The sequence below is a fragment of the Columba livia genome, chromosome 16 (assembly GCF_036013475.1).
Source record: "Columba livia isolate bColLiv1 breed racing homer chromosome 16, bColLiv1.pat.W.v2, whole genome shotgun sequence".
NCBI classification, from domain to species: Eukaryota; Metazoa; Chordata; class Aves; order Columbiformes; family Columbidae; genus Columba; species Columba livia.
The window spans coordinates 4,036,445-4,180,623 of NC_088617.1; the positions used below are offsets into that span (position 1 = coordinate 4,036,445).

The window sequence follows — 144,179 nt, forward strand, 5'->3', positions numbered from 1 at the left end:
ACTTGCCCACCTCTTTGGCTGACCAAGGCTTGACTTGTCCATGGAGGCAGCAGCCATAGTCAGCTGGATATGAGAAAGGGAATAATTCCTCCCACACATCCGAAGACCACCCTCTGACCTGGTGAGCATGGAGATTACCTTATCCAGAGGCAGAATCAGAGCCATGCTGTGGGTGGGAGCTGGAAGGCAAATCAGAGGAGACAACGAGAACACAGCAGGAAGAATAAGAGGGGGCAAAAAGTTCATAAAATCATTAAAAAGAAGCCTTCTTATTCCCTCTCTGTTGCCTATTGGCACTGCAGACTGGACACAGGCGTTTGGCAAGGGTCTGCCTCTGGGATGCACGCACTTCAGTCCTCCCACCCACAAAACCTCTCCGGGGCCCTCTCTGTGTTTATTTCAGCTTGGAAACCCACCACACCTCTGATATCATCCCCCAGTGAGGCCCAAATTCATTTCAAGCTGACTGCTCTAACCCAAAAACCTTTTTGTGTATATACAAGGTATATCTACGGTTCACAAAACAGCACACAGGACTGAAGTGGCTAGAGACTAAGTGATAAATTGATACCAAATATTTATACAATTGGTTCAGAAAAGGGATTTTTACTGATTGAATGCATCATTTTTTCCCATTATACTTTTGGGGCTATTTAAATCAACTCTGCTCCATAGACTGAGGCTCCACATGTTGAATAGAACTCAAGCATGGACACTGGGAGGAAAACTCAGAGCCAAGCTAATTAATACATACAGTTTCATGTTTATTAGATGCTTTTTGAAACTACTGCTTGGTACTTAAAAAAACAAACAAACAAAAACCAACAACATCAAAAACCTCAAGGCTCATTCATACCAACACTCTGGGAAACTGCTCACACTCGGAACAGTGAATTATTAGTTTTACTTCCATGAAAACTCTGTAGATGCATTTGCCTCATGACAATTTCAGTATGTCTATTTTATCATCAAAAAGAAAGAATCCAAGAACATTTTAATGCCCACAAGAGCCGTTGTCGATAAGAAGTGAATGTTTTGTCCCAGCAGTGATGAAGACCTCCTGTATCGTTCTTGTCTAGAGCTGGGCTTTAAACTTTATAAGTAACTGGTGCCGATAAACAGGAAACAATAGATGACAGTTTGTAGCTTGCATTAAATTGTTCTCTTGACTTTTTTTGTTGATGTTTTTACATTTTAGGCATTTTATATAATGTTGCATCAAAGCTGAGGTCACAATTTGTTTATTTATTGGGGGTATTTTGCACTATGCATTGCAAGCTGCTAAAAGAAACATGGTTTGGCACAAAAAGAGGAGGAGGAATGAACGCTATAATGGGAGAAATGTTACCAAATAATTAAAATTCAGTGGTACTGTAAATCCTAATGGAAACAACAATGTGTCTTTGTGTACAATTAACTCTGGGCTCCAGCTCATGATAAAAATTCTAGCTTGTAAAAAGCCCTGACCTCAATACTGACAGCTCAACAGAGGTTCACAGATCTGGCTTAAAAAAAAAAAACAACTTTCACAGAGGGGAAACAAATAATAGCTGGACTTGGTTGCCTAAATATGCTCCAATTATTCAGGATAGTTGAAGATAAGAAGATACAAGAGACATAGCAAGGGGAAAATAGTCCCACAGCTCAAAGAAAAGTACAAAATATTGTTTGATGTCTAGAGAGAAAATTCACCCTCCCCCTCTTGTTATCCCAATCATAAATTCCACGGGGCACCCTGTGTGTTAACAGCAAAGTCCTAGAAAATCTTTATTATTATTAGTTTAATACTTTTTATATTGTTAACAAAGCAGACAAAACGAGTTGTTCATTACAGTGAGTGACTGACAGGGAAACAGGGAGGACTATTCATTAAGTAATTACTACTTTTAGGCAGAAAAAGTTACCGTGCCTAAAAGAAGGAAAAAACAGTACAAAATAAAATTGTCTATTCTTTTTTTGGTGGGTGTGTGTGGAAGGAGTAATGTCTTATGGAAAAGACAATTCTACAGATGTCAATCAGTTTGACAAGCAATTATCAACTTTAAGATAAGGACGAAGACTGTGGGTAGAGTACCTCCGTGTGATGGTGGATAGAGTGGGACTTGTCCAGAAGCATCTACAGCTTATCTGCAAACCTGTAGAAATAGGATCAAACCTTGTGATATTTTCTGCAATCATCATAATATTTTCTAACCGACTATAGTCCAATTTGCAGGGGACTTTTTCTTCCCCATCACTTCTAATGCAGGAGGTACAACACAATGCTTTATGGAAGGACAACAAATTCAAAAAGGTATTTTCAAAATATTTTCTCTCAAAGTTCAGACTGGATTCATACTTGGGCTTGGGGTGTTTCTTTGCAGCTGTGATTTCAGCAGTTATAGCAGATGCTTCCTCCAAAGAAGGTGAGAAGGGGGATTATCAAAAACATGTAAGCATCTGAAGCCCTCAAATCCCAGCTGTAATGTTGGCTCCTGACTCCCCCTGGTTCTCCCCAAACATACATCTGCATTTTTTGCCATCATTAAAATGGCCCTAGAATCCACATTTGACAATCTAAGGGCTAAAATATCAGAAATGTCCACTTCAGTTCCTTACACTGTAAAACAGGAAAAAGGCTCCCCACTTACCTGGCACCACGCATCTGTAACAAAGTACTCAAAAAAGAGCTGTGATTTGGTTCTGAGAGTAACTTATATCCCCTTGGTTTCAATAAAAGCTGTGGGTGCCCAGATGCTTCAACTGCAAGGCTGTTTATTAGGTGCTTAAAATACAGATTAAACAGAGAGAGATGTGATCTCTACGCTTGTGGAAAGCTACAAAAAGAAACAATTCTGCATTTCAACCACCATCTCTTGATCCTTAACCATAGATAGATTTAGGAAGGAACTTGCTCATGCACACTGCAGTGTGTTAGCTCTTGGCATCTGCATGGCTTGCAGGAGGGACAGAGCAGCCTCCACCAGAAGCAGCTGTTCGTGACAAAAAGGAAAGAAAGCTTAAAATTAGTGGAAGTGTGGAAAAATAGCACTTTCGTGCAAACAGTCTTTGCAGTGAAGATTTCCATCTGCTCTGGTCCTGTGCATCTGAACCTAATTTACGCTGCATTGGGGAACATATCCACACAAAGTCCCTGGAAATTTGCATTAAAAACATGAAGTCCCAGGTTTTTATATGTCTGCACATATCCTTAGATATGTTCCATATGTATCCTTAGAATGTTCCATTCTCACCCAAGCTATGAAAAAACATTGAAGTTGGTGTGATCCCTCAGGAGAACCATTTCCAAGGAGAAATGTCATTGGCATTTGGACCAGTCTAGGTAAAACTTGAACACGCGCACACACGTCCCAAGCGGCTGCACATGCTGAAGAGCCAGTGACAACAGTGACAACCAACAGCACAACTCTTGCTGATCCCAGTGGGGCAACAGCAAGTCTTAAATCCCCGTGTTGTTTCCAAGCTTCCTGTTTTGAAATTGCCATAATTAAATTCTAAAGGCTGAGAAAGCACTGAACAAGTTGCCAAGTTTATGTCAAGCTTTATCAGCTGATCTCATCATAATCCAGTAAATAGCATATCATGAACATCAAATCTAATTAAATCCTCTAAAGATAGGGGTTAAAAAACAGACACAAACAAGAATCCGACATTTAAAACCTGCCATTGTACAATCAGAATTAATCTGCAGGGAGAAGTGAATTTCCTTGAAATCTGGACAAATAAGTGTTCTATATTCTCCCTTCTCCAGTGGCCCACGCTCTCTCTGGTGCAGAGAGTCAGAAAGAAAATGCAGTTACTGTGTTTTCACTTTCAACATAGATTGCATGAAATGCACCTATAAAGTCTGTCTTCTTGACTAGAATACAGAATGAAGCAGAGTGAAGGAGATGTGTTTTATTTACGTATTTATCTCCAATATTCTCAGCAGTACTTTAGGTGCTGTTCATAAGCAAAAGAATGATCTCTAGCTACGGGAAGCACAACTTTTAATGTGAACTCGAAAAGGGAGCAGTGAGTTTGTTGTTCTTAAGTCAGTCTCTTGATCATCACATTATCTGCCAGGCACCTTTCGAAACACATCTTAAGTGCGCCATGAGTGTCTGTGTGTGTGCATAAGCCCTTAGGGCTACACCTATGCTGCTAGTAAATTAAACAGTGGCAGATAATATTCCCAGGCGTTGGAATTTGATAGTCTATATTGTTAAATTCCTAAAACCTGCTGTGGCACATTTTTGGCCTGGATCAATTAGCGTTCTCCCACACACGTCCCAGGAATTCAGGAGTTAGCCCAGCCAGAGACTATTCCCAAGACATGCCGTGTGTTCAGTTGTCCTGTGTGGTGACTAGAAGAGCTTAATAATATGGACATGGCTCATTACAGGTCAGTTGGCCTCATTGCCAGAGAACAGCCCTAATAACACCTAATTTTCTAATAAGAGTTGTTGCCTACCTGCCCATGTCATAGCCTATACCTGCTAAACACTTAATCTGAGTGCTTTGTAAGAGTGCCCTACCTGAAGCCAGATCACATCAAGACTTTCTGAAAGGTCAGTTCAGGACTTTGTTGGATGACTTTTTTGCATCTCCACTAACACAAGAAGCACAGGCCAGCAAGAGTCAACATTTTGGCATTTCAAATTATTGTCTTTTGCCTGCAAAACTGAAATGCTTCTTCATCTGTCTGCTTTTGACAATGACTTTCAAGTCTTTTACAAACCTCACCAACTTTTTTCGGTATTTTCACAGGAAAATGAAAAGAAAATTAACCAGCTCCATCCCAGTCACCAATTGTAATACCAAAAATGACTGTCAGAGTTTCAAACCAAACCTGGTTCAAAATGAACTTTCTGTTCTTCTCACACTCACTCAATACAAAAAATCTTAAGTTTCATGGCATCAAGGTGACTTTGACTTAGAAAGTGAACCAGCCCCCTTGCACAGCAACAGTTCATCGTATTTGGTTTATTCCCACAACTGTGATTTCACCTAGAGGAATGCTGACTGGTCCTACTGCTTACCAACTCCACAGTTACCACCATAGTGAATGCTGGACCAAAAAGTTCCTCTCCATCACTTAAATTTACAGCCCCACCAAACATTAGCAGTAAGGAGCCTGCTGCTTCCAGCTGTACAGGGGAATGGACCTCAGACACTCGTATTGCAGCGCTACCATCCCCTTAAATACTGTGTAGTGACACGAAGAAAGGTTTCCTGAGTGCTGGTGTTTGCAGATCTCTAAAGGTGAGGAAGAAGCAAAAGAAAAAAAAAAAAAAAAAGCAATCAAGAAAACTGTATTTTGTACCTGTGGCATTTGAAAAGTGCTTAAAACAGGACTTTTCTTCCCCGCTTACTGGCTCCATTCCTTAAAAGAAATTGATTTTGGCTGCAGAATCTGAATTTACCTGCCTTTTCCTCCTTGGAAATTCTTTACTACCAGATGTTGTCCAAAAGTTGCAATTTGTGATACTTTGCGATTTTGTAATAGCATGACCTTCCTGGTCCCCACCTGTTCTTCCTCCTCTCTCTACGTGTCACTCACTGGTCACCCGTACAGCACAGCACATGTTTCTGCAGCCTGTGTCCACCCACCATCCTCAGTGCAACCATTAATAGAGTGCACCCTTCATTCACCCTGTTTTCTATGAGGTCTGAAGTTCAGTATGCAAAGGCATCTTCAAAATGAGATGTTGCCAGGCTTATTCAGAGGGCACTAATGACAGAGAAACAATTACAAGTAAAAATAAATAAATAAATAGATTCAGCTGCTCATTTGGTGAAGAAGGAATACACACTTCTCTTCTTTCCAACATTTTGCTTTAGGTCCAGAGGGAAAGGCCTGCTGTGTTCAATGGAAATACTGCTGTTTATGTGTTTATGAGAATCAGAAGTGCCACAAAAGCCAGTGACCTGTGATGTCTTTTAAGCAAGGTGATATATGATATTTTTAAAAGGAAGGAAACTTGAATCTTCAAAGATCAGAGGTTATCAAAACAAAATATATTATCTGTCAGTGTTATTGTTAATAGCAATAAATAATGGTAACGCTTTGACAAATTCAGTTGTCAGCTGATGATCAGCAATAACCGATCACTTTTCTGCTAACTTGGTCTTGCTGCCTCTGGGATGAGCCTACAGGTTAGTTCGCACAAAGTCATTTATTGGTTGTGCATCCGTACCTTCACCACCTTCAGTCACAATCATTTTAATACCAAGATAAGGACACAGGATGCAAACTATTAATATACCTTGGCACTTCTTTCTTTATTGCAGCTTTGATGCTAGGACACTTGTTATACCCTCAAGGTTCTTCTTTTTCTCAAAGACACTCTTCTTCCTCCTGACAGTGATGCCCTAGCATGTGAATGTATGTTTGGTACCTAAGGGGCATGTCCAGAGTATATCAACATCAATTTGATTCTTTTTTTGTACAGACAGATGTTGGTGATGAAATCTTTCTGTTCAGTGTACATAATGTTTTATTCCTTTGCAGGTGATTAAATTTCTACCTAACATGCTGGCTGGTATCCATATTTTGAAAACACAGGTCAACACTGAAGTTAAATGTAAACTTTCAGTTTTCTCTTTGGGCTCTGGAGTTGATGCCCCTTCTCAGATACACTTGTTGAAACTCATTCTTATACCTAATTTAGAAGTCGATTTAGATGCCCTGCACAAGACCTTCCAATTACTCCATTAAAGATCTACTGACTGCAGTTATGTTGTTTCGTGAACGCAAACTCAAAGTGGCACCAGAGGCAAAGTTCACTTCCCCCTCACTTCACTTACCCATGGAAGCATCCTTGGGGCTAGTTGTGGATGATCCAGGTGACACTGGGAGAGGAGAGATCCTGGGCGTATTCTTTGCTGCTTAGCCCTGGGATCCAGTGCTGTACCTTGCATCCCTTCATATGACCAGTGTAGGGCAGATGAGATGGCCTTGGGCCATACATGCGAGGGACCAGGTACTGCTCCCAGCAAAGGCAGATGGGATTTGCCAACTCACAGAGTTTGGGCTGAGTTCTGCCTGCCTTTAAAGAAAGTATCAACATGAGGAGCTTCACTTCAGGCTATCCTTGGAGTAGTCTGTCTCAGCTAGGTGTAGACATAGCCTTTGGCTCAAGGTGGAGCAGCAGTTGCCTCCCTTGGATATTCTGGAGAGCTTCACAGGAGACTATGAGGAACATGTTAGAGAACATGGCTGCTCACCTCCCATGTCCACCTAAAGGTGAGGCACTTGTTGTGTACTAGTATAAAAAAACCTCCCTCATGAACATTAAGCTTGGAAAAAAATACCACTCTTTTCCAGTAACTCCAGCATGCTTCAGTTTAGCTTCATTTATCCTGTAGACAAAATAGAGCTTTTATGGCAAATAATCTCTCCTCTGCATTGCAAAGTTCCTACCTGGTTTAACCTTGGTATTAATTCCAGCAAGGAGTGGAAGAACAAGATAGGAGACCTCTTTCAAAGAATCTGTACTCAATTGAATAAAACAGTGCTGTTAAAGTATATCACTTTGCACAGAGATTGCACAGACTATGCAAGTCCTGGTACTTCAACCCTCTGCAAACACTTCTGAGCTCTTCATGTCTATCTCATTCTCTATTCATATATTCCAGTAACAGCCAAGACCCCTTTTCAGTGCTACATACTTCAGATCTAGTTTGTATTTCCTTTGGTTAGCACTTCCTCCCTCAACTCTCCTCTCTGTCCCTTCTCTCCTTTCTGCTTCTTTATCCTCCGGGTTTCTCTTTCCGGCCACCTCGTTCCCCAGCTGATGACAGCAGCCACCGAAAGGCATCTGTGCTCTGAGTCCTCTTCCCCATTCCCAAGAAATGATACTTGGGTTTGGATAAACATGCTCAGCAGCACTGGAGCATTACAGAGTGCAGCTTTTCAGACCGGTCAGTTGTCCAACAATTCAAGGCTGCAAAGCAGTGGCATTTCTCCAGAATTGCTTTCATTAACACCACTGTTCCTTCTGTTACTATCTGATACCAATATCCCTTCAGGCTAGGGGCACTAATCACATTTAATAAGTCATTATCCCAGGCCTTAAAAACCCCTATGATAGCACCACAAGAGACCAAGAGATAAAAAAAGAACAATACTGTTCTTACTTTTGGGGAGCAGACAGGTTAAAAAGCCCAGATTCTGGAACACTGTATTATCCAGCCCCACTGATTCTTTGCAGTTCTGGCTGCAAGTGCCTAACTCAAGCCCACCTAGCAGAGCAAGGCATGGTAAGGGAGTTTCCAAATAGCCCTGGGCAGCAAGAGAACTGTCCTGCCTAATCCAGCTCTTAGCTGCACTTCTGACACTGCCCACTTTAGGAGCAGTTGCAATGAGCTGGGCTAATATGAAGAAATGAGGACCAGTGGTTCTTCCAGGAAGCATTTAGGTCACAACACTGATTGAAGAATATTCTAACTAACTGTCTAGTACTAGAAGTCATGTCTCTACCTACTAGGTGACTAAGGGAAGACATAATATATAGATCTACATAATACAGTCCCAACAAGACATTACTGCAGCTTTACAGGATGAAGTTCTAAAGGCTCAATATATTTATTTTTTTTTTAAACAGAATTGTAGGAGACTGCTACTCAGAAAAAAATACATTTGAGTGACTGGTTTGGCATATATGAAGGTTGATTACCAGAAGCTATTATACCTCGTTAAGTAACATGTCATGGCTGCTTCTTTGCTCTTACCATAGCCATTGAGGCCTTCATGCAGGTTGCAAGGACCTAGCAACAGCTCTGTTTCAAGAACAGATGCCCCATTTGAGCTAAAGAAGACTCAGGCATGACTCTAATGCATGACCTGTGGGTAAATCTGGGTGACTATGGCAGTAGAGGGCACTAACGATGCTAGTGCTGCTAGTGCTAGTGCTAGTCACCCCTAATGCTTACAGAACCAAGGTGGTCCTGCTTGACAATGACCATTTCCTGGTGGCCAAAGGATCGTCAACAGCAGTTTGTTCATCCCCTAGAGACCCAGAAAACGCTCTGCTATTTGATGCATGTTTTTTTTCCCCCTCAAAGTCACCAACATTTTCCAAAGCAGAAGGCAAGACCCCATTCTCCACTTTTTAGCACTCCTGGTGAAGAAGTTTTTCAGTGTACATCAGCAATCACAGAAATGGATAAAACCTCTGCAACTGGATGCTCCCACCATGCTCACATGATGCAGAGCACTTGTGGATGCAGGGACTCAATATGTTGCCTGCTTGGAGAGCTGAGCTTTTCCAACAGAAATGAAAAGGCAATGGCCAGGAAACTACCAAGGGCTACCTATCCATGTAAATGCAATGACAGCTCTAGGCTAAAGAACAAAGGACAGGAAAATGAAAGACAAAGCTGATGAGCCATCCTCAGTATTAGCCCTTGTCATTCACTTTCCCCTCCCAAGAAGATTTAAGGCCTCAGTGACAGCTGTCCATCTCACCTCCCCTGCAAGAGGGGGTTGGTTCAAGTCAGCCTTTCCCTTAAGTGGTGTATCAGGGGAGGATGGCAAGAGGGATTTTCTTTTGCTTTAGTGGTGTTTTTTTTTTGAGTAATAAAATAAGATCCTGTGTCTTTAACCTTCAGGATAACCTTGTTTCAGCCTGGTTCTCATTGCTGGACTGCTCCTTGATGAGCTTTTTATGCCTGATTAATTAGTACACTGAAGGGGAGGGGGGCTGCTCGGTTCAGCAGCTTGTGCCTCCTTCTGACTGATCCCCTACCCAGCATTACAGCTCCAAAGGTTCTGCAGTTCCCTCTCTCATGCTTCTTTTGTGGGGTATCGTTACTTCTTCCCACTTTTTGATTGTATTGCTTCCTATTGATTTAACCACATTTATTGAGGGCTAGCTGGACACTAGAATGATTTGAATTCATAGGCTTTATTTCTCCATCACCACAAAACTTTTCAAAGAAAAAGAAAATGTAGATGAAGGAGTGAGTGAATGGTTCAGGTTTATGGAGCATTATCTTCCAAAGAGCCACTTTTACAGTGTTGTTGATGACAGGAAATCATATTTTTTTAGGAATGTAACTTTGCATGTGCCTTTATTGCCAGTGTGTGTGCAATCAAAAGAACAGGAAAAGCATTTTTTGTGGTCCTGTATTTTTTTAGAAATATGAATCTATAATAATAGAACTTATGCTAAGTTATTTGTGTCTCAGTTTTCCCAGGGAGGTGATGAGGAAATACTGACCCTCTTGGTAGATCACTTTCAGCTCCGCCAATACAGACTACTGGATAAAAGCTAAGCACTATTACTGAGAATAAAAATAAAACCAGCTTTTTGCTCAAATAAAGTTTTTTTTGCTAAAACTGGAGAAAGTCCAACTACAAATCAGAGACAAGCACACAGAAGTCTTTGACTACTAGCGCCAGGGTAGATGGTGGCTTTGTCGCTCTCTAGAAGTTATGGGACAGTCAAGTGCAGATTCACTGGGATAAGAATGGTTTACGAGTCCCCTCGAGACAGCTTGTGCAATATGCACACCCCTGGTCTTACAACCTGGGACCAGCCATTGTCCTCTTGCCTCTCCCCAGGTCAGGTGAGGGCTTTGCACTCGATCAAACAGGAGTTAATGACTTGATGTAGACATACCTGGGTGAGGTTCTCGAGCCTCTGCGAGGAGGCAGGCAAGGTGAGCATAATACTCCCTCCCAATCCAAGGAGCCTATGAGTCAATGAGCTTAATATTAGCCTGAGGGTTAATGCTGATATATATGTTTCAGTTGCTGACAGGAGGGGAACAAATCTTACCGTGTTTGTGAAGAAAAAATTCTTTCTGGAACTGCAACCCCATATTTATAGCATAGTTATTAGCCAATGTGGGTTTTGTCCAGCCTTTTGGAGGCTGCTTCTGAGCTTTGGTGATGCTGCTGTGTCCTCAGTAGACCTTCCCCGGAGCTGCAAGGTGGTATTTCTGTATTCCAGAGAAGAGCCTGCTTCCAGGTACCATCTTCAGTGCTCAAGTGCTTCACTAACTACACGATGGCATGTGTTAAATTTAGAACTCACAGAGTAACTAAACACTCAAAGAGCCAAATTCCCTTTCCTGCTGTAACTCCAATCTTATAGCTGTGGAAAATAGTCTGGAAGGGATATAGAGAGGTCATGTAGTTTACCTCAGTTCCCTAAGGCAGGATCAGGTCTACTTATGGTGCTCCTTGTTTGTCTAACCTGTTCTCAAAAGCATCTGGGGATACAAATCCACACCCTCCCTGGGTGATCTCTTCTGATGCTCGCCTGAGCTTTGACTCACAGCATGGTGAATTCCCCCAACCTGATGCAAGGAGAGGTTAAGTTTTGAAGTGAGAATACACGTTATACGGAAAGCATGATAAAAAAAAAAAAAAAAAAAAATTGAGATAATGTGTGTGTATCTCACCTGTCTGGTATTCAGACACTCAGTGACCCTGTATAACCTAGATGAGGCAGTTTAGCTGTAAATAACTTGACAAAGTAAGGAGAAATTAGCCCCTCTGTTTTGAAAACACCATATGATTCCTTAGCAAGCCTGCTTTGGTAGGCTGCATTTCAAAATAATGTCCTATTGATTTAGTGACACATGTAGCCTTATTTCACCAGAGAGAAGTTCAATGTCCAGATAACCCCAGCTGGGGAAGCTTTAGTTCAGTTTAACTTTGTTTTCTAGTCCAGTGCCTGGAAAAGAAGAGTTTAGACTGAAAGTGTCTTTGAATGAAAATTTGCAACAAGGGGAAAACTGAAAAACTTACTGTGGGTATCTTCTGCCTCCAAAGCACAAGACTAAAGCTGCATTTTTCCTGGGAAAATCCTTTTGGCTTCTGGAAAAGCTGAACTGGGAAGATCCCTGGAAACTGTTTCCCTGGAGGGCGGGAGGGTTTAACAGTGCCAAACTTTCACAGGCACTACTGGCATCTGTGGCACAGTTGCAGAAGCAGAGTAGCACCATGAAGTGAGATGCATGTGATTTACCACTCTCTTACCCTGGGTTACTCTAAGACATGGCCCAAGTAAGAGTGAAAGGAACTGGAGTGCAAGAGGCACTTCCTCTTCCAGGAATTCCTCTCCAGCAAATAACTACTGTCTTTTCAAAAGGTCGGTCCTGAACCACACTGCCTGTTGCTCGGGAAGGATAAATGCCATTGCACAAAGCGTGGGCGAGATCCGTGCAACACATCCCACATCTCTGCTGAGAGGAGTGGCACAGCCAGAGCTTGGGAAGACCCAGGAGCCTCCTCCGCATGGACATACCGAGAGGGCCTGGCTCCCTTAGCCTAGCAAAACATGGGCTGCAAGGAGGCACAGAATCCTTTAAGGGGAAAGGGTGGCATGTGTAAGTTGAAAAACAACCACTGCACAACACTGCAGAGGAATAAGCTGGTCATGGAGGCTGTTAGGCTAAAAAATTCAGCAGCATCTCCTTAAACAGCAGCAGCAAAATACTAGAGCTTTAGCACTGAGCAGAAGAATATGTACAGTTAGACAGATCCTTCCTCACCTTTCAAAACAGGGTCAAATACCAAGTTCGGTTCATGATGATAAACCAGGTTACTGCCAGTAATTGCCTCACAGTTTCCATCTTCAGAGGAAATGAAACACTTTGGTGGTCTCTGAGACTCCTGATTGCTCTTTGCACAGAACTTGAAGAACTTTCCTGTCCCCTTCACGCAGGTGCTGACTACGAGCGCATCCTCAGGTCCAGCCAGGACCTGCAGCAGCAGGTGGGTGAACAGCAATCGAAGCAACCTTTTTGTCCCCATCCTAGTACATTTGTTCGGCATCTTGGCAGAATGCAGAGAGCATTTTTTTCTCAGCTGAGGTCCCTGCCATGGTTATGAGTACCTGATTCCTTCAATCTCAGGACGGAGTACAGAAATATAAAAACATATAAGCAATGTATGCATAGGGCTCATATCAGCAAAATTACCCATTGTGCAGCATGGTTAAATGCAGTGAAAATTATGTGCATGTGTGCAAGGAAGGAAGGAGATTTGGGTTGAATTAAACTGAACTTCCTCTTGACTTCCAGCAGCCAACCTGAAAAATAAATTATTCATTAAGGTTTATTATCTAAGACAGCCCTGCAGGACTGCAGGCCCAGGACACTGCCCAGGATGAGCACCATCTAGGCTTGACTTGATGGCAAAAGCAAACACTTTGTTATCAAGAGGAAACAAATCGATTTTCCTCCTCTGAAATTGGGAGACACTTGCATTAGGCCATGTGTAAAATAAAAATAAGGGGATTCTAAAAGAAATTACAGAGAGCAATTAATATCCCAAGCCATTGCCTGCCAAGAGCTGGAAGAAATAGACACTGCAATGAGAAGAAAATACGGGGTTTTTTTCCCTTGAAACAGAACATCTTATTAAAACCATCCCTTGACATGAGTGAGACCAGAGGAGCAATTCACCTCCCACTTGGTAGCAAAGCACGAGGTAATGCTTTGTTTCTGATGAAAGCAAAATCATTACAGGAAAAATATCACTTACCAGGAAGTCTGCTGCAGGTTTTTGACAGTCCAGAAGTGATTCCTCCAGGGACAACCTGCTCCGTCATCCTTTGCTGGCAGTGGTGGCAGATGCAGACAGCTGCCCTGCCCTCTCTCCTGCCCTCTTTCCTGCCTGCCTTGCAGCTCAGTTTAGAGTCATAAAGAGGAAAAAAAATAGCGTGAGAAATGTGTGCAGGACTTGTCCTGCCTCTTCTTTTCCCTGTCAGAGCTACCAGACCCACATTTTTGTCATCATCAGTTAAAAGGACAAGATCCTGATCCCACCAAAGCCCTGGTGCCAGTGCTACTTTCACCACACAGATGTGGGCAGCCACGTCGCACCAGTGTCACACTCCTTCAGGGGCACAAGAGATCACTGGGATTCAGCAGGAATGCTTTGCTCAGGGTGCAGCATCGCTGCAAGTCCTGCCACAGCTTAGCAGACATATTTTGTGACAGTTTTAATTTGGGAAGATGTCTGCGAACATGGGAAAAGAATGAAGGAGGCAGGTCTCATTTTACTACATATCCCTTTCCAAGAGAACATTTTTTATCAGCTTTCCAATGTTAGTGCCTTATTAATGGTGAGGCGAGATGTGACATTTGCACTCTTAAAGCACTCAATTTCAAACATAAGTCAATGAAATGAAATTAAATAAACAGAGGAATAGTAAGGGCCAAATTTTCTGGAGTTTGGGTTATTGCTAATAAAGTAACCAGAGAAAAAAAGCAAAATTATCAGGAAAAGTTAAAGGACAGGCAGATCTTTACAGAGTTAGGAAACTGCCGAGTACCAAACGAAAAGAACAAAGTGAAAACCAGACAGTGAATCATCGTCACTGGAGTGTGCAAAACCCGACTGGGAATTCAGGCAGGTCCTCTTGTTTTGCTTTGCCCATCCCTTTTGTGCTTTTTGCAAGTTATTAATACTTTTGCTAAGCAGCTGCATGAGGTGTCCCAGAAATGAGCTTCCTTTTACTCAAGCCTACCTACACCACTTTTCTTTGCCTGTAACATTCTCCATCTCCCACTCAAACCACCTCTTGCCATGCACGGGATGATGTTCTGGCTGAGCAGGGCAGTTTTTACCCACCTGATTGCCTCTGATTAACATCCTTGCTCTAGCTTGACATTAGGAGAAAGTTTTAAAGATGAAATTCAATATTTAAGAGTACATTAAGAAAATCATAGGAAGGGAGAAAACGGGGAGGAAGAGAAAAACAAATAATCTCTCTCCTAACAGACCTTTTGTGCCTCTGGATCTTACAAAACAGAGGGGGAGCACTGGTTAAAGGTATTGGCTGACTGGCAGGTGGAAAGGAGAGAAGAGAAAAATCCTTGGGAGTAACCTATCTAAGAAGAGAAGCACAATCTTTTCACTCTTTTCATTTGGCAGGCTAGACTACAAATTGCAAGGGGCATTTCTGGTTTATTGATTGCATTTGCAGTGGGTTTGCCAAGCAACAGCAGACTAGCTGGGAGTTAAATCCTAGTAAATCAGAAGCCGCCAAGGCAAGAGAGATAAGAACCCACCACACTTCAGGACTGGTCAGAATCAGATTCTTGGTGCTGGCGAGTGCATGGAAAGGATCAGTACTGCACTGCAGCTACAGGATCAGCCCCAGCAAACCATCCCGGCGCATAATCACCAGCCTCGGCTCAGCGCCTGAACCTGCCCAACAGGCTCGGGGTGACCCACGGCTGCAGAGCAGAGCATCCACTGTCAGACCCCACGGGTGAGGTAAGGAGAAGTCGCAGCAGCAGAACCTGGAGGGGTAGAAAACACCAATTATCTCGCAGTCTGCCTCTCAGCACAGCCAGGTTAAACACCTGTAATTTTCTGAAGACTCAGACAGGTTACTGGACTCTTCAAGGGGACTGCTTCTGGCAAAAACAAAACAAAACAAAAAACCCCAACATTAAAGTTAACCCTCTCTGGCAGGCATAGTATTTTTAGAAACACTTAGTCCCACAGTAATACTTCCTGGACATGCTCAAACACCTTCCGATGTTGTATTGAGGCAAATTAGTGAAGACAGAGGCTCATAAATCCTCAGGAATTAAAGAAGTAATTAAATGCCTATGCGATGTATTCGGGTGCAGAACAATAGTGTGCAGGCCTGTGTTTTTCAGATACCCCAGTCGAGCTGTGCTCACTGCAGGGGGCTGAGGAGTGGCTCTGGCTTCCTGAGTCCCACAGTGAGGAGGGGTCTGCGGAGCCCATGACACAGGCAGCCTCAGGTGGCAACAGGGCATGGTGCCATTGGCTTGTTTCCTCCTCACTACAGCTGTGTTTGCTGGGATCACCAGCGTGCCAGGGCCTCTGTCACATCCCAGCCTCCTTTTGTCTCAGCAAATCCTCTGTCTGCCCACGAGTTCTGGGATGCAGATGGCCCAGAGCTCACTCACTATGCTCTTCCCAGTGCCAGAAATGGCACCGCAACTGGGAATGTGTCCCCGGAGAGTGGATGTGGAGGGAAAGTTGCCTTTTTCCTCAATTGATTCTTGCTTCAGCCACAGAAGATGGGGATCTTGCAGCACCAGCACTTTGTTCCTAAACAGACTCTAAGTCCTGGACACATCATGACCCCAGGCTGCTTGGAAGAAGAAAGATGGAAATGAAATACCAGAAAAACTGTGGCTCTTGACTCATCACCTCCTGACTGGTACCAAGAATCAGCATCGATCAGCAAGAAGTGCTGCTTCCACGAGCAATTCAATCACACTCCCAGAGAATTCAGAAGTGCTCAGCGGGCACACACGATCTCACGGGTATTTGTTACATGGCTTCTGATTATTTGTGTCATTTTATCCTTACTGTAGTAAATAAAACACTGCAAGTAACTGCACAGGTGAACCTCCACACGCTGGCCAGCTCGGTGAGGTCAGCGGAAGTGCTTGCAATTGGAGTCAGCCAGGGATGGCTTTGCTGGACACACTGGGCTCTAACAAGCCTGTTGAGAATTCAGATTATTCTAAATAGTTTGCACAGCTCTTCTCAGGAATGACTCAAACAATTAAAGTAAAAACCCTGAACTATTTTTTCCTAATGAAGAAGTAACTGTTTTAGGTTTCCAAGCCCCTGGCTAGGAACCTTTCTTTTTCCTCTTCAGGGCTGGGTACAGCAGAGCCTCCACTGACCGCACTGGCAGGTGTCTGCACATAAGCTTCAATTTAGGCTCCGTTTTTTACAGTCTTAGGCTTAATCTCAGTTTCTCCCTGTAAAAACAACTTTTTGCTCTCTGGGAGAACACAATAAGGCTGAAAAAATAAGTAGAAACAAAAAAATTACTTTTTCCCTTAAAACTTCATTTTCAAATATGGTTTTGGAGTGGAGAAGTTGGAGGAATGGAAGTCCCACCCTGAAACCACTGAAGTCCTGTAGGATTTGAGGGAGTGGGGTTATCTGAGCTGCTTCTGTGGGTGTATGTTTTCCCCATGCTCCCCCAATTGCTGACTGAGTCCCAGCATGTGCTGGCTCTGGGTGGGGAAGGCAGGGGGAGATTTGACTGACTGCTCCTCCACAATGTGCCTCATTGTCTTTTCTTCTCTGACAGCTGTTTTTGTGAGTGTGGGTTTTGAGGGACTCTGTGTGTGGTTTTTGTGTGTGAGGAGATTTAAAGGGCTGCGTTTGGGGGAAATCTAAACTCAGCCTCCACGTTTGCATGCTTTGAATTACACACCTAGATGCTTGCCCACTCACTTTGTGTTGGCTACAGTTTTGCTCAGGCAAAAACTCACATGGGAGCGTTTAGACTGTCTGCATGTGCAAATTGGAGGATTAGCTACCTAACAATTGGTCCAAAAACACAGAACTGCCGATTTACAGGCTCAGCCAAAATAACAGGTCACATTCTCTGATGGAGGAACTTGGCATCGCATTACTGAAGTCAGAGGAGCTTTGCAGATTTACACCAGCTAAGGATTTGGGCATAGGTGTTTCCTGAGTGACAAAATCCAAAGGGAAAGAACTACTTCATTCGGTTTATTTTTACAGAGCAGAGCCTACAGAAAGCGATCACTTTGCCAAACAAGCAGGGATCATCTCACAGGTGTTTGTGCAGGAGCAATAACATCTTAAGGGAATTCTCGAATTTGTGTTGTGACAAAATTCTATTATTCCTGCCAAGAAACAGCAACCACTGCAGTTTGGTGTCCTTTTTCTTTTCCTAAACAGTGGTATAAATAACATTTTCGCACTTGGAAACTTCAGGCTCATACTTTCACCATACTAATTGCAACTGCATTCACAGTTGCAGTAGATGGCCACGTCCCTCGTAATTGCACATGAAGCTACACATAGTCTGCATGTGCTTTGCTGAACACTGGGGTGTCGCTTGACTACCACAAGAAATGTGCTTCCTACACACTTTGCTTGCTTTATTTTCTTTCTTTCTTAATTCGTCACACAATGTTGCAACTGTAAAGCAGCCTCTGGGGCTGTGTCATTAATTCAGTTCTACCACCACGGTGTCTCCCCTTCCCTCACACTTCCCACCTTGCTTGGAGAACTTGTAGGTACAGGGTGGGTTGCTGGGATGGAAATGGTTTAGCAGGACCCATGATCACTGGAATCTGAGACCTACATTTTAAATGTGTCTATAATGCTGCTGTTACTCATTGCTTTGTTTCACTGGGTGTGTCATATGCCATTTTCCCTTAACGAGGAGCTGATACAAGGCAAGTTTATTCACCCTTCCTGGGTGTTGGAAGATCAAACCACATGGGGTGACAAGATTACAAACACTTTGCTGGAGGGCTGAAAATACTCTGGAATAGGATGAGAGATTGAACATGTTCACGGAGCCGCAACTTGCCAGCGAGTGGAAGGTGGTATCGTTCCAGAGAGCACAGGAAACAACAACTGGGCAATGATGAGATGTGTAAGTTACAGGAAATATGAAAATTAAACAAAATCTGCTCTGACACCCAAGCCTCAAATAACGCTTCTAGGGATGGATTAATTATTCAGGTAGAAATCTGCACCCACCCAAGCTTACTACCTGTGAGTCTGCCAAACCCAACCCAGCATTGCGCCTTCGGATTTGAAGCCACCCTTTAAACATTTGTATTCTAATCGTATGGTTCTTTGGAGACACCACTACGGGGAATTGCAATGTGATGTTGCAATGGGAACACCACTGCAAGTAAATCACTGGTTTGGCAGAAGATAATGAGGAGCTGTGTGTTACAAGCTCCTGAGAACATGGACAGAAGAACCAGCTGCATGAGAAGATGAGCAGCTCTGAAGATCCCAGAGCAGAGGGAGCAGAAAACAAGTGAGCTTCATGAAAAAGCAAACAGGCTCTTCTTGCAGAAAGGCTGCAAGGAGAAATGGGTCTTTGCATTCAGATGCTGAGGACGTTACAACCCCAGCTTCCCTTGAGAGCCCATTTCTGCAAATTCAAGAGAGGACTTCCTATCCAATAAAGAATATTCTAAAGAATTCCTCAGTTTTGCTCTATTTTTGTGTCTTTCTTCAGATGCACAAATGGTTTTATGTATATAAGGTTAAGGTGTTTCCTTTTTTTAGAGCCGAGACAAGATTTTCTCCAAGGTCAGACAGGAAGGTACTGTATATAGTTCTTTGCCTTCTTCTGCAGGATGGGTAGCTGTCAGCTTCCAAGGAGTGCCTGTTTTGGTAATTTAACCTAAAAATTGACAGATATTCGAGAGACCTAGAGCACCAATGAGAGTTGTCGCTGTCTCCTGGTCTTTTTCTGTGCCATATTAATGGCTTTCACTGAATATCTTGTTACAGGTTGTCGAGAAATTCTTGAGTATCACTAAAACTGTGTGCACTAGAGATAAAAGTGGTCAAATAAAAATGCACATCTTGCACATCTCCCTGATGCTTCCTCATCTTGCCATAATATGCAGAATTGGATCCAGGCTCCCCAGAGTTTGTGGCACAGGTTTTTTACTTCTGGCCCTGATCTGATCTCAGATAAGGAGGCTAAGTTGCCCTAAATGGTCTCACTGTGATTTGAGGTAGGAACACAATCAGTTGTTTTCTTACAGCAACACAAGAACCATGACAACCTGGAAAGGGGAACTCTCGGAGTCTGCTCACAGCAGAGATTTCGACATCAGACATAACCAAACTCTGGTGAGAAATGAAATCCAGGGGGTTGGAGGTCACAGACTTGTTGCAGAAGAGGTGAGAGAGACTACAGAAGGTAGAAGTGGGTTTCTGAGTAATGGAAGGTTTAAACAGCCTGAGATGTCAGGGAGCAAAGATGACATGGAGGGCATGGGAGACTTCAGGGTGATTTTACCTCAAACCACAGGATAAAAACATGAGAGGGAACAAAATAAGAGGAAACATTACCCAAGCTCGAGGGAAAAATCAACCAGAGATCCCTATAGCAGGTTTAACCCCTGTGTCTCTAACACTTACCCACACCTCCGCACTTTGGGGAGGTTCAGCCATGAACGAGATTGCACCTTTGCCTTCTGTCTCATTTCTTCCAGAGGACAAAAAGTGTGGAAAAGAATGAACTGGTAGGAAGAATGTGCTATAAATCATCCCAGCAGAAGTAGAGGGTTGACATAATTTTTCACTTGTATCTTGTTGATAAGAAGGCAATTTCCAAATCAACAAACCCTAAACAGAGATACTCCAAAGGCCTTCAGGAAAAAATTCCATGCACAGAGGCAAAGTTACGGACCTGTGCCTCAAGTGGAACTAAAAAGAGATCAAGTAATAGCATATAAGGACAAGAAAGCATTTAAGCGGCAGTGACAGTATTTTAGGGACATGTGTTGGCAAAACTTAAATGGTACCACAAAAAAAGGAAACATATGAACAGTCAGTCACCTTAGAACAATTATTTAATGAATGGGACCGGATATTAGGAAGAGATGGATGGCATAAAATCAGGGCAGGGGAGAATGGAGTGAAGAGGTGATGCCTGTTACCCAGAGATAAACAGGACACCGAAAAGAAGAAATCATTAATGTATCTAAACAGCTGCAGAAAATCGTCCTGCCAAGCAGTGTTTGCGGTGAGAGCAGGGAAAGTGTCTGTGTGTGTAGGAGTGCACGAATGAGATGAATCATTTTCAGAAATAGAGTCCCGTGAGCAGCAGAACCAACGTAGCCCTTGGATGTATAGCTCAAGACTGACTTGGTTTTCTGATGTCTCATAGGGGATGAGCTCATACAGCAGGTTTAGTGGAAGCACTGACAAAATCACTCTCCTGAACCCAGGCACCTATTTTCCTAAGACTTATGAACACTTAATGTCTTTTAATGCACTGACAAATAGGTTGAAATTGGGTAACAGATCCAATAGCTGCCAGGGAGAAATGGTAGCCACGCAATGATAGCCACAAGCAGACGTACAAGCAGTGCTAATGCTACGAAACCAGGCTAGGAAAGAGTCCTTGCGAGCCTGTCACCTCCTGTGTGCTGCAATGGGATATTTTCATTCAATTATTAATAATCTGGTCAACAAAGGTGCATTAAAATGTTGGCAAACTGTAACCCAGGCTGACATTCTATTATCATTTTCCTAAGTGTAGTTTTCTTAACTGCATTTATCTAGTAAATTGCTATGAGCAATTTGAAGCTGATGGGACTTGATCCCAGTTCTACCACCCAGTGCCTTCTGGTCTTACAGAGCTGGCTTATCCTATTAGTAACTGCATTTGCTTGCCATGGGAAGTCTCAGCCTGCTGTAACTAGGGGTGGTACAATCAGCTCCATCTGTAATAAAATGACAATTAAAAGGCTCTGGGAGGTTTTATTACCTAGTATAGTTGAAGCCCTTGCAGATGCGTTGATGAAAGTACTGATCAAAGTTTTACTAATATTAATTATGTTTTCAGGCACTTGGCTACTTCCTACTTTTCAGCAAGGGCCAGAAGAAGAAGCATCAAAGAGCTGCCAGGGTGGTGATTGTCCCCAGAGCATCGCCACCAGCAGCACTCAGGAAGTCCTGCTAAAAACTTCACTTTCCTTTGGGAGAAAAACTTGTGTTTCTAGGCTTGAGCACATTAAGTAAAGTTTGGATGTTTAAAGGGAACTGCTAAATGTTTTAAGACAAGTCCAGTGGCTCAAGTTTTTCCAAAGGCTTTTACATTCAGCTTCCACAAACCAAAGAATCAAGGCCAACGCATTCTTATGTCCTGAGGAATGACCAAGAAAAATGTTTCTAGAAACTTCTAGTAAAAATATTTAGCACTGTAGCTGAACCCTGGAGAAATTAACCTCAGAAAAGACTGGAAATTAGAGCTCTGTATAGATTTGCCTGCTAATTATTCTATGAAATTGAATGGGGAATCTTAAATAGCCTTTAGACTTAAATATACATTAAATATACATTATGATTACTTCTCATCTGCATGAAAGTAATACCCTAAATACAGAGTGCCAAACAGTTGTAAAGGAAGCTAAAGTCCCTGTCCAGAGACATTCAGAATCAGTGCAAATATAAGAGGGAGGAAAGGGGTAAAACAAGCAAGGAAATGAGCATTACTATAGCAGGCAAATGCTGAGCTGGGTAGAAAGGGATTTCTCTTCCTGCAAAATATTTGAGAATTTTAAAATATTCCCAACCCACATTCAGATGATGCTGAATCTTTTCAATATTTCTTTTCTGAAACTATTAAAAAAAAAAACAAAAAAAAAACAAAAAAAAAACAAAAAACAAAAAACAAATATTTAAACAGTTTAGTTTTCAGCAACATCAAAACATAATACCCAAACTGAAAGAATAATTTGAAAACACTGGAAATAGCCAGAAGCTGGATGTTTTCTGCTTTGGGGTTTGTTTGTTTTTAAGCAAGTAACTGTGAAGTTTCTTCCAAATGAATGGAAAAAGCGAAAATTATTTCTTTTTTCTTTCCAAAATATTTTGTGGGGAAATACTTGTGAATTTCTGTGCCCCATACTTCTAAATCAGATTGTCAGAGCAGTGATCCTAGAGCCTGAGAGCTCCAAGCTGCAAGCATGCCATGACTCAGGAGATGTCACCAGTTCTTCCCCATTGTGTAGGGGGGCAGTGAGTCGTGACATCTGAGACTTGGGAAGATGAACCACTCTTGACTCATCTGTCCTGGAGGGGGAAAGGTGGGTCCCTTGCAATATTCCCACTTTCCCATGGTAGAGATCCCTGCAAGACATCCTCAGCAGTTGCTAACACAGCCCACAGAGGAAGGCAGTTTGCTTAGCTGGAGCTTAGCACTTCTCCAGAGAGCATTGGGACACAGTTTCAAATCCTCTGTTCATCAACATGGGATGCAGCAGTTGTTCTGCACTTACGGAGACCCATCCTCTGCAGAATAGCTGCAGAAGAACCTTTCAGTAGAAGGCAACAACTAAAAAACCTCCTGGGAGCAGGATGTGGGTGCTGCTGATGGTGTGCACCATCTCCTAGAAAATAATTTTCAGCTTTCTGTTGCCTTGGCAGATCTTTTCTGGCCGTAACCAGGCCTCCACTGTCCATTAGCAACTTTGGCAACTCCAGGACAGCGCAGTGCAGTGTCCTGGACTTAGTGAAACTAACTTTGAAGCTCCATGCCAAGTTTGAAGCAAAGCAGTAGAATACATTTTTTTTCCATCTAAGTGTGGTCAGCCACGTGCCTTGACTAGATCAGGAAAAGCCTCTTTTTTCCTGCAGGTGCACTGAGGAACGGCCACGTGCCTTTTCACCCTCACCTGTGTGGAGGGGCTGGCCCGGTGCCTCTGCTGAGCACTGTGTCTTTTCAACAGACATGAGGGCAGGCAAGGACAGGCACGTAACAAGCAGGGCCACAGACAAGTAGACACCCAAAGAAGCAGAGCTGATGCATTTATCATTAGCTTGGGGTTAATAACTGAGCACAAAATCCAAAGAACCACCCAGCTGTCAGACAATTCTTTTTATTTTTTTTAATCTTGTCAGGCACTGCAGAGGTATTTCTCTTCAGTAATGAGCAAAATAAAACTACAATAAGAGCCACTGGTTTCCGTAGCCTTACCTTTCCAAGTAACCCTTTTAAACTGGTTTATTTGGTGCGTCATTTGCGGAAAGAGTCAGGGCTTGGTCTTTAGAGAACTGAAGGAGTGAGATCACTGAGCTTCGGAACAGAGCCTTCATGAATACAGGAGCATTCCTCTACCCTTTGGTTTCAGACGATGTGGTTCCAGGGCTTAGCTCCAGGAAAGCCCAGGCTGTCTCAGCATCTTCTGCTAAGCTGGTAGGATACTCAGCATCTTACCTCAGGATCAGAGCAGTCCTACCTCATCCTGGCAGCCCATCGCAGGCTGGTGACGTGACTAATGTCTGTCAACACTGACAACAGCAGTTTGGTTTTTATTATTTTTTATGATACCTCTCAGCACAATGGCACATATTTATAGGCAATGCTGCCCTTCATTGAGGTAACCAAATGATTTATTTGTTAAGACCCCATCTGTAGTAAATTATAACTTTGCCAAACCTAGAATATTAAGGCTGAATTTGTCCATACCAGTCATCTGCCAGCACAGAAAATTCAATGAATTAGCTGTTTTCTCTGAGCATTTGAGCAAAGACTCTCATGTACTTTGGTGATGAGCACAGGAACAGAACAGAATACTTGTATCTGCAAAGGTTTGCAGGACAGGGGAACTTGTTAGCTGGTTTGGGACCAGCTGCTGGTTTGACTTGTTTAACAACTTCTCTTCTACAGCAGGTAATGGATGCTCTCACACCACAAAAAGCTGCCCACAGCGTAACTCCAACTGGCAAGGAATTTTTCTTCCACTTCTGCATTGTTTTCACTCAAAGAAGCTGCTACTAAGCTATGCCTAAAATCTATGAATATGGCCAGAGGCACTTCATTGACAGTTATAGCAATTCTATAGGATTATTGAACCATCCTCGTGAATTTTAAAGAGAAATGTAGCCATCAGGAGAGATGAATACATATTATTTTGTACTTTGAGCTGCTCTATACAACTCCAGTGCTGAAATCTTCCCCCAGCCCATGATAGACACTTGTAATGGGCACAGGGAATCCACTTGCTTTCAATATTTGGTGAAAAAGAAATAATCTATTCATTTTTAGAAAATATTATGACATTTGTACAAGGCAATATTGGTTTTGCAGCTGTAGAAGTTGCACAGACTGACTCCTGTGTTTAACTTTCTATATTCTAAACAGGTTCAATTGACTTTCATGAGCCTGCTTGTAAGTAAAGATAACTTAGAGGATCAAAGCCCTATAAACTGTGTCATTAAATTTTAAGAAGTCAGAAGCTGCACATTCTCTTCCCAGGCTGTACCAGCATCTCCCATGAGTGCTAATGAGACAAGTTCTCATGTCACTGTTCTTGGGACATCAGAATACACAGATTTGATTTTAGTCTTGATTGCACGGATGAAAATAAGCAATAACTCATGAAAATCACTGTAGGTATACATGGTAGTCAAACTCTATCTGATAAAGTTCATGTTCATTTTGGGTACCTGCCTGAAGTTCAGTTCTCTACTTAATACACATGATGCATCGGGTCAGTACAGTAGGTTAGTGGAGCTCATTAGAATCGATTCTCCATGTATTCATCAATAATTCCAGGAGCAAAAAAAAAAAAAGGACTACACTGAGACTAACAGACTGATTCAGCTCAGGAATATGTGGGAAAGACAACTCAGATTTTCACCAAAGTGACTGACTCCTTCATCCATACCTTGTAGGAGAGTTTTCTTGAAAATCAGGCCAGGGTGGTACTGATAACAAGGCATCCTGAAGTAGAAAGTGAGAAAGCAGAAGTAGGGAGGACTTTGTCTCTCAAGAAGATTTTAAAGCCAGTGTAGAGATACGGGAGAGGAAGAGTACAAAATCATCATCTCTATCTTATATTTATGCTTTTTTAATTTTTTTTTTTTTTTACAGCTGTCTTCAAAACAAACAAAACTAAGAAGTTTCTGAAGACGCCCCAGGACAAAGACTGTTCTAGCTGTTCCAGGAGTTGCTCTTTTGCAGATATACCTAAAGGTGTAGAATAGAGGAGAATTTCCAGTGTGTCCAGGACTGAATGAGACACTTTCCCCCCCAGTTTCCACAGCAGGGACTGGGAGGGAGCCCCAGTACACTCCCATCACCTTACCCAGTGGTGGAGGCTGGGGGGGTCAGAACTGCAGGGGACACTCAGGAACATCTCTGCCCTGCAGCCACCGTGTGACAGTTCAGAGCACATGAAAAACACCCCATGTGGGACTTCTTGCTTCATTCCCAGGGGTTTTTTTTCAAATATATCATCCAAGAGGACCAGCTACAGTGAGTCACCTCTGCAGCATTTGGCTGTCACCTCCTTGAAAAGACAGGGCTTTCCCTGAAGTCTTTGAGCATTTCTGTAAAAGGGAGTTTTATCTGTATAAAGAAGCCAGAATTTGGAGGAAGATGAATGGGAAAGCAGTCACTAGAGCAAACTCCTGCCACCATGCAGCAAATGCTGCTTTTCAGTACGAGACAGAGAGCAGCATCTAGTGCAGGTTCCAGTTAGCACTAAAACCGCAGTGCATAACTTGTGTTGGGGCAAACATCACTGAAAAGGTGGATGGTAAAACAAGCATATCCTGGGCAGGGAAGACCAATAAATCATTCATGAAAAGAATAGGAAGCATCATAGCCAGGGCAAAGAGAATGCTAATTTTCTTTGCAACCTGATCAAATGGAATGACTGGCCCTGAGGGATGCAGCCATTTTGGGGGCTGATTGCTAGAGTTAATACAGAGCATTAACTTTGCAGCTTTGCTCCAGGCAGAACTTGTCCCAAGTGATCTAAAACTTTCAATGCACTTATTCTATCAGAAGATTTGTGTGTATATGTGTGACTGCCTAATTAATGAGCCTCTTTTCAATATTAATATGCAGAAAAGTTTACTGCCTTCAAGGTGTGTCAATATACACATTTTTCTGGTTAAAGAAGCTTGCCTTTGGCTATTCTAAAATATAAAAGCTATTAATTAAAGTATACAGTGTTTTAGAAAGAAAAAAAGATTGAATTGCTGAAGTCTTTGGGGAGAATTGCTACAGAATTTATGCCAAATGTCTCAATAAATTGATATACTAAAATGAATAACCTGAAGTATTTCAGCAAAGATTTTTCACAAGGCTTCACCTACTCCCTCCCACCCATCAAAGAATACTGTCAAGTGATTTCAGCCAAAATTGAATCACGAAAACCCAAACGCAGAAACTCCTTCCAAACCTATTGAGTTGCTCCTTACTCAGTGTAAGGACCTACAGGAACTCATGAAGTGTGGAACATCACACCAACACCAGTCAGCCCGGCTGGTTGTGTGTCCACCGGGCCTCTTCTCCAAGCAGGTTTGCTCACCAGCTGCATGGCAAACCCCATCTCAGTCCTGTGTCTGGAAGATGCCAAGTGCCACCAGACTAGTCCTTCCCAGACACCCTCCAGTTGATCCCTCCCAAGGCTGACATGGTCCCACCATGCAGGATCAAAGGCCAGCGGTGTGGACAGACCTCATCTGAAGCTCATTCTTCACTGCAGAGTGCAGCCTGTCCTCAGAGCCACCCCTTCCTTGCATCTGGGAGAAACCAGCAGACATGAAGAAGTAGTAACATTATTGCTATCAATTTCATATACAGGAAACTGGGGTATGAATGCAAAACAGATCTCCAAAGCAATTTCATCATTATTTTTCTTGCTTTAAGAGCTTCAGAAACAATTTTCTCCAAGTGATTTTTGTCAGAGGTTATACAGAAAGCCTCTGGAAAAGCCAAAGGCCAAGTGCTATGTACAAAGCCAGTATTTTAACTATGTGACTATGCTTTCTCCCCAGTGGGTGCCTGTAGAAAATGTTTGCCAAATTGAGCCTGAAATTATCCTTCCCCTTCTTAAATTTCCCAGTGCATATCATATTATCCTTTCCTACCTGGCAAATCCTGCCATAAATCTCTACCAGCAACTGCTTAACATGCTGAGCGTAGCCTTGCAGTGGAGTCAAAACCCTTCATAGAGTCCTCCCAGCATGTCTGGACCCTAAATTATTGCCTACAGATACTGCAACAAACATTGAAGGCAAGTCAGTCTCTTATCTTAATCAACCTGATGAGCTGGTGGGTAAAACAGCTGATACCCATGAAGCAAGGCTGGAGTAAAGGGCCAGCAGCTGTAAGGTTATAAACAGCCCATGTGTCTCTTCTTGGAGTGGGATGTTTGGGAAAATTGAATGAGCTTGAGTGAAGATTGGCAAAGTCTTATTTTGAAAACATAGTGCCAGAACATTTTTCTCAGTGTAGGTGATCATTATATATCATGAGAGGTGTTTTAATAAGCAAGAGTTAGTTAGTTGCTACAAGGTGACAGAAGTAGTAGCAGGTTATGGAGACTCTTCAGGATCCTTTTGTTTGCTGCTTGTAGGAGCTGAGAGAAGGATGGGAGAGAAAGTCAGGAAAAGGAAGAATTGTCAAATGTGCCTGTTCTTTTTTCCTCAGCTCCCTGTAGTTGTGAGGCGGATCTCCATAATATAGAAGATAAGCAACAGCTCAATGTAGGATCGGTAGAGTTAAAAAAAAAAAAAATCATATGCTTTATAGATGTTATTTGATCTCTAATAAATACACTGAATATGGGATTTTTGCATGATGCTTTGATCTCAGTGAAGTATATTCTAGCTGGGTTGCTGCCACCCCTCTAATGAGTGGTGTTGGAGGCCCTACATAATCAGCGGCTAGTAAAAGTGGGGAGGAAGAATGCAAACTCCAACATCCCTCTCCCAAAGTAGGTCAAGCTCCTCCGAAGGCTTGGCTGCACTGTTCCTCCTGTAGTAGCAGGCACCTGTGCAGGATGAAGAGTTAGAGCCTTGGCTGTTCACTGCTGAGGGTGGGTTTAGCTCTTACTCTGGGTGATATGTGAGGCAATTTAATGGCTTCGTTTGTGTATATTGCAGAGCAGCTCCATATGGCTTAAGTGACGATCACAGCTCAGGAGCGAGGGCTCTGGCAGACCAGACTGAGAGCTGCAAAGGACTGAGAAGTTGCTGTAGCAGATGCCTTATGTCTGGTACAAACCTATCCTGGACTCACTTGCAAAATCCAAAACTGCCTGCAGAAAAGTCAAATGAGGACATTCCTTCTAGGATCTGTGCCTCACAGAGGAAAAGACTTGAAGCTTGCAAGGTTTTGGAGGCTGTGCTCTAGCTGTCTTGCATTCAGCTCCAACTGCATTCAGGTGCCTCCTAGTCCCTGTTTGACAGTGTGGCTGTTCACACAGGCACCTCCCTACCTGGAGAGGAACAGCCGTGGGGCTCCCCGATGAGCTCTGACTGGGTGCCAGGTGTTTGGAGGACTAAGCTGCTTTATCTGCACAGTGCAGAAGAGGCCCTCCACACATGGGCTTTTTGGAACCAGGAACGTTTCTGGGTCTCCTGGAGTCCTAATTCACAGCTGACATCTAAGGTGCTGCAGTCATATTACTAATAAACCAACTGAAGCAGGAAAGGAGGCCTTTTCCTGCTGCCAGCTCCTGTAATAACGTGTCCCGAGTGCGCTTTCTTCTTGCTCTTTCAAGTCATGCACGCACAAGTTACTTTACAAAGTGGTCTCTTGTCTGAGCCTCACAAACTTGTTTTACTTATAACGTGTCTTCGATTCCAGCAAGGACTGCCAGAGGGGAAGCAGTGTTACACTGGATTGCACCACAGAAACCACCCAACTTAAGTGGATTACTCTTTTTGCCATGGGCTGACTTGCTTATGCAGGTTTGCTTTGTTATCAAATGTCTGTTACAACACAGGAAAACATACTGAGCTGAGCAAGGCCTGTTCTGTGATCTGGATTATTCACTCTCTGCTTCCCCATACAGCTTTAAGGAAAGAGTCTTCTGTATTGACCAAAAAAGTCCTTGTCCTGAAAAGTTGAACTGCAGAAGAAGAGACTGGCAGTATCTGTCTCTAAAGAATGCTTCTCGGTGGGCTGGAGCAGCTTGAAAGATGCTTTTAGTCCTTTGGGTGGTAAAATCTCAGATATGATAAATCTGAATGCTGATCTGCAGGCTGTTAGGATCCTTCCAATTCCTTTCTTACCTTATCAGCTGAGTAAGGGACAGTATTTTGCTTCTATTTGGTTTCACTTTAGAATTTGAATTTTAGAATAGAGTTAGCACACCTGAAACTTTCACAGTCTGTCTGCAAGAGATGGGCTGGGATTCAAGAAAGCTCCTTTTAATCCTGTCTTCTGGGTGTGGGTTTTCCCCAAATCTCATTTCCTATTGTAAGTTTGAATGGCCTCTGACTCCAATTAGCCTAACACAAGAAAAACAAAGGGCTGGGTTTCAGAGGATGTTTCAGTGGCAGATGTATCATGGCTCAATGTTGGGTGAAGGATTCCTTCTCTCCTGCCTCCACACTTCCCTGCACCTCCAAGGAATTAGGATTTTAGCTCCTAAAACATGAGCTTTTTGGAAAGCAGTTTAAGGGGTCTCCTCTTCTGCTCTCGGAGTTCACTGTTTTCAGGTTTTTGCCACGTCCATGCAGGCTGGAAACCTTCTCTTAATTAATGCTGAAACTCTGGTATATACATATGAATCCAAGGTCTAGGGTTTTAAGAAAAATACCAAGTATCATGAGACTCCTCATAAAATCATGACAGTTGGCTAACTGAATACACAAAGAGCAGTCTTGTCTTCTTTTTTTTCTCTAAAGTTACTTCTATTTTAGAGCAAGGAATCCTAGAAAGAAAAAGAGCAAAGTGCCCACAAAAGATCCTTGTGTCATGCAGCAAACTTCCTGGAAGAAAACTACCAGCTCTGTTCCCCTGAAAAGAGGTAGCTTTTAAAGATGTGGTCTATCAGACAATACACCAGTTTGTGAAGGTATTGGAAACACTTGTTGGATAAGCCGGCAGTTACCAGTTGAAAACTGAAGGTTTAAAATGTGGGGGATCAAAATACCTCAACTTTAAACTGTTTTCTATACCACTCTAGACAAATACAAGAGCCCTTAAAAAGAGAGGGTAAAATCAAACGAGGTTGTGCTCCAGCAATTTTGAAACCTGGCTACATTTTGAAAAAGAGACCCTAAAACTTCTCCCGAACAGAACTGGTGTTTATAACTTGAAATGGTGATGAGAGTTTCACTTTTCATTACAAGCAGATTATTCTCTTTTTTTCAGCACTGGTGTGCCAAGGAATTTGAACCACTATTAAAAAAATGTGCAATTTTGTAAGCTCTGAAATGGCTGTGGTAGCCAGGTCTGCACCTACTACAAGGAGCACGGACTTTCCCCACATAGAGACCTGCAACTGTTCATCCCCACCGGTGAAATATTGCAGGTGACTGCACAGATGAAAACTGGGGATATTGCCCTATTTGTCCTCATTTCTAAGACTATCCTCCCCCATTAACTGGGGAAGCTTGGGGAGATGTTAAATTGGCTTTTGTTTTTGTTTTGTTTTCATTGGCAATAACAACTTTTTTAGCTTCACAGACTCCTGCAGTCAATTTAATGCTGGTCATCCTGCTCCTCTGATTGCTGGGACTGATCTAGAGAGGAGGTACCATGGGGCAAAACTTCTTTGCTCGATGCTTTTCTAAGGAAAAGAGCTGTTAACCCAGATTACTTGGCAGCTCTAAGCAATTCTAGCAGGTAATTTTTGCAGTGCAGTCAGTCACTCTCAGCCCCCGTGGCTGCACTCGTTGCTCTGAATAACTACAGTAGCTCTGATCATGAATTACTGTGATTTGTCAGCTGTAATATAAGCCCAGCTAGGGTTTTGATGCTTTTGCCAGCAACATGTGAAAGAAAATATTTGACTGAAGCTGTCTAAGCCAGGTTTGGTAAAGAAAGGAGGGGTAAAAAGCCAACCTGACCTGCCCGGAGTTATTTCATGCAGTGGTGAAACCAGCCCACTGCCTGAATTTAAGACTGGTGGATATATTTAATCTTCTTGAATAACTCCTGATGGGTGTTGGGCTTCTTTCCCCTGGAAATTATAATCCAATCCTTCGTACCAGCTACATAATGCAATAATCTACTATAGTATCTCATTCCTTGGAACAATTATACATAACACTGGGAAATTAAAAAAAAAAATAGTATGTCTCTGAAAAGAAAAACATCCTTCTGACAAGAATTGCTACAGTTTGGACAGTGAGAATTTTTTTCACTGCTGGGAACAGAGCAATGCTGTATAGACCAGGGGGCAGGGAATCCACACTGGTTCCCAATTTTCCAACCCAGCTCTCTTTGCTGAACTGCACAGGAACCGAATGCCAAACAGCTATCAGTAACCCTTCCTAGATTACCGCTGGAAAAACAGAACAACATTTTCTGGGTCCAAGTGGGAGTTCTTAAAGTTCATTGAGCTTATCTAGTGAAAAATGTCAGGTAGCTGCAAAAGGAGTGGTAGTGATATTCATTACGACTGTATGTGTAACTATATATACAGCTATATACATATATGGTTAAATATATAATTATATATAGAGTTATATATATATAGTTCTATATATAGCTACTTTTTTTTTCAATAACCCAGAGGTTAGGAAAATTCCTGTTGAAAGTTCTCGTCTTGCAGTGAGACCTTGGAGAAGGACGACCACATTTACCTCCCTGCTTCACAAGAGCCTATTGCAGAACTAGGACCAGTTTTTTAAAGGACTCTTTTATAAACCCACATCTTCTAGTAAGAATTTGAAAGGACAGTACTTCAATGTGCATTCAGTTGAGCTTTTCTTCCTCCCACATCTGCATATGCTATGTGACAAGCAAGTGTGCTGAAGGTTAATTGTTACTCTAGGATATTATGTTCCTTCTCTCTCTTGTTAATGTGGGGGGCAGAGTGGGGAAAGGAAATCCCTGATACTTGGACCTTGCTGGAAATGCCTCAATGATTGCTTAAAACAAATGTTTATTTTAAAAGGAAAAAAGAAAAAAAAAAAAGTTCATATGTATTTCTGCTTTAAATAAAACTTGCATAAAAAAGCAAAACATTTTACCTGCTTCCTTTGGTGTTCCTGTAGCCAAGACAACAGGTCTGAATCAGGAACATCTATTACTTTTTGTTTGGTTGTTAAGCAGAAGCTTTATTCCTTTACTCCCCATCAATGTCAGGGTTTCTCTGTGGTTTAAACCCCTGTTTAACAAGATCAGGATCAGCCCAAATACCTTAATGGCTCAGCGAGGCAAGTGCAGCCGAATTCCCCATGCCAGACACGGGACTGTGCAGGGTTCCTGGAAGAGGCAGAGCCATCAGGTTCACATCAAGTGACTGATGAACTGTCCACCAGCGCCTGGCGGATTCATTTCAAGATCCATCCTTTTAATTCGAGCTTCTCTTTTGTCCATGCGAACCACGGGGGAGTGAATACGTGAGGGTTTCTACCCAATTACACCTCTCTTTAATGGTGTAGGAAAACGGGGAGCTGCTCGATGCCTCGCTGAGGTAGAGGGAATATTTAGCATCTGAAAAGAATTATGTCCATGACCTTCTGGATGTAAGGTGGTAGAGCAGCCCATGCTGTGCAACATCTAATATGCATATTCATGGCTCATTTATTCATGAAAGAAATTACTGGATTAGTGATGGTTTGAAGGACAGTGATCATGGAGTTGAAATACACTCAAGTTACTCACAAATTAGAACTCCATCATTTTTTGTAATAAATGGGCAACTATTGTAAATCCTTGCATATCGCTGTTGTTATTAGAAATACTATGTTGTATTTTATTGGACTGGAGACATTTCACAGCTATCAACCTGTCAATTATTTCAGCACAACACAACCTTTCTCAGGATGATAGTGTTTCTAAATAATTTTTATAAAATATTTCTACTTACCATGGTGTCAGGAAGCCTGCCTGCCTTGTGAAATATTGTGATTTTTGAAGCGCTCACCTGATAAAACTCCTTAATTGCGTAACATTAATCTGTGTGTCAATCAAATACTTCCAGGCTCATATATGGATTTTTTTTTCCTGAGGTTTTCATAGAGGGGGGGAAATTAAGATCATAGAAAACTGTTGGCAGCATATGAAGGAAAAAGCAATGCCAGACTTGTAACCAATCATGAAAATGCATGTTATTAAGAATAAAGAAAAGATGAACCCTCTTAGCTAATGAAGTCTACTTTTATTCAAAATGAAGATGTCTTCCAGCAACATGTTTTTAATTTCTCTCTTTCTCCCCACTTCTAACACACTGAGTGAAAAGAAAAAAGCCCAGCTTTACATGTCTTGAGCAGATTCAAACATCTGTGAATAAATAAGGTGCTAGACATCAGATACCCACTATTGAAGTTTCAAACTCCTTTTCAGAGATTAGTAAGAGATATTGCTTCACCTCACAGAAATGAAAATTAATTCACACAGTGGCTGTTTTAACCAAGATCATGCAATGAGTTAGAAGCAGAAGTGGGTCTGGTGTCCTATGGAGTATACAAATCTATACACTGATGTCCTGAAATGTCTGGGAGGTCAAGTACATGAAAAGTTACTGCCTCTGACCTGAAAGTGTTGACCACCTTTTCATTCAGCCAGAAGAGCTGAGGAGGAAGGGGAGACTTCCCAGTATCACAGCACAGAGCAAGTGACCTGCTTCGGTGGCACCGCTCCTTTGTCCCTGTGCAGGAAGAGTCACACCAGAGGCTGGGACTGCCCCAGTGCTGGGGTTGTTATATCAGCCTTACTCACCCTGATATTCCTCTGAGCCTATGCCAGCATGTAATCCTCCATCAGCAGGGATCCTCCTTTTCTCAAGTGCATGCTCAACCGCAGCTCCCTCCTGCTGCTGCTCCTCCTCTTGGCTTTATTGCATCAAGTGTTTTGGGGCCACTGTTCCATTTACCTGCTTTCTGAGCTTGAGGTGGAATAAGAGAGGCCAAAAAATTGCAAAGGTGCACTCAGCACAGTCCCAGAAAACCAAGCGGTTTAAAGCATGATGTGCTGGATCTGCGAGCGTACCTGTGTCAGGAGGTTTCCAGCTTCCACCACAGTGTGACCCAGGAGGCCAACTCTGCCACCAACCCCAAGACGTCTGCATCTGACAGCACGGACCAGGCTGAATCCCTGCGGCAGGGCTGGACTCTAGGTGGTCTGGTACTTATCCCTATTTATACACCATAGAGCCTTTGCCAGCCATTAAACTGATTTTATATGTGCAAGCCTGTTTCAGCAATTAGAGCAAAAAAATCTTTATAGCTCTTTTGGTTTGAATTGGGCTGGTTTCAAACCTAGGTACTAAAATGGATAAAATTGTCGTGAAAAGTAAAGGCATTACACTGTACTCTGAGCTCCTCTGCATCATGTTATGAAAGACACAAAGATAATATTTGTATAAATTAAAGCTATTGGAGACGTATGGTATTTCAGTTTCTGCTTCATTAAGTTGTCCTCCAGCCCTGAACATCCCTAGATCTATTCTGCAGCACTTTTCTATTTTAAATTTAATCTACCCCGCTGCAGAATGAAAGCTTAAAAGGATATTGCCTCTTTAAATTAAATGTGGAAAAAAATAACAATGGTAGAATTCTTGCTGAAGTGAATGCAATCTATTATATAAGTTCTAGAATTCATAATATTTTCATATGTCCGTTAGCCTCCCTGCTAGTTCAGCAGTCTATTTCTTCACTGTTTCACTGTCACCACAATTACATTTTTTTCATTGATTGTAAAACCAGAAGAAACCACTGTGACCATCTAATCTGATTTCACATGTATAAGAGGCCATAGGACACATCTAGATTCATTCCTAATTTGATTAAAATGACTCTTGGAAAAATATCCAATCTTTTCCCTACGATTTCCAAGCAATGGAATATACCTTTGCAACTTCTTATGACTGTTCCAGTCCCTGATCATTTTAGCTTTATCATTACAAAAGAGTGCCATCTTTTTTGAGTCTGGAATTTCATCTTCTTCTGAGTTGTAGATATTGAATCCTTTCTCTGTGGTTTTTTTTTCTTCTTAGTGTAGACTTGATGGCTACCAAATCACCAACAAAACTTCTAATTGGTGGTGAAAATACCAGGACACTGACATTTCCACTACAACCCTCGTAACTTTTCTAAGATCCCTATCACCAGCTGAACAACCATGCTAGCTGCTAAGAAATAAAACAAATTATTTAAATCGTGCTCTCGTGGGGATTATCCATCCCATTCAGTCCTATACTGGCATCTGCCTCCCTGTCTCATATAGAATTTTTTCCCAAGGGTGAGCATCCAAATCTTTCCTTTCAAACAGAGGCCGCAGCTCTGGCCACCTGCCTGGGAGCAAGAAACAGGAGTCGGGTTTGCTATTGCACCCAAAGGTGCAAGCACCCATTCCCAGAGGTGCCTGGCACCGTTGCTTTCCTGCTCTGCTCTATCAAAGCTGTTCTGCTCTGTACAGAATAACATGGGCCAGAGGGAAGAGATTGCAAACATGCATGTGTAAGCAAATGGGTAGGACATTACACATGCACTCAGTACATAAATCCTCCTGCAACATCAGGTAGATCTGATGGGAATGTCCTGACAACACTTTAGCAAATTGAGACTTAATCCAAGAGAGGTAGAATAATATCTTATCTTCATGTGTGTGAATGAAACCGAAGCTTGAGATAGACAGCAAGCTGCTTCTGGCCATCCCAGGAGCAGAACTTCTGAGGCCTCGACAACTTTACTGTTATTAATAATACTGCAGGTGCCTCCAGCCTGTAAGCTTGAGGAACAGTCTGGTGGGTATTTTGAGGATCTAAACAGAAGACAATGATCCTAGTTCCCATAATAGGTGTTCAACTTCCTGCATGTTTCTGGGTCATCAGGGCCTTGAAGAACAGGGGGTGGGGTGTATTGCAAAACATCTTGAAGTTATTGTCCTATGAGTAGAACAGTGTTGCTTTGGAGATGGGTAAGTGCCTAAAAATAGAATTAGCAGAATGTGGGTGGAACAGATACCCAGAGAGGTGGTGGGATATCCACCCCTGGAGGTTTTCAAGATTTGTTGAGGCAAAGCCATGGCTGACCTGATCCAGTGTTGGCAACAATCCCGCTTTGAGTGGGAGGCTGGATGAGAGACCTCCAGAACTCCTTTCCAGACATTTCTATCATGTGGGAGCATGGAGGGACATAGTCAGGGAGGTTTTTCTGTAGTCATCTTGGAGTCATCAGCAGGTTCTCTAATGGAAAGCAGCTCCTCCCGCACTCCAGCCACAAGAGAAGGCTCTGGTGGGCGTTCTCAGTGAGGATGCCCTGGGAATAGCCCAGTGCAGTCCAGGGAGTGGGAGCTAAACTGTGTCACTGAGAACAGCAATTAAAGAAGCCAACTGAGATTTCAAGGAAAAAGCATGAATCTATAGGGTACGTAAGTTAATTAAAACAGAAGCATCATCTTCAGGCCTTTTTCGTTCACTGAAAGCTTCTGCTTTCTGCTAAAGGCATGTTGAACTGGTGACAGTAGCTCAAGACAACTGTGGTTGCTTTTAGAATGAAGTTGTTAGTTCAGAAGAGGAACAAACACACCCCTTCCCTGGAGTCCCAAGTTCTTGGCTGGAGGAGCTTCCAGCCCTGCTGTACTGCATGTTCAGGGTGGAGCAAAGTGATTCAAGCAAAGGCAGATACTGATTACAGCTTAATTACTGCTGCCATGTCTCTCTTTCCCGTGTTCAGCTATCTCCTGGCAGAAGGCACCTCACTCCCCTTGGAGGCTGGGATGAGCCTCCAGCCCCAACAAAGTCCAATGGCCAAATTCCCACAACTCTGTTCTCCCAGGAATGTGGCCATGCTTTATGCACAACAGGGGCTCCTCTCCATTTCGGCTGCGTGCCCTTTGGATCACAGTTGTGGGTTCACTCACCACATCCATTTGCTGGATCAGGTCAGGCCCATCTGTGACCTGGCCTGTTATGTCACGGCTAACGTCTGTGAAAAGGAGTACATGATAGAGGGACTCCAGTAGCTGCTGCTAGAGCTGTTGGATAGCAAAGCAAAAGTCCAGAATAAGTTTTACATTAAAAGGTTTAGGATTTTTTTTTTTTTAATTGGGAGAGGGTTTTTTCAACCCCTTTAATGAAACAGGCCTTTTCCTTGGCGTAACCAAGAAAGAAGGCTGCAGCATTTGGCAAACAAACTTCTATTAAGTGCATTTGCTGGAAATGTTTATACTTTGCTCTTGACAACTATCTTGAATATACTGAGCATTGCACTGTGCTCTAGCTTGCATAATTCTGACATGGGAGCAAAGTCCTTATGGGGGAGTTTATAGTGTCATTCCTTGGGATTTTTTTTCTATTATATATCTGACACTCGTCGTAATCAGAGGCACTAACAAGTTCGGGAAAATATTTTCCTCTTCTCCAGGGATTTTCTCTCTCCCCTGGATGATTTTAGCAGCAGCAGGAGGAGAACATCTTTGCAGGGAGTGAAGAGGAAGGGGGAACTTCATAGGAGCAGGGAAATCACCACTACCTTCCATGCCGGCTGGCAGATGTTTAACAGGGGTTCTCTGCCTTCCTCCAAAACTCCCCTTCTGCAGCATGTTGCCTGGAAACCCTCTGCTTCTTCCCCTTTCACATTTAATTACTGCAAATTGCTGAAAACTTTATCTGAACTCCTATCAGACAGACAAATCACTGTTTGATTAGGGCAGATAAATGGACCTAAGTGATTCCAAAAGTTGATCTCTGCTTGCTTTGGGTTTTTGGACTGTTTTTTTTCCCTTACTGTTGGGATTCAACCCAACATTTCCCAAGATGAGTAACAGGAATCTGATCTAATTCAGGAAGGCCCTTGCTCTCAGATTTTGTATATGACTAGAAGATAAGAAAGGAGGTAGACAGAGATTAGCATAAGAGACTGGTTAAATGAATATGAATGGGTCCTCTCAAGTCTGGGCAAATGGATGGCAGCTAAACAGATGGTGGATTTTCACTAGCCCCTGTGAAATGAAGCTAGCCGTGGGGTTATCCTTGCAGATGGGTGTCCCCATTACAGCTTGACTTCCTTTCCGGAAGCCTCCATAGACAGGCAATGAAATGCAACCCATATGGGGAAGGATTTACTCTTTGCCCCCAGCCTCTGCCTTTGCAGGCTGGAGGTGGGGATGACGCACCATGTGGGCAGAGAGCCGGAGGGCAATAACCCGTCAGCTTGGTGCCATGCTAATTCTGTGGTTAAATAAGAAGGTGTCGCACGGCGGTGGTGTCGGCGCTGGCACAGCTCCCTGACACCGTGGTTGCATTCGTGCAGGTGTGGCTTCACGGCACTCCGGTTCCCAGAGCAGAGCCTGCAGCCCTGCGCCCATTTACACGGAGCAGGAGACACACGGGTGCCTCCCGGTACAAAGATCCTCCCCACTGAGATGGGAACACCTATGACAGGAAGAGCAAAATAAGAGGTGTATCTCAAAACCTCCCTTCCCACCTACTCACACAAGGAAGGCAAATGAGAAGATGAAAGCAGACAGGGGGCTGATCCCCAGAGTTTGATTCTGGTTCTCTTTTATGAAAGAGTTTCATTGAAGGCCATGAGATGTAAGCTCTGGGCATCATTTGCACGCTGCCCCCCAGGGGATCTCCAGGACCATCTCAGGTTGGAGACCAGGCTGCAGCATGAAGCAGTAGGGAATAATTCATTCTGCTTGGAGTCTCCAGTATACAAAGCCAGGACTAAGCAGAAAGACTAAATCACCCAGGTGTCTTCTAGCAAGAATAGACCCCCCCCAGGTCAAGAATGCAGGCAAACCCAACCCAAGGGCTACTTGCCCTCAGGGCTTTGTCTTTTTTTATCCCTCTGTCAGCTGATTCTGCCACTACCCAGTTTTCATGGGCTCTGCAAAGAGCAATGAGTTACAGAGACACCAAGGAAGGAGTTAATCCATGCTGGAGCCAAGGCGGGAGCAGCACACTAGAGTCAGGCTTTTCTCCCCTGCCTGTGAGAATCCCTGTTCCCATCTAGTTTTGCACACTTGCAGCTATCACAATTAACAAGTTGTTTGTCTTTCAGTGGATCGGAGGGAGTCTGTGTAAACCTCCATGCGGTGGACTTTAATTACCTGCCAAACCTGCACCAAGGCATAAGCCTGCATCTCATATGTGACATTACCAGTAGAGCAAGTACTGGAATGCAGGGGCTAGAATAATTTGACAGCTAACATAAAGCACTGTGATTTATATTTTGGTTATATTGAGATTTTTGCCCCCTCTTTGAGCACTCATATAAATATTTACTCGGATCCTAGGACCTTGCTTAACCCTCACAGTGCCACATTTTATCTTCTTCTTTTTTTATTTTTTTACTGGCATTTCTGTTTTTCAGCTCCAGAAATGCCTTTCGTTTTAAAAACAGAAGATTTAAACCAAAAATCATTTCACCTTTAAACTGTTTCATCTGTAAACAACGTGATCCAGTAATCTTGATATATTTACTCCAGTGTTCAATTGAAAACAGATATGGAGAAGGCATTTTCTGAAAAATAAAAACCTTATTTAATAGAAACATTGGTTTTAGATTCTGAAGCAGAGACCAGCTGATACTTCTGCTATGTTTTAAATTTTATCCAAGATATTTTGTTAATTATTGAGGCCAGTAAAATGACTATAAAATCTGTTTATTTCCAATTTAAACTTACCTGCTGTTTAATGTTAGCAGCAAAGGGTCCTTTATTTTGTGTCACTTCATGGTTTAAATCTGCATGCACTAGGACAGAAATCACTACGTGAGAGAGATTCGACAATGCTGTAAATCAGAAAGACACAGACTTTTTTTTATTACTATTTTTATAATCATGATTCTCATCTGTCTGTCTGACTTACACACAAGTCACTTGTTACATAGTCCCAGATGCTCACAGATATTTGCTTAATACCCTGCTCTTTTGGGTGCCTGACCTGAGATAAATGAGGAGCTGGAAATACCTTTTCAAAACCATTTTCTCTTACCCTACCATCCTTGCTATCCCTTTTATCTACCTGTGGAGTGGGCTGACCTGTCGCTCTACAAAACCAATGCTGGACCTAATGAATTTGTGCTCTTCCAATCCTGGAGATCAGCACGTGCTGTCACAGACCAGCGTAGCGTTGCCACTGCAATACCCAGAGTGAAATGCTTGATCCACGGGTCAAGGCTGACATAAAAATAAGGATGGGCTGTGTCAAAAGGAGTTTAGCAGTCTTCTCCCTCTGGCGTCCTGAATACACTCAGTGTTTATCAGCCTCAGCAACAGCATAGGATGGCTGATGGTAGCATGGCAATAGCACTAACGCGATATGTGGAGCTAGATGTTGTTGAACAATAAGCAAAATGAGGGCCAGACTGAGGATAAACGTAAAAGCTTTCCTTTAGGATCACATAAGCAGAGATTTCAGACGCAAACCCTTTTGCCTGTAATTGTTGGCCACCTTAAAGCGGGAGGAAAAGCAGAGCCAGAAAGCTGTAAGGGCCAGTGCTAGCTCAGAGACCTGTTTGTAATTATATGTTCCCTTTCTCATGTTTGTAAAGGCTTTAGGTAATAACTGCACCACAACATAAGAGCAAGGAAGAAGCAGTTAGCAGAAGTCCAAGGTGCAAGTTTATTACCCTCTGTAATTTCTTCTCTGGATGGGCCCCCTGAACCAGCAGGAAAGTTTCGGCTCCATTCAATAGTAAATAAGGTAGGACCCATAAAAGCACAGGATTAAAGGGGCTTGTTCTGCCTCCCCCCCTCACCACCCCCTTGCTATCAGCGATCTCAGCCTGTGTTTCCAGCTGTGGTGGCAGGAGGAGAAGGCGGCACAGCCCAGGGGGATGTGACAGATGGAGCCCTGCACCAGCCTGCAGCTCACCTTGGCCGAGTCACACCATCGCTCAGTGCCTCAGTTTCCCCAGCTGTAAAACATCACCAGCCTCCTTTAATAAACTACCTGAAGTTCTGCTGAAGGATTAAGCATTGTCTATTTTTATGAATGCAGATTTCCAATGCTTGGCACTGATTCCTTGCCATGCTTATTTCACAAAAAATCATAATGAACAGAATGCCCTGGTCACTGGGTGCTTAATGTTTTTTTACAGAGCCAGGAGGACCTTTCTGGAAACAAATGAAGCCTCATTACTGGGAAGTTCAGGCTAGTGCAGAATCAGATCTCTACGTTTTATCAGTGGGAGGTTGCAGGTTTCGATAGGCAAATATAGGCACAAACAAAGCACATATATTTGCAATACATATGCATTATTGCAATACAGAATGTAAACATCAGAGTTTAGAAATAATCCCACCTCTATATTTGTGTGGAGATGTCCTTGTGTCTCCTAGTACTGCAGAGAAAGCAAGAGTCTGCAGAGAGGGTACAGTCAACAAAATGGTGTATTAGAGCTGCACAGTGACATTGTCAGTGGAGGAGTTTTCTCCAGTATAAACCTTAACCCACTGCCTCCAAAAAGCGAAGAAGAAAGGAGAAATAAGTTTGAGATGTTTCTTTAAAGAAAGCACTAAACTTGCTAAAAGGACATAGCTTTCCTACCTTGCTCTCTGCCCCTCATGCCTCAGGATATCATAAATTTTTGATATCAATAAAACAGAATTTTTGATGAGCTGCTATTTTGCATTAAAACAACTTTACATGCAAAGATTGCATAATAGGAAGTAAAATTGAATTTTGCCTCAGAACAAGTTCTTATTATTAATTTAAGTGTTTTTTATATATTTTAGCAGCAGCTTATCATTCTATATATTTAATTTCTTTCAAGTGAGAACACTTAGCATTGGTTTCCTTATCTAAACAAATCTTTTAAGAGAACACATGTATGAAGTGGAAATTCGGTGTTTTGAATCTGTGCCTTAAGACAAACAGTGAAACTCTAAAAGGGGAAACAAAACATGGCAGAAGACAACTATCTCTAAAACCTAAGAGCAGCCTCTGTGTGACAGGAAAACATGTCACTTTCTTTATGTGGAATGGGTTTTTTTCCCTCTTTACTGCATTGCTTATTCTAAACGTATTGTGACAAACCTGTAAGTACTACAAGCCCCCATTAGAGCAATTCTGTTTAAGGCAAAGGATTTGCAGTACCTTAAGTCTCAAGTACATCACAATCCAATTTCTAACACTTCCACACACCATGATGCACAGAACCAGCTCACAAATACAAATTGTCTCTTCTCTGTCCTGGATGCAGTAGCAAGAAACCGTCTTGCAGCACCTCATGCTGTGTTCAGAATTCACTACTTAAAGTCACCATTTAAAAATCAAGAAAAGGCAGCACTTGAAAGTTTTTTTCCTCCCCCTTTCTTCTTGTTCTCCTTCTTGCATAAAACAAAGTCCAGTGTGGGATCCTAGCAGATCGCTGCATGCTACATTACTGAACACACTCCACAGGATTATGCAATAAGCTATTTAGAGTGTGTGTGTGTGTGTGTATTTGTGTGCACACATAACTTCAGATTTACTGTAACCTTAATGGAGTGAAACATAATGATTAAAATAAATAAATAAATAAATAAATAAATAAATAAAAAGAAACCATAACTGAAACTTGTCCAAATAAGAAGCAAAATAGCTTTTCCCCCTCGATGGTGGGGAAGTATGGGGAAGTACTCTTTCAATCCTGTAAGGAGGAGATCAAAACTTAAGATTTAGAAGAGAAAAAAGCGAAGAAGGACACGCCGGGAGGGACCGGGGCAGGCGGGAGGCGAGGGGCCGGACCAGCCCCAGGCCCCCGGCAGGGCCGCCCCGCAGCTCCGCGGCCGGCGGAACCCAACCCGCTGCCCGAGCCCTGCCCGCGGAGCCTGCGCACGGAGCTGCGCGGCCGCGGAGCCAGGAGCGGCTCTCCCGTGCGCTGTTTGTATCTGTCCTCCTCGAAACCTGACACCCACGGCCCCAAAGAGCTTCCCTGACCTTGGTGTGTCAATCACCGACACCAAGCAGCCTGCTAGAGCCGGGTGGGCACGGCGCCAGCCCGAAAAGAAAAAAACAAAAAATATATATGGAAAAAGAAAAAAAAAAAAAAGAGAGAGAAATTAAACCCTAAACCAGCTGGGAACAGTTATCTCGCAAGCCCTGGCTCATCCTCGTAGCACATCTCGCCTGCCCGCCCCAATGTGGAGCAACTTATCTGCCGGCCGGCAACTTCACGCAGCATCTCTGGAAAGTCTTAGAGCGATGTTTCTATCTTTAGTTCGAAAAGTCTTTTTACTCCGAGATTTCTCTGGTTTGGAATTAAAGACAATCAGTTTTATACACTTTCCTGGAGGGAAGGAGAGAAGGGAATATTCAAAAGAGTATCAAATGGCTGTCAAAGATAGTCTATAAGTTTTGTGTCAGTAAATCGAGGGGGGCAGGGAGCGTTGTGTTTACTGTCTGTGAGTATCTCGTTTAATTCTGGGAGCAACCGCAGCCGGTAGTCACCTCTGCCCCGGCACGGGGGTGCAGGTCTCGCCCCGGCTGTTAGCAATAGCTTTTGCAAAACTGCGAGATCAAACAAAATAATATGATTGTCACCGAAGGGAATCGTCCTCCTGCACTACAGGAGATCACATAGTGAACCGTCGTCCGGCAGCCCAATGTAGCGATGCAAACCTTGGGCTCCTTTCCGCCGCATCGCCATCCCCGGGATGTGCAAGGCAGGCAGCCTGCCCCCGCCGTGCTGCTATCGGGGGCTCCGACCGGCGCATTTCTGGGTACAGAGGCACCCATGCTGCTGCTCCCAGTACACCCCAGAGCCCTTGACCCCCTGCTTCGGCCGGGTCCGGTCCTGACTCGTTGGCATCCCTACCTCCCGGGGCTGCAAGGAGCAGATCGAGGTGGGGACGGCTCCCTGGCTACACCGAGCTTTTCTTGGAGACAGTTTGCAGCATCTTCGTCCCGGAGAGCCTCAAGGGCGACTGACTGACCGCCTGGCAGGATTCTGGAGCGGGAAGTCGTCTGTGCTTGGGCCCTCCGAACCGTGTAATTCGTGGGCACTGCCGGAGCCCCTGTGCGCGGCAGCAGTTGCAGCCTCCCGGCCTCCTCCGAGCCCCGGGGGAGCAGGGGCTGCCGGGGGCTGCTGGACCTCTGGGGCACAGAGTGGGCCCCCAGCCCCCAGCTGTGACGTGCGTGGGGAGAAGTGGCTCAAAGAACTAGCAGAGGACGCGCACGCAAAGCAGCACGTCGAGAAACGGGGAAGAAGAGGGGTTTGGGGAGGGAAGATGCCTTATCCCCTGCACTTGACACGCAGCTTCTCCGCAACTCTCCGTGTGGAAACCAGCTAGTCCCAGGAGGGCAGCCCCGACCTGCTCCCAAGGGAGCACCCTTTGGGCGGGCCCGTCCAGGGGAGGAAGAGAGGGGGTTCGTGTTTTATCTTTCGCTTCAAGAAACTGCTCTCCATCGCGCCCCCGAGTCCTGTGTCAACACCCCTTTTACGAATCAATGATGAACGGCTGGAGATCGAAGTCGATAGGCAGGAATGGCAATACGCAAGAGAAGCCGGGAGGGGGGTCACTCTTGGCTGATGGGGCTCCCCAGGGGAGGGGCGGGCAGCGAGGGGGGGCAGGAAGGCCCTGCCCGCCCCGACATCTGCGGGGATCCCGTCCCCGGGGCCGCGGCTGCCGGGGCAGAGACCTTCTCAGCCGCAGGCCAGGCCGAGCACAAGTGCGGGTGGTTTATCGCCCCCCTCGGCATGTCGGAGCCCCCCCCTCAGAGCCACCTGCGCGGTCCAAGGAAGCCGGCCCGACCCTCAGGCGGGAGGACAAGTCACATCCCGGGGGCCACGCTCCGCAGCGTTCTGCTGGGCCGGGCTCAGCCAGACTCGTCCTTCCCAGTCCCACCAGCCCGCGCTGTGCCTATGGTGGTGCTTACTTGCATTTGTCCTTTATTTTAAATGGGATAAATTAAACCGCAGGAATGGGACCGGGTGCTGCAAAGGCACCGGCGGCTGCGGCTGCCCTCGCCGTGCGGTGGGACAGACCCGCCGCTGACACAGTTCTGCGGTGGGAATCTGGAGGGCTTTTCTAAGGCCTGTTTTTCCTATTTTTTGTTGTTGTTGTTGTTCAATTAGCCCTAGTGATTTATTCAATGCATGCATGAGGGGACATTAATATGCAGTGGCAGTTCCCACAAACAATATTCCTCTCAGGCTTTCTGCAGCCATAGCATTTACTGGCAAGGGGGGAGGCTATACAGGGAAAGCCAGGTTCTCTCATCCTTTTCCTCTGCAAACTCCTGTCCCTCCTTCTTAGGGCAGCAGGGTACGAGCTTGTTCTCCGGGCCTTGACTCATGTAGCCGGGGGGCTGGGATGGGCCCTGGCCCCTTCCAAGATCCCCCAGCCCAGCTGGCTCTGACAAGGCAGGGATGCGTCTAGGATTTAAGAGGGGATTTTGTTTTTAAGTTACTGTATTTGCTTTAAATATTTTTTTTCCCACACCCTGTCCTTAACCGGTTTGTTCTCCAAACGTGCCTTATGCCGTCCTTGCAAAGACAGCTTTCTGCTGTTGGGAAGAGGAGCAGGGCGGAGAGAGACTATCATTTTTTTTTGTTTCTGTGGTGCCTTGGATTTTGTTTTTAAGAAGGATTGAAAGTTCAACACGGTTTTCACACTTTGAGAGCAGCAGCTCGCAGACACGCTGCGACCCGGCTCTGGGGCTCCCTTTCCTGCACCCGGGCGAGGAGCGGGAGCGATTTCTAACCTGCAACTTAGGGAGTTGAGCGATTATCTGCCTTGAAAGCAGCTGATGGATGGTGGAGACGCGGGGTACTGAGCCCTGGAGGATGGGGGTGCGGGGGGTGGGGAGATCTGTCCCCTTCTCCACACGCATCTAGAGAGTCTTCTAAACTGCCCGTCCCCCACGCTTAAATAATAATAATAATAATAGTAATAATAATAGTAATAATAATAATAATAATAATAATAATAATAATAATAGAATAATAATAGAATAATTAAAAAAAGAATAAATAGAATGTGCAGATGGAAAAGAGGAAAGTGAACGGTCAACTCGGATCCCAAAGGAGACGGGGGAAAGGACAGACTTGTCCAAGTCCTCTCCTTTTCTAATGAAAAAAAAATGAAAAGAGCCCACACTTAGCGTTTCCCGTCCCTCACCGCTCCCACTCCCACTCCCCGCCGGGCTGCAGCAGCGGCCGGGGCCGCCCCCCCCCCGCAGCCGGGCCCGGCGTGGGGCTCCCGCCGCTCCGCTCCTCCCGGCCGGGGGGACACGGGCCACTCTCAGCCCCGGCCACGGGCGAGATTTAGACAAAGCACAGGAGGGTGCAAGGCTGAGCGGTCCTGCCCTGCGTGCAGCAGCGGTCCCGAGTGGGCCAAGCAGCTTCACAAGCCGCCGGGGCCGCGCAGCGGGGTGGGGGTAGAGAAGTGTCCGAAAGTTTTCGGTTTCTTTTGTCTTTTTTTTTTTCTTTCGGAACACGAGAGGTCAGAGAAGCAGGTCCCTCCAAGAAATGCCATTTCAATGATTTTAATAAGCAAAATAGGAAACAATTTTAATAACCAAAAACAGAAACCAGTCTGAATAAAACTACAATAGACCAGGTTTTTTAATATTTTTTCATATCATAAGCAGGATTTGAAATTGATCCCTTCAGAACTTTACATGAAATAAAAACAATTTTTTTTTCCGCTGCTGTAATGTTTTGATTTCAACACAGTTGAATCAGTAAAAACCAAAGGTCGTTTTCTGATGCATGACTAATATCCACAATATTTAAAACTGCAAGCACCATGCTGTTCATTACAATCTTGTTATTACTGTTAATTTATAAACTAATACAAACTTAAAATGCATCCGGCCAGCAGTGCCAGCTATCCTAAAAGGAAACTAAAAAATAAGTTTTCATTTTGGTATTTTTGTCAGTGCAACATAAATCCTTTTACTGACCTGCAGGAGGAAAAAATTAAAACAAACCAAAAAAAAAGTAATAAAAACACCCATAAGACTCCAAACTACTACTACTATACAACTGCAAAGAAATTTTGGCTAAAACTTTCACTCGCTGCATAGGGAAGCAGAGAAGCAGATTACAAATCATTGCAAAAGAATACACTTAAAAGTTGCAGTATGCCTTCCTAAAATAAGTTTTAGTTTTATATGCTTTCCCAGCCTATTCATCGGCTGCTACCGCTGAGAAACCCCAGTGGTGACACGGAGCCCTCGCTGCTATTGCAACTTGGCTCGTAAAGAGGAGATTGGGTTTTCTTTCCTTTATTTACCGAAAATCAAGGGGCAGTTGTTTCTTAAAAGGAACTGGTATCTCGTCCGTCCTTCGCTTCCTGAGTGTACAATTAGAAGGGAAACTATATGGCCAAGCCTAAGCACTTCAGGCTGGGAATTGTCCTGAAGGAAAGGGCTTCACTGCCACTTAAAAGCCTGGAGTAGGCTCTAGTGACCGATGAGAGTTTTTCCCTGCTAAGTTTAGGTTTGTCAAAGCCATTCAGGCGGTTTTGCTCTTCTGCCCCAACAAACAACAACCAAAATGAAAACTAAAAAAAAAAATTTAAAAAAATACAACTTAAAAGTGCACCAGATATACAAAGTTGGTTTTTTCTAATGCAAAATGCCCATAACTCTTTCTTTTTTTCCTTAAGTATCTCTTTAATACCAGACAAACCATACAACCAGCCTGCTGAAATGTTATTTTCTTTTTGTGTGTGGGTTTTTTTTCTCCTGTGCGGTTTAAAGTAGCAGATATTTACAAGCTAACAACCATAAAAGAAAATAAGAGAGCAAAACCAACAAACAAAACTGCACAAGCAGTAAAAAGTTTGGTAACTTGTGATGCTTTTCTTATCGATGAAACAAAACAACAACAGAAATCTATGATCAATGATCAACATGCTATAGTTAAACAAGAAAATGGTACAAAATAGAAATTATTACCATACATGTCCAGCATGCAGGATTAATATTTTTAATGCAGATTTTCATATTTTTCTATATAATCAAGCAGGCAATAAAACTGATGAGTTTTTTTTCTTCCTTTCATTCTTTCTTTCCTTTCTTAGATTGAATGTCCCATCTGAGTCCTGTAACTTATTTCTCAAAGCAGGCAATATATGAAGAGTTTGCATATATTGTCCTTTTTATTTATTCTCTTTTTCCAAGCAGGTAAATTGTGCATGAGATGGTGTTGCATATATCCTCTCTCTTTCCAAGCAGGCAGTATGTTATAGATGGCTTGTTCATTGTCCTTTTTTATTATTATTCTCAAAGTCCATCTCGTTCTGCAAGCAAGCGATCTATAAAACGCTTCACTTGTTCTTTTCTCCTTTTTCTCTGCCTCTGTCCCTCTCCGTAACTCACAAACGAAAGTCCAAAAGTTGCACTTTACCTCTCCCGTCCCCACCCCCAGCCTACTTTTCCCACAGCTACTCTAGAAGACTGGATGCTGCAAAAAAATCAAGTCTCTATTTTTCTCTCCTTCTTTCTCTCTAGTCAAGCAGACAGATGGATGGAGATGTCAGAGGAGGATGGGGGGGGAGGGAAGGTGACAGGGGTCAGGTTTTGGGGGTGGGGGGTTTTGTTTGTTTTTCAATTATTTTTGTTAAGCACTCACATGAAGAACTCAGGGGAAGATGGGTTGTCACTGGTGGAGCCAGCCTCTCTGAAGCCATTGCTGGCAAGTTTCTCACACTTGAGCTTGTAGGCGTCTCTCTCTCTGGCCAGCCGGGTCACTTCTTGCTTGAGCTGTTCCACCTGCTGAATGAGCTGGGTCTTTTCATTCTCCAGGTGGTGTTTCTGCTGGACACGTTTATACCTGCAGGACTGGGCATAGCCCCTGTTCTTCAAGGTCCTCCTCTTCTGCTTGAGGCGGATCACCTCATCTTTGGTGAAGCCTCGGAGGTGCCTGTTGAGCTCCCTCACAGACATGGAGACCAGCTGGTCATCTGAGAACCGGTCCTCCACGCTGCTGGAGGGGGGATGCTGCTGGTGCGAGTTCTGGAGCTGCTGGGAGGAGCTGGAAGAGGTGGAGGGAGTGGGAGAGGCCTGGTGGTGATGATGGTGATGGTGGTGAGGGTGCCCGCTGCCGGCCAGGTCTTCATGAGTGACCGCGGGGTACTGGTGGTGGTGTTGATGATGGTGGTGATGGTGGTGGTGGTGGGCCCGGAAGCTCTCAAAGCCTTGCAGCTGCTGGGACACCTGGTGGGACCCAATGAGGGCTTCGACAGCATCCTCTGGGGTGAGGTTCAGCGCCTCGGGATTCATCTGCTGGTAGCTGTTGGCCATCCAGTACAGGTCCTCCAAGTGGGTCTTCTGCTCGGTGGGGCTGAAGCTGGGCGAGGAGGGCACAGAGCTGCAGGGCGTGCTGATGGGGGTGGAGGACACGGAGCCGGCAGGCTGCAGGCGGGTGCAGTGCCTGCCCGAGCGGTCGTTCCTGCCCAGGGGCTCCTTCTTCACGTCGAACTTCATCAGGTCGAAGTCGTTGACATACTCCATGGCCAGGGGGCTAGTGGGCAGCTCGGTTCCGATGCTGAGCTCTCCGGCCATCGCTGTCTTGCGGGCACCTCTCCCGGCGGAGGGGGCTGGAGACCTCACTCCAGCGCGCAGCCTGGCAGAGGACTGGCCACGCTCCCGTATTCCAAACCAACTTTGGCTTTGCTTTCTCACCTCCTTTCCTCTGCTCCCCCTCCACCGCCGCCTCCTCCTTCTCCCGGCTTCTGGGGCTTCTTCAGTTGGGAGCAACAAAGCCAAGGACGAGCCGCTTGGATGTCTCCTGTCTTTTTGTATCAGCGTTTGCAACGCACCGCAGGCTGCAGCAGCTCCCGGCACTTAGACACCCGGTTGCAAGGAGAAAAGAGCAGCAGCAGGAAGGGCAAAAGCAAAACAAAACAAAGATGCTGCCTTCGAGTCTGTGCAGGAAGAAGAACGGTGCAAAACGTCTAGCCCGTTCCCCCGTCTGGGTTTTGTAAGTCCGGAGCCTTCTCCCCGCGGTAGCAGAGCACGGGAGTCTACCGCAACTTTCCAGTCCGAGGAGGCGGCCGGGGGAGCGCACTGGCTATTTGGCGGCGGTGCCTGGGCTTTGCACGGGAGTTTTCGCTGGCTCTGGCAGGGAAGGGGAGGGAAGACAGGGAGGAAGGAGGGGAAGGAGGAGGGAAAAAAAAAAAAAAGGAGAGGGGGAACGAGAAAAAACCAGGTCTCCGCTGTAGCTGCCGCCTCCAGCTCTCGTTGTGCAGCTGTGATTCGCAGCGCAGCCCCCCTTGGCTTCTTATACGGCCGTGCCCGCCGAGAGCACGGCGGGGGCCGGGGCCGGCGGCGGCCGCGCCAATGGCAGCGCGGCGGCGGGGCCGGGCCGGGCGGGCGGCGGGGGCGGCGGGGCCGGGCGGGCGGCGGGGCCGGGCGGCGGCGGCGGGGGCGGGCCGCGCCGTGACAGCTCCGCAGCGCCAGCTGAGCGGCCGCCGCTCCCAGCCCCGCTCCTCCGGGGCGCTCCCCGCTTGCTCCCCCCTCCCGCACCATCGCCTCCTCGTTTATTTATTTATTTATTTATTTATTTCCTCCACATCCCCCCTTTTCGGCTACTGCGATCCACAAAGGAGGCGAGCTCGGGGACATCCTGCCCGTCCCTTTGTTCTAAATATAACAAAGTCCCTTTTTGCCCGCTGCCGTCCCGTAGCAAATTTCAAGGCAGTCAGCTTCCCCCCATCCCACGCACACGCATCGCCCCTTCCAACTTATGTAAGCGGTCCCGATGCGAAGGCACCGCGGGAAAAGCGGCCACGAACGCGCACTGGGTCCGGCCGGGAAGCGAGCGCTGGGGCTGCAGGATGGTGCAGGGCGATGCGCTTGGACCCGAGAGTGAGGGAAGCACCGCTCGGTGAGGCTGTCAGCTCTCCTTATACAATCGGGGAAATCCTCCCGCTTATAGGAAGCAAATCTCTCCATAAAGTAAAGCAAAGACATTGACATAGACAATTGCAAATATTAGGGAGAGAAGGGAGAAAATATAATTACATTTCTGTTCTGAGGGGAACGCGTTTACTTTCGTCTGCTGTTGCCTGAGTGAGTGACTGCATGCAAAAGAGTACTCGGCTTGTAAGCTTTTTTAGGTTGGTTGTTTCGTTTTCTCTTTTTTTTTGGTCCGGGAACAGGAATTTTTTTCTTGAACATTTTGTAACGATTAAGGGAGATTAGGGCTTTTTGCGCTGTTTTTACGCTCAAACAGACAGAAAGTGCGACCCCAAGTGTCCGTTTGGAGAATAACAGCTACTTTTCACGGGTGTAAAAAAAAAACACACATAAAAAAAAAAAGGGGGGGAGGGTGGACAAGCGGACGGGAGCGCAGCCGAGCTGAGCGGCAGCGGGAGAGGCTGCGGGGCTGCCGCGGTCCCGGCTCGGCCGCACCTCTCCGAAGCGGCGCCTCTGCTCCCTGCACCTCAACATCTACCATATCCCCCTCCTCACCCCGCATTATTTAGCCAAAAGAAAAAAAAAAAAAAAAAAAGTTCAGGATGTGTCTGCTTTTTAAAAATTAATTAGGAGAGAACCGACTTTCTGGAGCTGGGACAACACTACGAAAGTGACCAAACGGAGACCCCTTCGGCGTCGATCCCTCCCCGCCAGACCCCAGCGGTACCCGGGGCGATACCCGCAGCGCGGCCCCACTTGTCCCGCTGCTCCCCATCTCCGTGGAGCCAGCCACAGTCGCGCAGGGAACCTGGGAGACAAAAGTCGAACAAAGTCCCCTTCAAAAAACCCATATATTCCCTGGGGTTCCTCCGGCAGCGGGCCGGAGGAAGAAGGTGGAAATCGGGGAGTGGGAGTTGGATGAAATCCCCCTTAGGAGTACAGACTCTCCGGGGCTTAATTTTGTGTAGCAATGCAAGACATGCCGGGCCCCCTCGTTCGAGTTTTCCTGCACGACATTCGCAGGGGACATAACTGCCCGTCAGCATCGCCCGCGATCGCTCGGCTCCGGTGCTCCCCGTGCGTTGTCCCAGTTCCTCCGCACCCCGGTCCCGGCTGAAGCAAGGGGCGCAGACCTCCCTCCGCACGTTGCCGTGCTCCAAACGCGTGTGGGAGGACACGCGTGGAAACTCCCTCCTCCCGGGCGCTCCCTGTGTCCCTCGCAGGCAGCGCAGCCCCGGCGATGCTGGGAGCTACGGGGTCCGCACGGACACCGCGCTGCTGATTTCCCATCAGTGCCAGAATTGGGAAATCGCCGTCTTTTTGCTGTTAGCGAGCAACCCCGGGGTACAAAGAAGCGGAGAGGTCCGCGGTGAGCTGTGCCACTCCGCGGAGAGATCGGGGGACCCGGCCACCCTGGCAGAGCAGAGCTCGGGGCTTGGGGAGAGCCGAGGGCAGCCCGTGCGGGTCCGCTCTAGATATTATTTATGAGGTCCTGGAAGCTGCTAGGGGAGAGCTTTATTTTTACCTGCACATTAAAAATTATCGTTACCCGTGAGGGAAAGGGGTCTCTGGCGAGCGCTTGGGAAGCTCAGATGCAGCCCTGCAAAATGTGCGATTAGATGGATAATACTTTTTCCTCTCATAATTACTGAGGTATATTCACAAGGTGGAGCTACTGAAAGGCGGAGGAAGCATTGATCTGATTATCTTCCTCTCCATACGCACCCTGTCGCTTTACTTAATCTTTTAAACTGTGAACTACGGATCAGTTTTGCGCGTCCTTCCTCATCGTCGTAAAATTTCGGGTCATTTTCTGGGTCAGTTTCTTTGCTCTTCCATCCCTCGCTCTCTTTTAAAAAATACATTCCACAAAACTTGCGGCGTTACGCGGCTGGCTAAAGTAAGAACCACTTTGTGCCCCGAATCACCAGTTAAAGGCCAATTTTGTTTATTGTATGTCTTTTAATTCAATCACCAAAGGTCATTGTAGCTGAGATTTGTATGTTATGGGGGATGCTCCTCCGTCCGATAAATATATATACATTTATAAGGATTAGGGAAGAAATAACGTTGCTGGAGCAGAAGAGGGTTCCTGGGCTGGGCACCCCGGCGAGGCAGCTCAGGGGGTGTTTCTCTTCCGCGGGGACAAGCCGCCGATCTGCGGGCGGCCGCGGTGCTGCGCGCAGGGGGAGCCCCGCATCCCCCGGCCCTAGGCGGCCGCCCGCACCCGAAAAGCCTCCGCAAGGCAAAGCCGCGGCCCCGGCGCCTGCCGGCTTCTGCGGAAAGGATTTCCCGTCCCCTCCGCGCCCGCGGAAGGAAAGTACCGGTGTTGTGGTGGGGAAGGGGCACTCACCCATCTCAGCGTCAGGGCACAGCTCGCCTGCCCCCCAAGCCTTGCGAACAACGTTTTTTTTTTAATTGCGACCTTCACCCCTACACCCGAAACCTGCTAATCGAGCGACTTTTCTTTTTCCTTTCTATTTTTAAAGATCCGTTTTTTGAAGGTTAGTTTCGAGTAAAGAAAGACTTCTTCCCGCTCTCCCTCGTCCCACTCTCCCCCTCCACCCCCCTCGCAAACCCCTTGTCAAAATCGGGAAGAGTTCAAAGAAAATTACAGTGTCATTTCAGAGCAGCTCCATCCGGCGTGTCCGCTCAGGGCAGGGCAGTGGGGGTCCTTGGGCCATTGATATTTGAAAGCTCGCCCGTAAAACTGGAGCATATAGATACCTATATGTGTTCGATTTGGTAGTTCTTCTGCCTGAATCGGGGAGGGGTGACATTTAGAAGCGAATCGTACTACGGTGGCATCCCAGTCCCTAGTTCTTAGAAACAGCAGGTCTAGGTAACTGATAAAAAAATAAGATGACTATTATGTGTGTATTTTCCACGCTACTGGTTCTCTGAGAAGCGCTCCTCGTTGTTGGTAGCTGACTGCTATTTTTCCCCCAAAATTAGCTTTTTCAGTCCATAACATTAGTGGGATAAGTTGTCTGAAATGGGAGTTTTGTTAAGAAACTACTATCCAAACCGAAATCACCCATGGCTGTCAGTCGGCACTAATGAAGGAAAAGGGCATCACTTTCCTAGTTCTTACTTCCTCTCGCTTGATTTTTAATTTCTCAAACTGCAAGCAGACACCGTGCTGTTTGTCAGGATTTTTTTTCTTCTCTCCTGTGTAGGCAGCGACGGACCTGGTTAATCATCTATCGCAGATATATGTGCATGAGAAAGAAAAGTGTTGATGTTTGCTTGTTCGGGCTGATGGGAATGGCCCACGAATTTAGGATTAAATTACTAATGGTAATCATAAGTCTTTGTTTCCTCTCTCCCTTTTCGGCGGGGATTGTCAAAGTAAAGTGTGCAGCATTCTTTGGACAAAGTCTGCACAGCAGCTTTGCAGTATAAAATGAGCTATTGTACCCTCCTGGGTTAACTTGGATCTCTTCAGATTTTAGCCTGAACCAGTTAAGAGCGGGGCAAATCCCAGTACTAACTTTAGACACGTTTTCACAGGTGGATCTGTGACAAGGGAGTGGAGCAACACTTCAGAAGGGTAGGTTTTTGTGGGGCTTTCTTCCCCGAGGCTTCGCAGCGCCCAGCATTAAATCCCCGCTTGGAGGGCGGTGTGGGGGGGGGGTGCATTCGGTATGTCCGGGCGGTGGATTTGGAGTTTGCTCGGTCGCGGGGGGCGATCCTACAGAATAAGTGCACCTGGAGGGTGCCGTAATTTAGGTGGTTGATTTGAGCGCACCGTGTTTAATTAAATCAGTGAGCTCGCCCGTGCCGGTCGCGGACAGACTGGGTGCGGAGCTGCTCCCTGCCGGTCGCGGCCCCTCCACTGGGGGCTGGGGCCCTCCTCTCCCCCCAGCGCGGCTTTGTGGGGTGCTGGTATGGACGGGACTGGGAATCTCGGGGGTCATCGCGCCGGCGCACCTTGGGGGTGATGCCCAGGCGAAGCTCTGAGTCTCTGCGAGTTCGAGTGAATGTAGGAGCCGGGGAACGGGGGTTATTAGAGGGGGCAACGGCACCCCAGTGCCCCCCGCTGCTCGGGGTTAGACCGGGCCGGCAGCGTCGGTCGCGGGGCTGCTCGGATGCGCGGCCCGGGATGGGGGCACGGCTAGGGAGGGGGGGGTGCTGCTCTGCGTTTCCTCCTGCTTTTTTTGTGCACTTGCAGAGGAAGAAGTGCAGCTCTTCAGTGGCAGCCTCGGCAGTTTGCTCGGGGTCTCGCTGCACCCTGGGGAGGGAAAAGGGGTGTCTTGAGACGAAACAACATTTCTCCCTCTTCTATAACGTCCCACGAGGGCGTCTTTGGCAGGGAGGTGAGTAGAGACCAGAAACATTCTCCTCGTTATTACTTTCAGCCTCAGCCCGATCGTAAAAGGAATGAGTCGATTCAAACTTGTTTTCAAAAGAATTTGTCTCTTTCTCATAATTTCCAAACCCCGCAGTCTCATCATAGCCCTCTCTCTAATACACGCTCTTGTTATCATTCCTCTTGCTACTTGTTTCAAACAGAAACACCTGATCTGGAAGCACAAAATCCCCAGTTTGAACCTTTCTAGGGTCAGCTTTACTCCTGTGCTTGGCTGAGTCCTGCTTCCCACTTGAACCCTGGCATGCAGAGTTCCTTATCTGAGCCCCTTTAGGAGCATTTATCTAATAAGCAGCACCAAAATCTTTCCGAGTGATCAGAAGTTGCCTTTTGGGACTGAAGTAGCCAGTACAAGCTGAAGAGCTGTAATTACTGCAGTCGTCTCTTGCAATGGAATTTCATGTAATTCAAAGATTTTTCAGACACTTCAGAACTTGGATCACATCCTACTAGAAAAAATTTCTCTCTTGCTTATCTGCTTCTCTTATGAATACAGAGGTACTGCACAGATGTCTGTGTGGGAAAAGTGATCTTCCCAAGGGTTTTCAGTTTTCTTGGAAGGGATATAGAAGAGGGAGATGTCAGGGAGGCAGGGAAGTGTCCTGGACCTATGCCCAATGTCACCAAGCCATGAGCAGCCAGGAGATCTTCCAGAAAAGGTTAACATCCCTTTCTGGCCACAGCCTGTTGCCTGTTTTTCCAAGGGGCTCAGCAGGAGACTTTCTTGATGATCAAATCTTCAGATGACCAAGAAGGAGACAAAGAAGATCTGGCCTCAGCTGTCCTTGAGGAGACCCAGGACCATGCAAGCCTCTTTTCAGAAATGAGCGTTGCTGCAGGTTCAATGGCAGCAGCAGCAAGGCAGGTCCCAGCAGAGCTGAGTTTGTCCCTCAGCTCTTGCAGGGTCAGGGGGTTGTTACAACCCAGGAGTACACAGGCATAGTCCAGCACCCACTGGGACCTGTACCCTTTCATTCAGACTGATTTGTAATTCCTTTTCATTGCACAAAATCCTGGATCAAAAAAGCCTGCTTATATATGAACATTTTTGGAATTCCCTTTCCAGCTTTTGCAGCATAAGGATTTAAATATAATCATAAAGCCTATACTGTATATTCTTCTTCTTGCTCTTTGTACCTTTAGTCCCTATTAGGGATTTTGTTTTGTTTCTGTTTTGACAACCCCTGTATATATGTGTTTGTGGTTGTTCAGTACTGTTTCCTGATTTAATATCAGTGCAGTTACAGGAGAAGGATGCACCGTTAGCATTTTTTGCTTGAAATATTTTTCAAGCTCCTTTTTGATGCACTGGTCAGGTTTGCAGCTTCTGTGCTCTTGTTGATCAGAAGAGGAAGGATCAGGTTTATTGTGCCCTTTGGGAATGAAGCTCTCTATTCACCTCAGGAAATGCAGTTATCTTCCTGCGCTAGCCAGTCCCTCCGTAGAGATCCAGGTGCAGAAGAAAAGCGAGGAAGTATTTAGTAGAAAGCTGTTATTCAGTGAAATTAAAGTCCTTTTGTGCATTTCTGAGAGATAAGGATGAGCAGAACTGGAAACGAGCTGGCTTCTGCAAGCCCCCACCTTCCTCGCCAAACATTTTAAAGTCCTAAACATGAGAAGGGAAAAGAAGAGAGACAAAGAAAGGGAATAATTCTGGGGAAATGCTTTTTGTTTGCTCTCCTTGTTAGCCTGAGGAACTTCTATTCAGCTGTTATCCAGACAAGGGAGAGGAAAAGATTCCTGATCTGTATTTCTTTTATGTATAAACAGATCCACAACCTTTAAGAGCCCCAGATCGGATGCTTTTAAAATCCATCTCAGAGTGTAAATTACAAAATATTGGCTCATAGTGCAACTTGCCATTTTCTCTTTGGGAAATAAAACTGTGATTTAGAATGTGTGTGTGTGTATTGCTGTATGTTGTGAATACCTCCCAGCCTAAATCTCACTAGACCTCCAGGCCCTGGAAAAGCTGGATATGTTTCCCATCCTTGCCCACCACAAGGATCCTATGCAGAGTCCAAGGGGAGCAGATCTAATGTGACCTGGCCAGGAGGGTTCACAAGGCTCATTGCTGCCCCTGGGGAAAGCTGCTGTTTCCCTGTAACAATTTCTTTGCTTCCAGAGCTTCTCTGCACAATGGTTAAATTAATTTGTGCAGGAGAGCCGGCAGCACAGTGGTGCTACAAATTCTCACCCTGTGTGTTCCTAAACGGAATGTTCTCAAGCCAAATTGGCTGGTTGCTGGATGGGTCGTTCTGAAACCCTATGAATAGTGACCACATCTCCTTGGCTGGAAAGAGGGCTTGTAGAAAAATGCAGCAAGGAGAGAGGCAGTGCAAGGTGAGCACAGGCTGCTGCGAGAATGAAAGGTGGTCAGGGAAGGTTGCTTCATTTTTGTGTCTATTTTAGTGGCAATCCTATGGGACACTTGGCCTATACGGAAGGAGAGAATTTCTGCTTGTTTTCCTCTGGTGGAATCAATTCCTCATGTGTTAGTGGAGACAAAGTGCACACCAAAATTTCCTGTATAGATGTGGTAAGGTAGAAAATATGTGGTAAGGTAGAAAAGAAGCAGTCAGTACATACCCATGCTACATCAGACTCAGTTATCCCTCTTCTAGCCAGTCTTTGGCTAAACAGCAATATAGGTATTAATTAGGTTATTCATATATAGATATGTAAATATCCACTGTGGCTGAAAATTTAGGAAAAAAATTCTCTAATTGCTGTGAACTAATCTCCATATACACAGTTAAGTACCACTTTGTACATTTTCTGAGCATTATTACAAAACCGATGAGAGTCTCCTGGGTAGCCTTCTCTAAGACTCTCCACGCTTTCAGTGTGAGTGCCCTGTTTTCCTTCAGCCTTAGCTCTGTATTTGCAGGTTTTTCAATAACTGTGTTTTCATCCTTCAGACATCCAGATAAACAGCTTCACCCCTTAAAGCTGTGATTACACCTCAGCACCCTCTCTTTTGGCAATATATGTGTGGTTTCTGTTTTGTTTTGGTTTTCTGGCTTGAATTAGCACGTTTCAAAACTCTAACATACTTCTTTAATAACTGTTTTATAAAAAAAAGGAGAAGATAGAGAATTTCATCCAAGAATTCCCAGCTGGAGACATCTGTTCAGCAGCAAGTCACCTGATGAACAGCTCTAACCAGCCAAGTGTGAGTTATTTTTATTGGTTCAATGTTTTAAAAATAGATTTTTTTTCCCCCTTTAATTGATACCTTTCTAGACATTGCAGTAGATTCCTACACTGATCTTCATGGACACGGATTTATTTCTTCTGAAGGATTAGTACAGCCCAAACCAAGTAATCCATTCCAAAACCTAGCTGGCTGGCTGAAACCAGTAGGAACCAGTTAAATGCTTGAAATGAGGGTTTCCACTAGGGTAATCAAGTTTCCCAAGAGGTGATGGATTTGATGTATAGCCTGTCACGATGAGTTGCAGGCACTCAGCACCTCTGAAAATCAGGCCATAGCAGCTTTCAGCAAATGTGAAGAGACGGGGTGTGCACACGTGCGAGCCGCAGATAGGACACACGTCTTCATTGATCTCGAAAGGGAGGTTGAACTGTTCTGGCTTGAATCACATGAGTTGTCACGTTATTTAGCAGCTGTTAAGCTTATGTGAGCTTGTAGGACCCTGTCGGTGCACATTCAGTCCTATTCCTCTTGGTTTATTTGTCCGTGCCAATACCTAGCTCTTTTATAAATAGGCCAGTCCCACCATTACTCCTGTGGTACTCCCTGAGGTGCTGAGCATCTCTTCTGTCTGCTCCTCCCTGCCACCCGGCATCCCAAAGGCTCTTTCTAGAGGACAGGGCTAACGTTGCATTTATTTTTCCACTTCTGTTCTCTGTGTTGTGACTGGGAAGACATTTGAGGCCCGCAGACATTGCTTTGGTTTGAATTCTTTGCTGGAGCAGGACCTCAGGTTGAAATGGGGAGGGTGACCTGAGAGATGTCAGAGGAGGAAGAGTAGAAGGGCAAAAAAGGACAAAGTGGATAAAGACAGGAATGTGGGACTGCACCAAGATGCTGCAGACCCTCCTGCTATCCATCTGCGCAGAAAACTCTCAGGCAGTCTGCGAGCCGCTTCCCTGACTTCATTTGCCATTCATCAGCCTAAACTACTCACTCTTTTACAGGAAAAACAGGAGCTTTGAACACTTCTCCACACCCCAGCACACGGCAGAGTTCATTAAATGGCTGGGAAGCATCAAGAGCCAGCGCTTGCCTGCACTGTCCAAGCAGTGGGTACCCAGCAGAAAGCTGCCTGGGGACCCCCTCTCCTGCCAACCTCTGGAAGGGCTGGAGTGCCCCAGGGACAGTTTAGGTGGGGTGCAGCAGTGCAGCCCCCTGATCCTTTCTGCATTTCACCCCAATGAGTTCTGTGCTGTTGCAGGCAGGAGTGGGACATCACAGGTGGAGAACACACTAGGATCTTCCCTTTTTTTTTCTTCCCTTTGGAATACCTTTATTAAATTGTTCATTTAATATTTCAAAAGAAAAAGAGATTTTTTTTTAACTTGAGAAAAGAGAGGAAATGTTTTCTGAAAGCTGTATTTTAATTGATCCAGGCTTGGGAGCAGGGATGCTGAGGGAAGAATTGCTGTCATGGAATTAACTTTATGAAAGAAAAGCAAATCTCCACCCTGTTTAAACATGGGGAAAACATCACAGAGGCATCCTGCTGTACCAAATGGTAAACATGTCCATGTATTATATCACTTATGGCTTCCTTTAGAGTTTTATGATGCTGTTCTCAATTACTGTGTTTGCATTTGTAATTAGAGTGCAGAACACATTGTGAAGGCAAATTATAGAGCTAACTTGTCCTTTCAAAATAACCCATTTGTTCAGTGTGCTCCCAGAAGCTTCTCTTTATTCAAGGGACTCCAGTGAAGGACTAACCTCCCCTACTGAATGTGCTGGAATATACATCTGCTGCAGGGAAGGGCGAGGAAGAGAAACACATTTTCACCCCAGGGCTTTGCTGTACTTGGGCCTGACCTTTAAACCACTGAAACTCCTGTTGGTTTCTGTAAGCACTAAGTCTGAGCAACTAATGAAATTGGGAGGAGGGGAGAAAAATTAGTTGTGTGGGTTTTTTGTGTGTGTGGTGTTGTTGGTTTTGTTCTGTTTGGGGTTTTCTGTTGTGGTTTGCTTTGTTTTTTGTTTGTTTGTTGGTTGTTTTTGTGTGTGTTGTGGGTTTTTTCCCTCTGACACTGATTATCTCTGTGGCCTTGGTCATGTCACTTGTCCTTTTTGTTCCTCCTTAACTGGCTAAAAAAAATATCCTATGGAAGGGCTTGCACATTACTGTACAATCACATAAATATCTAAATGAAGGTGAATATGCACGGCTGAGTTGCCCTCCAGTATCTTGCTCCTTTGCAGGAAAGCAATTCTGAAGGCAGCTCTTCAGAGTATACATTCAGTCTTTGTCCTGGACTCCCCTTACACAGGGGCTCATTCTGTAATTATTTAGGTGTAACAATGAGATGGCTTGGTGCCATGTTGCCATAAGTGCTCTACCAAATCTCCGTGCAAAGTCACCAGAGCTCTCTGCCTCTTGGCTTTGCTGGGTGTCCAGCGGTGTCTCACTGAGCAACTTCTGACCAGCTGCAGCACATGTGATGCCCTTTTGTTGTGCTCTGGCTATTGAGTGTCATCAGCGGAGATCTGATCTTCCTTTAAGGCAGGTCGATTTTATGTACAGAAGACTGGAGCCAAGGGCAGCTGTGCACTTTGCCTTGGAATTCAGCAGGGAAAAAACTGCATCCAAGTGTGAACTTGGATCCAATAACACTCTACTTAGAGTGAAAAGCAAGCAAAGTCTCCAGTTTTTACTGTTCTGCCTTGTCTGCAAAGGAATTCTGCATTTGGGTTTGGTGGGTTTTTTTGTTTTTGTTATTTCAAAACCTGCACTAAGCAGGAGGACTTTACTTTGAACAGGTTTCCCTGCGAGTGGAAATGGCATTTTCATCTCCTGTGCCTTAGTTGGGAAGGCACAGGAAAGTGCCCTGCAGCACGTAGCTCTCCCATCAGCATGTCCTCCCCATTCCTGGCCATGAGAAGTTGCCTTGGCTTTGCTCTCCAGCCAACATTCAGGAAAATATCAAGCTCAGTGCCTGACCCCTTCCTAACACACTGCTCAGGGGTGTCCTCGGCTCATTCTCCAAGGCACCATGAAACCAGGCCAAAATCAAATAAAAGGCTGTGTTCTCCCAGGGTGGCAGTATTTGGAGGATAAGAAACCCCAAATGAACCCTCAAATATTGCATTATAAGATAATTAAGAGCTCTTTTTTTAAACATTTTTATTTCTTTTTCGTCACTTGGCCCACTGTGAAGTGATTTGTACAACTTTTATTCCTGCCACAGGTTATTCCTCATTTTGTTTCTAATACAGCTGCTTTGACAGTTCACCATAGCATTGGCTCTCTCCTTGCCCACGCTCTTGCATGGGCCAGGAAAGTTGGTTCCCTGGGCCCAACTTTCTGTCAGGTGCTTGTTCCTTCTGAGCAAAGGTTAAGTCATCTTCTGATGATTCATTGGAAAAACTGGTTTTATTACTTTCTCTGGGTATGGGAGAATTTCCTTAAAGAAAGAAGCTACAGCACATGGGATGACCATCCCAAAGAGAAGAACTGCCAAGGGGGTTTGCCATAAATTATGGGTTCATCTTGATTACCAGTATCAATTTTTTTCATTTAATGGCATTAAGTCCAAGAAAGTGCCTAGAAGAACGAGTTGGAGCTTTATAAATTGTGGGATTATCTGTGAAGTGGTTTAGGAAGGACATTTTCTGCTGTTTGCTTGAGAGAAGAGGAGGTCCCAGTGTGGCATTCCGTAATACCAGATGCACCCCATTTTCCATAGCTGTGTGTTTAAAATATGGCCAGGGTTCACTGAACAATGTCAAAACACGTCTGCAAGGCTGACCAGGGAATGAAATACAGCAAGCTCAGTTTTGTTGAGGGAACAAAAGAGAGAAAGGCATTTGTCATCCAGAGGATCAAATTTGAGAAACACCTACTGTTGTTTCCCTAGCTGGGATTTAAAACATATACGTCATCACCCTGTCCTTGTTGCCAGTAATGTTTGCTTTGCTCTGCCACCACGCTGCTCAGGCAGCCAAACGTGCCCCATGGTTCTTCCCTCTGTTTCCAACCCGAGGAGCTTCGGCTCCAGCACCTCGGTCCAGGGAACCCAGCAGGCTGCCAGCATCCTACCTGCCACCAAGGACACATCCAGGCCACCAAAAAATAAGCAGGTGTGAGATGCAATACAGTGCTGTTTGTTTTTCTGGAAGGTCAATAATTTTGCTAAAACTTCAGCTTCCCATTCTTTTAATTTTTGGTGGAAGCCTGTTTCAGCAGTTGGAGTAAGAAAACATCCTCCATGTAATACGCGGAAGACTTCTTTGAATAAATGTATTTCAAAATGAAAGACAAATGAAATAGCACAGAGGAAAAATTCACATTCATGTTAGATTCCACAAAGTGATTTTGTAACACCTACAGTGCAGTACCCATGTTTTCTGACAGTGCTCACAACAACAGTAGCATACAAGCATATAAAAAAAATTAAAACCCCTTTACTAGATGGTATCCTTGTAGTTTGTGCTATTTTGAACCTGTCAACTGCTTAAGTAACAGCTTGTCCGTGATTGCAGCCCGGCTGAATATGAGACCTGGTAGTATGGTTGCAAATTGTCAAGAGCTGAGTGATCTCCTGGGTTGTGATTTATGACTCCAAGAACAATGACAAGCAGGGAAAAAAGGCCCTGGTAATTTCGGAAGCACTTGTGGAAACAACTAGATCACTTTTTTTATTAGGTCATTTATAGAATTCTTCCCTTTAAAAATTAGATCCTTGATGAGTGCGTGAAAAATGCTTTGTCCTGTTTTTCAGCTGAGGGAAAATCCTGGGCTTTGGAAACGCTGCTGTGCAACATCTTTAACTTCACACAGGCTGAGGAAGCTGCAGGAGCACACAGGACTTCCCTGAGCTCACCCACCAACCCTGGCCCATCTGCAGTTGAAGCCCTTTGCAAAGATTAATTCCTGCCAAGCCCTTTGCAGGAATTGTGCTGGTTTTTGAACCATTTTCTCACTGGTCACTCATAACTTTCTGCTGGCCTGACCTTTGTCTATGACACAGCTGCAGGCTCCTTCTCAGCTGCTGGGAACTTTCTAGCACATGGCACTGGTACAGGCAAATAATACTGATGATGAAAGCTTGGAACAGAGTTTTCAGAGTGCTGCAGTTTGAAGCTCTTTTATCCTGGTTTTGGCCCTTCATTCTAACAGTAGAATTATGTAGTTGTCATATTTTCACTTTCTTCAGCAGTGGTTTCTCCCTTGTTGGCCAAGGAGCTGAGCAGTATAATCGTTATAAGGAGTTAGTTGAGTTTCTCTAGAAGGGCCCAGTGTCCTGCTCTACCACCCTCCTGAGCTTGGGAACAGATCTCAGAGTTTGTTAGCGGGCTAATGAGAGACAGCTGATATCTCTGAAAACACACATTTAACCAAAATCTCGCCCTTCCCTTGTTTGCTTTCTTGGAAGTTGCCAGTCAGTGTTCCCATATTGTTCTGTCCCAATGATACAGTCACAGCATTGTCATTTCTGAATAGTCTTTCAGAGAAACTGGTTCAAAAAGGGACCGAAGCCACTCGGCACCGTGGGAGTTCCCCGGGGTCCCAGCACAGATTCAAGCTCTTGGGATGGGTCTTGACTTATTTTGCACCATCACTAAGTCCATTATAATGGGGATTTCTGCTATGAAAAATAATGAAAGATCAACCTGGGAAATGAGCTCTTGCTGCAGAAATCCCCATTTCCTTCCTTCTCTTTCCTTTAAAGAGGAGAAGGGAGATCTCTGCATTTCCACAGCACCGTGTTTGAGGGATGAGGAAAAGACCTGTGCTGTGCCATATTCTCTAGCCCAATGAGAATCAAACTCTCTCTCAGCTTTGAGTTTTATTATTCTCTTGCAAAACCCTCTTCTGTTATGCTATGCACCAACAAAAATCCCTTTTATTGCCATTAAAAAGGCAGCTGAGATGCCCTTTTTAATTACTATTATCTGTACAGAACCCAGCAGATAAAAATGGGCCCCAGATAAAAGGTGTGTCCTTTCTAGTAAAGCACAAAAAAATCTTAATCTTTAGTCCAGAAGCAGTAGATTGCCACAAACAGTCAGCAGCAAAAATCATTAATCTTTGCTGCTTGCCCAACTGGTACTAGTAGTAAAGAAGATAATACACTAGCAGAATCAGTGACCCACTACAAATTGGTCCTGAAAGGTCCACCAGCCTAAATAGACTTTTGCTGATCCAACACTTGTTAGGAATCCCAACAAAGAGACTATTGGCTCATCTGATGAGCCGCTCACTATTGGGCCTTTTGCAATGGCTGGTGATGGATGACCATACCCTCTTTGAGGGGGAAGATGCAGCTCCTCGTATGGGGCCTTTTCTCATCTTAAATTTGTACTCAATAAATCACAGGTGCAGAAGAGACAGCATCAGTTTCATTACACCTACATGCTCCAGTATCAATCATGCCAACACAACGGGCTGCGTACAGTTCATTTCGGGAGACTCTTTCTGTTCCAATACCATTTCCATTCTGTTGTGCTTTAGCATTCCTAAAGTGTTGAGCCTCCGCAGTGAAGCACTGGGGGAGAAGGGTGGGATGCACTATAATTGTGCTCTTTCAAGGGGAGCCAGGGCTTAGCTCATATACTTTGGTTTACGATCCCTTGCTGTTGTTAAAGGTGAAGTCTTAAATAGTTCAGTAGATAACATCACCTACTCTGAGGTCTCACACATCACTTTGCTTTTTCTTTGGCTCTTTAGCAGATACCTTTAGTCTGGGTTGGAACAATTGCCCTAGAATGATCCCGTTTTGTGATTATAATTTCATTTTTCTATCAGTTTTATGATATTTGTTTAGATGATGCTGTAATCCTTTACTTATCCTTACCGAAACCTAACTGTAACAAAGAAACAGTTTCAGGGAGCTTCTTCAGTGCTTTCTCATTTACAAGAGTTTCTGCCGTGTTCTCTCTGGCTGGTAAATACCCTGGGACCTTTGAAAGGTATGTCCGTTACAATTCACAATTTATGAATGTATTGCAGAGCTCCCACATTGTTATGATAATTTCAATGTCAGCAGTTAAAATACACTTAAAACGAAGGAAGCTTTAGAGCTTTCAGACTTTATATTTTATGTACATAATCAAATACTTTCATGGCATTCAATGCGTGTCTAATGCTCATCACAGAAACTATGAACTATTTTTTTCAAGTATAATAAAAGGTAATAGATTGTTATTCCCCGTGTGTGTCCAAAATCCACTTTGCCATCTTTAAACAGTGAGAGTAATTTCTTAGTGTCCAATTATACTCCGATTTGCATAGGAGAAACTATGTTTCGTGCAATTAAGTTATCACAAAGTCCTGTCATTCTGTAGCATTCTGTTAATCTTTAACTCAACGAAAAGCCATGTCAGCAAAGCACCAACACAGAAAAGATGGGTGTTCAAAGGAACTGCAATAGGAGCACATTCAGGACTGTCAGACAGAACAAGCTTTTCAAAAGGACACTTCCATTCAGTTTAAACCTACAAGGGTGTTGGGCTGACACCTCCATTTATTTGCTGTAGGGCTATAAGGAGAGAAAGAGAGAGACTTTCAGTCTTATTAAAGCAGTATTTGGAATACAAAAAAAGGGATTCTTTTCCTCTGCTCCCTTTACTCTGTCTCAGCTGCAGATCATAAAGCATGGACAGCATTAATGCAAGACAAGAAAGTATTGGTTCTAATGTGCAGCTGAAAGACTTGATTTTCTGCAAACTAGCTACTAAAAGGGAATGTGTTTTTAAAATGTAGTTAAGAGTACCGAAGTCCAAGTAAATAGCATCTTTCTGCCACATAGTTTTGCGGATGTCTGGTCCATGAAGTAAAAGCAGGTTGTGGCTAACAACCCCAGTATGGTTCAGGGATTATTCTGGTCAGGTACTTGCAGCAGGTTCGGTTTTACAAGATTAAAATGGTAATTGATCTTTGAGAGAACATTGGAGGACAAAACATGATTATGCTCGTAACAGATCCTTAGCTGGTGTAAATTGACATAAGACATAAGCAGTGGAGAGAGCCCAGCTGCATCTCTGACCCTGTCTGCTCTCAACATACTGGGCACACAATGATATTCAAAGGTGTGAATGTAACAGGTAAAAATTTGCAGGCTGGTTATTTCTGCATGATTTCTGAAGCTTCTGTAAACACAGCCCAAGCGGGTTCTTCCTACGAACATTGTCATTACTTTCACTGAAATCTGGCACTTATCTTTCACATTTTGTCTGGGGATCTTTACTTCTGTGAATATGCATTATCTAATATTCATTCACTGGGTCAGTTTGTAGAAAATGTTTCACTTTCAAGGTTGCTTCTGAATTTTCATATTTTTCATTTTTCATCTCAATTAAAACCAAACCAGGCTGTGAGTCCCCTTTGTAGTTCTTTTATCATACTACTAACTCTGTGTATTTTTTCACCTATATACAATAAAAATGTCTTTTAAGTATATATAAATATAATATACACACGTCAGTGACTTTTTTTTAGGACTACTGTCCAAAGAAACTTTTCTTGTCTTTGCACTGTGCTACAAAACCCAGTTTTAAGTCAAAAGAAACTGTAAAGAACTCTTTGTTATCTTCATTTTGGCCTTAATCTATAATGAATATTAATAGCCCTTGTAAGGTGAGGTATAGATTAAAAGCATTAAAACAGAGCTTGGATGTTTTCAAAGGTTGCATGCTGGGTAACATTTCTGAAAGTGCCAAAGGGCCAGATTTGTTAGTGCCATTTCAGAAGTGACTTGAGTTCCTCTTTTTAAAGGTGTCTAAAGCTGGGCAAAAGTACAAATAGGTATTTCATGTAAGGTTCAAAAGCACCTTCATCATCACCAATATAAAATAAAACTGAGGTGCTTTTACAAATCCCTTCAGAAACTTGTTTGCATTGTTATGGTCTCTATCTAAATAGCTTCCAAAAATGGGACTTCATCCTTTTCATGTCTTTGGGAAATGTGTCCAACATGCCCATGGGGATAGCACAGGCTTTTAGCCCAAGGGGAAGTCCAGGTGATAGATTTTGTGTGGAAAACCCAAATAGGCCATTCAAACAGGGTTGAACTCTGTTCCTGCCACAGTCAGTGACACAAGTGCCACGGATGATCAGTGACTTTGTTCCAGGTCTACTGGGACTTTAAGCTTTGCATCTGCAGCTGAATACTAATAACCACATCAATAGCAGGAAGCTTTCTCCCACGGACACCACTGTAAGCACAAATCTGGCAAGATGTCAACTGATTTGGCAGATGAGGGCTTTATTGCTGCTGGTGGAAAGTTCAGGGCCTGATTGAACCTCGTATGTAACACTGGGCTGCACCCCAGCCTTTCTGGACAGGGTTTTTCAGCTTGCACAGGCTGCTGGGCTCAGATGTGTCATTGCACACATGCGCCTGTGAGGACACATGGACCTTGTGTGGTTTCTACCAGGTGCTTGTAGTCACAACTGCCACCCTGAAACAGCTCCCAGAAGACTCTTAACCCATGAAACTGGTGATGCATTGCATGGCTTCTGCAGCCCAAACCCGAATTTGCTCAGTGAACTTGCAGGTGTTGCTACCGATGGGCAAGGGGTTGAGAAGGAAGTGCTGGTATTTTTGGCAGCGTGTGTTGTAAATTCAGGTGGGACTAATTACACCCCATCAATATCAAAGAGGTGTGACTGACCACCATGTTAAAGAACATGTACAAGAAAGTGATTGTTTTGGGAGACCAATTTAAAACATCTGAGGATAACTTTGAAAAATACTGCTCTTGAGTAGTAAGAAAGTTTGTCTTTACTGGAGAGAGTTTTGTGAAATACTTTGCTTGTGTTGGTCAGCAGGCAAAGAGCTGGATTAAAGGGCTGAAGTAGAATCTTAATCCACCTCTTGGAGAAACCAATGGGGCCCAGACTGCTCTCAGGTAGTCAGGAGCCATGAAAATAATTCTGGAAAATGTTCTCATAACCTGATAAAAGAGCTGATTTAATAAAATTATTACATTGTCAGTTTATGATTTTACTTCGAAGTCTTTTGGCCTAGTTCAGGTTAAAAAAAAAATCACCAGCTTTAGTTCTTATGCAGAAAAAAGACCCCATCATTTATTAGATGAATGAAGATATCAATTTCTGTTTAAACATTAACAGGGTGATGCCAAATATTAGTCAGTTCCTAATAATTTTGAGGGATTAAAAAGATAATAAAAGTAATAGTCCATTACATTACCTACTTCAGCAAGATTGTAATGAATGTAATAAATTCCAGATCAGGGTTATAACAACTTCCATCTATTTAAAATGAATTTGTAGGGTTACTTTCATTAACTATGTATATGGAGAAAATGATCTGACATATTACTTTAAAAGAGCTGTAAAACCGATTAGAAGGAAATATGCTTCCCAGACAGTGATCTGGGCCACTGGGGAAATTTTATCGTTGGGAAGAAGTGGGGAAAAAGGAAGGGAAGAGGAAGGTATCTTAGGGGATGCTATTGCATCATGTCTTTGATGTGGCCCCGAAGCCATTTTGCTCCTTGGGAGAGATTCCGGCAGTAACAACAGTCAGAGACCGGGAAAGGGATGAAAGTCACTGTCTCTCCCGGCTTTCCTATTCCCTCCACCTCCTTCCTCGGAAAAGGACAGATCTGTTAATGAATAACGGGCTCCTGCGCTGGGGATTTGTGCATGGAAATGAAACTGCGCCTGGTTCTGGTCCGGCCTTTCAGCTGCCCAGGGGAAGGCTGAGGCATTAAAGGGGACGGTGGCCTCATTGCTCGGAGGAGACAAGGGACCTAGCACTTGACTGCACTACAGAAATTACTGCTGCACCTAGAATGCAGCCTTCATTTATCAATTTCATAGCAAGGGGAAAAGGGAAAGGGAGGGGGGAAACCCAACATCTGACTGCCTTTTGCAGCTCACGCTACATCAAGCCGCCGAGAGCCCTCCAAATCCAGTCATGTGTGTTATAAAGAGTCTTGGATAAAGTAACTTAATACTAATGATTTATACTTAATTGGGCCTCTAAGTGATTAAAGTGGCAGTAATGAATGAGTAACATCCTTCTAATTCCCTTTTTCCATTTGGCTTGGGCTGAAGGCCCTTTCTTTGTGCAGGATTTGACTTGGGGGTAAGCAATGCCAGTGTTTTTTAAGCTTTTAGTAGTACATCTGGAATGAGCCGCTCGGATCATGTTTACAATAAATGACTCCGTAAGAGTGCTACCAGGGCATTGATTTCTTTCTTGCTTGCTTTCTTGCTTTCTTTTGCTTTCTTGCTTTCTTTTATTGGATTAGCCAATTGTAAGGTTAATGAATATGCATTTGGCAACCCATGTTTGCGAGGCCAAGTCCCACATGGGCATCAAAGGGTTCAAAATGCCCGAGCGTAAATATCAGCTTTGTCAAAATATTGATTAAGAGCAACACAGAGCCCTCTCCCCTTGCACTAACATGCACAATGATAAAACTGCTTTACGTATTTTTTTTTACTTATTTTATAGGACTTAATATTGCCAATTAATTGACTGAATCAGCTGAGATTTTCTAACTCTGTACTTCAGTGTTCTTTCCCTGCTTTTTCAATCTAAAAATGATCATTATCCTCCTTTTAAAAAAATAGTTCATTATATAAATGGAGGCTTCAACACTCACATTATGTAACTTTTTAAATTGAAATGGAGATCCAGAACCTCATGTGTTTCACTTGATATTGGTAAAGGGAATGTTACACAGTTTGAAGAAGGTTTGAAGTCAGAAAGAGATGTGTGGAGCACTGCAGATCCAGCTCATCCCTTGCAGCTGGGGCAGCTCTGAGGTGGGGGAACAGGAGAGGAGAAATTCATTGTTTATAGCACTAGGCTAAATTGGCAGTTACTTAATGTTAACTTGGGTATGCTTACCCACGCGCCCAAATTATACCTCTTGCTGGAATGCAGATAGGAGTGCACCACATATACTGTACGGTAATATTTGGTTTGTGACAGCAAAACTGCTATAATGCAAATAAAAAACCCAATAACAATGCTTATGCTTCTTTTTAACAACAAAATAAAGATCAATCTAGACAATCCCTTCAGCTCTCTTTCAATGTATGCTTTCTTATGTGACTATGGTAGATTCCGAACCACCTGGTTTTAATGTAGTAGGAGATGATGTATTAAACAAATTCAGGAAGAAGACACCAAAAAGACATTATTTGGGATTTGATGGGGGTTTTTTGTGTGTGTTTTGGGGATTTTTTTTGGTTAGTTGGTTGGTTGGTTGGTTCGAGGTTTTTTTCCTCCACCTCTGATTCAGGAATATTTGATGGTGAGAAAGCTTTATGAAATAGCTTTGATTTCATCAGATACTGTCAGAGACGAGGGATATTCAGCAAGCGTGAATACTCCCTCACCTGATTCTGAGGGCAGATTGCTATCGAAGGCTGGCTGCCGTCATGGGTAATAAAACTGTACCGTGGGTGTTGATAGAAACTGGCTAATTAATAGACCATTACTGTGCTGTCATTGACTTACATTAGAACCCTTTGAGACTAGTTATGCTGGCAAAAATCTGGAGGAAATCTCAGAATCTGGTGAAACTTGGATTTAATGAGACTCTCTGACCTGGATTTCTCCTCCCTTCTTTTCTCAAGATCTCAGAGTCACCTTGACAAACTGGAGTGTGTGTGGGGAGAAATGGTTTGATGCATTGGGTTTTCTCAGTCTTGCGGTTCCAGCAAGGGGTAATCTCAGTTAAACATCTTTTGGGATGGTGCAGCAATGATTCAGGAGAAGGCTGACAAGGACATTATCAGGGAGTAGCAGGGAAGGGAGAGGTATTATCCAGAGATACAGAAAATGCCTGGTCAGGAATACAAGAAATGAGAAAAAGCGAAGAGTGAAAGAAAGAGAAGTAACAACAGCATTTAACCCAGGGAGAAATTGTCAAAGTGATTTCTGCAGCAGTGGGAAGGAGAAATTGTGAGGAAAAGTCAGATTTATGGAGGAGCAGAGAACTTGAGATTGGAGCCTGTCAAAGGTTGAAGGGGAGTTAGAAAAAGGAAAAAAAAAATTAAATAAAGGCAGCAATTTTGCATTCCTATTGCTAGCAATGAACCAGCTTTTGCACCCTGGAGGCTGGCCATCTCCACCGAGTGCCTTGGGAACCAACCAAAAGGCTGTGTCCAGCTGCAGTAGCCAGGGCAGACAAGCAGGGTTTGGTTTCCAGCACCAAATTTTGGCTGCTGTGAACACAGCTGAGTTATGCATCAAACATTTGCATCGTCTGTGGAGAGTGATGGCAGGGCAGCACACAGCCTGGCAGACAGATCTGCCCGTCTCTCTCCTGCAAAGCTATTTCTGCTCAGTCCCTTTGCACAAAGCAACACTATCTCCAGAAGGAAAGATGTGAAAATGTGACCTGTTGGGATCCTGGGAGATGCTTCTCCTCTAGATCCCCCTGACCAAAGTGCATCAAACCATCTTAAAATAAAAGAAAAACTGAATGCACATCTCCACTCCCTGATAATCCATCCAAACTCTTCTGAAGAGCCTCATTCATGGCACAGAGTTCTCAGGGGGACTTGCTGTCTTCAAGGACTAGTTAGCTGTACAAACATACCATTTGCTTTTGCATCTCTTTGAACTATCCTCAAAACACAGGCATAATAATTGGATACCCTTACTCTGCTGGCCTGCACGGCATGGGTCATATATGTAAACATCAAACTCAAATAACAACCCCCAAATTTAATTTCTTTCTACCTAAACAAGTTCTTTTATCATAAAGCAATAAATTTGTCTTGGTGCTAGCAATTTGTTGCGGGTGACATAACACCGCAAATTGATTAATCGCTACTGTACACGACAAAATGAGAAAAGCAAGGAATTATTATGAATAGCGTCCATCTGATACAGTAGGGATTCATTATTCAAAAGTGTTAGCTAGTGGTTAGCTATCCCCTTGTTGCAGATTACATTCATTTGCAGAATCCTACATCATGCTTACACAAATCAACAAACATGCATTTATTAAGACATGGAATGAAAGCTATTAAAATGTGAAAAATTGCCTTTTTCTTTAAAAAAAATGAGTCAAATTTGGTGGTAGCTTTTTTTTTTTTTTTTTTTTGGTGGGGGATGTTTCTATGTGGCTGAAGCAAAGAAGCTTTTTACATGATTTCTGTGTTTGCATCCAGAACCAGTCACATCAAACTAAGTCCATTGATACTAGTTGTTAGTATCTTACAGTGATTCTTTGTATTGCAGGTTGGAGGACCTGGCACACCAGAAGTGTTGGGCTGAAATTATAAATGTAGTAAAATAGGCTCTTTTTGCATTTTCAAGCTGATTTTAATTTTTAGCATTATATATGTACCGACAGATTGCAATCATGCCTGAGGAACTTGTTCTGCTTGAGGCGAAGTACAAAAGGGTCAATAAAAGAAGATAAAGTACAAAAGCAGTATTTAGGTCCAAGAAGATCCATGTTTCCCAGGTTGAACACAGGACCTTGTGTTAAATGTGAAATTATTCTGAAAAAAATAAATTTCAGATGCAAACTGCAGAAAAAGCATGACCCAGACCCCTTTGTTGTATAGCGGTCTTGATATCTGAGGATCACCAACCTCTTCTGAGACCAGGAGCAAGGTTTTGTGTGTCCATCTCTATTGCACAAGAGTGATGTATCTAAGCTTGTCATCACTGTCAGGCAATTCGTGTTCTCCGTGTAAGCAGGTCTCGCCACAATAACACAGGGAAAAGATTGGTTTAACTTTTGAGGAAGGGCATGAAGCAAATATATTCTTTTCTTCTGTTCCCGTTTCAGGAGCTCTTGCACTCCCGCTTTGTGATGCTTCTACAGATAATAGGATTAAGGGCATCAAACAGCGAACCTTCCCTGCCTCCTCCCCTCCCTCTGCACCTCCTGTTGGTGTAAAGTGCTTTTCCTTCTCTTTGGAAAATTGCTTCCATCATGCGTTGCTTGCGGAAAGAAACACACTAACTGTGGAAGCAGCAGTTCAGCAACCGCTCAGTCTTTGAACTCAGGTCTCTTGTCTTTTAGTTCTGCTCTGAAATGCCAGATGCTAAATTGTTTTAATGGCTACTTGCAATGAATCATCTCTAAAATATCACCGACAGGGGATTTTTTAAATGTTGCTAGAGTTTGAAAGTGAGGTTAGTCACTTCACTTGGATGTTCTGTATAAGAAAAGAAAATGGTACTGAAAAAATGAAAACAAGCATGTAAAACAGGGGTGTTAGGTCCATGGTACATAATATTAGTGCATTCTGATATTGATTATTGGTTACTCTTTTAGGTCTAGTTTCATTAACATGTTGTTATTAGACTAGTTAAGATACCTATGAGGCGTTAACATGAGTCTTATGCTGAGAAAAATATCCCCAAGCCTGTTTCTCAGCTCCCCTGAGCAATGTGGGCCCTGAGACAGCAAAAGTGCTTTGTGCTGTGGATGGCTTCTCCTTGTTTGAGTCCACTGAAGCCGTGTAGACCTCAGTAACCATTTATTTGCACATCAGAATCACTAAAACCAGATCACTTCCCAGCCAGGACTGGAACCAGGGCCGACCCTCCTTGTTTTGATGCTGCTGCCAATCTGGCTTGTGTTTCTAAAAAGGATGCTGCTGTTTTATCCTGGTGCACTCACAACAGTCAGCCATGCCAATCTGTCCTTTCCAGACTGTTTTAGGTGCTCTCATTTCATGGGTACTGGCTGACTCATTTAAAACAAGAAGGCAGCGTGCTGCGTGGTGTAACTCAGCTCTGCCTGGTGAGCAGAGTGGTGATGCTCACCAGAACACCTTCCTCTGCACCCGCCATCATTAGAACACAGAAAGGAAAAAGAAAAGCTTTTGAGTGATGACCCATGAGAAGAAACATGGGAACCTCTTCACACCAGCCCTGCCCAAGCTGCCCCTTTAAACATGCCTGGTGCAGCCAGTGGAAGGTGGCAGGGACATGGTGGGATAGGTCCACAGTGACACTGGGAGGTCCAGTTCTCCCCCAGGTGACACACGGATGGACATCAGACCCTGCTGAGGACCTGAGGCTTGTATTCTGAAGGACAACAGTGGCAAACCTGGTTACAGCTGTAATCCAAATCCCAGGGGAAATCCTGACCTCCCTGGTGGTTAAATGGGATTGTGAGGTTCTGACTGGCCTGACAAGTGTTTAGGAGGAAAGAAGACAGGATATTTTGCTTATCCCTTCAGGAGCAGCTACAGTACAAAATAATTGGCACTGAATTCCGGATCAGTTATGTTTCTAATCTAATTCTGGACTCAGACTTGACTCAGCAAAGAGGTTTAAGCACTTCTAAGGTGCCGTCAAATCACTGTTCTATCTAGAACTGCAACAGAGTCAATTCCTGCAGCAAATTAGCTCTTGGCCATTCATCTCTGTGCTAGGTAAGCCATTTCCATCAGCCACCTACAGTTTTGATGAGAGGAATGAAGGGAAGAAAAAGAAAGATTTCTGTCTGGGCAGTCCTTCTTTACCCTGGGAGTATTTCTGTGCTGCTGTGCAGAGAAAAGTTAATCTTTCTTGACGGCTGATGCATGTGGATAGTACTTCATGTATTTGATACTGAATGCTTGCTATAGCTCAGTGATCCCATATAAACACTGCAGAAGCAGAGGGGACCCTGTGAGAGGAAAAGATCTGTCTTAAATCTCTGTGTCTGTCACATCACAAAATCCTTCTGTAATGACATGCAAACTTCAGAGAGGCTGCAGCATCTCTGTCTTGTCAGGGAGACACTTGGCTGTTAATGACTAACTTCCCAGTGACAGCATTTCTTTTTGTAGCTTGCTTCCCCTTGGATTTTTGCAAAGACGTCCACAAAATAAATAGAAAACTAAAAGCAATCCATCAAGGGCAGGTGACTTGTGTAGGTGGAGAGCAGGAATCTGCACCCAAATCAATTGGACCAATTTGGGATTTTTTTTTTTTTTTCAAACGTGGCAGCATATTCCTTCCTTCCTTCCTTCCTTCCTTCCTTCCTTCCTTCCTTCCTTCCTTCCTTCCTTCCTTCCTTCCTTCCTTCCTTCCTCCCTTCCTCCCTCCCTTCCTCCCTCCCTCCCTCCTCCCTTCCCTTCCCTTCCCTTCCCTTCCCTTCCCTTCCCTTCCCTTCCCTTCCCTTCCCTTCCCTTCCCTTCCCTTCCCTTCCCTTCCCTTCCCTTCCCTTCCCTTCCCTTCCCTTCCCTTCCCTTCCCTTCCCTTCCCTTCCCTTCCCTTCCCCTTCCCCTTCCCCTTCCCCTTCCCCTTCCCCTTCCCCTTCCCTCTTGATCCCTCCACCTTGAGCAAGAATGGGGCTTCGCAGAGGTGACTTACTATTTAAAAGACAGAAGTGTGACTTTATACAGGATAAAAATGGGTTTGAAATTAAGTTACAAGACAGTTATAAGCCGGTGGCTTTGCTAGTTGCTTACAGTATTTGCTGACCATGTCTGCTAACAGCCTGGTCTTGTGCTCGTGCCTGTCAGCATAACTTTGCTGAAGTCAGGGCAGCACATTGGCCAGATACCAGTTGGGGAGTGAACCACTGAACCTGGAGTTCAAGATAAATGTTTATGAAGGGAGAAAGTCCTCTCTAGATAGTAGCATTGCAGGGGAAAAAAAAGCCGGTCTGAATCTCTTTAAGTCTCAGTTTATCTGTTGTCATTAAAAGATACTTAATTGACATTTTGGGACTAACTTCTGAATCTACATTCAGAACAAAATCCTGTGAAATAGCTATTAATGGTTCCTGCATTAGAGACAAGTGCGGGCTCCCTTACAAAGCTCCTGGAGGCAGTCACATAGACCTCTAATTCTCCCTGGTTCTCTAATTAAAGAGTAGCAAAACCTTAATCTTCCCTAGAAATGCTTTGTCAGTAGGCAGTGGCGGTCTGCCTGCAGAGTTAAGTACATCAGAGATTTCATCTCCTTACAAATGTTGACCTCCAGCAAGGCATTGTAAGTACATTGGCAGGAAAAAAAAACAGACAAAGATAGTTTGCAAGTAACCTGTCTCTGTGAGCCAAGGAGTTCAGTGGGGTGGATGTGGGGTGTCTCAGGCTGCTTACAGACACCACATGGGCTCCCCTGAAATCTAGTCTGAAAGTCTTTGATTACAGATGGGCACAAAGTATGCAGCGCTTTACCACAACCACCTGCAAATATCACCCTGCATCTTTGCCTCTGTCCTCACATTGTTTTTTAAATTGCAGAAGTCCATCCTGTAAATTACTCATTATGCAATGGAGAGAATGGGAAGAGAAATAAGGTATGGAGAGCTCTGCACTGGTATAGGAGAAGGAATAGGAAAATAGGAATAGAAACAGGAATAGTTATGTGTTTGTTCCAAGGTTGTCTGAAGGGCAGCGGCAGACCTGGGAAAAGCCCGTGCTTTATCCATTATGTGCCTTTCTAAAAGACTCGTGAGTTTGATGTAAATGGCACATGGTCTGCCCGCCACTTCCCACGCTGTGCTCTGCTCCGCCGTTTAACCGCACACCTCTCGACAGGTCGCGTCCTCAGCAGAGGTGATGGAATGGGGGCATCCTCACATTTCGACGGAAATGAGTAACAGGAGGGATGAATGGAGGTGAATATGCATCGTGCCCTTTGTCAATACATCATTTTACTCCTAGCGGAAGAAAAGGGAGCCAGGCTTTTATTTACCTACTGGCTGAGCAAAGGCCAACAATCCTCACTCTGTCAAATTACTTAAGTCTAGCGAATGCTGTAAGACCTGAACCAAAAAGGATTTTAAAGCTGATGAAAGATTGTCATGGGGTGGGCTATGCAGCTTTTATAAAACAATTGCATCAAGCTTGGGAAGGGAAAGAATCTAAGGCCATTAACCCAGCAAGGGAAGAGGCTGTCAGCAGAGCCAGAGAGCATTAAATGTCCATTTGCAACATATTTTCAGTGGGAATCAGTCACCAAACTTCTTTACATACCTTTGAAAACCCCAGCCTAACACGGATGGGATGGGCACTGTTGTGTTCTTGCTACATTTAACGGGGATGGGTGGGAAATGAAAAGGGGATGTTTCTTGGCAGGGGCAGCAGAGAGGAGCTGGGGACTCCCCAGGGTGCCACCGAGCTGCTGCTCAGCGTTTCATGTCTCTGAACTGCAAAAGACCTGGTTGCCCACTCCTCAGCCCCACTGTGGAAGCCAAGAGCAGGAATTTAAATTCTCTGTTCACAGGTTTAAGTGGCCACCTAGGGGGGAAGGTTGTGGCGGTTCTTCTGGGACATAAAGGTTTGGGGCTATAAAAGTGCATTTCTTATCCCTCTAAGATTCTGAAAGCCCATCCATTGAGCTGTTGGAAATCAGTGGATTAAAACAAACTGTGGAAGTGTAAAGTGCATTCGTTTATTTTGAAAAAAAGCTGACTCTTATTGAAAAAAATCAAATAAAGTGTGCAAGGGAATCAGTGGATAAGAGGAGGAAAAAACAGCTGATCACAAGGCAGCAATAGATATGACTTTTGGAAAGCTTTTTTTATTTTCTTGCCCAAACCAGGGAGGAAGGAAAGAGAGGAAGAACTTGGATTGGCATCAAAATCCTCATATCTCACACATTTACACTCTCCACTGCACAGATTACTCTAGTTCACCTTTAATCTGCCTTTTGATAGTTACAGGACGATACCAAATACTCCTGAAAGCTGACACTTGGCAAATAGCGCATTGCACTCCCATCTCAAGTGCATGACATGAGAGAAGGATTTGAAGCCATCAGAGCTGTGAAATCTATTGCTGATGTGAACCTACGACATTTTAACATGACTTGATTTTGCTATTCCTGTGCATCCTCTACGTGTAAGTGTGACAGAGGGACATCCATTTTAAAAAATACCAAAGCAAAGTGACAAAGATATACGCTGGACATCTCACATCAGAAACATCTCCCTCCACTTCCCTTCCTTTTTGGCAAAATTTCAACAGCCGAGCTGGAGCCTGCGCCCATACGCCCATCCATGCAGACAGCTGGTTTATCCATCGCTCTCCTCACCCTGGAAAGATTCTCAAGAGTCTCCTCTTTGTCAATGACACCCTGAGGGGCCCTGAGCTTTGCAGTGTTCGATAAGGAGCCTCCATGCAGACATACTCAAGGGTTCAGAAATGTTGTATCACTGCTGCCCAAGCTGTCAAGAGGACAAAGAGCAATGAGATAGTTGCACAGCATTAAGTAATTGGGAACTAAGTGGATTGCTTCCTGGTACTGGAAAAACACCTCACTGTTGATGACCTCAACAGAGGAGGAAACAGGATCACATGTATGTTGTACATGAATAACCAGCAAAGATTTGAACCCAGATGTACTGTATAAACCCAGTTCTTGCTCTTACTGTTTCATCTGAATTTTGCCTTCTGCATTTTAAACCTACCGCTTCATGTTCTGCTGACAGCAAACCCAGACGCTGTTTTCATTGTCCTTCAAAGTGAAGACTGTTGCCTTCAACCATGGTCTGTTCATGATCTGAAAATAGCTGTTGAAATGGATGTTCTCATGATGAATAATCTTGTTTATAGATAGGATTTTTTTGGCAAAAGGTCACATTTAGAAAAACAGCTCTGGAACTTTGTGACCAAAACAACAACAAAAAGGTTTCCATGTGATTCCATGAGAATAGAGCAAAACCACGCTCTTACCTCTGGTTTTTATGTTTTTTTCTAATCTACAAAGTTCAATAAAATGGGACATATGAAGCTTGGCTTCCAGCCCTAACAAGGAGTAAATTCTCTGGCTGATAGTTTACTGATACTCTCCCTGCATCCAACACATTGTACAGGTATGACACAGACTGTATTCGCATCATGCTACAGTGGCATAAATCTCAAACACATCACAGAGCAGCATCTGATGTGTTGTAAAAGTGATGTTGAAACAGCTTCTATTATTTGTTTATTTAGCATTTGTTACTCACTAGAGTGGTACTAGAAGAAAACACTGATTTGCATTTGTTTGGCCAGGGTGTTGAAATATAAACCTTCAGCTGATCTGAGCAATAATTTAGGCTAAACACAGACTCACATACAGCAAGGGGAAAATTCTATAAGGGCTTTGCCACCAGATACTGTTGCTGCTCGCCATCACATTTCCCTTCTCTGCTGTCCAGATTTGTTGTCTTGTGTATTTCTAAATTAGCATGTCAGCCAACACGGTCACACATAGTTAAACATCTGGCAAATTTACCATGAAATTAAGTCCAAAGGAGTGTCCAGTGGAGTGCTGGGAATGGGAGGGGGATGGATTGGGGAACAAGGCTCATCCTCTGGCTGTTGGAGACATCCACAAGCTGAGGCACCTCTGTGCTTCTGCAGTAACAGACTGACCAGTAGATATTTCTCTGCTCTGTAAAGGCATTGCTTTAAGCAAACCAGAGACAAAAGAAGATGCAATATATTAGGTTTCGGCTTGATCTACAATGAAGCCAGCCCTCTTGCATATTTTGCCTCTTTGGCTGGGCAAGTGATCCAACAGGTCATCTGGCTGCTGACTCCTGAAATGGATAAAGGCTGAGCTGTTATTACCTTTCCTTCAGCAGGAGCACTGTGTTTGGTATCTACCTTTCACTGATTTAAAAACACAAAATAAATAAATAAATAATGGAAATTGCATGTCAGGCAGACAATACAAGCCTCCCTTCCTTAGAAAAATGTGATGAAAGTTAGTCAGAAAAAAGCTATTTTCTCATAGGCTATTGCTTTTCTATCATGTTCCTCTTGCTCCAGCCCGTGGATAAGAGTTTTCAGTTTGATATTCTAATTCTAGGACATGAGACATGAACCTGCATTACCCATAAGAACCGTTTAGAAATAGTTCCTGTTTACATTCTTCTTGCTGTTTTCTCTCTGCTTTTTCCATAGCAGTTAATGATAAAATAATGATAAATAAGAAGCCAAACAATATGAGTTTGTCAGGACATGTTTTGCAACCCATGGACCCCAAAGCCCTTTCAAAAGAAAAAAGATGTTTTGTTCCTTTGATGAGATAGATCATCATGGGTCTCCAAGACCTCGCCCTTCATCCATGACAATATCACCTTCCCCCTGCCTTTTCCCATACATCTTTTTTATTATAGCAAACCCAGCCAGGCAGGGTTTTTCTTACTCCTCACAAGAAGGATCCTTTGCCCCCCTGAGGTCACCCAGAATACTCACCCCCATTTCTCCTTGCTCACCAGACTGGGGCTGCTCCCATTCCCTGCCCTCTCCCCCTGACATTGCCATGCACCACATCAAAGAATTGTTGTTATAACTCTCCTCCTTCCCCAACTAAAATATACTTGATTGGGAGGGAGAGGGGGAACGGGGAAATAGCTGGGTTTATTTTAATAGTTTCCACTCTCAGTTCAGTTTTATAGTACAGTATATTTAACTTTAACGTATGGACAGCTGGATGCATTTAACAGCACAATGGAAAGAATTTAGCAAGTATACATTACAGGCCATGTATTTAGAGCTGATCACCACGTATTTCTTCATAATATTTAGATGCGCCTGTTACAGATTGTGACGGGCTGATCAAAATACGTTTGTGTCAGGTAAGATTTGTCATAGATGAGCCTTTTTATTTCTTTTCTTACTAAAACTCTTTCTAGAGGAAGAAGCTCAGTTTAGCTGATATCGGCAAGTTTAGCCCGATGCTTATGATAGGGTTACTTGCCTTCTCTGCAGAAGCCCCCAAAAAAGCTGTAAATACACAGAAATATAGGGGCATATTCTGAGCACAGACTGTGGGCACGTTACTCCACTTGTGGTGTCACCTTCACCAGCAAACCAGCTGGAGGGTGAAGGATCACCAAAGGATCAGAATCTGTCCCATAACCCCCCATACACTGTAGCAATGGAAAACAGCTTCCACCATGAGACAGAGCTATAAATCCCTTACATCTTTCCATCCGAGCAGCATCCCTTTGAACTGGCTGGTTACCACCTTGCACCCTCTTACATCTCTCTGGAGATTATTTCAGTGAGAGGCAGTGGAAACAGGCAGTAGTCTCCTATTTTTTTCTCGTAAATACAAAAAAAATCTTCAGCAATACTTTAAAATTAATTTGCCTTTTATTAAAAAAACTCCAAACAAATGAACCAACCCACCAGACCAACAAAAAACCCCACTCTGTTCATTGTTATAAAATAACCTCCTTCAGTACTTTCATGCCTAGGTGCCTGAACGACATGACTTTATCAAAATTATCTTGTTGTCTCTGGTTTGTTACTCAGTGCCTATTGCAGGAATGCAAACGGAAGGCAAATCAGCCAAGTGACTTGCTCGGATATTTATCCAGCTTTCTTTCTGATGCTGGAAAGTAATAACAGCTTAATTTTTCAGTAGACTTGTTTTTTTCCCCTGTGTGTGTTTTAAAAGTGCTGTTTTCTCCTGCTACAGTGGGGTCACATGATCAATACTGACAAAATGTAAGGGGTTGTATTTAAAAGGTATCTTATAAAAATGCCAAAGAGAAGTCGGAGCCTCAGGAACAGCAACACTTATGATTTGGAGAGATTCCAACAAGTAATACAGCTCAAGCTCGCTTTCAAAGCTGTGAACAAGCTTCAGTTATTTGGGAAATTATGATCATTTTAGATGTGTTTGGGTAGATATGTTGCTTTGCCTCTAAGTATTGGGGGAGGGAAAAAAGCAGGAGAGAGATGCTCAAGGAGAAAAACCCCTTTGGAGGAAAGACCAAATCGCTGGAAACCTCTGAAGTGTTCGCATTAATGTCATGTCATTACGCCGTATTGCTGTACAGGTTAATATAATTGGGTTACTGTGTGTGAGCAATGATCCATAGCATGTTATGGCACTGAAACAAATGACATTTAACCAAGAGATTTGTAAGGCACCTTGTTATCTGCATGGTGAGCAATTGCAACAGAGAGTCAGATTGCTAGACGAGCGACTGACAAATTAGTTGTTGGGTTTACTGGACAGCCTGGATTTATAACCACACAATTCCAACATAATTTATTAGATCCATAAACAGACAGATCCAGTGTTTTTACTTAGATTACACTCTTATTCCAGCTTCTGATCCTGTCCCATTTGTAGTGCTGCTACAGGCTGGTTGTATTATTCATGTAACACTCAGTCCTTGGTTGGGGGCAAGGTGAGCCTAAAGCAATAAACTGCAGGTTTCTAGCAACAAAAATATCTACAGCCCAGTTTATAAACAAATAATTTGCAGATGCATATGGTCCCTCTCTCCAACTTCAGTCTCTCCAAGAAGTGAAGGATGCAAATAGAAGGGATAAAAGATACAAATTCAGTTCAGAAAAAGATCTTCCCTTTTTGTCTCCTGGTAGAACAAACGTCAAAGCCCCTTGCCTGTATGTTAAACAATAAAGACAAACAAACTGAATGAAATGTAGTGGGGAAAAGGGCTTGGTCTCACCCAGATTGTCATGGTGGTGTGTCTCCATCTTGGCCTTTGAGAGAAGGAAATCTCCCCATTTCTTTCTTTTCTGATCTGGGCTGGAGAGCACAAAGCTCAGCATTGCCCTGGCTGCAGGACAAAGTTGTGTCCTTGCTGGAAGGGCTTTCTTTAAATAGTCATTCATAAAGAACCCACAGTTTCACCAGGCAGATTATTCCAAATCTTTAACTTGTGTAATTGCCCCAATACCTGTCTACTACACCTTAGGTAAATGACTTCTTTTTTTTTCCCTCCAGGGACAAATAAAAGAAACAATCATCTTCCTCTTTCTGGCTCCCTCTAACAGAATAGAGGGCAGTTAGCAGGGATGTCACCACACACCCCGAGCTGCTTCCCTGCACCTTGCCTTTCCTCTTCCCACCTTGCACAAATCCAAGTTTTTGCTCTTTTTTCAGCAGCTGTTTTGCATCCTTGAAGCCATTCGCCGTCACCACTGTGTCCAACATCACTGGTGGCACATGGTGCCCAGGGCTGGCTCCATGCTCCTCTGGCCCTCAGGAGGTTGGCTCAGGGGAACAAGTGTATCCCTCTAATTTTTTCCATTTGAGGAAATGATGAAATCTCACCTGTGTTTAGAACCTTGGCTCACACCAAAATTTTTATGAGGTGATAAAATGATCACCTTCGGGCTCGTAGCTGCTGACTTAGACTAAAATTGCAAGTCTGAGACTACCACCCAAGAGAGTATTCTTGCTCCTAATCCAGCTGACATCTTGGAACCACTTGTTCATTTTCCAGGTTAGAGGCCAGTTTTGTTTGGGCTAGATAAACTCTGGAGAGATGCCCAAGTTTTTTGGATGTTGCCCCACAGCAAATCTGACCTCCACTTCTTTTGGAAGCTTGCCTGTCTCCAGATAGGATTTAAAAACTCCTCTCATAGGTTGGTTGAGTCAAAAATAATGTGGGGTGGCTTGTGAGGCTGGCTCTGAGTTTTGACTGTAAGACGGTAAATGCTTTGAGTTAAGTAATGAAAATAAGAGAGGAGTTCAAACTCAACCAAAGTGCTGGAAAACCATGAACTGTGAGTTTGAAATCCCAGGCTGAGATGAGGAGCTGAATGAGCATCTCGGCATATGCTTGGGCTGAGCCATACTGATGACAGCAAAGAACCCAGGACTGAGATTGTGATTTGTAAGTTGAGCAAACTGAACGGAAAATGCTGGCATCACAGATGAGGTGCTGGAGAGGACGTGGCTGGAAGTGGAAAACAGAACATGGTCTTGCTGGTACTGACTGGTGCAGCTCCAGTCCCTCACCCATAAGCGTAGCTGAGCCTGCTCTGCTCTTCCCTTGCTCCTACAGCCGCTAACAGCCTTGCTGAACACGTCCATCAGGGGTTCCCCTCGTGTAAAGCTATTATTGTTAAAATAAACACGCATTTAGCTTCACCATATAATATTTCACTAGCCTGAGGCACAGCAGTTGGAACGCATCTCCCCCAGCCTTGAAATAAGAGGCAACACGAATCAACGTGTTGGAGCGTTTTCAAGGTAAACACCAAAAGATTTTATTGATGCAGGCTTTGGTGTGGCTGTCACTGTGGCGAGGGTGCTGCGTGCTGTGACATCCCTAGGCCTGAAACAGCACTCTGAAAACCGATCCAAACGACGAGTTTTTTAAACATATTTAACCACCAGCTGCTGCAGGAGTTTAGTCTGGTTCTATCAGATGCACTGGATATTTGAGTCCGTGCCTGAACCAGTGTTAAACCCCAACTGGACCGAAGTATCAGAAAAACAAACCTTGCCTACCCCTGCCTGATAATATAACTCTGTTTTTCTGAGCAGTTTTTGATGAGTTGCTTTCTTGGAATAATTTGATTCATTTTTAATATTGTAAAATATTACAGGCCAAGTTCATGCCTGGTTTAGCATCCCTTCAATTAACCTACCAATGGGCAAAGCCAGTGAAAAACTCAGAACTACACCAAACCAAACCAGTATTCTTTCTTGTTTTCTTTGAAGCATGTTCTATACAAAGATGCAATAGCAGGTTTTATATAAAAGTGCTTAGTTAAAGCAAGCACCCAAACTGCATTTTCATTTTGCAGTGTTCAAGAAGAAATAAAATCACCCCTTCTAATAATTACTGAAAATGAAACTCAGCATAGTGAGCAAAAGGAAACAGGGATGGCAGTGGAGGAGGAGAGGTGCTCAGCATATGGAGGGGTTAACTAAATCTGAGCTTGTGATACTGCTGTTGTTTTTGCCAGGGAGACTGGGGAGAAAATCCTAATGGACCTACTGGAAACTGCTAATGCATATTGGTTATGTGTACAAAAAGGACATGAAGCCAACAGAAGTGGCTAATGAAAAATTATGTGAGCATTCAGCTGTGAACATTATTCAGAGCCCTGATGGTGGTGGAGAGAGGTGAATGATGCTGGTCAGGTGAAGAACTGGAAAGCCTGGTACAGTATCACCTTTCAAGCTGAGTGCTGCCAACACACTTAGGGCAATGTTGAATCACAGCTGGAAGATGAGATATAGTTTTAGGGAGGAGAGAGGCATGTTCCTAGCGTACACTTCAAGATAAAATACTCATCTGTTTTACAGGTGAATAAATAACCATTCCTTTGAGCAAACCCAGCCATCTAGTAGCATGCAGTGCTATTGCTTAAGGTTTCATCACAAGCAAAAAATTGTACGTGTTACCACTAATGGGAAAATCTTTGGGCTAGACATAAGTAAGACAACCTCTTGTTGCTCCAGACACTTGGATTATCATGGTTTAGTGCACAGGCACTCTTTGTGCAGCACCTAGCCCAGTGGGAGTTTGTTTTGGGATGGAAGCCTCCATGTGTTCCCACAGAAAAATATCCATATGGTCTTGAATACCCCAGATGCAGCTTTCTCATAGACGGAGGGAGATGGAAACATTACATGTGTTTCTAAGGGACTTGGATTGTAGGAAAAACAGCTTTTTAAAGTTTTTATTTCTACTGAATTTTCTTCTGTATTTTAACTGAAAGTTGAGGAAAGAAAAATGCAGCTCCCTTTCCCCATCAACTCAGCAGGATATTGCAAATTTCAAAAATTTCAATTTAGGGATGGGTTTCTTACCCTCCAGCTAGTTGTCAGCATCAGCAAGGGCCTTAAAAGACCAATTTGTGTTCAAAATAAGAAAGCAAATTCTCCTTTCTGTTGCTGCCATGAGGCTGAGATGGAGAAGCTGGAGAGACAGATATGTCCAGCTGTGACCTCTCGGCTGAGGTGGCCACCCAAATTCACTTGTCTCATGGCCAGGATCCTTCCTCATGTCACCATTTCCATGGAGAAGCCAAAGAGGGAGCCAGAAAGTATTCCGCTCTCCTCTCCCTGTGTTGGGAGTGCTTTGGGCTACATAGTGGTACTTTAGGTCTTTGCTGGTTTAGGCTTCATTTGAGGAAATTATGAACCATCTTTCTAGAGAAGGGATGATATTTCCCTTAATTTAAATGGCTTTGAGCAAATAAGTACCAATTTGGATGTACTTCCCCATTTAATATTTCTGTGATTTATGCTTCTAAGCAACCCTTCTGCTATACTGTTTATGTGCCCTCAAAGCTCATTTTTTAACTACAGTTAATCATGCTGAAGCAAAACATAACTCACAGTGAGATGATGCTGGCCAACTTTTATAACTTAGGCTACCGTATTGGATGTCAGCTCTGCTGCTAAAAATAACTACCCTGGGACAGGTGCCTTCCCTGAACAGCAAAATTTAATGCCACTTTTTAAAATGCTGGCCAAAAGCAGCCTTGGAGGGGAAGGGATGAAATCCTTTCGCATTTGTAGGGGGAAGGATTGGTATTCCCAGTCCAAGAATGGAAAGTTGCCTGTTTGAAGTATTGACGAACAAACCAGCTGGACACAAAGCAAACAGCAGTGATTTGGAGCACTTTGGTCCATCTGCAGCTCCAGAAAACAGTTCAGTGACAGTCACGTGGGACCAAGAATTAAGGAAGGACCAGGACAAATGCTTTGTGCTGTGTCCTTTTCTCTGCACAAAAAATCTTTCAACCTCCTCCTGCTCTGGATGGAAAACCCCCTCCCCTGCCCTAGCTGTGCTCCTTGGTGTTCCTCGAACCAGGTACCAGCTCAGCAGCATCCAAAGGCACCAGGGAAAACCACTCCCCAGCAGCAGCGCTGATGCCAGGGTGAGAGCTGTATCTTCATTTTTTTGAAGACTGGAGCAAGGGATAAATGAATAGAGGAATGTGAGAGAAGAAGGTCAAGGGGTCTACTTGCAATTGAGAAAATACCTGCAAGTGCTTTTTCTCTGGCAGTTTGGCAGATGAACTGAGTAGTCTGCCTGCAATAGGGATGCACAGTTAAACGCACTCGATGTTTTATTAATACAGATGGCAATATATAAAAAAAAGGGTGTTTAACTGCATTGGCTAGTCCCAATGAGTCAGGGAGCAGAGGGGAACTGAGGGCTAGCCATGGCTGGCCGAGGGTTTCTCTTTCCTGGGAGATTTAACCCAGCCAGTTCAGCTGCGGCTGGCAGAGCTCTGCGCAGGCTGCAGAGCCGTGGTTGACCCTGCCGAGCACCGTGGCCGCTGTCACAGGGTTGCTCTCGGGCTGCGAGCGAGCCTGTCTAAACCAACAGCTGCTGCAGACATGTAGAGGAATTACAGACATGATTTCTGCCCATCCTCCCTAGGTGCAAAGTCCTGCTTAATATCGCATTGGTTTTCTGCATGAGTTTTGGTTGGTTGGTTGGTTGGTTGGTTTGGTTTGGGTTTTCTTGTTGTGGTGGTGGTTTTTTTGTTTGTTTGTTTACCCAGTGGGATGAGAAGCCTTCCCAGGTGGTGAGATATAAGTATCCCCAGAAACTTGTCAGCCACAAGGGAGCGAACAAGTAGCTTCAGCAAACAGAAACTATCAGGTTTCTCACACCTCCCCAGTGATGTGCAGCAGCTCTTCTCTCCAACTGTAGCTTCCAGGAGCTGGTGCTGCCCAGGCTGGGGGAGAAAGCAAAGGAACAAACCAGCTCCAGGAGAGCAGACTTGTTTCCAATTACCCTTTTGCTCACCTTTCTTGTCAGAAGTGTTCCTTGCTCCTTTTGGGTACAAAACTGGATTTTCAGGGACTTGACAACAACTATTTCCAAGCCCCACACCTACTGTTCACAATGTAGGGAAAGCTGGGTCATGGGTCTGGGGGAGCAAGCAGGATTAATGTACATACCTCCTTTTGCATCTTGCAGGACTTTCCTATGCTTTGTGCGAAATTATTCAGACCTTGTTCCTCCTTGTTATACCACCAGGAAAAAACAACCAACATGTAGCTCTAAGTCCTCCTTTTCCTCCAGGACAGGGAAGAGGGGAAAATGCCTCTGTACAACACCTGACAACGTACAGAGGAGAATTTTTTCCTGTGGTTGAGTCCTAGGGCCAAACACATCATCTGAAGGACACGAAAGCTTTTACAGCTGGTCTTTTTGAGCAAATATGATTTCACACACATTTACCTAAGGACAACTCTGAAAAACAAGAAAAATGTCAATGAAACAAATTTTTCTGCCTTTACCCAACACACTGAGATCTGGAGTCACATCACAACTGGTTGCCAGAAGGACCGTAGTGTTGCTGATTATTTATTTTGAGTGACAAATGCCTACAGAGCTGTGCAACCTTTGGTTTTGAGGTAGCAGCATGTGTTCTGCAAACCCTGACATCTGAATTTATTCCCTTTCCAGGCTTTTCATTTGGAATTTGGCTTTGCAACTGAGTTTCTACAGAAACATGCTGGCAGGACAACTTCAACTGGTGCACTTAATCTTACCTGGTTAGTTTTATTTTTCTCTCATTCCCCCCCACCTCCTGAAGTTAAATATCTGTTAGACAAAACAGAAGAAAAAAATTAACTGTTAATCCATTAAAAGTTGAGCTTGCTGACAATGATACCTTCGTTAGAACCAGCTTCCTGCACAGAATGAGATTAAGGCCGGCTTTAGGTTTCTATTTATCTTCTCTTGAAAAGCATTGTAGATGCTTTTCAGATAGCAAATGCAATTTAAAAAAATAAAAAAAAAACACCCCAAAACCAACAAAACAAACATTTATAATCAGAATGGATCTCTTTAAAAAGAGACCATTTAAGAGACTGATGTAAGAGGTAAATTATAGACTGCAAAGTGCAGGAAAGGCACCAGTTTCTTCATAGGGATGTAATTAGAGGAAAAGGTTTACTCAGATTGCCATGAGCCAATGGACAGGGTTCAATATATAATTGGCAATGCCAATATCTCTGTTCAGCACAGGTATTCTATCATTTTTTTTTCAAGATTGAAACTTCTGCGCATGAGTTCGATTCCATATGTGACTCCAAAGACATCTGGTTTTCCAGTGCCAGCTCTGCACAAAAGGCCAGATTTCCCACTGTGTAAATCTGTGTAATTCCACTGACATCAGTAAAGTTGCATCAACTTTAAACTAGGTGATCTGCCCCAAGTATCGTTTTGGTCTATGTGGTGTGTGATTGAGATACATTGTCACAAAGATGAAGATTGGGAAGCATAATGCTTTCTGGTAGAAAAAAATGGATATGATTTCTATTTGCAGCCTGGCCCATTTATTTGTTAATTTCTGATTAGGAGCTGCAAGCAGAGGAGACAACACTTGTGTGTGTGTTCTAGGAATAGCTGGTGTTGAGGTGAAACATCTCATTCAAATATCCTATGAGAAACGGAAATATTGAACTGTGTTGCTGTTATGTATATGGAGATCTTATAAGGATGTGCTTCTTCTTTCCTCCCCAGCTCCCTGAGTCCTTAAGAGAAAATTTGTGAATTAGCACAGTCCTTAAATACAGCCATTAAATTTGAGTAGAAAATGGACATGAGTTCAAGACAGATGAAACAGGGACATTGCTTTTTAGCAGTTTTATATTTCTCCATTTGCCTTCATTGGGTTTAGTACCTACACTAAAACTCATGGAAATACTTGAAAAAACTTGCATCTTAAATACCTTGCCAAATATCTTTGCTGGTTCGTAAGTGTTTCCATAGATTTTGGTTCAGTAAACGCACTTTTGTTATCTAATATTTATACTGCAGGCATAGCCAAAGCCATGTTCTGACACCATTAGGAGATGACAGTGAATGTGCCTTCAGACACCTCCTTAATCTTGATCTACTGTGCAGAGCTAAGATTAGCAGGGGAGCTGCACCCTACCTTACCCCTTTGGATTTATTTTAACTCTTAATTTTCCAGGTAGCAGCATTTTGAAGTGATAATTGCAAGACCCTCATGTCCTATTTACGTTACACTTGTGACTACTTTGAAACTTAGCCCCATCATACGTAGAATAGATAATGTTTTATTCTTTATAAACAGATCGCCTGGGTTCATGGGTGATGACAACAGCCTCGAAGAAAAGTAGATAACGAAGCCAGAAACATTGGCAGTTGTATTTTATTTCGGGTTATCCAACCAGCACTAATTGTTACCTGTTTTAACAAAATATGTTTTTATCAGTATTTTGACTCAGGATCTTCATTTTATACAAAGTCAACGTCTTATCTTAGACTATTGTTCCAAATTAGGTCACACAAAGGAATCCAGCATCTGTGCAATAGCCCAGGTCACACCGCTATTTATGGAATGGATACTAGTACAGTCTTTGTGAGTGCATGATATATGAACTGTATGTATTTCCTTGATAAATTGTTTTTAAATATTTCCTCCTTTTTATTAATTGAAGAGGAAACTCATGTATCAATGACATTTTTATGCTGGTTTACACATAAATTATTTCCCTGTGATGTTCATTTTTATTATTATTGCCGATATTATAGCAAATGCATTTTTTTTGCCTTGTAAACAAGATTTTGCTTACAGCTAAATGAAAAGAAGAGAAGTTAATCACGTTGAAATAATAGGTTTAAAAAGGTAATTCAGTAATGTTTGGCTGATGTTTAATCTTCCCCAATAGAAGCCATGCCGAGAGAAATGACAGAAATTCTGTTTTTGTAATTAAACAGTATCCATCACTGGCAGGGCAGCTGAAGGAGAGCTGAAATATTGCAGGGACTGTCTGCTCCTGGCAAAGCCTTCCAGGAGGGACTTCAAGGTTTGTTAAGTGACAGTGGTGGCTGCAAAACTTGAAAAGGAAAAGCATCATCACAGCTTTCAGTGTGAGAACTGAATGTTATGGGTCACTTCACTGTTTCCAGGAGGAAGTGAAGTTTTTTCTAGCCCACTAAAAAAGATGCTCACCATCAGATGCACCTGAAAACAGGCTCCATCTTCCAGCAGAACAGTACGGTCACCCAAGATTTTTCTACAAGCCTTTTTGCCATGAAATCACAATGTGTCTCGCTGTAACATGTTTTCTGTCCCCAAAGGATTCACAGAATCGACTGGGTTGGAAAAGACCTCAGAGATCATCAAGTCCAACCCTTGGTCCAACTCCAGTCCATTGACTAGATCATGGCACTAAGTGCCATGTCCAATCTCAGTTTAAAAACCTCCAGGGCCGGTGAGTCCAGCACCTCCCTGGGCAGCCATTCCAATGCCTGACCACTCTGTAAGTTTTATCTTCCTTGTTTTCGAGATGGAGAACTGAGGCTTGCTGATAGTGTGCAGTCCAGCCCCTCCGTCCTCGAGGATCAAAAACGAGTTAAATACTGAGGGTCTGGATCTCATGAGTTGTTCAAGATAATGGAAGAAATATGTGGCTTTTTCACAACGTCATCTCCACAGATGAACCTTCTTTTCACACTGCTGTGCCTGCTAGCATCCATCCTGGACGTCTGGATCTATGCCTTATTTGCTTCTGTGTGAACATGACTCTGCTTTCCTCTAGTCACAATGTGTTTTGTCCCAAGCACTGTGTTACAAGAGGAAAAGATTCAGAGAAGAAGCTTCTGCCTCTTGGTCTGTTTGGTTTCTGAGAATTTACGAAGCCAAGTATGTCAGGTTGTATGAGACTCTCAAGCTCTGCTGACCAGTGTGCTGCAGAGCAGTGTAGTGCTATGGATTTTGGTGCTCCAGCCAGAAAAGAGTTATTTTACTTTTAGGTTATTTGCCATGCAGAGACCCCTTTCAAATTCACTTTGAACTTTTGTGAAGAGCCTGCAACTGATATCTCACCAGCCAGTTTTGAGGACAACACTGAGCTTTCGTGGCAACTTCCAAAAACCTGAATCCATCCTTTACATATTTTGCAACCAAGTTAATACTCATGCCCATGAGGGAGAAGAGAAAGCAGAAAGCATTCAGTTCCTTAAAGAGCTACCTGAAATGGCTCATCTGCCTTCCCTGTAGATAAGTTTCTCTTCTTTCATGTAAAATCCATTTCCAAACCTGGAATCAGGGTCATAGCTTTACCTAAAGTCCTTGCAGAGTCCAGCCTGTTCTCACCAGCCTTCAGTACCACAAGCTTCAACACATCCCTAGACAACCTACTGACATGCAGTGGCAGTTATATTACAAGACCATTTTAAGCGCATCTTCCGGAGTTTTACACTTGCCAGGTTGTTTATTATCACAAACCATGTTTTTCAAAGTGGGGTCATATCCTAAATCACCAGTACTGGAAGTGTGTCTGAGTTTGGCCCTGCTGTCCCGAGGGGACAAGCATGCTACATTTATTCATGCTAGGTTTTTACCATACTAGTTTGGATATCGTGTGTTCTGATCTTGCATGCCAGCTTGGTAAAATGCGTAATTAGTGCTGTTATAGCATAAGTAAAAATAAAGTGACTTCTATGAAAAATGGTTTTCAAACACTGCCACAGACACACCTGGGGGAGTCTAGATTAGCTGGAGGGCAATGGTTATTGGGAAAAAAATTTGCTTTTGGGTGAGGAAATCCTTTCAGAATCACACTGGTAGTAATTGCATCAAAACAGCAATATCAAGCCTGAGTTTGATCCCTAGCCAATTCCTCTGAAGCCATCGCCTCTGGTTTCAGTTCTGACTGCTCTTCCCTACTACTTCTGAAAGAAATGCAGCAAGGGAGAGGAGCCAGGAGTCCAAATCCCACAGGGACCAGTGGAAAGATCAGAAGGCTTTGAAGCTGGTCCACCTCGAAGTCCCTTAGCCACACACTCTCTTTCCATGCTTGAGTAAGCGTGTAGTTCCCAGCCGCTCAGAAGCACAGTAGTTTTTTTACATTTGTCTTTAGGTTTGTTTTCTGCTTGGCAGCTGAACGGGCAATTTGCAGCTCCCCATGAAGAGCAAGCCCAGTGGGCAAATGACATTTAGTGTGTGAGCTCTGAATGAAAGTTATATTTCCTTTTTTCCCCTCTGTAGCTTGAACCTCCAGCAAACTTCCCCCTGCAGCTCTGGAAAACATAAACAATCCCTTTGCTGTTGGAAACCAGCATGATCAAGCTTTGATTTGTGATTTTCTAGGGAAGAACCGTATCATCCTTCAGTGAGATGATCTGCATGTTGGAGTCGCAGAAGCAGGTCAGTCTCAAACTGCATCTAATTAGGCAGATTTCTATTGTTTAGCCAAGCAGATGTATCCATCACTGAACATTAGGTGCTGCATCATCCGGTCACAACAGCTTCTAGGTCCTTAGAAATGCAAAAATAGGAAATCTCCTTTGCTTACTGGCTGATGTTTTGACCCATGCAGTAATGATCACTTTGTGGTATCAGTAAGAAAATTAATCAAGTAGCTGTGTATGAGCCACTTCAAGTGGTTCCCCAGCTTTGGGATCTGTGCTTAAGGCATTTCCTAAGAAAAGGAAAGTGATAAAAACGCTTGATTCTTTCTCCAGGCATGTTTTCATTCTTTCCCACCCTCTTTAAGGTCAGATTAACTTTTTCTCAAGGATTTTTAAATATGATCAGATACAAATGGTATTTGATGGAACAAGGAGTCTCTTCAAACAATGTTTTTCAGTTGTCCAGTTCGTCAGGCCCTGTACACAGTCGTGGTTGGAGGTGCCAACAGCAGTAACTTCAGTAGAAAAACGAGACAATTATCTGCCTGTAAGTACCAGGCCCAGGCTTTTGCTCAGTTCACGCTGCAACCAGGCCTTGCCGGTGCCTCCTTTCACTGGGAAACGGCCAAGGGAGTAGCATACCCCATGTTGCACCACTTCCATCATGTCCTCGTGTCAGGATTCCACATCACACTGCTCACACCATGTCCCAATGTCAAGAACATTACTTAGAACTTCCCAGAGGTGGCCTACATTTTTATCCAGCAGGACTGGTGAAGATGGTCTACCCTATCATTCTCATTACATAGTACATTGATTCAGAAAGAGTTCAATGTCTAAACACCAGCGTCTAGTATCATGTTCACCTATACTCACAGGTAACTGAGTCATCTGCATGGTCCTCTTGGTAAAAAATAGTTTCTGTGTTGATGTATTTTTACTTCCAAACATCTCTACTAAGTGGCTTGAGCTTTCAAGTCTTATGCATCATTCTGGAGCTTGGGAGACTTTACACTCAGAAATCACAGCAGTTTAAGTACGGATGATCCCTTATGGCCTATATATCTGTTATGCATCTGACCAAGGTCTCACATGATGCAACAACTTTGCTGAACAACACGAGGCCACAGTGTGCTGTGGGAAATGTAGTCTGAACAGAGCAGGGAAGTTTAGTGCGTAGAAAGTACTGTTTGCCTAATACACAACCACCACTTTCCAAATAAAATACTTTTTTCCAATCCAAATGATTTATTATATTCTTTGTTGGTGAAAAGTCTGATTATTCTGTGGAAGAATTTTCTGCTTTTCTGTTTTCATAAAAATGAAAGTTTGCTTTTCCAATCAGCCCCCCTTAGAAGATTCAATGGGACTGAGCAGACAGAGCATCTGCAGTCTCTGTCCTTACCTAAAATTACCAGCGTCAACCCAATAACCCGTTTAAGAATTACCTGAGCTCAGTGCATAACGAGATTTCTTTTTTTTAAACAGAGTGCTATGTATCACTAAGTTTTTACAAGGTTATGAAGATGTTTTTACTGAGGAACACTTGCAAGTTTCAGATGGCTGGCAGATGTGTTAAGGAACATATGATTCAAATAGAAAACCTTTCTTTTTATTGCTGAAACACTAATAAGAGTGCACTTTAATATGCCTTAATGTGTTACTCCTTAATTGACAGCAGATGTTTCCTGAACAGCATTTTTTAAAAGACATGCTGCACTTCAAAACAAGAAGAAATAAAGCCTTACTGTACATACAAGAGCTTCCAAAAACAACGTCTCCCCTTGCCAATAATTGTTTATAAAAACAGCATTCCAGATTGTTTGAAAACCAATATTAAGTCCCATGGAATATGTCAGAGTAAATCTGATGTTATTTCAACAGAACCTTAACATAGCCAGTGTCGAAGGTCTCCTTCTACTTTCCCTCCAGTCTCCAAAATGGGAAACATCATCTAGCCCTTGGTGTTTGATCAGAAGGGAATGGGAAAAAGCAGTCATGTCGATGATGCTCTAGCTGCGAATCAAAGCAGTTCACTCAAGATGTCTCAAAGCATGCAGGGTCCCTCACAGGGATGGAGTTTGCACCATCCTCAGTAGAGTCTCAAGTACTGAAAATGTGTAAATCTGGTTATAACTGGTGAGGGGTGTGATTGCAAAGGGCTAAAGAGAGCTTGAGTTATATGAGAAAAGGGGAGAAAGAAAAATAATGCAGCCACTTCTCCTTCTAAAATCTCTTGGCAGTCTGGACCCAATCTTTGCAGTGCAGGACCAGTCTCAGGAATGAGATCCTGCCCAGTGCTGCTGTCACTGGTGTCATTGCAAACCCTTCAGCAGGTCTGGTGTGACAACGGACAGGTCACTGTCAGTCTGAGCATCTTCTCTGAAGAGCTTGACTTCAAATCCTTCCGAGAATCAGCCAAAAACTGACACGCTCAGGTGCTAAAGGAGGAGTTAATCTGAAATGAACTTAATTTATTTTTCCTTCCCCTTCCTTTGAAAGGTTAATAACATTTTTATTGCCTTGACCTTAATTTTTAGAATATTTCTGCTGTGTGTTGTTTCTGGCACTGAAAAGCACGCAACATTTTGACCAAATCAAAGTGAGATGAAGCTGGTATTGAGCAGGGGAGATTGTGCCTCTGGCAGCCCCGAGGTGCTGAAGGTGGCTCTGCTGCACTAGACAGGCCATGTATTTGGGTCCACTTAGCTTTTTTTGCCTGCAAAGGTACTAAATAGAAAAATAAGCAGCAGCATAAGGCCAACCAGCAAAACAAGAAAAAATATGGAGTTCTATTGTCTTCAATAAAGGAGAGAGATGAACATAATCAAATTATCGATGGGTAAAGATCAGAGGAAATCATCCTTTATAAGCACAGAATCAGCCTTATCAACCTCAAGAGATCTGTTGATGTCGTGGGAAAATGAGACATGCAGAATTTACTGCACTGCTCCCCAAACCCACCCAGGAGCAGCCCCGAACCTCCCTGTCCCTCCAGCACCGTGTGTGCTGGGCCCCAAACTGGCTGGTCGATGTGTATGGAATTGTAACACACTGGGTTCCCTAAAGCATGCTGTGAGCTGCGATTTGTGGCAACAAATGACAGAATCTTTAAATACAGCCAAGCTGTGGCCAGTGTTTATTTATTTTTATTATGTAAACAGCCCATGGCTTTGGGTTATTACAGTTTAACTTTAAAAGCACTTGATCATTTAAAATGACTTGATGTTATCAGATCTTTTTTTAAAAAAACCCTCTTGTTAAAATACTAAGTAATTGACAGTGCTTTTTGTTATCCTGCTTATAAAATACAAATCATTAGGGCAATAAATATTATTCCTTTAGAACTGATGCAAACCAAATGTTTTCTTCCTTAAAATACCCATAAAAGTGAAGTTTTATCTTCCATCTGGCAATACCTCTTATGCCAAAATGTTCTGAGTGGAATTGCATTAATAAGAAGACATCAAGAGAAATATGTTGCTTGTATCCTTTAATATGCCTTTGTAAACTGAGATACATGTTGGCTTTCTATCAATAAGCATCTCTACCTGTGGGTTTTGAGAAGGATTAATAGAGAAGAACCATTATAGGATGAAAGGACAGAGCATGCTGGGAGAAAAATGAAAATCAAACATCCGCCAGTGCATACACTTCCTTCCAGCATAATATTTAGATTTTATTTTATTTTCTTAATTTAAATATATATATATATATAAAATAAAATGTTTAAGCTGGTTTTAGATAGCACACATCTGTACTGCAATAAGTCCATTTTCAAAAGTACAGCTCTCAGTGGGATATTTATTTAATTCATATTGGTTTTGGACTTCAGCCTATAATGAGAAAAGATATGAGCACATGCTAGAGATGGTGGCTGCAACGCGGACTTTTTTTGAACGTTAAAGTAGAAAAAGCCTTTGCATGTAGGAAGGGTTTAGTGAAAATTCAATAACTTCTGCTTCAGACACTGTTTCAGAGCACGAGTAAGACAAGAGAGAACGGACACAGACACCAAATTCACGACCAAGCTGCCTGGAAAATGCCAGTTCTGCATTTCCCAACCTTTCTCTTTTCAGACACTTTGCACCTTTCTGTTCAAATTTGTTTTTGAAACCAATTTCCAGCCTCCCTCATGTTATTCACATCTGAAACATACAGAGATGGTCTCTCTTTGAACGTGTCTGACCCCACACCTTGGTTTCCAGGTTGGTTAAAAATGTGTTTCAGGTGTTACCTCCCCAATCTGAGCTAAAACTATTTGTGCTACCACTGGTGTGTGTGCCCATCTGCCTTTGCAGCCTCACAAAGTACAGCCGCAGCTCCACAGCTTGCCCCTTGCATGCATGCTGATGTTTTTTAACCAGATTAATCCGTTCTCAGTGAGTTTTAGCACAGGGGAGAAGGCAGAAGGCTTTCCCCAGGTTGCTGGGGGTCAGCAGGGTCCATGGGTGAGCTCTGGGGCAGCTGAGGGTCGCTCCATCAGTCCTGCTGCGGTGTAGATCAAAACTAGAAGTGAAGTGGGGAAATGTTCCTCGGCCAGAGACTGTACATCTTTCCTTACTGCGCTGTTGTGAGTCCTACCCATTTTGCTGCACCTTAGGGCCCAATTCAATGACTAAAATTGATTTTTTGGTACTTCAGTGGCCATGTGTGGGAACCAGAGGTATTATTTTTTTATTGAATACAACCCTTAGAGCACTAGCTCACAAGCTCTCTTCAATACACTATAATAAAGTAATACCAACATTTCCCAGCTCTTCATAACTTTATTACTCTGTCTCGTTGGGACACTATCATCTCTTAGGCAGAATTGTTCCTGGATGGTGGGTTTCATATCCAATTCTAAGTCTGAGGGACTCTCCCCCTTTTCTCTCTGCGTGTGCACGTGTGTGTATGAGCTGACACACATGTGTGTGCACTTTCTTACATATGCTCAGCATTAGCTGTTAGACTATGCAGAGAAAATAGCACATCCATGTGCCAGTCAGAAAAACGCACTTGACTTTCGAGGAATTGTTTTCATTAAAGCAGGATCAGGACCTGCCTGCAGTCTCAGAAGTGTGAATGGAAACAATTTCCCAGTGCAGGAATCTCAGCTGACGTGCAGCTGCCGAGCTCTGCGTTCCTGTCGGATATATTTTCCCTGAAACCATAAATAGTCCCTAAAACCAACACAAAACTCGCTCTGTGACACTGCATGGAGATAATGTTCCATTTGCCAGCACCAGCCAAGGCAGCCACGAGCTCCTCCTGCCCTTTACCAGCCTTGTTCAGCATGAGGCTGCAAAGTGTCTCCCACAACCCTGGCTGACTTTGCACATCTCCCTTGCATGGGGCAGAGGGTTTCCCTTATATATTTGTGCAATCCCAAGCATGAATACACTTTGAGCTGCTGGAGCGCTCCTGCACTCCAAGCATGCAGTGATAACAGAAGAGCAATTGTGTGAGTGCACGCGTCACTCCCATAATATCCTTAAATGTACTTTTCTCTCTTCCCTGCTACATCCTTGAGGACTACTGGGATTAACATCCAGAAAAGATGCTGTAAATTTATGTCTAAAATGAATTTTTTAGAAGAAGCCATAGAAAGTTATAGCTAGAAAGATGTTAGAATTATTTAGGGCTCTATTTTCCAACATGCTCATACCTTCCGTCCATTCCCAACACTATTGAAATCAATGGGTATTTCTTGAAAATCAAAGCTGGGTTAATGACTAAGGGTTTTTTAAAGATGGAGCAGTTGAAGCAGTGATTACTGGGGCAAGAGGAAATCTCCTGCAGGTATTAGTCTTACAGGACGGCATGCCAAAGGTTACTGTGGCGCTTGCGATGTGGAACGATGATGAAATACTATGGGAAAAGCAAGTCCCCCAGCTACAATGTATGCATTTGGTGGTCATGGCTATGCACCAGTTGTGATCAATGGGTGTAACGTCGGGGTCAGGGCTGCAGCAGCCGGAGATGCTGGTGCTTTGCAATCTAGCCGGGCCCCAACCAAGGGGCTGAGTTTCCACAATTCATTTATCATAAACCAGCAATTTGCAAATGTTAGCAGTTTTCCCACACATCACGAGCCCTGATGGACTTTAATAAAAGAGAGAGAGAGAAGGGAGGGGGCTGGAGAGAGAGGGAAGAAAACCTACATAATTAACTAAAGTTCTTAGAATGGCTTTAATTGGGAAAATGTTACCTTTTTGGAAGTAATTGCGGTACAGATTTTTGTTTGTTTTCTAGGTTTCATTTTTTTTACACTGGTTTCACATTAATTAATTAGCCAGTTGTCCCTGTCGGTGGGGTTTTGCCCCTCTCTCTTTCACCCTTCTGGCTGCACGGGAATGATTTTCCAGTTACCTTGACTCAGGTGGTCATTACAATTCAAATACCTGCATTAATTTGGTTACCACACTGCTTTTACACGAAAGTCCTCTAAAGAGAAGGGGTAACAAAGAAGAATGAATTGGAAACAAAGCTTGAAAACATCTGAGAGTTTGCAAACTCCCACTTTTGCAGATAGTCACAGATACGCTCACAGGAGTTACTGACAGGTATCACCAGCCATGTTCAAACACCTCTGAGCTCTAAGTCCTGCTCTAGGTTTGGCTTGTCTTCAGTTTGTAAATCGGTAGATGTGGCTGAAAGAGCAAAATCTATGGATAGAAGAAGGAACAAGAGTTGACACTTTTTGCTAATATAAATGATAACATCACTTTAATGTGATTTTCCAGGCGTCTTTTCTCTCTAGGCTCACATTCTTCTTCCCAGAGTGGGTAATAACAGAGGTTTTGATGACAGCGATAAAACGTTCAGAGCTGTGATTATCAGATTTTCTCCCAGTGTTTTAGGAGGAAGTTGTTCCTCTCATTGAGAGAAGAAATCAGAGGGTTTAGATTGCTTTAAATTGTTTATCCTATCTCCTGAAGCTTTGCCAGCTCATCTACCTGTCTGCACCCCAATCCCGCTGTCTGATGCTAATTACCAGATGAGCATGAACCTGTTCCACAGTTCTCAGAGATTTCTCCTTTGGTTGTTTTCTCTCTTTTTGGCTAATCTCACAATACTTCAGCATCTTTTCCTTCTCATCTACCATGTGCTCCAAAGATCACACATATTGCTGATAGGAACAGCTGTCATTTTCTAACTCTTCTGAAAACCCTGAAGAGCCACCTGGGGCTGGTGATGGCATCATAGACAAGCTCTGTCTTCAGGGCTATGATGTCCTAAGGCCTTTCATGCCATCGTAAACTTGTATGTCAGTGTTGCCCAACACTTGCTCCTTGCATATTCATCAAACTGCTCAGAAGATCTCAGATTTAACTTTCTTACCATTTCATAGGTGCTGGGCAGCACCAAGCTGACCTTTTGCAAGAAACTGAACTCTGGACTGTATAATTATCCACTGCACTGAGATAAAATGGGTTCCTAAAGAGAAATGCAGTTTGTATTCCTATGTGAATAAAAAAGAAAGAACAAAAGCAAAATCCCTGTGAAAAGCTTTGCAAAAATTGTATCTCCTCCAGTGACAACTGCTCTCCTGGTCTCCTTCAAGAGCTGTGAAGATGAAGAGTGGGAGATGACTACAGGAGAAGCAGCTAAGGTCTAGCAGTAACTAGCTAAATACATCAGAACTAGTCTGTAGGTGGAGTGGTAGAACAGAGCTGGTTTGGCGCATGTTTATTAGGATGTTTTAGGTAGAGCTGATCCTGCTTTGGAGCCTCCTGAAGACCAGATGCTTTCCCTTTTCCCTGTGGTCCAAACTGATTATCTCTAGACTAAAGTAATTATTCAGAGCATCCAACACAAGGCAAAGCAACTGTCTACATTTCATGTATGGTCCCTTGTTGACATCAGGTCTCCTGATTTCTGCTTTGAACCACCCTCTGAAAGGACTCCCATCAGATGATGGCACCCAAGGAGAATCGGTGGCCAGATTAGGGCAGCAGCTCCACAAAATGACATCACATTGCAGCAGCCATTAGTAGTAGATGAAGAAACAGACTGCTCTTGTTGGCTTTGGGCAGACTTCTTGGTGGCCTGGCACAGCAAAAGTGGAGACCCGTCAGGCTTGCACACCTCAGATCCCCAACAGAAAAGGACTTGTTGTGAAGCCTGACCACTTTGTCACCTTTTTCACCTGCAATTTGGTCCTAGAATTTTAAATCTCAGAAAATGTCTCTTCAGGGCTCAAAATATCATGCAGTTTACTTAAACCTTCTTCCCCAAAAATAGAGTTGTGGCTTCGGTTTTGTTGTTGTTTTGTTTTGTTGTTGTTTTGTTGTTGTTTTGTTTGGTTGTTTTTTTTTGTTTCATTGGTTTTGTTTGGGGTTTTTTGGTTGTTGGGGGGATGGTGGGGAGGGGTGTTTTGGTTTTGTTTTGGTTTGGTTTCTAATTCTCTCATTTCCAAGCTTGCAGAGCGTGCATTTCCCAGATGGCCTCTGCAGTCAGAAGGGATAGAGAATAAATGTGATCCCTGCGCTGTTGCTTGATTCCAAGAGTCATAGTTAGAAAACAACCCAAAATATGGAGGCAGCAGACGAGACCTCAAAAACTGGCAACGCTGATGCTTCCTTAGAAATCCTTGAAGTTGCAAGTGTCTCACAACCAAACCCCTGTTCCCGGCCAGCGCTTGTGCTGGTGAGGCTGCTCCTCACATGGTGCCATTAGCATCTTCCCCACCTCCTTTCCAGCTCAGGCAATGGCCAGAGGTGGTGCTGGATGTGAAATGAACCCTTACTGCAGAGTCGCTGAGCAATGCATATCTCTTGCTGCATTTTGTTTCCTTTAACACATTTCTTCTTCTTTTTATTTTTTTCATGACCTGCTGCCAAAATCTCTTTGCTGATGTTTCTGCCACCATCAATGCCATGCAAGAAAAGTGTCTTTGTTAACACATTTAGGGCCTGCTTTTAATTTCTACAGTATTCCCTTTAATAACAATGTCTAATTAAAACATCTGTTAAAAAGTCTGTAACATTAACTTTACAGGGAGAATTTAATAGAATTATATTTGAATTGCAGCCATTTAACGGGTTTCCTAATTAGGCTGTTGAGTTTTTATTTTTTTTTTAACAAAAACGTTACACAAATTAAAATCAGGCCCAGTTTTTTATTATTATTATTATTACAATGAAGAGTGTGGTCAGAAAAAGGCAGGCTGTACCGGGTGGTGTGTGAAGGGTGAAAAAGCACAACCTATCAGCCGGTGACTGGAAAACTAAACTGCATAAAATGAAACAAATAAGAGATGATACTTGAAAGGGGGAGGGGACCAAGAGAAGAGAGAGGAAAAATTCTCTGGCCTTTTATTTGATTGCTTTATTCCAAAATTAATCCTGGTGAATATCTCCCCACTTAATTGTCCCCAGTCCCTGCCACCTTCCTCCTTTCCCCAGATCCCCCTTGTTTGGATCTTGTCTCCATCTGAGAGGAAAGAGGTGTAGAAGCCATGAAAAAAGAATTCTATTTATGCCAGATTTGTGTTTGCCCACATTTCAGAAGCTTAGATAGATTTGTTACTAGGCTAAGGTACTCTGCAGATCTTTTAAAAATGCTTTGCTTTTCATGTAGAACTTTGCACCCATTAACTAATTGACTTGCACGAAGTACAGTAACCTTCGGTGTCTCCAGTAGTAGCTGCTGTCCTGGGCTTTCAAAGGCAGGATTTTTCAAATATTTTTAAATATCAGAAATCACAGACTGACATTTTACTTGGAGAGGAAATAGATCTTTCTATATATAGGAAAAAACCCACTGCTCATTTTTTCCCTGTTTTAAACAAAAAAAAAAAATGAAAGCTAACAGGAAAAAAATTAGATATATCTTATGAAGAAAATTCGTAGTGATTATCACACATTGTAGCTCTTAATTTCATCACACTGGCATGAGGTATCTCTCAGCTGAACCTGTACTCTTTTCAGAGAAGAGTGGTGATTTTCCAGTGAGACAGGATCATTTTTGTATTCAGAATGAGATGCAAGAAAACACTACAGTTTCACTCTTCAACATAAATATTTCATGTGGCTCTCAACAGATGCTAAAGTTAGTGCCTCTATAAACATCTTGGGTGAAATCCTGGCCTCTGCGTTGTCAGTGATAAAAATCTTGTTGACTTCAGTAAGGCCAAGACTTCATCTTTTGTCTTTAAGTTGAACTTTAAGTTGTAGCAACCACTGGCAAGGGGAAACCCACTTCAAAGCAAACCTCTGACAGCTGGACACTTAACTCCCACTGATGTAAACTCTAGCAATCTCTTTTTGTTTCCCAAGCTGACTTGGAAATCCCATTGAGAGCAAGTTCATCAAAATAGTTCTTTTGTTCTTCTAATTTCCAGCAAATCCAATGAAGAACACAACTTCCCTTGAGGAATTTTCAGTGTGGCACAGGCCAAACCCAGACAGAAAGAGCAAGTTTAGTAGGAATAAAACAATAACAAAGCATGCACAACAGAAATTAAGAAACTCATTAGTATTCTTCAGAGACCCAGGACACTGGTGATGCCTTTGATCTCTTCTTTGCTCTGTCATACTGCATTGCTTCTGTGGCTTTTGCACTCATAACCTAAATTATAGGTTCTTTAGGGCTTGTGATCTGTGGGGACCATGTCAAAGGGATATATCTGGACTATTCTAGCCCAAATGTCTTATTCTTCGTTGGCTACGAGGGGTCTGTCTTCATAACCAAATGATCCGTTTCAGGCCTATATTTCTTCAGCCCACTATTCTGCATGTTCTTTCTCTGCAAGGGAAGAAGCTGAACCAAACCCAAATGTAAATACCAGATCCAGAGTCCAGGTGATGGGCTACATTTCCTATAAGACACAAAGCTCTTACAACGTCCCTTCAAGGGAACCCTCGAAAAATGCCTTTCTTCACAAAGAGTGCAGGGTGATTTGTAAGGTGCTTCCCAGCAAAAACTTATTGTTACAAGGACCCTGCAAATGCCCCATCCGTGGATGAGCTCCAGGGAGTTTTGCAGGGCAAAGCCATACACGGTATCATGGTCAATGTGTTTTCTGTGTGCTTAAACCCTCAAGGAATAAAGTTGTTTTGGAACAAATCCTGAAGAATCTGCTCAGATGTTGGTGGGGAGAGGACATTTTGGTAGTTTCAAATGGCATTACACATTTGTGGAGTGGAAATTACAGTTCAGTGTGTGGGCATACTTGATTGGACAATCTTTCAGTTGATGGGTTCTTCTGTTCAATTAGTATTAAAATTCATCAAATGGAACAGAGCGGTTTTAATGCCTGTAATTGTTGTACAAAATGCTCTGTAATTGGTCTTACAAATGAAGCTGAAGAGCAAGATCAAACTCCATTGAAAATGAATCTGTCTTTCCACTGAAGAGTTCAAGAGTCACTTCTACAATCCATTTCACGGGAAAGTGTTTAGCCAATTCCAATTCTGGTTCGTTTTGTGTGGCAGCTTTTATTTGCTTATTTTGGCCTCTGAAATGCAAATGAATCTGCCAACTCTTGAACTTGGTTCCACGTGCTCCCCTCACTCCGAAACCCAAGGCAAGGGCAGCGCTGCGGGCAAACCTCAAAGCCACCCTGGGCACGTTTTGGGCGATATGGGAAGATTGGTGCTAGGGTGATGGGTGGTGAGGAGCCCACAGGTTTGTGCCATGCTGCCTCTGGTAGAGGAACCACTTTCAGAAAGTCTTGCCAACCTCTGTCCGGTGTTTTTTGTTGTTTTCTGTTTGCTTGTTTTATTTTGGTTTGGTTTTGGTTTACTTTGTGGGTAGGAGAGGTGAAAGAAGAGGCAGTCTGAGAGATGGGGCGGAATGAGCAGAAGGTGACAAATTCTTATGTTACTTTTGACACTAAAAGTAGCATAACCTGAAACTACACTGTTATTCAAGAAAGTGGGGAAGGAAGCAGGACATTTAGAGCATCAGTCTTGTTTGGTGCTTCACAAAGAATTCATTGAACCATTCACTCAGGGGTATCCTAAATTTTCAGCTGAATGACAAGTGCTTTCCCCAAATGTGGAAAACAGATATGCCACTCTAGCAGCCTGCCACTCAGTTCCTTGCTGTCACTGACCTTTCTCCCTCTGCCCTCCTTTTCTGATCTGTAAGACATGCTCAGGGGACATCATGAGTCTCATACAGTTACTGTAAGGGCCATGTGTCCTGGCCATGGGATGTACTGGTGTGATGGGGGTGTGGAGCAACCAGAGCACTTGGGTGCTCACTGGGGCTCTTCATGACCTGCCTTGGTACATGTTTGTGCCTCCTAGAAACAGCAGAATCAAAGATTCCCCAGACAAGATGGACTGAACCACTGGACCCAGTACGTCAGGAGCTGATATTTAATTGTTTTCCATCTCTTAAAGGATCCAGACAAAATCCTTTCTCTGGCCCCTTTCCAAAGCGCCCTTCCCTCTTCCCCTGCCCCTCACCCCAGCCAAAAACTTCCTGGATTTCACCATTGATTCTGGAAAACGCAGCTTATTGTTCATGCTGCTTCTGTCAGGTCTTTTCTGCTTTGTCTACTCTCAAAGAATTAAAAAGAGGGCTCAGAGGGGATCACTCGTCTTTGTACAGTGAGTCGAGAGCCTTCTATGGCACCTCCTCCAATGAAATGAAGTGATGGCTGCGGAATAAGAGCAAATCAGAACTTAAACTGGAAAAAAAAAAAAAGCTGCATGCTACTCTCCCAAGCCCATTTAAAAGGCACAAATCCCCCTCTGTGTTCCTGATTTGTTCCCAGGTCATGTTATTCACACATGCACACACTGACTCTGTCATCATTAATCAGCTGAGGGCGTGTGTGAAAGAAGTTCCGTACAGCAGCTCCTGGGGACGGAAGAGAAATCATGCAAAAGCACCGTGCCTGTGGGCATTCCCCCACATGCCTACAAGCAGGTAGGCTATGGTAAAACAACTGATTCTAATTAAACTCCAAGTGTAAATAAAAAGACCAGAACTTCAGATTACATCCAACAAAAATTAAGAAAAGGTCACGGAAAAGGCTGTATTTTTTAAAACCTACCAGCTCTGTTTATTAAATGTGATTGCTTCTTACATGCTCAGCACTAATTGGATTGCAGGTTATTTTGTATTTAGGTGGTGGTGGGTGAAAGGACGGAATAGAATAGGGGAGGGTGAAACACATTCATAATGGCATCAGTTTTGTCCTAAACCAGTCTGCTATTCAGTAGCCCAACCTTTTCTTCCCTACTCAAAACCAGAACAAAACACCTTGATGTTTTGTTTGAATTTTTGTTGTACTTAAGCAATTCCAGTGTGGTCTCATCCATTGGTGCTGTGTCTGGATATATGTGTGTGTGCATGTACAGTCTGTGAAGCTGCAGGAAAAGCCCTAATTGCAATTAAATCTCAGTGCCTCACCTTCCTCCAAATACATATATTCTTGCATACATAGGCTAAGGTGTTCAGATCTTTGTTTTAAGCCATTGAATGAAACCATAGTGAAATGAAGGAGCTGCACTGAAAAGACCAGCAATTTAAAATTTTCTCTATTCTGAGGAAGGCACAGCAGAGATTTCTCTTTGAAGGGCACATCTGGGGAGGCTGGAAAGGTTTGGGTGAAGCAGGCAGAGCTGATGCCAAGTGGGTGCCTGAGACCCATCTTTCCTCTCCTGGTGACCACAGAGGGAAGGAGAAAAGAGGAGCAAAGACCCGGCGCAGCAGCACAGGAAGGTATTTCTGCCTGTGCCTCACCTGCCTTTAATTCATCGGACACGGCAGTAGAGCAGAAAGTGGGGCCCTCAGGGCCACGGCTGCTTTTATCTTTGCCGACCCCCTCCCTGGGATTTTGTGCGGCTCAGCACTGGGTGTCAGCGGGTTTGATGAGAGACACCCACGCACCCTCATTGTCAAATACCAGCATCCTTTCATCTCCTCTGCCCGGTGCTCCCTGTGTCCGTTCTGGCTTTTGGCAGAAGGTTTCCTTATCCCTCTTCCCTCCCCCTTGGCTTCCCAAAGATGGACAAGACAAAATAAACCCCCCCCAAACAAACCCACAAAAACAAAACAAAGCCTTAACAGCTGAGAGTGGGTGTAGAAAAGAGCTGGCAGGAAAAAATCTGAGTTAATCATTAGTGGGGCTGACCAGTGCTGGGAGCCAAATGCACCCCATCCCCTCCTTGGCTGGTAGCACCAAAAACTTCTTGCCCCAAGCGTGCAAACACTCCTAGTAAATTTTTACCTGCAAAAATGATGCAGGTAGAAAGTTGCTGGCAGTGATTACATGGGTACCAGTCTCATCACAGAGAGAATTTGTTTTAAATTGCTGAATGATAAGTGAATTGACATCTGGGGCTGGGAAGTAGGATGTAGAAAAAGTCTGGGAAAATGTTGAATTTTCACAACAAAATTTACAGCCTGAAGTAGTGAACACTTTTCCTCCTGAAAATCACAAGATTTTGTTTAATTTCAGCAAAAAGCATTTGGGTGAGGAAAACCACACATTATGGTAAGGGAGTGTTGTCATGAAACGTACAGCTTAACTAAAATCCAGTTTTCTGTTGAAAACATTTTGATCGCAATATTTAGGTTGTACTAGTCATTTCTTCTCGTTGATTAGATCACGTCTCTTTGTATCCACAAATAGTTTAGAATTCTATTTATTCATTAATTAAAATTATCCTTGGTTTTCTTTGGCAATTAATTGTTGCTAAGAAAAATGTGAATATTTCTAGTTATCTCCCTGAATTAGCTCTCTGTTATCTAACAGCTGTTTCGGTCAAACAGCAGCAATTATATTGTTTCCCATGTAACTGAACAGCAAGCTGAGAATTGCTTTAGCTGGAATTCAAAAGGATATCGCAGGTTACCGTATGCAGACTCATAACTGAAATGCTGGTAATACAAATGATAAGACAAATAACTATCTTTGAATCAAAATGTACCTTCAAAATAAAACAAAAATTACCGACCGATTTGAGTCTATTTTAATGACAGGAACAACAAAAGGAGGCAGATTAAGGTCTTTAGCGGGCAGTTTTGGGGAAAATGGGGATTGCTAGAAACAGTTTCTAAGATCGATTGGCTTGAATAATGTTCTCGGGCACAGTGAACATAGAGAGGTAATGCCTGAAAAGAATATATCAAATATCTTGTGGCATTTTATGCATTCCTTCCTTTCCTAGACACTGCTTTTAGTTTTCAGAAATATGAACAATTCCAGGCAAGCAGAGAACAGCCTGTGATGAATAGTTGCATGTTAGCCTGTTCATTTAATGACAGCTATAGATACTGTGTATAATAAATCAGACTCCAGGACACAAATGCCTTCTGTTTACCTTTGAAATATTTATTTATTTATTTATTTATTAATTTATTTACTTATTTATTTATTTATTTATTTATTTTCCCTGAGAACTGTTATTGTTGCAAAAGTCTAATGTATCCATCTACATGTGCAGGGATCCAAACAACTCATTATCTGAAGGTTTTGGTTCAGGAAGGTCCCCAATCGTCTCAGAACTGCCCCAAGACCTCAGTGTCTCAGAGGATCAAAGCCAGAATGGGACAGAGAAAATTAATTCAGCCCACTGCAAGCAGTTCAGAGGGATGTTCAGCCTGAGCTTTGCATGAAAAGTCTCATTTTAATCAGAGATCTCAGTCAATTAGTTTGATTATTGCATTATAAACACTTGTCAGCTTTTATAATATGTGCTTTTGAAATACGATGTCTGAACTCATCAGCCCCTGAAATAGCGTGTTTTTAACCTGAAGTACACTATGGCTTTTCTGTACAATAATTAACCAGTTAGAGTTTCTATTTATGTATTGCTACACACATATATATACACTACTATTTTTGGTTGGATTATAATACCTGACATTTATAAAATATCTGATTTTTTTTGTTTTCAGAAACAACAGAGATTCCCTTTCAGTTTAAATACCAGCAGTTTTATTGGGGTTGGAAAATGCAAGTTTCAAGTCGTTCTCTACTACCCAAAGTTACACCTTTCACCACCCAGGTAGTTGGTATAGCACTAATAAGGTGATCCGATGAATCACTTGAGGGATGACAAATTCACAAGCTGGATTCCTGCTCTGATTCAGCCCCCAAAATATTGTTCTCCAGGGAAGAAAAGGGGCAATTTCTATCTTTTTCTTTATTTTGGGCAAACTTTTCATGCAAAGAAATATAGTATAAATTATTGAGAATTGCAGAAAGACATACAGATTATGTATATTTTTATAGCCGTGAAGTCACTCAAATGGCTTTGTCTCCATTTCATTGTTTGGCATAGATCACTTATTGTGCATATGTTTTCAGATGGAAATGCTGAATTAGACTATGGCAAAATGGATAATGCAGCCCTAATGCTAGCATGAGCTAATAAGAAAACAGCAATGAATCTACAGTTGCAGATTGAAGTACATGCATTTCATATTATTACTCAAGGCTTGTCTCTCCGATTAGATGATTGCATAACCTTAATATTATAAATCTTGCATGATGTGAATTGTTCAGCTGTAACCATAATCAGTTTTTACTAAGGTGGCATTTCTGTCGTCTTGTTAAACACAAACATTATATATGCGCTAGTCATAATTTTATAACAGTTGCTTTTAGCTGGAGATGGCTTTGTCAGTCAGGAGATGCAGTTTAGCACAGATACACAGTGCGAGTGCTTAAGATGCTCATAATGTCAGTATTTGCTTCAGAAAATATCGCTTTGTAGATCCTTTAATTTTCTGAGTGTAAATTTCTCTTCAGAAGAAATGGAAAACTTGCAAGCTTTTAGGCAGGACTCTCTAAAAGCCACTTTTCAGATCTTCCAAGAACCGAGTTTATTTAATCAAGTGAAAACAGCCGTATACTCCACAGAAATTGCGGCACACCGGGGGCCTTCTCAAGTGCCACCGCTCAGCTCTAAGCTCCTGCTTATTTCAACCCAATTTTCCACAAAGAAAACGTGGCCGAGCGCCTTGTGTATAAATTACCAAAGGCACAGTTTTACCGGCGTTTAAGGGTTTAAGACCCACCATATAAACCTCAGCAAGGTTCTCTTCTCCCATCAATTCACTGTGGATTTATGCAGTTAAAGCTCACAACCAGGTGATAAATTTCAAGGCACATCATGGGAAGAAGGGGCCCCGACTGGTGCTAATATGCTGCGACACTGTCCTTTGTGCAGACCTCGGGGATTATTTAGTCCAACTTATCTCCTTGACAAATTTATTGGCTTCGTCAGACGCTCTGTAGAAAAAAAAAGGAAAATAGTGCCAAATCTCTGCCTTGTTCAAGTAACAGACACTTCACTATTTTTTGCTGCAGATCTTGTGTTGAGATAGTCCTAAACAAAGAGGAACACCTTGAAGAGATAAGGGCAATTCTAGCCCTTCTACAGTAAGACTTGCAGAGCCTTGTTGTTAGGAATGGCTTTATTCTATGGTTCAGACAGGGATGTGCAACAACCTTCTGCTCTCAAACTCTCTGAAGCCCTGGGCAAGACCAGACTCAGACCTTCAGGTCTATAACCAGGTCTTAATGGACCTCAGGGAGTTTTATTGCCCAGGACTCTGTGAAGATAAGAGAGGGATGGCTTGTGTGGCAACTCGTCCTGCAGGAAACCCCGGCCAGTGATTATCTGCAATGCTCTGCTCACTGCTTTCCTATGCTGAAACTCTGAGTGACACTGGAGAGGATTCCTCACATGGTTGGGAGGGAAAAACAGTTTTTAATATCAGGGTTTTTTTTTTTAAAAAAAAAGAATATATGGCCCCTATAAACTGTTAAACTTCACTTTATTGATCATAAATCTGTGTTTTGCTCAATGCAAAAGTTTTTCATCTTCCAAGGAAAAATGCTGAAACAGCTACAAATGTCAAAAACACAAAGTTTTCTCTCTTGGACAATTTATATGGAAGTTATTGGATTTTTTTGTTGTTGTTTAAAAGCACTGTTACCACGCTGCGCTCGCCCACCGGGTTAGGAGAAATTGCCTTTCATTGCTAAGCTTTGTTCCTGCCCTTTTCTGATGGGAGCAGACCTGAAAAAATAAAGCAATGGCGTTAGCCTCTTCTCCATACTGTAAGGGATGGAAGGGCTGAATTGGATAAGAAATCCAAGCAAAGGGAATAAGACCTTAATCAAATCAGAGAGGGACAGACTCCTTTGCAAAGCCATTGCAAAAGTAGGGCACAGGAGGAAAAAGTGCTACGGAGCTCAGCACAGGGCTCACAGCAAAAAGAAACCTCATCTTGAGATTTATCCCAAGGTCCATCCCCAAACATGACAGCTGTGACCGGTACAGAATGGCCAGGCCAGGCTCCCTGCGGACATTTCTACAACTTAATGTGGCCCTGGGGTGCATCCCCCTGCTCTGTGACCACGGGCATGGTCCTATCTCTGTCCCAGCCTCTCCACCTACAAGTGGGACCAAGAGATTAACAACCCTGTCTTGGTATTAATGATCTGCAGAAGCTGCCAAGGTGCAGAGCAGGGCAAAGAAATCTTGATTTATTAAAGGCAAAGCAGAAAACTGGGAGGAAAATGTGGAGTATTCCAGACCAGCCAAGGGTGGTATCGAGACAGGGAGATTTACCCTGTTGTAGCACGTATTTAAAATGGGTAATTTTAGCTGTGTTAGCAGACTGAATATATTTGTCCTCCTGAGACTTCTTTTTTTAATATCAAAGCCCATGCAGGGAGAGGAATAATAAGAGAAAGGATATTTTCATTTTTTTTTCCTTTCCATCCAGCTTCTCAAATTAGAAGAATTGTTCTTTTCCCTCCTAACCCAGAAGCCCCTTTTTCTGTTTGTTCTCCATCATGTGGTACAATCGGTCTCTGTGCTCCCCTATGGTGGTCAGCATCTCTGTGGAGATAATGGACTGGATCATCACCTGGACACAATGTTTCTCTTTGGTCATAAATCATGATGGGATACTGTAAACAAAAGACATGAAATATGAACCCCCCACAAATGAAGGAAGGGAAGGACTGTAAATTGTCTGGGGAAATTTGTGCAAAGAAAGGGAGGAGGAGAGACATGCGTTGTGGGAGGAACCACAACAAATATACATCCTGATTTTAAAGTTAAACTGTTACTATAATTATTTAAGATTTGCCTTCTCCTGTGCCTCACAGGATGAGGCTTTGTTCTCCTTTCTGCTCATTTCATGTGCTTTCTGTTCCTCTTGGGCTTCGCTTTTATTTCTGTGCTTTTCCCACTTCTAGTAATTCTGTCTACAAATACCCTTGTTATTTCATCATCCCTCCCAGCACACACAATCCTCAGGCCTTGGACAGGTTCTTCTTCCTTCGCCTCTCTTCTGCTAAATTCACATACTTCTTGGTACCAATCTGAGAACTCCAAACAGCTCTTACAGTGAAAAACTCAAGTCGGTCAAGCCATGGGCTTTAGCTCTCACCCACGTTTGAAAGTTGGGGTCCAAACACATCTTCATGTTTAATTAAATTTGAAATGTAAAACCACTGTTCACAACTGCCCAGCCCTCACCAATATGATCAAATCTACAGGTTTGGAGATGTGTGATGAAGGACAGAAGGTAGTGCTATTAGGAAAAGTTAAAAAGAAAGAAAGAAAAAAAAAGATGTAGAATTTTTTAAAATAAATAAGTAGCCCTGAAATCTTGGATGGTGTAGGGAATCCTTAATGCTAAAACTTGATTTTGTAGGCAGAATTTCACCTTTTATGTTTCTTGAAACAGGGGCAAGGGGGAGGAATCTGTCACTGCTTTGTTTAAACCAATAACTGGAGCAAATCTATATGTCCATTCTGTTGTGGAAACAGTTCTGTTTTCCTCAGCATCATTGCAGACATACCAGGTAGTCTAAAATACCCTGGGATTTATAATTTGAGCACAGTTATTTTATAGATGTCAAAACCAGTGGCTGATCTTGCTGTCCTGAGGCGACTTCCATCTGACAGCTGAACTACTAAACACTTTTGCACCAAAATACTGGCTACTACAGCTAATTCCATAGCCCCTGGGATCCAACACTTTGTGTTTCACAGAGCTGAAGGATTCTATTTTATTCTATTTTTAAAATATTAGTCTTATAGAAACATGCATAATATAATTTCTAAAAACATATTTTATTTTCACTGACACTATTGGATTTTATTTTCTCCTTGTGGACAAAACTACATATTCACATAGATACTTATTTATTATTACATTATTATCACCTAGATACAATATTTAGAACTTGACAAACTCTCAATTTTAGGGGTTTGTTGAATGTTTAGTTCAGTTTCCTCTTAATGAACTAAGGCATCTACAAGGTTTTTTAACATGGGTGTGATTTTATTTTCTGAAATAACACATGTCTATCTTTCTGGTGATATGTGCATGTTAGAAGACAGGATAAAATAAACAGAATGTGGGGCTTTGATGTGAACCGTTTTTAAGCAGTACAGGTAGAACTGTGTTTCTTTTGGACCAGCTGCTTTGCTTCAGCTTTGCGGTGCAGTTAATAAACGCTGCAGACTGCTTTTTCGGAGCTTATAAACTTCACAGAAATAAAAGGAACTGAGGAGTCTGACAACTGAGTGAAGCTTATAAATGCCCCTGAAAGCCTTTGGGGCCACAGCTCCTGGGGAGTATATCAGAGCCCTCGCCGGGTTTATAAATTCTGCTTATTTACTGGCAGGTTTCTCTCCTGACCGTAAAAAACACAGGTCAAAAAAGTGTTGCTGGATGGGGAACACGAAGCCCAGCTTTCGTTTAACTTCTTACATGAGAAAGCTGAATGTCACATGAAGTCATCAGGGGGACAGTATCTGCAGCTCCGGACATGACATAGGACTGATCCCCTGGAGAAGCTGGCTGCTGGCTCCTGTTCAGGCTCTATGTACATATCTCCCTGCACTTTACACTCTGAGGAACCCTGCCAGCTAGCTCAGATGGGACTGCTTTGGGGTCAATATTTTGGAAGCACGTAAGTCATTTGAGCTGCATCTCAGCTGGGGACAAGCAGGACCAGCACCTGGGGCCGTGTCCCTGCTCACCTGGTGTTCCCCACTGCCCGGGCTGACTTCCAGCCCCCCGGGGTGCTAACTGAAACTGCTGGTTTGCATCCCCTCCATGGATTTCCATCTCACCCTCAAGGAATTTGGGCTCATTAATAGACTGATTTATTTGCAGGAACCCAACAAGCCCTTTGCCAATTTGGTGGTCCTGAGCATTGTTATAGGCAAGGATCCACCTGGCAGGGGGAGGAGGAAGCACTGTGATCACATCAGTTTTCTTCTGAGCATCCCGATCCCAACTCCATTCCACCCCACCCACCGTCTGACAAGCTGCTTTAATGGATAGGCAGTGGCCTTCGGTGGAGGGGCTAAATTTAAAACTTTCCTGTGCTTCTCTTGTCAAAGTTAAAAGCTTTTCATGTCTGTGTTAATGTTTCTTTTTTTTTTTTTTTAACTCCTGTCTGCTGGCACCCATGACAAATACTACATCTTGCATTGAGTAACAGTATATTGAATGGCTGGCAGAGGCAGAATACGGCACCTGTAATTTATCTCCGGGAGTTTGGGTTGGATGACACTGCTGGGAACAGACGGGGGCTCTGAGCTGTCACCTGATTACTAATTCTAGGATTTCTCCTCTGAGAGTGAGAAGGAGAGAGCTAGGATGAAGGGTACAAAAAGCAAATCAATAAACAGGTTAGCGTTTGCATCATTATTAACACTCGGGCTGTCAACACACCCATTGAAACTATTGCTCAGGGCAGCTTCAGATTTAATGGTCAGTGTAACAGATTTACTGTAAATGTTAGCTAAGGCAGAGCGGGAGGGGGGATCTCATTGACAAATAACAGAGATTTCCATGGGATTCATGAAACCATTTATGTGTGTGCATAAATAACGGTGTGATCGCCAGGCGGAGGCGGGTGGGTTTTTGCTGTCTTTCCCTCCCCAGAGCAGCCCCAACCTCCCTCCTCTCTCAGGCAGCAGCCACACAGCAGTCAAATTACCAAGGGAGCTTTGATCTTGGGAACACGGCACAAACCCCTTAATAGCCTGGAGAATGGAGGGAAGGGCGACGTTGTCATCTTCACACTGAATTAGCCCATGAGGGGAAAAAGCTTTAAGTGAAGTTGCATTTTATTGCCTTTAACCAGCTGACGGGCTCCTGGCATTTTCCCTTCCCTATGGACAAAGTCATCTTTGCAGAGGTTTCTTAGGAAAACTCCTGGCATTGCCCCATCCCCAGTGATCTGTCCTCACGCTTTCCACAAGTAACACACAGCTGAGCAGCTCTGAGCAATATAAATGAATGCACGACCAAGTGTCTCTGCTTAAATTACTGATGAAATGATAAATTTGTTGCAGAGTAAATTGGCTGAACACGAATCTTTCCGAGCCTTGCCGGTGCTGCCACTTTTTCAAATGAAAACCCTCATAAAGAAATTAAACTGGTTAAGATGAAAGGCACCTAAATTCAAGTAGCTTTTGCGATACAGCGTTTCCCAGATTGTGCTGTCATGTCAAACAGATCCTTCTTCAGGAACACCATGCTGCTTATTTTTTTGTTTTAAATGGTTCCTGCATACACATTTATAGTAGTGCATCAATCTCCAGGTAACTGTTTTCACTCACTGCTGCTGCCAGGAGAAGAAGGGAGACAGAAGCTGAAGCCTCAAAGTGTTGGGATGTACCAGCCATGTATGTGTAGCTCTGACTCAAGTGCTACTCACCACCTTGGAGGTTTGAGGCTAATCATAAACTATAAAATGCTGGAGCTCACTGCTTTGATCTTCCCAAACTTCATCTTCACCTTCTGTCCTCCAGGCAGACACCTCAGGAGCTGCTTTCCTCAATGCAACCTCAGAAAGTGTGTTTTTGTACAACAGATTAAACCTCCTGTGGTTGAGGATGAAAGAGTCCTTGCTGGGAGTGCCCACCCCAGCTGAACTCTGCCTTTGGAGCATGGACTCAGGATGGAATCAAAGACACTGGAAAGCTCCTAACGATGTCCTAAAAATAACCCAATAAAGCTATTTCAAACGCCTCTCAGGGAACTTCCATTCAGAGCAGTTATAGAGAGACGCAGCAGAAACTCGGGGTGGAGTTTGAGACTATTTGAGAGCCGTGTTTCTGCAGGGCCCAGACCAGTTAGCAGAGCCCAAGGAAGGTGTGAGGTTGGTCGGTCAGGAGGTGAAAGCCACACAACTGCCCCTTCCCCGCCCCTGGACTGTCCCAGCCTTCACCAAGCTACATGTGGCATCTTAAGATGCTTTTTCTGCTTATCTGCCCACAGCAATGTTGATAAGCTCTGTCACTAGCATGATCATTCTTTAAACGCACAACAGAGTGGGGACAGGCTTCTCTCAGCCCTTAATTTCATTACAAACAAGCCCAAGATGAAACCCATGTAGCTCACAGCAAAGCTTCCTAAATGTCTTTTCTGCCAGGCAACATCCTGCGACAGGGGCAGAGGATTAACCCTTCAGCACCAGCATCTCCAGGCTCTGGGACAGGCCATGCACCACCTGCAAGTGTTTTCCACATTTTGTGGTTTGCATTATTTGCAGGACCCTAAGCCTTAACCAGACCCAGTAGGAATGGGCAGGAATTACAGGCTTGGTGGGATGTGGGGGATGCAGGCAAGGTTTTCTGGTGTTACAGTTTGTAAGTGCAAGTATTAAATCCCTCCAACATCTGGCTCCAGCCCCACCAACATGGATCTCTGTTCAAATGGCTTGAGTTTGTGGTTTTACATTATGGTTTAACCCCAGATATCCTTAGCAGATATGGTACTGTATCTCTGCCAATACTGCCAAACTCACCATGTGGGAGGACCTCAGATGGACATTCCAAAAGTGTATCTGAGATAACCCACTACTGTGTCATCCACTCAAACTCCACTGCCAAAGCTGAGCTCCTCTCCAGAGAGAAAGTTTTCTTTCTGTCACAAAGATGTCAGCTCAGCTTCCCAGGCTTCATGAAACTTGCAATATTAGAAGTTCGAAAGAAAAACAAACAAACCAAACCAAGCCCAACCCTCGCCCCCCACCACCATACACACACACACAAAAACCCCAAGCAAACAAACACCAAAACCACAAAAACAAAAACAAAGCAGCAGCTGCAAAACCAGTATTAACATGTTTATTATGGTTGATTTTGATTTCTAAAGGGCTAGTGGCAAAGGAAAGCTCTAGCTCTGGAGCCTCTCTGTGGAGTTGAGCTCCAGTACCTCTAGAAGAAAGCAGCTCTATGATTTCAGAGAGCTGTTTGCCTTCTTTAATCTGCATACTATTGACTAGGGGAAGAACAAACCTCCCTTTCAAGCCTTAATTGGAGCAAGTGGCATCTGACGATTTTTGTTTAAACTGTAAAAGAAGACTCCTCCCTGGTGGGAGATGTTCAGCAGTGAAAATGAGGAGGAAAAAAAGAGGCAAAACAAACCCAAGCCTTGCTGCACACAGCCTGGCTGTGCAGTAGATAACCCAGCAGAGAGCGGCCCTGGGAACTGCTGAGATATTTGGACAAGGTGACCTCGCCCAAGCACATTAGCTGTATTATTGGCCTATAAACCATCTTGCTGCTTTACATATCTGTATGGCCCACATATTGAAGGAGAAGATTAGCTTGATTATCAATGGGGGAATGAGACAAACAATTACTTTCATTATTGAATATCCAATTAATTATTCAGGAGGCTAATCAATTATTCATATCTCATTAAAACTGGGTGGGGGGATAAGCGTTGCCACTTGGCAGAGCTGTTCACAGCCTCTCTGGATACAGCAACAATTCTGCTGCAACAGGGAGGAACTGTGTGGGGAGCAAAAGCCAGCCCAAAAATTCTTTCCCCCAGCAGGTATGGATATTCATCCACACACATTTGATGCCCAAGGCCAATTTTAGAGAACTGAGATGGTTCGGGGTTCCTTGCAGGGTCACCTCAGCCATTATTATTACTACTTTTTTAGTGTCATACAAAGCCCCTTCCACATCAGCACCAACAGGAGTTTAGAAGCCTGGGGGAGTTAAGCACGTGCCATGGGAGAATTGAGGCACTGAGGACTCGGAGCTATATGTTTTCATGTGAAAGAAAGAAAAAAGCTGCCATGCAGATAGAAAGAGGGAATCCCCTGGAGAAAAGCAGACTCTTAACTGTTTTTCAAAGCCTGATAGCATCATACGTAGATTTTACCAGCAAAATATCTGTGTCTTGCTTCCCTAATTTAAAAAATGGACATTAAAACAAAACAAAACAAAACCAAACAAAACAAACAAATAAAAAAAATCAAACCATCAGGTTTTGCTGTGCTGTCTTTGGAGGCAGGAATGGCCGTATGACACCTGTGCGCAGCATCACACACAGTCCAGTCTGCACCCAGATAACATCATCCCAGTGCTGCGGTGCCCAGTACAACTATACACCCTTTGCCATGGCCACACATTGTGCTCCCATCTGAAACATCAACAAGATCAACAGATCACTGGGTTCAAAGCACCCAATGGCTGCACTGTAGAGCAGAGGGGAAATGAAAACAAAAAGGGGAGAGAGAGAGACAAGGCCAGGAGAGATGATACAGCCACCGAGAGAGCAGATCCATGGATATAACCAGGGTGCAAATGATATGGAAAGGCCAAGGTCTGAAAACTCTGCTTTTCCGTAAAACTATCCATACAGGTGGTGACAGCTGGCTGCAACTGTTCAAAAAACCAGGAAACAGAAGGAATCACAACTTGCATATGTGTGTGTGTGTGTGTGTGTGTGTGTGTGTGTTCAAGACAAATGGGTCCCTGGGACATTCAGTGGCTGGGAATGCTCCTTCCCTCTTTGCTCCCTCACACAGTCACTTGTCCCCGTTGTGGCCAAGGTCCAACCCTCTGGAAATTCCAATTTTATTTTTTAATTTTTTTTGCACAAGCAGAAGCAAGTGATACCACGTTGAAAACAAATTGTCAATTACTGAACAATCAAGCCCTCCATTTGTTTGTTAGATTGGCTCTCAAATAGTCCAATTAATTATAACAGCACTAATTATTAAGATACACTGGTAGTCATCTCCTGTTTCAGAGAGAAGGAGAAAGTTTTTCCTTCTGCTTTCCCTGTCACAGTAGCAGCCTTACACAATAGGGCGATTTATCTCTGTCAAGCCAGTAAAATGATAATGCCAATTAAATCACACAAGTAATTGCTGTTGGGGTCCCCGCGGATTTCTACCAGCAGAGTCAGGTGGAATATGAATGCAGGCTAGCTGAGGAGGGCCGGATCCTGTGACAGGGAACAGCGTGTCACCCTCCACCTGCACTAGTCCCTGTCCCCCCTTTATCATTATGGTGGGCAACCCAGGGCAAAGTTCCCCAGCTTGTGCTCACAGGCTCCCAAGTAACCCTAAAACCACATTTTTACAGCCAAAAGTTGGTCAGGTTGCTCAGTCTCAAAAATGCCACTGAGGATGCGCGGCATTAAGAGATATGGGGCTGTCCCTTTTTATTCTCTCCAGATTCAGCCCATTTTCTTCCCATGGCTTTGGTAGCCTCTGACATCAATTCCTCCTGGCTTGCTTGGACCTGGGCTGTGTTCCCCATCCCCTCAGACCAGAAATGCAGCTGAATCTCTGCTCAGAGCCGGCATTATATGCCTCCCTGTACACATACACTGTAAAACATATATACATACAACACACATATACATGCAGCCTGGTCCAGAGAGGCTTGGAGAATCAAGTACACAAATAACAGCAGTTATGATTGATACAGCTTCTGCAAAAGGGGGCTGCGTGCCCCCACCTCCAGGCCTGTGTTTTCTGCTTATTGTAATGAATCGATGTCTCTGCATCCGGGCAAACCCCACCTAAAAAGAACGGTGTGATCTAACCCAATCTTGCTTCTCATTCAATTAAAGCCCGTGAAAGCAGGCATGTAACCTTGTTAATATCACGTTTATTAGAGGGAAGGGGGACAGAAAATTAAGATATACTTCATGTTGTTGCTAATTAGAAAAATTGAGACTTTGCATCTGTGCAAGGCAGAGCAACATGTGGCATTAACAGATGTGAACTCATTACACAGCTGCATCGTAGGAAATTGTGCCACCACAGCGACAAAAATCTCAAAATCAGATTTCTCCCAATGCCTCTGCTTCCCATTGCCTTCTCTTTTCTTCCTCTATAAAAGTTTGTTCTGGAGCTGCTGGGGCTTTTTACTGTTTTACGTCAGGCAGCAGAGGGAAAGGGGCGCCTTTCTTTTTGTAAAGATACACTGAACCCCCCTGGAGAGTTCAGAGCAGAAACCACCGGACTGCAGTGTGACAGCACGACCCCTGGCTCCTGCTAAAACACAGGCAAAAGGTGCTACGGAGCTGGAACAAAATTCATCCTGCCTGTCCCTGGCTATAGTGTTTTCTGCAGGGGGCCAAGGAGGGAGGGTTGCAAGTAGCCTCTTCCCCAGCACTTTCCAGACATGGCTTCTCTGCAAAGTGAAGTGGGAGTAATACCTTAAATGAGGTGTCACCGACAAAGTCCTTCAAATCCTGCCCTTCGTCCCCTGGGAGCTCTCTAGCACCACCAGACCGCTTGTCATCAACAGTAAAGCGCAGCCAAATAGCATGAAAATCGGTTGCTTTTTTATCATTTCCTCTGTATGTTCTGCTTAACTTTTTTGTCTCAGATAGTGGAAGACAGTTCCCAGGGGCTGGTTTGGAGCTTCTGAGAAGAAACCAGAGGTCAGAGCTGGGATCCTTCCACTACAGAGTTGCCAAGAGCTGATTTGATCTCTGGCACAGTTGAAAGCAGCCCAGCAATGCAGCTGCATTAAAATATAGCAACTTTTCTGAGCCTTGTTTCATTTGTGCCTTCATCACTTCAGCTGTATTTCTGTGCAGTCACAAAAATCACAGTGTTATCAAGAGTCATCACAGTAGCAGGCTTCCAGGTTTGGGGAGGCTTCAGGGTAAAGGGGCTGTAATCCTCTGCCAAGGAGCAAGGCATCACGTACAAATAAGATATAGCCTGGAAAATGAGCCCCAAAGACTGCTTCTGTCTTTCTCTGAGAAGCTTTTGCAGGGATCAAGTGGAAGTTTTGTTGCAGCAATACAACCCCTTTCTCCCCCACCTCATTCCCAGAGATTTCTACTGAGCTGAAATATCCCATCGAAAGCCTATCTGGCCCCAGACCTCTGCCTCTGCAAGTCATCTTGGAGCGGGATGCGGTACAAGAGCTACACTTTGGACAGCATCTGGAAAGTGAGATCCAGCTTTTCTCTTAATCATGAATACAGTGCTGTGAGTATTTTGCTAAAATAAGTCTTTCATTTAAGAACTTTGCTGAAACAAACCTTCACTAAATGTGCTTGGTGCTCCACTGCAATTTTCCTGCTCCCACCCTCACCAAGAAAAGCATTGAAAAAAAAACAAACCCTTATTTTTAACAAAAAATGTCATCTATGAGTATGCTTTGGGCTGTCTGGAAAAGCTCTTCCCTTCATTTGCGAAGGCAAAGAGTAGGCTAAAATGGACTTCACATTAGCTGTTCTGAGCAGCCACTGGTAGCAATGTTCCTCACTCACACCATTTTATCGAGAGCCCTTTATCCTTCCTTTGTCCCATGCAAACATGCTGCGTGCAGCACACAAACCATCACCCCACACAGGCTGCTGAGGCCTTCAATCCCTTTGTGCAGGCTGTTTCATTTCATAGACTCAAGGGTCACTTTTATTGTGGTCTCTGCTAAATGAAATCACAAAAGCAATTTAAAATCGCTTAAGCAAATCATGAAAGATGCAATATGAGGAAAGGGCTGTGAATAATGGTTAGCCTAAAGCATTGCAACAAAGGGAGTGACTGTGCTTCTGTCAGGTCCTTTCTCTTGGTCCGTACACTTCATGCTGAATTCTTCACCTTCTGCCTCAGATTTTGGGCAGGAACTCAGCAAAGGAGAAAGGCATTCCTATCAAATTTCTAACATTGCCTGCTATTCTTCATGGAAAATAATCTCCAGGACGTAGGAAGAGCTGCAACAGAGTATGGCATTTCAGATATGCAATAGCCAGAAAATAATAACAAAACACAGGACACTATTTTTACCCTGGAAATTATTTTCTGGGAGAAAAGAAATGTCACTGTACCCTGTGAACCTGATCCTTATCTGACCATCTAACATTCAGCAGAGATTCTGCCTGCCTCCAAGCTTTGTCCTTGTGGTCAGTGGTCGAATATGGAAAAAAAATTAGAGGTGGCTGTGAGATAAATTTTCAAGCAACTTTACTTCCAATCCCACCCCATCATCAGGGATCTGCTTCACAGAAAAATTTTTGTTGCCATGTGGATTACTTTCTTGCAGCTTTGAAAAGGTCTGTTCATCTTTCATCCGTGTTTGCTCCCACGCTGCCATACCCTCCAAGCCAAGCAACCACGTTGGCTCAGGTGTTCCCTGCTGTCCTGGATCCTGGGAGATGAGATTTCCCAGTGCTCAGTACCCAGGCAGGGGGGAGAACCTCTGAGTTCCCATTAATGCAATATTGGCACTGAACATGTGGCAACACCTCACTGTGAGAGACACATCATAAAACAAGATAGGAGATGGCTACACTCACTCAAGAGACAAAGTGGTGGCTGAGGTCTCCTCTAGACTGGGTATCTCTGTGTCAGGGCCCATTTCTGTCTACAGTTTTCTCCATGTAGGTTTTCTCAGGCAGCTACTAGTCAGCAGCATTGAAAGGTTTAATGAAAATAGCAGCCAATTTCGGTGCCTCAATTTCTGTCTGAGAAGGGGGAAGAAGAAAAAGAGAAGGACTTATCTACGGGTCTCAGTGTGATGCTCAGAAACTACAGTCAACATCCTAAGTGGTTTTCGAAAAGTCTGTGCTTTTGCTGTGGGGACATTCAGCTTTCTGCAGGAGGAAGGGAGACCCAGGTTTCCTTCCCATGGACGCCACTTCCCAGCGCCCAGCCTTGCGGTTTCCAGCTCGAGCTATTGGACAATATTCAAAACTGAATTGAAGTCTTGCAGTAGATCCTCATTTGTAAAATGTGATCCAAGCTGAATCCACACATCTGAGACAGCAGAAATGCTGCAAATGGTGGGCCAGATGTGCCCTTATTTTTAGCTCAGGATCACATTGGATCCCGACACCATCTTCTCAAGTGGACGCGCTCTGTCAATCACAAAAAGGATCCTACAGAGCTACGGCCCACAAGCCTGGAGATGCCCAAAGGCTGGAGAAGATTCCATGCTGCTGAAAGGATGGGTGATTTGCACTTCAGCTGGTCATGAGGTTTCCAGTCCTGCTCCACCACCTGCTCACTAAAGATCAGCACAAAGGCAGTAGAGAAGATGGCCCAGAAGAGAAGACCTTTCTATTTCTTCCCTCAAGAAGTGACTCAATGATGCTTTCAGCATACCGCCCCCCCAAAAAAAAGCCCTTCTAAGCTTATGCATGATAATAGCATTTCCCACATTTTCAGTTAGCTCAAATAATCTTGCTAAAAGCTATTAATAATCCACCTTTAGCTGCGAGCACATGTGCACCTGTGTGTGCACGAAGACAAGCCATCTCTGGTGGAGTGAGAGCGTCAATGAGAAACGAACTGCCTGAAATTAACTTTAAGCATCCAAGTGATTAAACCATTGTGCTGTGATTGTGTAGGATACTCCCTTTCTTCAGCAATTAAGGCTGTATTGATCAGATACGGTGAGGAAAGGGACTGACAGAGTAATGCTCATTCAGGCTGCCATAATTAAGAGTGATCATCTATTGTTCTGGAGCACACGACATAGCCCAGCCCCATCAGGCTGCTTCCTCTGCCTCCATCTCCCATCGCTGGCCCTCGCTCCCCCCTGGCAGCCCACGAACAAGTGGATTGAGCATCTGCTTGGAGTGAAAACCAGAGCAGGAGCTGGCTGAAGCCTCTCTGTAGCACATTAGGATGAAATCCATCTCTTTCCCCAGCCACTCAGTCTCAAGACAAGCAGATTCTGCTATTTACAAAAGGAAAAAAAATGGGAAAAGGAGCATGGGAGCCCATCACTGTCAGGCCAGTCCATGGGGCAACCAGATTTCACCAAGACACAGGAGAAATGGCATTTCTGCATTGGTGTGGCTCATTCCAGCAAGAACAAACACCTCCCAGAAAATATTCTGGTCTCAAAATGAATCTTAGGCTTTTTTTGTTTAGCTTTATTCCTCCCCATATCTCCTCCCAAAAAAAAAAAAGTACTCAAGCCAAACTTCTGCCCTTAGACACAGCTTGAACTTGGTTCCTTATTTATGTCTTACCTAGAGCATTTGTTTCTTACAACTTCGGCCAAACCCTTGCTAAGTGGCAGTGCAACAAAACTGTTGCTTTGCCTTTCTTCACTTCATGGTGCGTGGCTCCAGCCTGTGAAAACTGGCATTGAGTAACAGCATTTAAAATTTCAGCTGACAGACTATATGCTCACGATTTCTATGGCAGCAGTCCTTGGGCATTTAAACACTGTGGTAAAGGATAATTCCTTGCTTAATTATTCTAGTTCCCAGTGTATCATTTCTCAGTGTATTGATGATATTTACTGTGAGCCTCAGAAAAATAATACATGTCAATCAAAGTGTGTAACTCTTGGCTTGTGGAAGGATTTAGGTCATTTGCTCATGAAGACAACAGAATGCAGCACCAGGAAACATTGTTCATCAGAAAGCAAGAGCATATGGCACTGATGTTTTCCTTCACCTCTGTGGATTACAATCAAACTTGAAACAAAGAGAAATAATTTGCACACCTGGGTGGCATTTCATGCCATAGCCACAAACCAACCCAAGGCGGCCTACATTTCAGCTTGGTTCTTTAACACAGAGGGTGTCTTTCCAGTTGTTGTGTGGAACCCCTAAGCATGGCTGCAGTGGTCTCACCGTCAGGATCTGTCCCACCCATCAAGCTTGAAGGATAAACTGGTACCCATGTCTCTGATCACACAGCCCACATTCATGTAGAACCTTCCTGTCACAGAAATAAATCAAGAACACAGTCTTACACTCTCAACCTAAGCAGCATCTATTCACTTTAAATATATGTCTCACTTCTTCATTCACAGTTCTTGTTTTAGTAGACGAGATGTGGCCTTGCCATTGTTTTTCCAGTTATCTCAGTCCTGGCACTCATGAAGATCATTGTTCATCTCTGTGTCGCTGAACCTAGGTCTGCTTTCTCCCTTTCATTTGCATTGCCTTCTGCTTAACAAAACCCATGCCGTTGATAACTACGATATCCAGGTGCTGCTAATCTGGGCCCTGGCACTGTGCAATTTCATTTTGCACTGCCCTAGACCAGCCCTGTCTTCCTGCAGACTTTGAATGGCACAAGCTGCTGCAGGATGAGAGATGGAGATCTCCACTTTGCTCCTTTTCTTCCTTTCTCACAAGCTCAGGGTTGTTACTCAGCAGCTCATGCCCAGGCAAAGTAAAGGGTTAAGAATGAAGATCTGCAAGAGACTGTGCTGTCCTGACACAGTGCTGCCCTTTTGCCTCTTCCTCACACACACAGACTGTTCGCATAGCCTGCATTCCTCTCCAGTTAACACCATTAAGCTTTGACCTGAACTAGAGACAGAGCTAAATATGTGTGCACCTGTCCTCTTATAATGACCTGCTATTATCATTTTCCACCCCTCTTTTTTGATTGATGGATATTATATGCATAATGACCCTCAGGACTTTTTTCCTCTCTTTTTGTTAGGCTTTGCTAAAGCAACCTGCAAATTAATTTAATATCCTCTTTTGGTTGGGAGCTATGAAACGAGGGCTCGAGGCTGATGATGCGTAAACCATTTGTGGCATGTATTTAATCTCCGGACAATGGATAGAGATGTTAGTGCATGCTACACTAAGTTCTATTTACGCTGGCTATTAAGTGCAGTCAAGCTGAAGGCAATCGGAGCACATTACAGGGCCTAATGGGAGAGGATGCTACACAACAGTACATTAAAGACTGAAAATGAATTAAGAAGGAAGCACGGTAGAGAAACCAGACAAGGAAAGGCTTCTGTATACAGATAACTCTTATTGACAGCACAAATATTCATGTACTCTGAGTTCCCAAATCCAATTTTGGTATTGGATACCACTCTAGAGGGAATGTTTTGAACTCCATTTTCATGCAGATACAAAATGACTTGAAGTCAGCCCACCCCCTCCCACCTCCATCTCAGTAGCTTGCATAACGTGATGCTGGGAAATGTGTCCTTGCTAGCTACCTTGCAAAGCTAAGCCAGATCATTCCTGACCATCTGAATCAGGGAAAACTTTCTTAGCCTGCTCCCTGAAATGCATCTGGCTCCAGGAATTATGAGTATACCTTGGTGCATTCCTTGTCCCATTAAATCTCCTTGGCACTTCTTGCTTTGGCTGTTGCAAAGCTAAGAAAACTCAAGCCTTCTGGGAAAGATGGGACAAAAATACACAATAGGAGATGCATACGAATTATGAACACTTCTCTTTGCTTTTGACATTTTTTTAGCTAGTATCTAAGTGGGAAGAATTGAGAGATGACAAAATGCTGGCCTGCTGTCTTTTCAAAAACAAGCTCCAGAACCCAAGAGTGACATTGTTTTGCTCTGTCTCACACACACAATTTTATGAGTTTGTTTTATGGACAAAAATCTCCATATGTGAACAGACAGACTCACTACAACTTCCTGAGTAAGGTGAGTAAGGTGGCTCTGGTTTTGTTGTTGAAAGAAAAGCCCAGTTTATAATTAAAATCTTGTGCAGAAGACAGTAGCAGCAACCAACCTACTGAAGCCACATGCTTACACCTACTGTCTCTGTTCAGTATTTCAGCAAGGCTCTTTCAAATTCAAACTCGGACTATCATTGTTCCTGGGGGTGAAATTCACACCAGAAGCCCAGATTGCAGACGCGTATCTGTGGAGGGAAATAAGCTGTGCCCTGAAAGCATCTAACCACTGTGATTTTGACATCTGTTTTAGGACAATATTACTTTGACTCAAGTTTTCCCTGCCTGTATTGCCAAGACCTTCGCTGATTCTAAATGGATCCTCTGGCTGTCCACCAGGGAGCTGTGCCACCAACAGCTGGTCAGAAGAAGCCCATCCCTGGGTCCTGAAGATGAAATCAAGGAGTGTGTCCTCCCTTCCCATGCAACTCTTACAGATCAGACTTGCCTCAGATGACAAGCTCCTTGCTACTGTTGGCAGGGGGTCCTCCACCAACTTGATTGCAGCAGAGAGTATCTTTCAAGAATCAGAAAAAGAAACCTTTTTTATAGCTAACAAAAGTACTAAGAGTGGACGCAGACCTGCAAGGAGCCAGGTGCTCTCTGACATCCCAAAAGCCTGAACCTACACTTGGATAAGACAGGAGAGTTTTCCTTCAGAACAGGAGTGTGTTAATGAGCTATTTTTCTTGTTTTAGGGAGACTAAAGCCTTACCATCTCCTCCTCCTCCCACTTCTTGAAGCACTAGTATGGAGTAAGAGCACAGAGGAATTACTTTTCACATAGCCAGTTTATTCTAAAAGCATGCCTGCCAGTAAAAAGAAAGAGTATTAAAATCATTTAGTAACCATCATGTTTTGGCAGCAAGGGAGAGCTCTGGGTCTCTTAAAATGCTAGCATAGTAAAAATTCAATTCATTGCTAACATAAACAGAAATATACTGAAACCAATACCTGAGCATAAAATACTGTGTACACAGGAATTTAAAGGAGTCTTTTCAAGCAAGGCATTGATTAACCACTGAAGTCGTCTGGTTTTAAGGAGCAAACTTGTAAGTAAACTCTGCACCAAAAGGAATGCATTGGTTTTCAAGCAAGCCTCCCAAGTCCAAAACAAATTACTTTCACACTGTACTTGGAAGGGACTGGCAGGAAGAGGTAGGAAAAACAGTGTTGTGGAGATCTTTTCTTTGGCTTTTGCTGGTGGTGAAATACTTTCTTCTCCCAAGGACATTCTTGTTGATGTGCAGATAAGTGTCCTTTCTGTTTTCCTGAGCAAAACATCTTCTGGAATAAATACATCATTTACATTTTCTATGAAATGTCCCTTATTTTTTTTTTATTATTACTATTTTTCTCAGGAAAACAACCTTGCTAATGTTTTTAGGAATTTGAGACCTTCTCATATTTCTGCAACAAGTTCCTTTGGCCACTGCCATTCCCATTTACAGCCTCCTGTGACACAGAGTCATTCCAAATTAACTCTGGGGTGTTTGTGGCAGGCACAGCTACCATGTGTGCTACTATCCCTGGTAATTTTAGCGTTTCCTCCTGCACCATTCCCATATCCACAGCCCAGCACATTCAGTAGCTGTCTCACAGTTACAGTCCTTCAACAGCATCCCGAGTTACACACAGTGATGCTACGCAAGTCACACGAACAAAATGTGTTCATGTGAGGCCTCTGTGTGTCTTCTCCCTTTTTGGGTGTTGAATATGACACTTGGACACTGTGAGCTGCAGAACAGTACAGAAATGAGCTGGCGTGAAGCCAGCTTGAGATCCTTCTTATTTTTAAAAACATCTTGAGAGAAGGAAGATTAAGGGAGAACAGTGAGCAAGTGTCTACTTCTTGTCAGTACTATAAATCTAACCACTGCTTTCTTCTTTACCTTCTTCTTGAAAAATGCCCTGCCACCCCATCCCCACCAAAACACTAACTGGCATCAGCACAGGAAAGAAGAGACAAGGTGGGGAAATGTTCTCAGAGCTCTTACAAACCCCAAAACCTCTGTCCAGAAGACTGAGGATTGGATGGGCATAGTGCAGAAAAAGACTTAGAGCCTTGGAGGAAAGGAGAGGAAAGGACGGGTGAGTGAAGAAGCACAGCAGTGTCATACACAATCAGCAAGAAACATTTGGCAAAGACCCAGAGGAACCTCTTCTCTTGGGGTTAACAGGAAACGATTCCCGCCATGACCAAAGAAAAAGGTGCCTGTTTCTATTCAGCATCCTGCATTGATCTCTGCTAAACCAGGAACATTGCTCTGAGGCCACTTGTATAGACCTGTGAGTAACACAAGGCAGGCAGGACTTTGCACTTTGCTTTCTCACTGAGTTTTATACAGCTTAACAAGTTTTCCACAGCTCAGTAAGTGCTTAAAAGGTTCAAAGTTTCTTGTTGTTTATAAGGAGAATGTCTGTGGTTTATCACCAACGCAATAAAACCGCTGAAAATCATAATCATAATCTGTGGATCTAATCCAACAGAAATGTCACAGTCCAGTTCAGCACCCTTCCCAGCCAAGATACAACAGTCATCTACAGACAATTAAACTTTCCATGAAAGCCAAGTATGCAAATGAGAACCCATCGGGCAGTGCCATAACCCTCTGTCAGAAGTTAGAAAAATATCTTAGCAAACTGGCACTGTGAGTGACTTTGAAAACAGCCCTGCGAATATTTGCTTGATGGGATCCAGCCTCATCTGGAAGCCCTCACCACCATCACCTTGGCAAACACACCTCTCTGGGCACTCTGCACATCTTCAGATGATGGTTAAACCACTCCTTGGTGCCATCTCAGGTGTGGTTACATGTGGTAAGGGAGGAGAGGCTCCTAGACTCACTATTGACATTGCAACACCAGCAGTTTGAATGTACTGCTCTAGAAGGATAAACGGGTTTTTGTTTAAAAAAAAGCTACATTTCTAAAATTGTGACTGTCTCTGATCCACTGACACATTTCCACGATCATGTCATTGCTCACACAAACATTGGAAAGTCCCCTTTTCATGCACATAATCAGAGAAAGGTAACTGTAGCCAACTCACTAAAACAGTAAAACCTTCCATTGAAGACATAGATGAAAGACAGAGAAAAGGATGGAAGACAATACATTAGGGAAAGCACATGGATGCATTATTTGTCCAGATATTTTACTGCTGTTGTTGATGAGCAGATCTGGCATGTTCTCCCTGGCCCACGTGATGCAAATTGAAGGACCACAAAAATTATTATATGGGATTAAATTAAGGTAGTGAATTAAGGTGGTCTGCAGTCCCTGATTTTGTTTTCCACAACACAGGCTCACGTGCCTGTTACCCAGGATTTACACTTCAGGGTACTTGGCAAAGGGTGAAATATCCCCAACTCCTGTACAAGTTACAGGATACTTCTCCTTTTAAAGATAATTCATCTCTTTAGTTTGCCCTGATGACTTTGTGATATTTGTATGGATCACAGGTACTGCATATTCCCCTGATAACCTTGGAGAGCGGAGTAAATAAGGGCACTGAGGGTAGGACAAGCACATTGTCCCAGTACAGGAGGTTGATATGAGAGCACAAGTCAGCACAAGAGAGAGCATTTAGAGCAGGGCTAGAGAGAGAAGTAAGTAGAAAGACCCTGAATTTTGCAGAGAAAAAACAGAAATAAGGCATGGTTTTGCATGAGCTGGCTTATCAGGAGTGATATTAGCTGACTTAAAACCATTCTAAAAATCCAAGCAACATTTTCGGATTCATTGGCAGCACAACACAGAGGCATTAAAATCCTCTATTAAACAGGAAATCCTTCCGCTTTCTACTGAAAATTTCTTCCCAACTTTATTTTCCACATTCTCTTGCCCTCTTCATCATTGAGGAAATTGAATTTTTAGGCTTTCTCAAAATGGTCAGAGCAGATAGTCTTGGTGAATCCAACTGTTGATGGGAAAGGCAGATGAAGGGTCTGTACCCCAGACCACCCCTTCCTGCCGTAGCTGACACCCTGTGGCTTGTGAGAAGCTTTGCTGCTGCAAAGTGGGTATTTTTACTTTTCTATTTTCCCCAAGGAGTTTCTAAATAACAGACTGTAGGTCAAGCAATTAGCTCAATCATATCCGTTTACCAAAAATGTAGCTTTCTCTATCTTTTAATATATTCTTCAATCAGAAACTATTGAAAAAATTATACCTCAGTATTTTGATTTCGTAGAAGTTTTTGGGAAAGCACCTTAAAAGAATCCTTTAGATCTCTTAAGGTGTCTTGTCCTCCTCAGTATTCTCTCCTAGAGTTTCTGTCATCTTTTTCTCTTTTCCCCAAAAATAACTTAATTCTGTAATTTTTATTTCAAAAGGTATAAAATCTCTGGTTATCCAGCTCAGCTTTCCTACAGTTCTTAGCAGCCTATAACAATGCCAGCTTCTCTGAGGGTCATTTTTGCACATTTTTTTCCTAGCTCTGTAGTTAAACTGGCAAAACGAGAAGCTGGTTCATCATTAACCCATTTTCCACTATTTCCCCTTATATTTTATAACATCTTTGATATTTCAAAAAACAGCCCTCCTTAATATCGCATTTTGTTAACCAGCAGTGAATAATCTGAGCCGCCACACTCAGGGAATGAATAACAAAACAACTTTTCCTCACCTCTCTGGGTGGCTCGCTGAACATCAGCTCATAACACCACTCAGAAAATACCTATTAGTCATGTTGCGAGGTCTGTTGTTACCAAACTCAATTCATTCCAGCCCCTTTGCACAGGACCAATACACACACGCTCTTTTCACCTACAGATCCCCAGCAGCCCCTGCAATTAATACCTAATTAACAAACAAAAGCAGAGATGCCAGGTGGAACAGTACAAAACCATTCAGAGCTCACAAAAGCGAGCAATTAACTCCTGCTAGCTAAGGACAGGAAGAAAAATATTTTGGTATTGAATGAAACAGTGTTGCCAAGATTGGATGTGTATAACAAAATAGAATAAACCACGCTCCAGCTCCACTGCAAGATGTGGGCTTTGATTCAGGAATTGCTTATGGTAGGCCAGAGGCTGGGCCAGAGGGTCATTATAATCCCCTTCTGGCAGTAAGACCTATAAATCCACTGTTCTTCTAAGAGCTTTTAAAACAGATTATTTATGTCTTTTCATGTAAGCCATGAAGTCACTCCCACAAGAGATAAAGCAGACTTCACCACCAAATGAGCTAAAAACTGCACAAACTGGCTTCCCCCAGCAAACTTAGCACTTGTACACAGCTAACAAATTAGCAACAGCATCTGTGGAGGGAAAAAAAAATGTATTTACTGTTCCCATCTTGAGCTAAAACATGCTTGAGTTCAGGCTGAGGTTAGCAAGCAGGTTTTGGCCACTGGTGCTGTGAGCCCTGTGCATGTCTGTGTGTGTCCCTGCAGGGTAAATCAGCCCCTGTGCCCACACTGGTGACAGAGGAGGCAGCTGCAGCAGAGCTGCCTGTGCCTTCCTGCCCCTCTGCAGGGCCAGCAGTGGGGAAACATCCACATCCATCTCCCTACCTCTTCTCATCCCATTTTCTCTGAATCTGAAACAGTTTTCCTAGCTGATACACCTGGCCACAGAGCCTTCACTCTGTTTCTCCTCTCATTCCATCCCAGTAAAACTCTGGGTTTGCACGTGTGAGGGTGAAAGAGCATCAGTCCCATTTCAGATCCAGCAAGGCAGGGACGGATCCTCTCCCATGGACATGCTGCAAGTGGGCAAAGAGCATGGTCAACCCCTCCAGCTCTTTGGCCATACATGGCACGTTAATTAGATTTAAGGTTAAGAACTCTTTCTGTGTCTAGATGCAAAATTTTAAATTCATAGGCAAGGAATATTGCTCTCACTGATAAAAACAATAGTTTTGTGAAAAATCTACTGCTCTCTCAAGTCTGATTCCCCTTTGTAGGTGTTGTGTTTCTGTTGATGCCGGTACCAAAGCAGACTCGGCAGCTTCCCATGGGTGTGTGCCCCCCAGCCCCGGCTGTCAACCACCTTTCCCTGCACACCACAGCAGATTAAACTCTGTTATTCCCATTAACGTGTTTCTCACTGAGTATCCAGGCTCTGTGCCTGAGGTTTTATCTCCCAGGTATCAGATCAGCAACTGAAGATGTGTTTGGAGAGGAACGGACGTCAGTGGAGCAGCAACACTTGTCCCATGCATCCCGCCCTGCCGGAGCCCATGTGGTGACACGCAGCACCCACCTGCCAGGCACCCAGGGGATTTTTTGGACACCGTGTTGCAATGCTGCAGTTTGCAGCCTTGAACCAGCTTCTTGTTTTGCCAGTTTAACTACAAAGCTAGGAAAAAACATGCAACCCTAAACCCTACATGCCAAAGCCAGTCGTGATCCCATTGCAGCCAGTGCACACAGGTTTCCTAAGTCCTGCACAGGCTGGCCAGTAAATCAGGCCTGTAAAAGTATTTTTGGCCCCCTGCCCAGTATGTGTACCTCTTAATCCCTAATTCCAATTATGTAAACAAGGCATGACATAACGGGTGTGCCATGGAAATATGCTCTATAAAGTTGATTACCACGCTTCATCCTATTAGAATAGCAGTCACTGTAAAACTATAGATAAGGCTAAAGCAATTTATTTATGGTTCTAAAAGAGATGGGCACATTTTGGCTCTTCAGAGTATGATCAAACTTGACAGGCAGACTCTAGAGCTACTTTGTAGCTCTTACAACAGCTCATTTCGACCTGTACTGGCTGGGAATTTTTAAAACAGATATCTCAAAAGGTCAGTTTGCCTGTGGCCTTTGCTCAAGTATGCAAAGAGGGATAGCATAAAAAGCATTGGATTGCTTGGTGACCTCTTCAGCTAGATGTAGTTTCAGCTCGTGCTCTCTCCTGAATGCAAAAGGCAGCTCTGGGTGCTCTTGGAGGAGGCGTTAGTGAAGGAAGGGCTGTCCCCTCATCCCCAGGCAGCTGAGCTGGCTGTCATGGGGCAGATTTAGCACCAGGATGCCAGGAGGCAGCTGTGCTCCCTTTGCTCATCCGGTGGCCTCCAACAGCCTCACCCCTCTCACAGCTCCTACGGGTCAGGCCTGAAATTACCTGCTCAGGGTCGCCCACAAGCGCCTGTGACAAAGCTGGGACTTCAGCCCAAGTCTCCTGGGTCCCATGCCTGTGCTCGTTCTTGCTAGCTGCCTCCTGTCGAAGGGTGAGGACTCAGGTCAAAGACTGTCCTGCAACCCTACAACACACACACACGACTTACCTCGTGGCTATCTCCCCATCCAAGATGCTTCAGCAGAGTTAAACATTTCTTTAAAAACATTTTGGGCATGACACAGCCCGTCCAGTCTCCAAATCTCAGCCAAATCCTGCTGCACCTGCAGATGGAAGCCCCTCTCCCTGGAGAAGCATCAATTCACACTCTGTCCCTCCTGCTTCCCATGACATCGCAGCTTCGAGGGGAACCAAACACCCAGCACAAGCCCCAGTGACATGAGGAATTGTGCTCTCAGGCAGAACCTTGAGTTGCTGAGCCCTGGGTTTTCCATCCCAGCTTCACGAGCAGGGGCCAAACTTCCCAAAAAACACATGAAACCTTGAATCTGCCCCAGGTTTGCAGCAAGCAGAAAACCTTTGCAGTTTCAGATTTCACTCACAAATCAGCTCTGAGGAAAACAGCTAGTGTGATTAAAAATTGATATAATTAACACAAATCAAGAGTATAATATATATCAACTTGTGCATGAGTTCAAAAGCTCTTTTAAAAGGCATAAGAGCCAAGGAATTTTCCCATTATCTCAAAAAGAGATAGATAAAGTCTTTTGCTTGTAGAATTAAGCTTGTAGCAGCTGGTAGGGTTACTGAACCAGCTACAGCAAGCGTTGTTCTGTGTTACAAAGACATCTCTCTCGCTGGAGAAGAAATGTTAACGTGCATTCACATAGGCTTTTTTTTAAAACCTGATTCTTTAGGCACCCCCCCCATCTCCCGCCTTCTCCCTGTGTCACATCTTGAAAAGGTTTTTCAGACTGGAACTGCACTTGAATTTAGTCTAATTGGAAGGAAATGTAAGACCCAAATCTTGGTTCTCATTGGCATGGAGACACTTGCGTACAATCATGGTATGCAAAGCAGCAGAAGTCTGAATTCATAATTGGACATTCCAAAATGTAATTATGAAAGATGAAATGCTCCTTTCAATGAGAAGGCCGTAAATAGAATAATTAATTTTGTGTTTGCTTGAACAATTCTGTATTATGGACCTTACACTGGAACTGAAATTAATTAAGTGCACCAGGATTTATGGAGGAGGTGAAGAGAGAGGGAAAAAAAAGAATTAATCTGAAGTAAAAGATAGATGACTTTGTGAGTGTAATGATGCGTTAGTCTGGGGTATTCTTTAACAAATTTAGCAGGCATGTTCTGGGTACAAACAGCACTCACTGACAGAATTATCTCAACTAATGCAGCTGCTGGACTCTGAGCAAATTGAGATTGCAGATGAGTACTTTAGATTTAGAGCTATTAACCCTCCATGTGCTGGAGGGAAGGATGCTCTTTGCCCTGTGTGGAGATCTACAGGACACAGCTGTGCAGCAGCTCCCTGCCTATGCACACACACACACACACACACACACACACACGCGCGCGTGTGTGTGCTCACTTGCCCTGTGCTCTGCACAGGATTTAAGTGCAATGCAACACAGGTCTCTGCCCAAAGCCTGCTGACACTGTCAGGCAGTTCTGGAGGAAAAGCAGAGGAGCAGTAGAGTGCTCGCAAGAAACAGGAAAGAAATGAGAGGAAAGCAGAGTTCAAGGTAACATCTCTCAATGGGCTCAGAGGAAGAAGAGATGGTGGCTATTGCCAGTTGAGATTTTCAAAGCAAATGAAGCCAAAGGGAGTGTTCAACAGATTAACTCTAAACCAAATAGCTTAGTTATGAGGAGCTATTCCTGAGCTCATTTCATATGAAAATCCAGAGTTATTCCTTTTTTTCTGCTGACTTCAGGCTACAGAAACACAGGTGTAAAAGTCTCCTCTGACACTCCATTCAAGACTAAAGCATTTTCCAGCTCTGAATGACTTAGGGATTTCAGATTTACCAGCCTGGCAGAGACCCCTGAGACACCCAGGGCAGTGAGTGCTTCCAACATCCGGAACCGTCACTCAGAAGATGTTTCCAGTCCCATAAAAGTTATGCCTTACTGGTATAATTTTGAATTTAAAAAAATGTAATTTGCTATAGATCCACGAATAATCAATGCAATACTTCCCCTACTAAAAGTCATCCAGCAGCAGCACTTTCTGAAGCGTTGGCTCAAGCCGTGCAGTATCAGCGCACCATGCAGGGACACTGTGGTGTTTAGCACGTTATGTCTTTGGAGTGTCAGCTTTCCCTGCCCAAGAGCCGGCCGTTGAGAGACACCCAGCAGCTGGAACTAAACCCCTGGGAGTTTTTTGAGACTCCAGGAAATGACTGATTAGGATGTACTAGTGCAGCCCTGGAACGGAGGAAGAAATCATAAATGTTGAAGAGAAGATCCCTTATCTCTGATTTATCATCTGCTCCTCCTCTGCTGGGATTTCTTTGCTAGGGAAGAGCTTTCTCAGGAGTGATTTTATTCCATAGTGGGATTATGGCAGTGTAGGACTGCAACCTCCTTGTGTTCCATGGGCATTTGCTCCAAGAGACTGACAGTCCAATTAAGCACAAATTGTACCATAGTTCATCAAAGTTCATTGTGACAAACTTATCCCAGGTCACTTTTCCTTGCAGAAAGTCCAGTGGAAAGCGGTGCTGGGTGAAGTCACTGGGATGTGGAAGGTGGGAAATCCATAGGTCTATAACCTTCAGGCAAGACCTGAGGATTCTCACAGCCAGGGCTTGTGGCAGGTTGTGAGTCTGAAACATATCCCTGTCCTTGTCAGATCAAGCTGTTCCTAAGCCTCAGCACTACCGCCGGGTTGGAGGAGATGCCATAGCAGTGTGATAGCTTTGTCCCAAATACTGAAGTACAAGAGTGCAGGAATAAGAGCCTCTTTACCCGTGGAAGAAAGCATTGGGACTGAACAGTGTCAGCTTGATGCTACACAGAAAACATTCACAGACACTCTTCTTAGAGTTACAATCTGCCTGGATGATGATCTTTGTCATGGTTTAACCCTAGCCGGCAAGTAAGCACCACGCAGCCACTCACTCATTCCCCCTGGTGGGATGAGAGAGCATCTCAGAAGAGTAAAAGTGAGAAAACTCCTGGGTTGAGATAAAGACAGTCTAATATGTAAAGCAGAAGCCACGCAAGCAAAGCAAAGCAAGGAAGTCATTCACCGCTCCCCATGGCAGGCAGGTGTTCAGCCATCTCCTGAAAGCTGGGCTCCATCATGCATAACGGTGACTTGGGAAGACAAACACCATAACTTCAGACATCCCCCCTTTTCTTCTTTCCCCAAAATATATACTGAGCATGACGTCATATGGTGTGAAATATCCCTTTGGCCAGTTTGGGTCAGCTGTCCTGGCTGTGTCTCCTCCTGGCTTCTTGTGCATCTCCAGCTTTATGGCTGAAAAGCCCTTCACTTGGTGTAAACATGGCTTGGCAACAATCAAAACAGCAGTGTGTTATTGACATTCTTCTCCTCCTAAATCTAAAATACAGCCCTATACTAGCTACTAGGAAGAAAATTAACTGTATCCCAGCTGAAACCAGGACAGTTACACAACACTATATTTTGATCTCTGGATAGCAGAGCACACTTGGGTACAATGCCTATTTGCTTACTGATATTTATTTTCATTTTCTACAATAAAGTGCTAAATATGAACTACAGTTACTCTGCTTTAAATTGCAACAAGACCAGCATTTTCCACTTGCTTGATTATAGCTCTTTAAGTGATACATTATATTGTTTGCCAGAATACTTCTACAAAGTCTTTGCTTCATTTAACTTGTAGAACAATTCAGCCAGATTGGTCTATAAAAGGTGTACTTAAAATCAGGATTACCCTGGGATTCAAAAGTGCTGGGTGCTAAAATGCAGCCTCTCATTTCCCATGGCCTTCTGAGCATTTGAACATATTTATACCTTCTGCATTGCAGCAAACTTAATCAGAAGGACAGGCTTGCTAACATCTGTGCATTCCATTCACTTCTGGAGTCGTCTCAATCTCTTCTGAAACCTGATTCTGGCTGTCAAAATGCATAGCTCTCTATGCTGGGTATTATTCGGACATTTAGACATCTGTCATCAGGAAGTGTGATAGATGGTTTTATTAACCCGCAAAGGCAAAGATTGTGACAATGAAGGACTCATATGCAGGGAGAAAGTATTCTGCAAACCTTACAATTATCCTCCATACTTTTCCCATCTTACAGTTGCAGCAGGGACCAAACGCTTGGAAGTGAAAGATGTGTTCCATGTTAGCTCAAGCTGGACATACCCCCCCCACTAGCTTTGACCAAAACAAGTGAAACAAGTAGCATAGGTGATATGTTATTCCCAACAGCAGAAGAGACACTTCATGATGAACTGATCTCCAATAACACAAATTCCTGCAAACAGGAGTTTTTGTAGCAAACTGTAGCTAGGAATGAAGACTGTGCTTTGCAACGAAGTTTGAGAGAAGTGGAAATTTGTTCATGTAAATTGCTTAAATTCACCAACTAGTCCCCACAGCTGCTTTTTTTTCCCTCCTGTTCAAATTCCTTCTCCTTCCAACCTCCCCTTTCACAGTCACCTGCAGGCAGGGCTTTGTACCAACAAATGCTTAAGGCAAAATCTAGAGCCAAACTGGAATTTTAGGATGCTTAGCTTTGGCATTTGCTTTGCATCCATATGTAGTCTGAGTAGGGGCAATCCTTTCTGTCACATCCCCTTCCAAAAACCAGTCAAATACAATTAATCCGTGCTGGTTTTCCATTTCCCGTGATTCTAGGATTCCTATGCTGAGGCTCCCAGAGAACTAAGACCAGATAGGGATAGAGGAACACATCCCTACTGCTTCTTTTCCAAAGAGGCTGTTACTATAACAGCCTGTGGCTCACAGCTGTGAAGGGATGTGGCTTCTTTAGTCACAAATAGAAAAATCAGGAGAACACAGATTCTGGGATGAGATCCTGTACAGAGCCAGGGAGAGGGACCTGAGCAACCTGTCCTGAAAACCCCTGCGCTATGCTTGTATTATTTCTTATACAGATGGGGAGGTGGTGCTGGCGTGGTTAGCACAGAATTTGGACAAACATAGTTTAAGTTGTATCTTTTCCACTAGATTTCCTTGGTGATCCAGATGCTTCTGACCTGAGTCCTGGGAAGGATCTGAGTGCTCAGTTAACCTTGGTGACTTCGCTGCAGCTTTTGCAAACATTTCAGGGGAACCCATGTCGTTACATCCCATGACACTACTGCAGACTGTGAGAGATGGATATGCAGTGATTTCCTTTAAGGCCTAATTTCTGGAAACAAATGACTGTCTAGAAACCTCAGCTTTCAATATGAAAAGGGAGAAAAAGAGGTTGGTAAAATTTCTGTGTTTTGGAAATTTGAATACGTGATTTAAATGGAAGCAGCAGTCTTGCATACCAGCAGGACTAAAAAACTCAAATGGAGCAACCAACAAGCAAACTGATAACAAAGTCTTGATTCTTTTTGTTCACTTGGTTTGATAATGATGCCATACACCACCTGCTAACAATAACATGTTTTATCTCATGCAGAAATACAAAAGCTTATTTTCGGAAACACACTGTCAATAAAAGCAGAAAAAGGCAAATCTCTCTAATCACTGTAACAGGATAATTCAAACTAATAACACGACCTGCAGTTTTGTGGCTTTATATTATTAGAAGGAATGAAAAAAAACCTCACCAATTCCCCTGACACTGATTCATCAAATAAATTAACTTTGTTCATCAGTTAACTCTCACTGGTCAAATAGGGTTAAAATTCTTGGATCTAATTCACATTGCTAATTTCACAAAGGGGGAAAAAAAGCACACTGGGATAGCAGAAGCCAAATACTCTATTTTGCCATAACTGACTGAACCTTGGGGGCTGGTGTTTTATTCTTGTAATATTTCTTTTAATTAAAAAAAAAAAAAAAAAAGTGCCTGATTAAAATATCCTTTTAGAAAACATTAATTCAGGAGCTAAAAAAAAAATTCAAATGAACTCAAATAGATTTTCTCTGGTACGTTAGCGTTGCATTTAGGATAATGGATAGGGAGAAGGATGGATTCTGTAGGTATAAATCAATAGGCGAGGGCGGTTGATGAAACTGCAACCTGTGAGACTGAAGCCCTAGTGGTTTGTGATATCATCAGGAGCCCAAGATTAATTCGTTTGACAGTCCAGTCTTCTGCATTCATTATTTTAACAACGTGCACACAGGACCGAGATACACATGTTAACCAGTCAGCTAACGTATATGCATTGAGAGCCCCTACAACACTCACTTTAAAGTAAAAATCCCAGCTGACTTGTTGGTAGGATACATGAATGGATTACCCTTTTTATTGTTGTAAGAAAACTGAAAGAGAAAGTGAGTGTTATGGAGAGATGGAAACGTAACTGGTAGTTTTGGATTAGTCACACCGGCTGGTGACATCCCAGTCAAGGACCTGGTTCTGCAACTCCTACAGGGCTCAGTGCCACCTTCCCTGAAGGTGTGTTAATGATTTCATTAGGATTTCAAGACTAATGTGATCATGGCAACATGGATAAGTGAACAATGCTCTGCTCCCAGCCTGTTTTTTTGACAGTTTCTGCCTTTGAATTTTCTCTGGCTGGAAATAGAAGTTTCTAGAAGAGAAACTTTTTAGTTTGTAAGAAAAAGAAAAAGGGATTAATGTAAGTCAAGCAGGTGCTGGAAACTCCAAATAATCTTGTGTGTTCTCCACTTTCTATGCAGATATCTGACTGCTCATTTTTCTTGTCAGTTCATGGCCAAATCCTGCTCACCTCGTGCTCCATCTAAGGGCATCTGAAACCTGTGAAAGGGCCATTGATTTTAATGGCTATTGGATCAGATCCTCATTCTTAGGTATAGCCCCATTAATTTCATACGGCATGTTTATGTGAGTAAATTTGCCCCAATTTGGCCCCAAGTCTGTGACTTTCCCAGCCCTGGGAAAAGGCAGAAATCCCTGTCGTTTTCTGCTGTATGGTCTATGCCGTCCAGCTGGAGCTAAGTGTACCTCATTACTCAGGGAAATTTGGATTTGGACAGCCCTTCACTGATAAACAACATTGCCATAATTAGCGAGTGTGGACTGGGAATCCTGGAAATGGAGTCTGTCCAATCTGTCAGTTGAGGAACATATTGTTTAATTTACACAGTGCAGCCTATTGTGCAACCTGAGAAGGCTCCTCACCCCGGCCCGGAGCTGGGCTTTCTGCTGCGTCCAATTTATGGAAACAGCTATCAGATTCAGGCAATAATTTTGACACTCTCCTTTTTCCTCTTGGCCTCCACGTTCCAGGTTGAAAGCGAATGTGCATGGTTGAAAGAGGCTGTGCACGGTTCTCATGCAACCACGGCCAAGTCGTTTTTCACAGCTAAGCCCTGAGATTCCCCATTTTCCAGCAGGAAAGTCTTCCAGAAGGGGAGACTTTGTGCAAGAAGCATTGCAAGGAGGAACAGTAGAGTCCAAATGATTGTACTTCAGTACCAAATTCAAACCTCAAGACCCCATGGTGGTGTTCACATGCCCTGAGGGTCCTGACCTGCAGGATGAGAGAAGCTGATCAACCATGGAGTCCACAATGACCACCCAAAATCTGCTCCACAGCATACTGTTGGTTTTGTTTGCAGATTGCTTCCAGAGCCATGAAAAGGCTAACAGAAATGCACAGCATGGTTGTTTTAATACAAATACGCACTATTAGATTTCCACCCTGACTGACCAGCCTCATTGAGCATCACATTTTCCTCCAGTTCTCCAGGACAGATTCTTCTTCGGTCATCAGACTTCCCTTTCATCATTCTGCCTGTCTTCTAATCAAAGCAAACCACTCTAACTTTCATATGAAACTAATTTTCATATTGTCCATATATACATACAGTTAAGAAATTAGTGACAGTGATAAAAAATGTTAATTTTTCTTTCCAGATGCTTGTAAAACAGCCTTAACATATGTCCGCTGTTTAATTAACAGAGCGGCAGCATGGTGGAGAGAAGCCAAACTAATAATTTAAAGAAGCATTCTCCCTCCCTTGATTTGAATCCCCAAACACATCCATCATGTGCATTTCTGAAACTGCAAAAGATTTAATTTTCTGAACTTTCAGCAAACATCATAAAACAAGTCAAAGAGAAACCTGGAGTCATGAGTGATCACCTTTGAAAGAGTTCAGCTTCAGAACTTGTCCAGAAATTCATTTTGTTAAGTGACTAAAAACTCTAGCACTTTTTTTTTTTTTTAAATTAGCTTTTATTGTCATCTCCTGCTGGGTGGCCAAAAGGTGCCACTTTGCAGGTTCCTGTCCTGAGCTGCCTCTTTGTGCAGATTGATGAGGATGTAATTCCTTCCTACAAAGAGAGCCAGGATGAAGCCAGTCATCTCACACACTCCTGGCCCCTTTCCCTGGAATATTTGTGCACTGTAAAATCTCTGGAATATCTGTCTTTACTCCAAGGAGGTAGAGACATGCAACATGCTGTTATCCCAACTTACAGGTGGGGGACTGAGAGACAGGGAGAGACTTTAAATGGCGTGTTCACCATATGCATTTTAACTAACCCCATTTTCAAAATCCAGTTGTCCATGTGTCCCTCAGCCCAAGTTCTGGAGGGGGAGAAATGAGGATGCTGAGGACCTTGGTGCAAAGTGAAGGTCTCAACCTTGTAACCTGGAGTAGATGAAGTCAAGAGACTCCAGCCTGGCACATGACTGATATTTCAAGCTCTGCTCTTTGAAGTCCAGCATTGAGAGCTTGAGCCTGAGCTGCAGCCAAGCTTACTGGTAGGCTGGGGATAGAGAAAGTGCTGGTCTCTGAGTTCACATACACTTGCAATGCTCCTCTTTGTCCCCTCACGTAGCCAAGGCCATAGGGACAAGGTCAAATTAAAATAATCACTTGCAAAATTGGCACAGAGATCATGTCTCTGAAGCCCAAGTGAACTTCACAGCAGGGAACCTGCCCTCCCTCTGAAAGCAAATCATGGGAGATTCATCCTCCCACTGCCCTTCGCATGTCTGGGATGACTCTAGGTTATTTAAAGGTCCAAAAAGCTCTCCTGACCACCTGCAATGGTTGTCAGCAAGCAAAATCTTGTATGGAGAAGGGGTCAAACCCCACACAAAGATTACTCTGATATCCATGGGGGAGGAGGAGATGCCACCACAATCATTAACACCTTCTGGGACGAGGAGATACACAGAAAGTCAGCACTGCCCTCATCTCACAGCCAGAATTCATGCTACTGGCCCCCATCCTCTGCAAAGCTAATGACTCCTCCTGAGGGACCAACATGCCCGGGGAGAGGAGGTTGTGTTTTATCAGCCTGACGGAGGAGCCTCCGTTCCCAAAGGGACACATGGTGTAAAAGATAAAGTAGCTCGATGCCAGCTGAGGAAATATACCTTTTCCTATGTGAAAAGGAAGAGATTTGTCAAAGGCAATGCTATATTTTATTACTGTATTAAATGGAAGAGCACATTAAGAGACTTCTGTTAAATACGAACCAGGAAGAGGAAAGACAGGGACAGAGCACTTTCCTTCTACACCTTTTGTAGGGAATACTCAGTCATAAAGCAACTCAGAAATTAATCTGCTGATAGATTAGAGATTGTGAGTGTTAATCGACCCTTTGATGTCCCAGTTGTTATTTTGGGTCTTGTAGGGAGATATATTAATGAATCTGAATGTATTAAATGAATTCCTCACTTGCTGTGGTAGCATTTGGCTCCCAACAGAGAGCATCCCTTTGGGCTGTAGGGGTAAAGGCATGGAGACAGGCGGTACAGCACACACATGACAGGCAGTAGTTACCAGGCAGTCTTCATAGTCTGCATGGCTAACGGGAAATGAAAAATCC

At 43.6% G+C, this 144,179-nt stretch overlaps 2 protein-coding genes and 1 long non-coding RNA gene across 5 annotated transcripts in view; 2 read left to right on the top strand and 1 right to left on the bottom strand.

The window, feature by feature from the left end:
- LOC135575564 (uncharacterized) overlaps positions 1-6,151 on the top strand; it is a 14,658-nt gene extending 8,507 nt beyond the window's left edge. Inside the window, exons 3-4 of the long non-coding RNA XR_010466544.1 lie at positions 2,216-2,293; positions 4,750-6,151. This is a non-coding gene — a long non-coding RNA (uncharacterized LOC135575564). The remainder of the gene's footprint in view (positions 1-2,215; positions 2,294-4,749) is intronic.
- A 40,651-nt stretch (positions 6,152-46,802) lies between these two features.
- On the bottom strand, positions 46,803-50,625 carry MAFB (MAF bZIP transcription factor B). Its single transcript, XM_005502699.3, has one exon. It carries the CDS (start codon positions 49,843-49,845, stop codon positions 48,910-48,912), a length of 936 nt encoding a protein of 311 aa, XP_005502756.1. The 5' UTR covers positions 49,846-50,625; the 3' UTR covers positions 46,803-48,909.
- LOC110358960 (uncharacterized) lies at positions 50,623-94,786 on the top strand. 3 transcript variants are annotated; one of them, XM_065031896.1, is made up of 6 exons: positions 50,623-51,169; positions 54,715-54,754; positions 55,376-55,520; positions 58,659-58,748; positions 88,839-88,927; positions 91,488-94,786. In XM_065031896.1, the coding sequence occupies exons 1-6, from the start codon at positions 50,623-50,625 to the stop codon at positions 91,567-91,569; spliced, it is 993 nt and encodes a 330-aa protein (XP_064887968.1). In that variant the 3' UTR covers positions 91,570-94,786. The 3 variants fall into 3 exon arrangements, 2 of the variants coding, with proteins under 2 accessions (XP_064887968.1, XP_064887969.1); XM_065031897.1 differs by lacking the exon at positions 55,376-55,520 and having other exon boundaries at positions 50,742-51,169; XR_010466545.1 differs by lacking the exons at positions 50,623-51,169; positions 54,715-54,754; positions 88,839-88,927; positions 91,488-94,786 and adding exons at positions 54,795-55,089; positions 59,738-75,707.
- Positions 94,787-144,179: the final 49,393 nt, after the last annotated feature.

Coding starts and splice junctions, on each gene's coding strand:
- MAFB (XM_005502699.3), bottom strand. CDS start 49,845: ATGGCCGGAGAGCTCAGCATCGGAACCGAGCTGCCCACTAGCCCCCTG.
- LOC110358960 (XM_065031896.1), top strand. CDS start 50,623: ATGGCAGCGCGGCGGCGGGGCCGGGCCGGGCGGGCGGCGGGGGCGGCG. Junction 54,755..55,375: donor TGGAGCAACACTTCAGAAGG/GTAGGTTTTTGT, acceptor GTGCACTTGCAG/AGGAAGAAGTGCAGCTCTTC. Junction 58,749..88,838: donor ACAGCTCTAACCAGCCAAGT/GTGAGTTATTTT, acceptor TTCCCTTTCCAG/GCTTTTCATTTGGAATTTGG.